The sequence below is a fragment of the Perissodus microlepis genome, chromosome 11 (assembly GCF_051167445.1).
Source record: "Perissodus microlepis isolate ML-2025 ecotype Zambia chromosome 11, ASM5116744v1, whole genome shotgun sequence".
Lineage (NCBI taxonomy): Eukaryota > Metazoa > Chordata > Actinopteri > Cichliformes > Cichlidae > Perissodus > Perissodus microlepis.
Genome location: NC_140471.1, coordinates 13,497,313 through 13,620,418, shown reverse-complemented (window position 1 = coordinate 13,620,418; position 123,106 = coordinate 13,497,313). Strand labels below are relative to the sequence as shown.

The window sequence follows — 123,106 nt, the reverse complement described above, 5'->3', positions numbered from 1 at the left end:
AGGGAGGGATGTGAGGTGTGTGTGTGTGTGTGTGTGTGTGTGTGTGTGTGTGTGTGTGTGTGTGTGTGTGTGTGTGTGTATCTGTCTGCGTCTGCACAGACTCAAGAATGGTTGTGGTCAGATACATTAGTATTATATGATATTTCCTATGGTCTCTTGGCATTTTTGAATGACGGCACATATTGCGCCTGCTGGACTATTGCTGAAATCTTACATCACATCATTTCTGAAGAATTTGCAGTTTGTTTGTCTCGACAAATCTCTTTTTTCTCTGATCCCCTCTCCCTCCTTTTCATCATTTCTCCTCTCTCTCTTGTCTTCTTTCTCCATTTCTTTCCATCCTCGGCACTGCTAGCCACCTTCCTTTATGTCCTCTCTTCTCTGATTTATTCCCTTGTTCCTCTCCATCCGTCCGTCTGTCTATCCGGTGTTCTCTGTTCCAGCTGCTCTGTCCCTCCAGGACCATCAATCCTTCTCCTCAACCCATACCTGGCCCTCATTCAGCGCACACATGTGAACACATGCCGTAGAGATACACACACACACACATCAGGAAGCCAGAGGGGCAACCTGATCCTTCAGTCAACCTTGGAGTGAATCACACAGATGGAACTTCCAGGTTTGGAAATCAAGACTAACAAGGTGATCTGTGGCTCAGCGGGCCGAGGCTGTGTGCTGGCAACTTCATGAGTCTGAGCTTGGCTACCACTGACTTCAGTAAATGATAAACTGTAGATACGCACACTGATAGCAGGATTTGGATTTTTAAAGTTTCTTTAGAAACGGTTTATCGAAGCTTAATCTGAAGAAGATGAACATCATCTTTTATTTGGCATCTTTTGTGCTGCAGGCAGAGAGAGGACTCAAATGCAGGAGTCCATAGACAAACTTCAGAACTTAGCACAGCTTCATTTCTGGACTTCACAAACAAAATCTTTACTAGCACAAGGAACTGAGAGCTTAGAAAACACACGGCATGAGGGAAGCTGCTATAGCAATGTCATGAAGAACAATGAGAAACTGAGGACTTACACACACGAGGTAATTAGGAAGATGGAACACAGCTGAGGGAAACAAGGCACAGGTGAACTAGGCCAGAGTAACGACAGGGGAAACAAAACTAAACAGAACACACACAAGACGAGGGCCTGTCAAAATAAAACAGGAAGAGCAAGAAACACAGAGGCAGAAGCCCGGACTCGACACAGAAACTCAATGCACACGGGACTGTCAGAATAAAGCAGGGAACAAACTGAGACCAGGCACAGGAAAACACGTACAAAATGGGACACACGTACACAGACTGACTAAATACAGGGAACAGATGGAGGAGACAGAGACAAGACTAGAAGACACAGAATGAGGGTGAGAGACCGAGGGACCGAGAGAACTAACTGGGAGAAGTCAGTTTGCTGGTGTCTTTATGGCATAAATTCATGCAGGTGTGTCAAGGTCTTATTTAAGAGGCAGTAACCTTGTCCACCTTCCTCATGGCAAAAGCAAACTGACTCGCATGTTTAATGGCAGGAGAAGGTGTGTGTATAAATATGATGGAGAGGAGGCCCTGGGCCCGTTACAAATAAGATACACCCCTGTGTTCCCCCCCCGAATGTCTTTAACATAGATCAATCCTGGCAGCTGTGCCTATGAAGCATCCTTCAGTGTCAGAGTTTTAAATCCCGCTGCTAATGTGCAGACTTATGGGACACAGCTACAAAGGCATACAGGAAGAGGAGAGCGGGAGGTAGATCTCCAGGTAACACCAAGCTTGTTGCAGCTCATCATAAAAGTCTTCTTCTTTGTTTATGGCTGGAAGGAACTAACTAGTCGTTGTTTAATCGCATAATAATTCAGCAATAATTAATACGACCTCCTTCAGTTCATTTCAAAGTTATGCTTCAAGGACATATTGCTCTTATTTTCTCTCGCCTGTACAGTTCCCTTTCGGACCTTTCCTTCTCTGGAATTTAAAAGTGTGAATTATTGTGTTTAAACAGACAATTAAAGGAGTTGTCTGGGTAAACATTATCACATGTTTCGGTCCATATATATGTCAAAGGGTGCGGGGCAGCCCAAAGCAAACACATGACATCAGCACACAGAGAGGCATGCTCACAGAGACACACAGAAACCGGTGTTGAGAGAAACTGAGAGATGAAGTGCGATATAGGCGGGAGAGAAGAAAGATACGCAGTAACAATAAATAGGCAGAATTAGGTGAAAGAGAAGAAGAGGAGGTGGAACACGGGGCAAAAAGACAAAGAAATAGGAAAGTAAGCATTAGAAAACAGAGAGAACGTACTATATATGGTTTGTGGGTGGCCAACCAACAGATGATGTGTTATATATGCTTAACATTTACTAAATGTACATGTGATAGTGACAAGGAAGAGGGATAGATGGGGAGCAATAGGGGAACGGTCACAGGCGGGACTGGGTGTTGATGCTAGAAGGCGAGAGGAGACAAGAGGGGAGCGTAAGATGAGTAAAGCTCAAGTGTTAAAATATTTTATAGCAGAGGCCTAACACAGAAAGAAAGGAGAAGGCAAAGAGCTAAAAACAGAAAGGAGGGAAATGAAAAAGAAATGTGTAGAGCTGAGCAAAGACTAAAAGTCAGGAGTTGCATATATACAGCTGGGCATTCTGGGGAAGAGCTTCACTAACAGCTGTTAAAGCAGGGGTGTCGAACTCCAGGCCTTGAGGACCGGTGTCCTGCAGGTTTTAGATTTCACCCTGGGTCTACACACCTGAATCAAATGATTAGTTCATTACCAGGCCTCTGGAGAACTTCAAGACATGTTGAGGAGGTAATTTAGACATTTAAATCAGCTGTGTTGCATCAAGGACACATCTAAAACCTGCAGGACACTGGCCCTTGGGGCCTGGAGTTTGACACCTGTGTGTTAAAGCATCATGGCACCTCACTGCTTATTGTGTGTGTTTTATTATTGACAGTATATAATCTACTGAGCTCATTAGGAACTATAAACAATATAGTTCCCAATATAGTTCCGATCGTGGCTCAAGAGTTGGGAGTTCGCCTTGTAATCGGAAGGTTGCCGGTTTGAGCCCCGGCTTGGACGGTCTCGGTCGTTGTGTCTTTGGGCAAGACACTTCACCCGTTGCCTACTGGTGGTGGTCAGAGGGCTCGGTGGCGCCAGTGTCCAGCAGCCTCGCCTCTGTCAGTACGCCCCAGGGTGGCTGTGGCTACAATGTAGCTTGCCATCACCAGTGTGTGAATGTGTGTGTGAACGGGTGGATGACTGGATATGTAAAGCGCTTTGGGGTTCTTAGGGACTAGTAAAAGCGCTATATAAATACAGGCCATTTACCATTTTATTACCACGGTTAAGACCTTAAAATGAAACCTTTATAGATGAGCAGTGAGAAGAGTAATTAGCTGCAGTCACATTGAAAAATATAATGCAGTGTTGGCTGATTGTGTTAGTGATAGCGAGACTCAAAATGCAATAATGTAATACACAAAATGAGAAATATATGACTACATCAAAGAATCTGATCTTTTTCGTTTATCATTATCAGAGTTTGTAGTTTGTAAAACAAGTTTTACACCAAGTGTGTTTTAAAGTCTTTTAATATGAAAAAAGTAATAGAAAGATGTGGCTTTGGAGACCAAGCTTACTTCTGTATACTCTTAGGATTTAGATGCTGTGCTCATGTTAAGAAAATCAATATTTTGCATTTATTTCCCTAGAAATTCCCGAGTAAATCTACATGGCTACTTTATTACCTTTCAGTAACGATGATTTGTAAAGTAATATTTGTAAAATACCTCAATACACAAAACTGCTTTGTTTTTTGAGGTAAAAAAAGTCTTTTACGACTCCAGTCTGTTTACCTATTACCAAATTTGGACTTGGGAAAGTGTGTAAAGCTTTTTGCAAGCAAGAATTTGTTTTTATCTGTTCGGTTGTTGTTAATAATGATACTTTCAGTTTTACTCTAGATTTGTGAGCTACCAGTTCCTTATAGTCTAAAGTTAGCTGTCACACAAAAACAGTCATTAGGATTTCTGGTAAGAGTTTACTCATTTTCCTGTGTCTTGTTCACACACACTCTCTCTGTGCTTTTTCCTCTATACCCGACTCTCTGTTCCTCCCCAAAAGCCTTTGCTCATGTCTCCCGAGAGCCACCTGATGTTTTCGACAGAAGGTGAGCAAAAGGGAGAAGACACGTTGCATCTCAAGAATGTTGTCTTACTCTTGCCATACCACGTTTTATACACACACACACACGAATATTTGTGAGGGCATTCCACCAACCTGCGTCGTTCTTTAAACCTTACCCCTGACATTCATCCAAACCACTATGTGACTGAACTTTTGCTCTTGTGCTGAATTCAAACCGCAACAAGCGGCAGAACAAAGTAACACAAAACATTATTGTTTTGCATGCACATCACTTTCTCCCCAGCTGGAAAACCAGTTAGATGTTGTAATATACACACCACCTATGCAAAAACTGTCCATCTTAACTGCCGCTGCCAAAGCCTGTCATCTAGAAAGAGGAGAACTGCTCCTGAATCACCTTGACTTCAGATGTGCTGAAGAGCAGGGGAAAAGAAAAAATGAGAGAAACTGGCAGTAAGATGCACAAGGCGGGTACGACTGGGGACATAAAGAAACAGAGAAATAAAATATAATGCAAGAAATGAAATGCATTGTTAAAGAAGGATTAAGATCAGAGAGTAAAGAAAAAACATTTAAGCAAATCTTAGCGTGGTCAAACTGTGCAAAGTGAAGGGAACTCAGTATGGTACTCTTCTAACAATGCTGGACTCAAAGTGAGAATTTTTAGGATTTTTACTCTTTCTTTTAACCTGGCACAGTCATTACCCATCATGCAACTCAACCACAGAGCACTGAGCTGGACATTTTAGGTATGTTATGGTAGTACTGACAAATATAGCCTGAAGGCTCAAGCAGAGATGTGGAGTGGGCTGCAGAGATCTGGAAGAGATCTGGCCAAATCACTTCTTCCAAACTCTACAAGCCCTTTGTTTATAATTTCAAAGTGTTCACCCTAGCTGATGCGCTTTTTGAAGACAGAGTAGTTGCCAAAACCAGCATCTGAGCTTTGGGGAATTTTGGGGGCTTTTAGGTAATGTCAGTAAAGTTTCACTCATGTACATTCAATCACTGTCCTCACCTCTTGGTCTAATCTGATCCAGCCAACACAGCATTACAGATAAATGATAGGACAGGCTAGTAGCCCCATTTTCTTTCTTAGCCCAGCATCAAGCCTAGCCCCCTTCAGTGAGGGCAAACCATCAACTCTCTGAAAATGTTGGACATTTTATACCAACTTTCCTCACACAGGATTTTGTCAAAATAAACAGGAGTCATGTGAGTGCCCTTTAAATATTGACCACTCTTCTCTTTTTCTGTTGAGGTTTGACTGGTCCATAGACTGTACTTACTTAGACTGTACTCACTAGCCACAGTGACATCACCCGTCAGTTTGTGGGCTACCCTTTAGGCGATGGGCCGAATGTTAGCCCTAGAAGTCCCAGGTCCAGTCAAAATGGAATATGCCTCCTAGGGTGGTTAAGAATGACCGAACTAAGATCCTGTGGGAATTCCAGATACAGATGGACAAGCTGGTGATGGGTAACCAACCTGACATTGTAGTGATGGACAAGCAGAGGAAGATGACCGCAGTGACAGATGTAGAAATGCCAAGTGAAAGCAAAATCAGAAAGAAAGAACACAAGAAGCCTGAGAAATGCCAATGGCTGAGAGGAGAGCTTGACACGATGTGGCAATATATTGTGTTTGATTACCACAAGCAACAGTGGTAATCGAAGCACTTGGTGCAGTGACCCCCAAACTGGGTGAGTGGCTCCGGCAGATCCCAGGAAGAACATCTGAGATCTCTGTCCAGAAGAGCGCAGTCCTAGGAACAGCAAAAATGATGCGCAGGACCCTCAAGCTCCCAGATCTCTGGTAGAGGGCCCGAACTTAAAAGACTGCCTGCAGGGTGAGTGGAGATGACAAGCTGCCCCCTGCCCACACAAACACACATCTTCTCATAAACATCTACATAATCTAATTTCTTTAACATTCAGAACCCTGCACACCCTCTGCTGGTCATTAGGAAGAATGCAAGTTTAAGGTACATCTGCATGCCTTCACTTTCTAATCTCGTAGGCTATGTTAGTACCTCATCTACGCTGTATGGCCTTGACCTAACAAAATCTTTCCAGTCTATTTTAGCATAATTTGATTTGCTGTATTATTACATTTTTTAGAACCCTGGAATTTCTGTCTCACACATTCATAATGTTGTCTGTACCACATATATTGTGCATCGCTGATTTTGGTGATTCTTTTATATGATCTTTTTAATGTGCAAAGCTGATCCATAGTTTCTGTTAAATGTCAAGTACTAAATACTCAAATACTACATATTCACTCCATGATATGTTGCCTGATAGGTTGTTTGTTTCCACAGTACGATCCAGCCAAAGTAAAGAAAGGTTCAAACTGGCACCAGCCCACAGACCGCTGGGTCTGATTGTAGTTTTTGCAGGTAGTCTGTCTCTCAGATAGACTAGAATGCTGCACTTCACAGAGTCGTGTCAGAGCCAGCAGTGTTTGTAAGAATCTGCCAATTTCAAGTTGAGGATTTCAAATCATATTAGCAGATATCCTACGGAAGCCTCCAAGAGAAACAAATCTCTGCTGTGATGAGGTGACACTTCCAGATCCTCAGTGCCAGGCCAAAGAAAACACAGGAGAGTGGGAGAGGAAGTGAAAAGATGCAGACAGTGGAGAGATAGGTAGGTAGCTATGAAGGTAGGAATGTAAAGTGTGTGGATGTGTGGACTGATTGATCACAGCTCATTTTGTAATTATAGGGTGTCAAAATAATTTCAGCACATGATATTCTGTTGTCATTTTTGCATTTTTCATGTATCACTGTCCAAGATCTCAATTTATGTAACCACAATTGTGTCTGTTTGCGACAGTATTTTCCTACAGACAGCGTACAGTTTCAAGAGGGGCTTTCAACCACGGCAAACGTTCTCCTGCGCAGTTCTCCAAAATCCCAACTGCAGGCTGCTCGATGTGGATGACGCTGTGCGTCACTCGAATGCTGACTGGCTGACAAGTGAACCAGAACAGGGTAAGGAGAGACAGCAGGCGTCACCATGAACAGGAGAAGCACAAAAAACACCAAAGAATACAGCATGAAAAGTAAAGACAGCAGCTGCAGTGGACTCTTTTCATTGTTTTTTTTAGCACTCAGTTTCTCTTCAGGTTTTTGTATGTTTGAACATCCCTCTTCTCTGGCTCGCTAAATGACCAACAATATCAGGAGGAAGAGTGGCTCACAGGCTCATTGACACTGCCTTCATCTGACAAAGGGCACTCTCTGCAGGTAGACGGGCAGCTTGAAGCTGCCAATGCACCGACAACCCGCCACCACTGCTTAACTAGAATTTCCCAATAAGTGATGGTTAATTAATCCAGTGGTCATTTCACTGGATTAAATAAATCCAGTGAAATGACCTAAAAAATAAAATGCATGATTTTTTTTAATGATGGATTTTAAGCTTTCCTTTCTTCTTCCCATTTGACAAACGTCCTGACTGTTTTGTTTTTAAGCATGTTGTACATGTGTTTTGCTTTACTTCTCACCGAGATCAAGGCCACTTCACAAAGTGGCCTTGATCTCTGGATTTACACGGCAAGCTCATCCAGAGCCTGCAGTGTAAATGTTTGGTCATTTTATGTTCACTTACTTAGAGGCAGCATATTTAAGTCATATTCAGCCTGAGGTAAACTAACATGCATTCATGCCTATACTTTATGCACTTTTAGGAGATCAGCTGGAGGTTAAACCCAGTTCTGGAGATACTCATGATGTAGACTTTTCAGAGGATGATTGCCTTTCTCCAGACCTTCAAAGGACGGCTCCCCATTTCCTTCCCCCATTCTTGAACTCTGCTAGAAAGACTGGAAAATTCTGAAAATGCAACCGTCCCCAGCGCACGTTACACATATAAGTGGTGCGGATGGTTTAAATCTGACTAAAGAAGGCTTTGCTGTATTTCATCCCCCGTCTTCCTTCCTTTCTTGCATTTTCCACTCTGTGCTTTCTTAACAGGCAGATATGCTATAAAAAATAATTGTTATAATGAATGTTTTAACTTTGGCTAAAATCTGGTCCGCTAGACTCTCCGTCCAGACTCTGTGGTTACTGATGCTAAGCAGCTCTTGGCATGAGCATAACTCTGTGATTAGTGCCCTTTTAAACACTTATAATTCACAGCCTATGAAAATATTATCAGAGAGGGCCAGCTCTCTGCCTGAGGGGGTCAGGAGGTTGTTTTAATGGCACCGTGGGTTCAGTGTGTTGAACTGTTCGAGCTCACAGCATTAGACTTCTCTTAAATCACTTTCAGTAGGTTGAGAAAGTGGAGAAAAACTATCCGAGATATGGTCATATGTGCTGTAATGTAAACGTGAAAATTAGCCATAATGTTCTGGCTATTAAGACCTTCACATAACTGCCACATGTGGAAATTATTTTCAAATTACAACATGATAAATGGTTTGTTTTTTTCAGAGTTGTGTATGAAGGAAAGCCTGAATTCTCATATGTTCACATCCGCACATGTACACACCCACACACCTCTGCCCCGACCTAAATTTCCTGTTAGGTAGTGGTGGAAGGTGTACATGAAAGATATGTCATTTGGCCGGTGGCTGGTTTCAGCTGACAGTTTACATAAGGAAGTTTAAATATCAATAAATACTTTGTCCTGCCACACAGGTGCTTTCCTTTTATAATGTTTAATGTATGGTGTGTGGAGGCAAGAAATGATGAAAACGATCCAAGAAAAGCTGAGTTTATGGCATCAAATAAGGCTGCACTACAACATAATCTATGTACTACAAACAAAACAGGGGTTCAATGCATATATAATGTCTGCTGAATTAGGTCTTGAGGTCCAACTGAACAGTTAAATTTATATATTTTAAGTGTACAGACTGTTTGGGGGGGGGGGGGTTGTTTCTTTTTTGTTTTCTTACCTCCAAGTAACTCCCTCCTCACTAATACTGCCATATATTAGTGTTTCCAAGGCAGTGGTTGCAAACTTTTTTCTTTTTTTCAAAAGTTTCTAATGTTTTTTACTATCAAAAATACAATTTCTGCAACAAACACAATCTTTATGTATCTAAATCCATAATTTTTAAGCTCTGTGAAAATTAAGAGGATAAGAAGGTTTATTTCTGTTAAAAAGGAGTTCCTTCTTCCCACTGTTGCCCAAATCTGATTGTTGGGCCTCTTTTTAATGTAGTTTATGAAACCCAAAAATGTTCATTAGCATAATCGCATCAACACGGCTCTTTATAACAGGTATCTGTATAATTTGTTGTGTATATATTTTTTTATGTTTCTTTATTATTTCTTCAATATATATATACACTTCAATGTTTTATATGTGTTTCATGTGTCAGCCAAATATAAATGAGCAACAGCACTGACCTTCAGATGCCACTGTTACTATAAAGGGAAGTTTGCCCCCTGGTGCATGAAACTATATGTGTGCTATTGTTAATAAATGACCGTGCTGCTCCTCTTTTTCATCAGGTCATCTCGTTGTGCCAGTGAAAAACTGAACAGGAAACACTCACACACATACAGCAGCGTGCTATTTAACACAGCTGTTTGTTGAAGTGTAATTTCCCATAAAGTTGACACACTTCATTTATGGAACTAACTGAGCCTTACTAACTCAACACAGAATGATGTGGTTAAGAAGAAGACAGGCTGGCTGAAAGACAAATAGCTCTTAAAAAGTTTTAGAGTTTGTTCTTCGGGTCTCCAGACACTGACGGGAAAATCCAGTCCAGCAATTACAGTTACACGCTCACAGGCAGATCCTGTTTCTGTTTCAAACTTCAATATCTCACGTTGCATCTTTAACTCTTTCATACCTCTCTAACCTTGAGCAGAGCTGTTCAACATGACAGCAACACAGAAAAAATCTAGTACAGGTTCAGTGTTTACTGACAAAACCTTTAGGTGCAAATCACAGTCCCTCTCTGTGCTATGCTGCTTAGTTCAGTCACAGCAATCTTTCACTATATTTTTGTTTTGTTTTGTGAACAACAAAACAAGCATCTCTCATGTTTTGTTTTATGAATATTTATGCACATTATATAAAGTGACTAACCTTGTTGTCCATTTAATACACTGTGTTTAATCTCAGTGGAAAAGATTGAGAATATTATGTTTAACTATTAGACTCATCCATGCAGAATAATGCACTTGCTGCAAGAAAGAGTGAGAATTTGCAGCCAAACAGATCAAGATTGAATCCCAGACAGTTTTTTTTTTATCATTTGTTTTTATTCTAATGTACAACTGTACAGCTTATATTGTGTTACTAATGGCATTGATTGTGGTTTTATTCTCTATTGTAAAATGTTCATTTTCTGTTTAATGTGAGACAATGCAGGAAATTTACCCCTCACGTTACAAAGAAATGTGAGTGCTCCTTTGCTTTACAAAGTAGAATGTAAAACCTTTTGCTTTTTAAATGAACATCTCAGGAATATTTGCTTAGCAGTCAGTTAATAGTTTGATAACGTATTCAAAGGGTCCAAGGGCTCGTATCCTGCAGGATTTAGATGTCTTTGATCCAACATAGCTGATTTAAATGGCAAAATTACCTCCTCAACATTTCTTTAAGTTCTCCAGAGGTCTGGTAATGAACTAGTCATTTCATTCAGGTGTGTTTACCCAGGGTGATATCTAAAACCTAGAGGACTGGAGTTCCCCACCCCTGCTGTAGGCATTCAGTAAATACATATAAGATAAGATTTTTTGTTACATTTGAAGACAAGAACATACTTCTAGTTTTCTATCATTCTGACTAAATGGGATATAAACATTTTTGACCACACTGCTCCACATCGTGTGACAAGATTCATTGTGGTGTCTATGACCAAAAACCTTCATTTTGACAGGCGGATTAAATGTTTTAGGGAGGTTACAGTCTTTTGTAGATTGTAGTGCAGGATGAAAGGGCTGTTTTGGTAAATTAAGTTTTCGAGCTAAGGTCTTTTAAAATGTTTTGAGAAATATGCCAAAGCAACCAAGAAAGATTCATCCACATGTAGGATCTGGGTTTCTCCAGGAGATGGCGCTTTTGTTTATTTTGTGTGTCCCGAGTGGGCCTCAGGATGGCGCAAGATTTCAAGCGTGTTTACCGTCACTCAAACGAAAATGACTTTGGTCTTTAACCCCGTGAACATCGGTAGAAAAATACATCTGTGCAAAGGTTTTAAGCTACCACTTATTTTTCTATATATTGCTAGGAAGACAGGAAATATGTGCAGCAATATGTGCAAACATACATGGAAATACAGTATTTAATTAGGGAGAAAACTGTTTGTACAATTCTAATGAGCTTGAAAGTCAGTTTAGTACCACCTTTATTCTTCATCACAGCCTGAATTCTCTTTGACAAGCTTTCTTGTCATTTCTTTAAGTAGTCTTCAGGAATACCATTCCGGGCTTTTTGAAGGACATTTGAAGAGATTCCTCGGATGTTGCCTGCCTTTTCTTCTGTTCTGCATCAATATGATCACACAGTGCTTCACTATTGAGGTCTAGGCACTAGGGAGGCCACTACATGACTGATGGTGTTCCCATATTTGTTTTTCTATCCAGATATGCTTTTACTGCACTGGCAGTGTGTTTGGGATCATTGTCATGCTGAAAGATAAACCTGTTCGAGTCAGAATCAGACTCTTTCCTAATGGTACTACATGGTGATCAAAATGAAAATGTATACTTTTCGGTGTTCATAATTCCATCAATTTTGACAAGACCAGTTCTTGTGTATAGATTCAATCAAATTATGTGTTTTTGTGACAAGCTTGTCTCAAAGTGCCTAAGTGGTTTAACATAAATAAGTAAATAAACATTCCTCTGAAAATGGTCAGGTACAAGGATGGGACTGAAAATGAGAAATCATCCAATGTCCAACAGCTTCAGAAAGCCTGAAGAATTATTACTCAAGACCATTTTATTTATTTTTTTTGTATATGAACATTATGTAGGAGTAGGGATAATAGGTATTGATTTATCAATAACTTGACATGAATAACTTAACCTTATAATATACTACAGTATATTTCTAACTAACTACATATCTTATTTTATTTCTTTAACTTTCTCTTTACAGTTCTTTCATTAAAAATGTAATATACTTTAGGCACACGCACGCAGACGCAACCAAAAACACAATTTCCCTAATTAACATAATTCATTGTCATAATTCTCTTTATTTTACACAACACCATAGATAGATAGATAGATAGATAGATAGATGGCGCTGTTAGTCCTTATTTCGGATTTATTTCCGATGCTTCATAGCCTTCATAGCCTTTTACCGTAACTATAAGGCTATGTGAGCTAAACAAGTTACATATTCGTTATGATTCGTCACTTTCATTATACGACATCCTCTAGACGGAGCAGCTTGCTGTACGATGCTGAAACCAAACACTGAATCTATAATGACGAAATTCGAAAGGGGGATGTGAAGCATGTGCAAATAACGTCCCTCCTACTGCACTGCAGGGATTTCCCATTTTATGACTGCACGCATCCTGCCTCACGTAGGCTTGTTCTTAGTCTGACATGTGATCTGAAGAAAAGAAGAAAGAACAGAGCTAGCATATTTACGTGTGTGTGTGTTTTATTATTATTATTATTAGTAGTAGTAGTATCATTATGCGGGATACTGTATTTTATTGCATATTGGTCGTACGGTCATAATCGATTAGTCCAGTTTAGAATACCGTCAGGTCTTCATGTATGACTACGTGACATGTCCAGGGCTCCCTACATAGCGCTGCATACATCCATATGGGCTCTCCATAGGAGGGCCAGTCTGCAGTCAGATCAATGCACAATCGAGGCCTGCTACCAAAGCGTTTGGCCCTCCATCCTACCCTCCCACACGTAGAGTGTCACCAGCCTACCAGTTACTTTGTATGCTTAACTCGCACTTTTGCGATCTAAACCAGCTAGTGCGGGCTCATGAATTGTTCCTATGTAGCCTGTAACAGCTTTATTAAAGCAAATGTGCCCCATTATATTACATCAGAGCCTCGTGTAACCGCTGAGCATCTTGGGACATCGGACCAAAATCTTCATCATTTCATCGCTGGCGTCCTGCCAGCCTCGCTCTTCCTGTCTGTGCATTTCTCTGTTTTATGAATATCACCTTTCATCCTCTACGCAACCCTCGATTCTGCCCTGCGGACAGGCTCTGTGAATAAAGACGTTAACCACACCGATGATTCATTCTTCTGTTACTATGGCAGCGAGGAGAGACCGTGAGCATGTACGCGTTCAGAATGGAGTCCTGACAGAAGATGGCATGACGTCACGTCGCCAGGGCGACCAGGCTTCCCGAGTCACGTGTCTAATATAAAAGCGGAAGGCGTCTCAGTGAATTGCGCACACAACTCAAGAAGCATCATCCGCGAGGTAAGCCGCTACACCGCTTTGCTTTGCTTTGCTTTTCAGCGCAAGGACCCAACTAACGTCTGACTTTCAAGTATTTTTAAGTATTCAGGTGGAAGAAATGAATTCCGCTCTACTTTCAGTGTTTCACTCCTCTTTCAGGATGTAGCTACGTGACTCGCGGAAGCTGGTGAGCTTATCATCGCCCTGTATCCACGATTCATTAAGTCGGGCACATAAAACGTCGAAGTGGTGCAGAATGAGAGGAAATAGGCCCCACGTGTGCTGCAGGGGTGGTTTATGGTTTATTAAGTGTGTCATTTTTGGCAGGATTCACGCTTGTATTGTACAGGAAGAGAGGATGTGGCCGTGGCCTTGCAGTCTGGAGAGAGGCAGGCTGTTGTGTTATGTGTTCTGTCTGCGCCATTTTTTAACATAATGTGGCTTCAATTAAGAAATAAATCCCGAAAAACACGAAAACAATCCCAATTAGACTGCACTGTGAATTATCATGACGTAATTATCGTGGATTAAGTTTGCTCCATTCATTCGTCTCAGCGGGTAACGTGACATTGGCAGCTCGGAGTGCTGCATCTGCTGAAGTGGATTAGTCTCCATGTTATGTAACCCAATAGAAAAATGAAGCCTATCTCAGAAGCATACTGATCAGTAGAGTTAGGAGGCAGATGTTTGAATGAATATGTCCCGCAGTGATGCACAGGACTGTAGGGACTTGAAGGTGGAGGATGAGTAGATGAAGGTGACGCTACGTGCTTCCTCCTGTCTTCACCATGAAGTCTGTCGACGTTGCGCCATTCTCAGCTGAGCTGTGCGCCTGCAATTACTGCAGCCTACATGAGGCAGAGGCCTCAGAGATGAGCGAATGGACAAAATGAATAAACTATGGTTTATTTCATGGCAGAGAGGAGGAGGCTGCAACTCCCCCCTCTTGACGGCGCAGTGTCGCGTGATTCTGCCGCAGTTTACTCCAGACTGGACTGACCTGTTGATGCAGTTCTCTGCTTAGGAGGCCTGTGTTCTCCTTTAATGGCACAGAAGCATACAGGATACAGTTATTGTTCAATTCGTTACTAATAGAAAAGGTCAGATGAGTTCAGTACAGGAGAATTATAATGAGATTACAAGCGTGAATTCATTATTTTAAACTCCACAGAGAATCGTGATGTTTGTCAGTATCTGTGTAGTAATACATTATTTGTGTAGTAATAAATACCACGATGTTGGGTTATTAGTTAAGGTGAACAGTGTTTTTGCTGCTGATTGATTTCATATGCAGGTGTGGTGGGCTACATGCACATGGAGCCATGGTTGACTGTTGAAGGTCATCCCTCCGGCTAGTGAAGGTCACAGCAGGCCCAGAGCTCCAGTGCTGATACCGATCAGCCAGTAATGTTTCATCTTAGACTCCTTTGTCAGCCTGAAATCATTTATTGAGATTTCAACCATGAAGGGGCACTCACACGTTAGCTCATACTGCGCTACGCTGAAGGTCACAGTATCTTAGGATCCTTAGCAGTCATGCTAAGCACTGTAGTCACACCCTGTGCTGTCAAGAGGCCTTCAGGTGACGTGCATGACCGATGATGACCTGTTCCTTTAGATTTATTTCTTCTACAGAGTAAAGAAATATAGAATTCAAAATTAATGCCGGGGAGTTTAGCTATTCTCTGCCTGTAACACACAGAACATGCTATCCTGAGGTGGAGTTCAACCATGTAATTACTAAGATGTAGAAAAGCAGGGGCTCTCTTTGATGTTGGGTGTAAATGTGGGCTTGACTTCCGTGTGCTGTCTGCAGGAAGAACGCTATCAGGCCACGTTAGTCATCCCGGAAAATATTCCCTACCTTGAACCACTCATTTTAGACCCAGGTACTTGTGGGTAAAACCCTACCCACATTAAATTACCACATCCTGTAGTTGGTGGGTTGTCCCCTCTACTAAAAGTTAGTTTTGCGATGACACGGATTTACAAGTAGCCTTGAGTCATTCTTGAAGCACTTATGAGTCGCTGTTTCTAGATTAATTCAGGTTTTCCACTCAAAGGAGTCTTGTGGATTACAGGCTGAGGTTGGTGTGAGTGTCCCACTTGACTGTGCTCTGCAGACGTCTTATCACCCTGCAATCTTTTTTAGGTTGTCTGAGCGAGAAGGAACTCCAGAGTGATTCAGCGCTCTGTGCATAACTGCCCCCAATTTGAGGAAATAAACTCTTGAAAAATGTAGGAAGTAGAGCATGTGGATGTAAGATTGCCTCACTTATTCAGCACAGCACTTCTTATGGATATTACAGTTATAATATATGTTATAGTATGTGGATTTTTGCATAACCAACATCTTTTTAAGACAAGCAGAGAACACCGCATCATTTTAACAATGTGCTGTGGCTTAGCTTATGATATAAAAGGAGGCAAAAGACAGGGACTAACACTTAAATACCAGTCACAAATTAGTGTTGTGAGGACTGTGTGCGTCTGTGATCAGCATAACTGGGATCAGGGAGTCACGTGTCCTTCTGCTGAGTCCTCTGCAGTTTGATACAGCACAGGCTTTACTAATTCATGATGGCCGGTGTGTGCACAAACTCTAAACAAGTTTTAGTGGATTACCAAACCATTATAGGCCTCATTGTATTCATCTTATCAAAGCTGGTGTATCTGGTCATAGGAATACACAATTGACTGCCACTAATTAAATGCCTAATAGAAAAGTGGGCCTTCTAATCGGCCTGTCCACAGAAGGCCGGTATATTAATTACAACACCAAAATACAACAGTAAAATAGTAAAATAGGGGGGAAAAGCCCTTATTGGAATGGAAATTGCAGTAATAGTATGCCTTTTCCCATATAACATTAACTCTATAGTGACCAGCAGTGCATAGTGAAAGTGATACGAACGTTTTTATGGCGTTATCTCAGAATAATAACATAATAGTATAGCTCACTGCGACTTGTTTGATTTTTGCAAATCATCCAGAAGCGGGCAAGAACAGAAGACATTACCTAATTGGATAGTGCGCCCGGCCTCTGGCCAATCAACCTACTGCAGTGGAAAACCACTGGAGAGAGAGTGAGGGTGTGTCAGGGGGATAGATAGCTGTGGGGGAGGGGGTGCAAAATAAGGGCAAATGAAGGAGGAGTTAGTGGGCAGGAAAAGCCCTGTCAGAGTCAGTGAGTTCACTCACTCACTGACAAATCTTTCCGATGGAAGCCCTTCCAGTGAATGCACCAAAGCAAACCAAAGAGCGAGAAAATTAGCTTCAGTCTGCCTCTCATGCAGTCAATAGAGTGAGCTGTGTCTCTCCTTCAGCTCCGTCTCTTGTGTGTGAACAGTGTTACGTAGCAGAACATCTGTGCTACCTCAAACTTACGTCCATATAAGGGTTTGTAGCAAGTTCCTGCAGACCGTATGTTGTTCAAAGGAGACATATTTTGAAGAAACACAATCGGTGTTTGTTTTGTCAATCGTAGGCGCTCGACGCTGTAAAAAGTGTGCACAGAAGGAAAGAAATGCTGTGTCATTATGCTCCACTCCCCTCTACTCCTTTCACTTACGCGTCCGCTCTCAATTTTGAGAATTTATTTTTTTCCACCTGCTGCAGACGATCGTCTTTGTCCTTTTTCTGGTCGAATAGTTATGAGTCATCTCTCTCCCTCAACAGTCCCTCCAGTGCACGTACAGCAAACACCGCAGGGGCCCCTGTTCTGCACCCCCTCTGCATAAACCTGGGTGAGGAATATAGGCCAAAGCCTTGGGGGTTGGGGGAGTCTGTGTCTGTGGTGGTGGGGTTACGCAGACAAAAGAGCGGTGACAAATAGAGGGATGGAGGGAGGGTGGTGAATTTTAATGATTAGTTTGGGTGGTGGGAATGAGCAGAGGGCAAATGTGTGGAACTCATGGAGCCAACAAAAGTAAGGGAGGGATAACAGCTCGAAGTGCAGGTCAGAAGGGAAGGACAACAAGCATGCACCATATGTCCAGCTATTCAGTATGATCTAAGCTTTAATACCATTCGTTTTTTTATTCCTTTCACCTGTTCAGAACGATTTTCACCACCAATTTCTTGGAGCAGCCTTGTTCACCTACATTTAGATCAGATCTCAATTTTTTTTCAGTCTTGCTTTGACTCTTCAGGTCAGTCTGTCTTTCTGTAAATGCCAAACACACAGTTTGGTGCATCTGCGTGCAATGCATGGTCAGAAAAGTATAGAAGGCTTATGTTCCTTCTTTGAACAATTGAATGAGTATCAGCAGATTGGAAGCTGCAGTTACCAGCATATCACCTCTCCGCCCTGCACAGTGCTGTCTTTGTGAGATGTGGCGCGTCTGTGCGGGTAATAACAGACCAGTGCTGTTTGGGCTGACGGTAAATTAAAATGCAATGTCCTCGGTAGATATGCGCAATAAAAACCTGGTGCAATTTAGGCAACCTTTAGTGAAACTATGGTGTTGTAATTGTTGCACAAAAACCTTACAAAGTGTAATGTAATATACCTCGCCATTAGCATGATGCAAAGAGTTTTACTGGTTATCATAGTGCTCCTCAAATGGACTACTAAATAGTGATGCATGCAGTCTGATACCAGCGACCTTCATCGTGTCATGACAGAAGTGCCTGCCATGACATGAGTCTGTCTTTAGTATGTGCTCCATCATGCCGTCCTGCAAAGATCTGTCTCCTTGTGAGCGCCCTGCTATTCCATTTTCTATCTTTAGTTCAGTATAAAAGCCTCTTAAAATGTAAGAGAGCGGCTGTTTTGTTATGGTTACCCGAGGCAGCTGCTCTGTGTTGGAAAAACTTAGAGCAAGAAGAGAGAAAATCGAGGAGGGAAATGAACTGTGAAACAGGCAACAAGGGCAGAGAGAGGTGGAGGGGGGACCCAGCAGTGTTTTGTGAATGCACAAAAGGTGAAACCTGAGAACTCCGCGGTCACACTGGACCTTCTCCCTCTCTCTTGTCCCCCTCTCCATCTTTTTTTTTTCTTGGTGACCTTGTGTGTGGATGCAAGAAGCAGAACACAAAATGGCCGCTCTTGCCTTCAGAGGACGGTGCTGCAAACATGGAGACAAGAAGTCTAATAACTGAAACCACTGAGGCCATCACAGGTCGCATCACATCACTGCTGGCAGGCTGTTCGATAAATTGATTCTGACTGGAAACAAATGGTGCCGCTCCTCTCTGCTTTAATGACTACAGCAGATACATCCAGGTGAAAATAATCCAGAGTCTCATGTGCAGTTATTTTTGCGTGAAAGAAAGAGAGCGATTATTCATCATAATCTGGCACTCCCTTTATTCTATTTAAAGTGCTCCCACAATGCATTTCACCAGATACACGACCTGCCCTACTTGCTTGTCAGAGAGACTCGCACACATTTGTGTAGACACACACACACACACACACACACACAAAACAGATTAGGAGATTACAGTTGTCTAAAATGACGAACAGCCAGTTCCAAGGACAATCCGCATTGCCCTTACTTACTCTACCTGCCCTGCCACTCGCACATATACACACAATTACATGCACATACTGTCTCACACACACAGCACCAGCATCACCAGCACTGCTTTGATTGTGAACGTGTTATTGGTTGGTGACAGGCTACAGATGGAAACCTCCCATAACCCCCCAACATGAGGTTGCATGAGTTGGGAGACTAATATAGAGAGAGCGAGGACAGCGAAGGAGCTGAAGTGGTGGAGAGGGGAAGCAGAGCTGGTAGAAAAGACAAGAAGGGTGGGACTAGGAGGAGGAGGAGGTGTAGTGAGGAGGAACCAGAGTGTTCCAGTATGAAAGGGAGAGGAAGGTAGAGGGAAAAAAGTCATGCTTCCTCTCTATCAAGTCCCTGCTTGCTCCACATACCTACCTCCTTCCGTTTATATCCCATTGTTGTCGAAACATGTCGCTGCATGAGGTAACACCTCCCTACTCCTGCGGCAGTTGCCTGTACAACACATTTTTTTGGCAGCCTGTATTTTTCCCCTGTTGGCATTAAACACAGTCACACTCTTGCACACTTTCTGGCTTGTGCTATGCTTTCAGTCATCATACCTGGCTCAAAAATGTCATGCAAATTCATAAGCGTTCTTCACAGGTGTTAAGTGTTTTTGCCTTTAGTGCTAATGCGTCACAGAGGGCATCCAGGTATTGTGAGATGACAGTTTTTTACAGTGTTGCCTCACTGCTGAAATCACCGAAGGGGCTGATGTTGAAATTTGGGCATTTCAAATCTTTTTAAGATGTTGCAAACGACAACATGTAACCTCACTTCACCCCACATGGCCTCCGACTGAGTGGAGAGGACAGAAACAAGTGTGAGGATCAGTGTAAAACGTGGAGGAGAGAAGGAGAGGAAGACAAAAAAAACATCTGTAAATTCAAAGTGAAATGGATGATAGAGGGTAGCTTGGCACAAATGGATTTGTGATTTATTGCACATGTGCTTCTTTTTGGTTTTGCCTACTCATTTCCTGTGGTTGTATGAGTGTAAGGTCATGTATTAACTTGCCACAAATTTTTTTTCTTGACTTCCGGTATATTATATTCATTTTGACACTGCAAGCCAACAATATATTTGTCCTTCCTAAAGCTGCTTCATTTTCTTGGGGCTGCACCCTGCCTGACTCTGATGTTTTAAAAAATTTTATATATCAGCTATTTTTGGCTGGGTTGACAACAGATGGCATTTTTATCTGCCTTATCTGGGGTTGATAGCTTGCTTGTATTTTCTGTCATTTGATGTTCAATATTGTTTAAATTAATTCATTTCAAATGTGATGATTTATTTAATTTTCTTTCTTTTTCTTCCAGGTTACTCCACACTCCCTAAGCAGCAGCCACCATGTCAGACCTCTGTGTTGGAATCAATGGGTCAGTTTGAAACACCACACACACACACACACACGCGGACACACACACACACACACACACACACACGCGGACACACACACACACACACACACACACACACACACGGACACTACTAAGATGGGTAAGAGTGATTTCTGGTGGTTACAGTAGGATATCATTGAAGCAAAAACTGGGGCTGGGCAAGCATTGGTGGTTAGTAAAGATGTGTTAAAGAGGAACCAAAGGACAAATGCACCATAACACCATAACAAATTCATTATTAACAAGTAATAACTGCACAGTAAAGCCTGTTTTGATGCTGAAAGGTTTACTGTGATATTAAATTGAAATTATTAGAAGTAAACACTCTCCATGATTGAGCCACCTCTTCCTTTAGCCATCGTTCAAATTATATTATATTGTGGTTACAGTTTGAGGCTATATTTGTTTTCAGGACTAATAAAAAGATAATTCTTTTTTTGTTCAGAAATAATTTCATCCACCGTAACATTTCTGTAATATCACATTCACAGATGTGCTTGTAATGAGGGACACATGCTGTCTATTTTTGAGTAATTGAAAAAGCATGACATGATGTGGACATATAAGAGTGTAGTGAAAGTTCCTCGTATTAAAACTGTAAAGTGTTGCTGCAGTGGACATGGACTGATCCCATGGGTGCTGTGACATCCTGAGGAAGTTTCCCACTGTTTTCCCATGGCAACTATTCCTAATCTCTCCATCTCTGTCTCTGCAGATTTGGTCGCATTGGCCGCCTGGTCCTGAGGGCTTGCCTTCAGAAGGGCATCAAGGTTGTGGCTATCAATGACCCGTTCATTGACCTGCAGTACATGGTGAGTAAATCTGCTGCCTGCTAAGTAGGGCTGTGCGATATGACAAAAATCTCATATCCCGATATAAGACATTTATCGTCCTGACAACGATATAAATCACAAAAATTTAATATTTTCTGTAAATTCTGTGACTCTCGGGCAACTCGACTTGCGTGAAGTTTTTCCAGCTGGGCGTCCTTTACCTGGATTCGAGTGTTTTAACCGATGCATGAAACTATACATTTTTAGACATAAGTTGTAACGGCCGCCGTTTTCTTTCAAAGTTTGAGTCTAAGGTTTATTTTTTAGCACCTAACGGCTCTTTTTTTTTTTTTTCTTCTCATCCGTATACTCTCTGCATACTCGTTCACGTGATTCAGTTTATTTTGAAAAGTCTCAGCAGGATCTTGAGCTTTATTGTGAAAGGTTTAGTAGAAAACAAACAAGCGGACAGCGGAGCCACGCCATGGTTTTACCATCATTGTTGCTAACGACAACATGTAAAAACAGGCGCTTGTCTGTGTGGTTATATTAAATATAAGAGAAAGAGAGAACTTTAAGAAATGAATATAGCCACTACAGTGACCATCAAAACGATGAAAAAATATTGCTGTAAACAGCTTATTTTGCGACACCATGAAACAAACGATAGCGTAAAATGAAACGATAGACGTTTTTATATCGTCATCCGATATATATCGTTATATCGAACAGCCCTACTGCTAAGTTATCTAAATTATTCAGGCTGTGTAGTATAAATCCATGACATGTTGTCATGTAGGAATGGATGTATGTTGTTTGGGTGCTAATAGAAAACTTAATCTCTGAAAACTGCCCAGAAAATTCCAGGAGGGTATAGAACGTGTTTGCTTCCTTGTGAAGCACTCCCCATATTAACGTCATCACTGTCATCCCTCCTGCTTCTAGGTTTACATGTTCAAGTACGACTCCACTCATGGCCGTTACCGTGGTGAAGTGTCTGCAGATAATGGCAAACTTGTCGTCGATGGCCAAGCCATCTCTGTCTTCCAGTGGTAAGTAACGACGTTAACTGGCCGGTGGCTGTTTCCTGCTACAGAGAGCAGATGTAAACAGGCTGAAAAAATGTTCCAGTTCAGTTCAGTTTTTTTTTAATCTAAAGCTGCTTCATTTTTCAAAGTAAACATCCGGTGACATTAGAGGAAGAACATCAGCAATCTTCTCTGACCAGGCATGTGATGAGAGTGGGGAAGAGTGTAGACAGGAGCGGTACAAAGCACTGACTATGGCTCCAAGAAAAGTTGCTGCTCTGCAATTGTGCCATATAAAGAAACAGGGAGTGAGAAAAGGGAAGTGAAGAAGAAGTGGTCAGTTCACTATGGGAAGTCCCCCCAGCAGCTTGAGGATATAATGACTGCAACAACTGAGGGATGATTGAGGGTCACCTGACCCAGCCCTAGTTATGAGCTTTTGAAAAAGGAAAGTTTTAAGTCTGATCTTATAGAGAGGGTGTCTCTGTCCCAAATCCAAGCTTGGAGCTGGTTCCATAGGAGAGGGCCTTTAGAGCTGAAGGCGCTGCCTCCCATTTTACTTTTAGAAACTCCAGGAACCACAAGAGAGTCTCAGAGCGATATGCCTTGTTGGGATAACATGAGGTTTTTAAGATGTGATGAGCCGCATATTTAGCATTTTGCATGTGAAAAGAAAGACTTTTAAAATCAATTCTGGATTTAACAGGCAGCCAGTGAGAACAGCTAGTTTGGTTTCTAGTCCCTGTTAGTACTCTCATTGGAGCTGTTTGGATAAACTCAAAGGGGCGAGACAGGATGTTGCTACTTTAGCCAGCTGTATGTAGTAATACTCCTGTTTCGAGGTTTTTTTTAGGATAAAATACAGTAACGTGAATCAGGCAAAAGCAAAAGAAGCTGATGTACAGAGACCTGCCAAATTTAAGGTGATTCTGGACTGATGCAGTTTCTTCTATAACTCTAGTATGAAGCCAGCTGAAATCCCCTGGGGCAGCTCTGGAGCCAAATATGTTGTTGAGTCCACTGGAGTTTTCCTCAGTGTTGAGAAGGCCTCTGTAAGTACAAAAACACAGACAAACACAGACAAACGCAACAACATTCCAGGAAATGTTTCTAACCTGTACTCTCTCTCCCAATCACAGTCTCACATCCAGGGTGGTGCAAAGCGTGTGGTTGTGTCAGCCCCCTCACCCGATGCTCCAATGTTTGTCATGGGAGTTAATGAGGACAAATACGACCCCTCCTCCATGACTATTGTCAGGTAACATAATTTAATTGTTAACCTAAATTTAGCTTTAGAACCTCAAAAGAAACCCTAAATATCATATCTACTAGTATATTGTAAAATAACTAATCGTGTCTGTTGCTCTGTTCATAGTAATGCCTCCTGCACCACCAACTGCCTGGCCCCCCTGGCCAAAGTCATCCACGATAGCTTTGGCATCGAGGAGGCCCTCATGGTAAGTAAGAGTAATTCTATACAGTATCTGAGTATGATAAGCAAATGTAATATTTATGATCTTCTTTTTTAAGTCTTAAAGGTTAATAATGTGTCATGTGATATCTGTAGACAACAGTCCACGCATACACAGCCACACAGAAGACAGTGGATGGTCCCAGTGCCAAGGCCTGGCGTGACGGCCGTGGTGCCCACGCAAACATCATTCCAGCTTCCACTGGTGCTGCCAAGGCAGTGGGCAAAGTCATTCCTGAACTCAATGGGTAAAGACACACATACAAAAGTTTCAGCTGCCTAAGCTGGTGTACACTTTAGCCAGTTGTTGAAGAAATGAAGACTGATTAATAAAAAGTGCAGAAATCACTTTTTTGTCCTCTGCCTCCTTCTTTCTGTAGTAAGCTGACAGGCATGGCATTCAGGGTGCCAGTGGCCGATGTGTCAGTGGTGGATCTGACATGCCGTCTCTCCAAGCCTGCTTCATACGCTGAGATTAAGGAAGCCGTCAAGAAGGCCGCCGAGGGACCCTTGAAAGGAGTGCTGGGTTACACCGAGGACCAGGTATTCTATATAAACAGCTGATTTAATATTGTTATCATCGATCTGTGATTTGCTTTACTTTACACTCTCGTGGTGTGCTTTGTGTTTGCCAGGTGGTGTCCTCTGATTTCATCGGTGATACCCATTCCTCCATCTTTGATGCTGGTGCTGGCATCTCCCTCAATGACAACTTTGTCAAGCTCATTTCCTGGTGAGTTTTCAGCATGTCCCGTCCAGCCCCTCATAGAAAACAGGAAGTCTGAAAAAAAGACGCTAACTAATTCATTTTCCTTTCCTCCAACCAGGTATGATAATGAGTACGGCTACAGCAACCGCGTTGCCGACCTGCTGCTGTACATGCACTCCAAGGAGTAGGCACTTCCTGTCCACCAAGGAAATCAGCAAAGGGACCACCCCTAATTCATCCTTTACTTCCACCCTTCTCTTTTACACACAAGCCTAACCCATAGTCATAGCATCACAACCATTAGCTCTACTACAGTATATGTAGGCAGCAGCAGTGTGTTTGAGTGTTTATGAGTTATTCTGGTTTTGTTTTATTCTTCTTATAATTCCAAGGCGACTGTTTGGTGAAATTTTTGTGTCCGTGTGCCCCTCTCCACCTCCCACTGCCACCTTAGATGTGTCATTATGACTCAGTACTATGGTAACTACTGTATCCATCGCCCTGTTGGTGTGTTTAAAGGCTTTATCACCAGTAAAAGGAGGAAGCTGAGAGGCAGAACTATTGCAACTCTGCTGAAGGATAAATAAAAGTTGAAAAACCTCACGTTGTCCTGTTTTATGCTTCCAATCAACCAAAACACAACTTGTTTGACTGAAATATGTAATAACAACCATTAACACTGTGATATACAGAATTACTAGAATTACTGTAACAATGATAACAAGAAGATCCATGACATAGCCACTACTCCTGGTCATGACAGCATTTTAAATTAGCTGTTACTGTGATCTTTGGGTATGGACATGCAGAGGAGGGATGGTGGATGCACTCGACAAAAGATCCACACTGAAAATTATCATGATTTGCTTTGAACTCCAACTTCATATTCAAAAGTTCTGGCAAAAGCAGCTGTGTTTTAATCCACAGGATAATCTTCATGCATGTGTCTTAAAGACAACCCCCTAGCGCATACACACAGATGTGTTTAGATGCTCTTGTTCTTCAATGAACTGTGCACAAGTCAAGTATATAAATCATATTTGATTCAGATTTAACAACAAAAGTATGAGTTGATTTAATTCACACGAGAGAATCGTGGATGCAGATAATATCCACTCTAGATCGTAGGTTACAACTTTGAAGCGTCACAAGTTCAAACCTGCTCAGTTTGATCCTGACTTGATTGTCATGCTTAAATGTTTCTACTCATGCACTGCAGAATAGAAACAGCTGTTCTACAGACACTGAGATGTAAACATGGGCTTCTTAACTAATAAGACAATGGCCATTTTTTGTATATTGATATGTCAGTATTTGGTCATAATTATAAAAACTAAAGTTGGCTAGTAAATGTCAAAATTTGTTTTGTATACAGAGATAGGAAAAACGTGGGAGATTAATAATACATTGCCAGCTCTGATGTACCAAGTTAATGCTGCCATGAGAGAATAACTGCATATTTTTAACATTAAAGTTCAAGTCAGCTCTGCAAAAACAGGGGACTGGTCACTGAGGACACCTGCTGTCTTTTTTGCAATACTGCAGAAAGGCACAGTCTGCATGCTGCTGTGATGCAGGAACATTTTTTTACTAAGCCTGTCGCTGCCTTGGCAACTTTAATTGCTCTTAAAAGCATTTGACATGCAAAACTCTGAACTCAGCTGTGCTGCAGTGCTTCCTGTTGTTTAACCGTATATATTTTCACCACACTCAGTAGGGGCAAAAAGTGCCATGAGCATGTTACATTGATCAACGGGTGTGTATCGTGAAGTGATATGAGAATGTGTATACTATTACAACTGAACATCACTTGCAGCTACAGCAATGGCAGTAAAAGTGAAAATCTGGGACTGAGTCGGAGGGATATCATTCCCATCATTCCTTTTTCAGAAACACAGATAGTTTTCGAGTATTAGATGCGTATGACCATGAGGATTGTACGTGGTTTACCATCAGCTTTAGTGCTACGGCTAAATGGGCAAAAGCTTGAGATTTCATTTCATTTATAAAATAACAACTTTAAAGGTCAAAAAAGTTCTGATGGTAAAATATTACACTAACTTTATAAATGACAGTTTCTTAGATCTCATGGCCGTAGACTGCCATTCTTAATGATTGATGGAAACAAAAAAGATGATATTGAATCATCTGCATTGTTGAAAATGTTTATGTTAAAGGACTCTTTGTTCGTTTCTTGTTGTTGTTGTTGTTGTTGTTGTGAACTGGACACACCGTGTGACTGAGACCTAGTCTCTGAACTTCTGCCTGATAAACGTGGATTTATCAATTCTTTCAGGTTAACCAGCATTGAAGGGGGTCTGGTTTAAGTTTTTAAGAATGAATTTTCTAGCTGCCTATTTTCCCCAGTAACAATCTTTAAATCCCAACAGAAAACATTTTCTTTTCATTTGTTTTTTCAACTTCAGACTAACTTTAATTTACTGCCATTTTTCCTCCCCCCCACATGGAGGTAGTTTGTAATCAGTTCCCTTATTTTGTTTGTCTGTCTGTTTGTTAGCAGTCAAGTGTCCACACTTTTGAAGATATAATTTTCCAATTTTGCATGGTTTATTACCCACAATCTTTGGGGTGAATCATCTTCAAACTTCACGGCAATATAGGCCTTGGGGGACCTGAGGACCTAACTATGCTAAACATTTTACCATGACCTCTTCAGCAGCTGGAAACTTATATCAGGCAAGAATGGGACCAAATTCCAACACCAAACCTCCAGGAACTCATAATCTTGATGTGCAGAAACAGTTTTGGAAAGAAGAGGAAATGCTACATCGCAGAAAACATTTCCCCGTCCCAACTATTTTTTTCCCTGTAGCAAGCATCAAATTTGAAATGAGCTCACTTTGTGCATAAAATTGCAAATTTTCACAGTTTAAACATTTGTCGTGTTATATACTTTCCTTTTTCAATAAGATGCTGGCTCATGTGATTTGAAAGTCTTTTAGTTTTCATTTTGTTCAAATTTAAAGAATGTCCCGGTTTTTGTGGAATTTGTGTTGAATGCTGCACTTTGGTCAATGCCGGTCGTGTTTAAATCAGCTACATAAACTGACTTGATCCGGTGCTGAGTGACAGTGGGGGGAGAGGTGGGGCCGAGTTGGACTGATTTAGACTGGTTTGCAAGAAAAACTTTGATCCAGGAGGATCACGGAGGATCTGAAGGTGGTCCAATTTGGCGGTGAGGATTTCTGGTATTATGGTGTTGAATGCTGAGCTGTAATCCATAATAAGCATCCTCATGTAGCTCTTCCTGCTCTCCAGATAGCTCAGCTCTCTGTGAGGGGTGATGGTGATGGCATTCTCTGTGGATCGATTTGGTCTGTAAGCAAACTGGTGGGGGTCGAGGGACGGGGGGTAGACAGTCTCTGATGTGCAGAGACACTATGTGCTCGAAACACTTCATGATTACAGACATGAGGGCTATAGGCCTGTAGTCATTGAGGCTGTCTATGTCAGTCCAGTCTTTCTTGGGGATGGGAAATGGTAATTCATTAGGTAGTAGAATATGGGGGCAGAAAAGAATAAATATCACTGATCACAGAGAGACAGACAGAAAAAAATACTCTCACTTCTACATATAACCCCTAATTTAGACCCTTCAATCAACTTAACCTTTCTGTCTGTGTACTGTGAGGGAAACAGGAGAAACCTCAGAAAACTCATGCAAATGCAGGCCGCTCCACTGGTATGCAATGATCACACTAGAATACCTGCAAGATTGGTACAAACATCAGTAAAACTAGCATTAATCAAATAACTAAAAACATGTAGTGTCACAATAGAATTTGAGTTGTGAAGGAAAGCATCTTTAAGAGCAAAGTCAAAGGTGACAACAGGAGAGTACAACAACAGGGCCATTTGAAATGTATTTGAAAGTGTGTAGAGTTGCTATTGGTCAACTGGATGTTGAGGTGTGTGTAGGTGGCACTGATCACATAGCTGGTTGCTATAAAAGCAGGGTGATTGCTGTTCAGCAGCCACGGATCACATCATAAACTGACTGACAGCAAATACAGTCTCTGAAAACTGATCTGTGTGGCTTGTTGTCCAAATAGGAACAGATATGGGGAAAAGCAACTTTGAACTGGCACTTTGCCTCATACTCATTGCTGCCTGTGGCTTAAAAGGAAACATTAAACGTGACACACACATTGGGAAAAAGAACTGGACACAAGCAAGACTATTCTTCCAGACACATTATGTTGACTTGGCTACTTGGGACATGATAAATATGAATGTTATTATACCATTTTGGGGCAAAATGAATATCCTATACATTTGGATTGGTCTACTCAGAGATCCTGAAGATGACTCAGTCTGGAAGTCTATAAATCTAAGGTGAGTATCTTTTTTGCAATGACCTTTATGTCAATATCCATGTCTGTTTATGTAAATATGACAAAACTGAGTTGCTGATTTTGAGATGATTGTTGTGTTGATTTCAGAACAGGTGAAGGTGTCTCAGGTGATGACCTCTCACATACCAGCAAATGGGCCTCTGCACAGCCGGACTACTGTGCAGCTGTAGGAGATGACCTCATGTGGTACAGTGCACAATGTTCAAGTATCAATAATGTCTACTGTTCCCAAGGTGATGTAATCCAGTATCACAGTGTTATGCTCAGTTGGTATGACGCTGTAAAGTACTGTATGGAAAACTATGGTTACCTAGCCACTGTCAACCAGGTAAACTCAGGTGATGTTGACAAACAGGGCTGGATTGGACTGTATCGAGTGGGAGGCAAGACCTGGAACTGGACGGGTAGTTTAGGATCTAGCTACAGAAACTGGGCACCAGGACAGCCACTCACTGCAGACTGTGGCTCTTTGCATGCTTTTACCGGAAGCTGGGTAGGCTATGCATGCTCTGAAGAGTCTTACCCTTTTTGTTTTGTTGACAACCTGGTGGTGGTGAATGAGAACAAGACATGGGAGGACGCCTTGATTCACTGCAGAGAGATGAAAACATCATGTGCTGGCTGTACGTACGACCTCCTGAGCCTGACCGATGTCTCTCAGTACAACTATGTCAGAGACAGGATCTACAGAGCAACCACTGATGAGGTTTGAGTTTATTATTTTTGAATTATAGATGTTCTTCTAAATGCATCACTTGTTCATAGATTCTGCATTAAACACCAGAGGAGTTCACGTTCAAGTGGCTTTAGTCTTTCTACTAGTTCAGTGCTTTAAGGCTGTGGAGATGTCCTTTCATGTCCAATGCGTTGAAAATGTATACTCTAGAAAAGAAGTGCGTGTAAAAATATATATATATTTTATTTTTATTTTTTTTTTAAAAAAAGGATCAATATTCATTTCAGAAAAAGCTTCACTAAAGCCTTAGTAATCAGCATTTGTGTCTGGCTTAATTTGCAAATACAAATCTTTTTGTCAGTAATTGATTGATTTGCCAGTTTATTTGCATTTTTCAGCTTTCTCAGAAAACTACCAACACTTCCACAGCCAGGACTGACTCTCCCAGTTTTGTCCTGTGTTTCGCAGGCTTGGATTGGCTTGCGCTTCCTGGGAGGAAAATGGTTTTGGTTAAATGGAGACAAACCAGGTCCCAAAGATATGGTGCCGGACTGTCCGTCCAACTGGGAACACTGTGGGACTTTGTCCAAGTTTGACACAAACTGCACGTGGATGATCAGGGACTGCGCAGACAGAAGAAACTTTGTCTGCATTGAAGTGACCCCATAGTGAATGAAACTGGCAGCTTAACATCAAATGCTACAATAATGCTTGTTCTATCTGTACGTTAGAGTTATGCACTAATCAAATCTATGCTAAGTGTGATGCTAATATTATTTATTAATCCTTTCATTGTAACACACATTATACCATATACCTATGTTATGATCTCTGAAAACAACGGTGTACTCTGAGGTTGTAGATACTTTGAAACGAGAAGTGCAGATCAGGCAAGATCAGTTGCATCATTAACACGAAATCATTACATGGCTTTAAGCTACAGTGGCAAAGGCTCCTTTAATGACAGATATATTATTCAAGGACCTTAAATGACTTTAGATGACTTCTTGAAAATGAAATCTTCTGCCTCTATTAATTAACTTCTTGCAAAGGCAAAAATCTCATATTGTTTTATCTTTGTTCTCCACTTTCTGTTTTCAGTTATAGTTTGGTTAGGTTTAGGTAACAAATGTACCTGTTTAGATTTATGGAAATGTATTCTTGTGGGTTAATAGTGACACTTTTACAAAATCTCACATCAGAAGGCAAAGCTCTTCAAGCTGCAAAAGCTTTCACCTTTAATCCTCCAAATGATAACACCACAAGAACAATGGACACCTGAACCAAGACGAGCAAATCGTGCCTGTCAAAGCTATGTCAGTGTCGAGGACCACTGAAAGGTATCCAGAGATGATTCCCCCCCATCTGTTTAACATGGCAGAGGTTTATCGACAATGCAAATGTGCAAAAAACAGAAAAAAGCTGCTGGCCTCTCAGCTTGCCCAGTTCAAGCCATTGTTAACAGGAGATGGATACACCATACAGATGGCAATAATGTAACGGATGGATGTAAACAGGCAAGGAGCTTTATTTCTAAATGTGATAAGGCAAGTAACGCTTGCCTTACTTTTCCTGATGGAACTCCACTGCGTTATGTCTGCATTAGTCTTACACATGACACATTTTATACACAAATTTGAGTTACAGTATGCTTAACTATCTGAACTACTCTCAGAGTGACTTACTAGCATATAACAGTAGGCAGTAGATACCAGAGAAAACTGTTGAGCCATGAAATGAAGCCAGAGGTGGCCTCATACATACATACTACTACTACTAATGATGATGATAATATAATAAATAAATAAACCACCCTTCTCAGTTTTGTTATGAATGGTTAAACCATACAAAGGCCTTTTTACAGTGAGTAAATATGCTTTTGAATCCTCTAAAATTTAACTTTTTATCACAAGAGTCTGTGTTGAACTGCAGTTTTTGCCACTTCAGCATGGACTTAATTCCCTGTTGATATGAAGTAAATCTCCTTTGGCAACCTCTTGTGTTTTGCTTCCCCCTGGTGGGGATTACAGTTTGTCTCAGGACCAGCTACTACCAACTTGTATTTGCTTTTTTTTTTAACTTTCCACCTTCATGTCAGTCTAAGCAAGCTGCTCATAACATTTCCAATAAACTAACCATTTATTTCTAAACTTAATGTTGTTTAAGTTCTCTCCAACTTCACTAAAACATTGCTACTCATAAAACATGCCACGTCTGGGTGCATAAAACAGGGACCAAGTCTCTCATTAGTAATACAGCACTTACCCTGCCATTTGATTGCCTTTGACTGGGATCCTCACTCACTCTGCTGTGTTGTGACACCTGACTGACGAGCCCAGCAAAACACACACACAGACAGAGAGGGAGAGAGAAAGAGAGAGAGAGAGAGTGAGATCAGCAGGAGAGAATTCTCCCTCAACTTTTAGTTGATACAGTGAGGTAGTTTGGAGCAAAGTGTTGATTCAGCTGCTCATCTGCACCTCGGTCCGCACCATGATAGGTTTCTGTCATATTCTAGTGTCTCATCTTAGCCCGTAGTGTTAGCATGACTAAAAGATGAATGAGGAAAATGATGGACATATGTTTAGGAGCCAGTCAGGTTATGTTCCTCACTTTTTATTTCTTACTCTGGCTGGGATTAAATCTAACTGTCTAAACACACACACTCTAAGAAATAAAACTTTGGATTTAATTGACAAAGTTAAGGCAATCTTTTCCACAAAACTTGGTCAATTAAACATAAATCAATATGGTTGTTATCTGCAATTTCAATGGTGATGTATACCAGAAGTGAAATTGTTAAATAAAAGCAACAGCTTTATTTTATTGTCACCATTTAACACCATTAATTAGAATTTAAACACTTTGTTCATTTTATTAACTGTATTAATGTAGGTTCAATTGACAATATTAATTTTAATTTAATGGCACCATATACATTGTGTTTTGGACCTAATTAATTTGATTAATTATGATTTAATGAATAGTTTCATCTATATGCTAAATGTTTAGGTATCATCAAAACAAGTCTAGAAAAATTCCTGAGTTGTTATCTATACATTGTAATTATTATCAGTTCTTTAGCATATATTTAATTAGTGTATACCTCTAAATTTGATTCTAATATTATTAATCCTTTCATTGTAACACATTTTATGCAATATACTTATGTAACAATCTCTGAAAACAATGGTGTACTCTGAGGTTGTAGATACTTTGAAATGAAAAGTGCAGATGATGTTTCACTTGTTGTGTTTAAACCTCTGCATCCAGCATATAAATTGTTTTGGTTTGCCTTGCTTTTCATTTATAATTAATTTTTCATTAACATGAAATCATGACTTGCTGCTGCTACAGTGATGCAGGCTCCTATAATGTTGGCTCTGCTAAGGTTATTGTAAAATATTTAAATTCAACAACCATCTCAAACAACTCTAGCTCTCAAAACGTAAGAATATTATTTAGTTTTTTAAAATACTCAGTCTGTACTGATATATTTCTTGTTTGCTGAAGACAGATTGCATCATTTTGATGTTTTAAGCAATTAAATAACATATTAAGAGAAGTATAACTTACCACCTGGGCTCTAGTGGTGGGAAGGGTCTTTGCAAGCCTCCATTAAAGCAAAATCGCACCAGAAAAGAAAAAGAGAGGGAGAGAAGAAATGTCAGGGAACTCTGCTGTGTGGAGAGAAAAGCAGAGCAGAGGACAACTACAGGTTAAAATATATCATATAACATTTAGAAAAATTTAATCTAATGCATTTTAACATTCTGTTTTTAGGTTGACTCTACTTTAGAATTACAGTTTCATGAATATGAACTATATCTAAAAGTTTGGACAATCATTTAAGCTTTCATAATAATCAATAAAAATGTAATTACATTATTAACCATTATTATAACTTTCATTAAGTTATAACTGGTGAAAAACTACCCGAGGTTGGCAATGTCCCAAGATAGGGCTTGCACTTCTCACCACTGAAATCCAGTAGGCCAGATAATTTAGTTTTAAAGATCTAATTAGTGATTTTGCTAAAAAGAAAATGTGCCAAGTGGTATGTTACTGAGGAATAAACTCCATCATCATCTATAAATTATCATTATTGATTTATTATATTATTATTTGCATTTATTATATTATGATTTTTTTTAAGATTTCTTAACACTTACGATTTTTTTGGCCTTCATGTTTTGAACCATTACACTGTAAATTAGGAAATCTGATGCTTTGTGTCTGTTACTGCAAATAAAACATGGCTCCAATGAAGAATTGTTCAGTTGTCTTTATCGTAAGCAGTTTCTAAATGTGAGCCTTACAAAGCTAGGATTGCTTTTTGACGCCCTTTTAAAAAATAAATGATAAAGTAGATTTATTTACTTATATTAAAATCCGATCATTCACGAGGGAGATGGGTTAAGAAAGGAAGCAGGGCCACAGATTATTTATACATACAGTCCATAGTTTTGCGCTACAGGCCCCCGGAACCAATTGTTTGGTTCCTACAGGAAGTAGAGCATTGTCGGATGCATTCCGAGGTGGAGCTAAGCTTGCTTCCGTTTGTCATTCAGCTAGAGAGCTGCTGGATACACGGTGTGTCACTTGTCAGGTATTTAAAACGCAGTAACGTTCTCCTTTTCTCTTTAAAAAGTCTTGATACGTCAGAACAAGCAAAGAAATGAGATTCGTAATCACAACATAGGAAAAGAAGGTGCCGGAGGGTTTGTTTGCTGGATGTCACGGTGTGTCCGCACAGGGTGAGCGGGGATGTAGCTTAGCCAGCTAATGCACTGGTTATTCATTTCCTTTAGGACCCTACACTACTCTTTAGCTCTGCTAATATTCATATAAAATATAAGCTAAACGACTCACTCAGAGATGGCAGACTGTTTTTGAATTTTTAACATTTTAAATTCCTGCGATAAGTGTAATCAGTGAGGAGTTGATATTAAAATACTTTTACAGTAAAGAAGTAAACGCTGGCTAAGGTTTAAATGGTGCTGAATGAACCAAAAACCTAGTGACGGTAAATACAGCAGATATTATTAAACTGTAACTGATAGTAATTCAAACCCGTAAGTGAGCTATTTCGAACTTTTTGTCTGCTGCGGGCGTGAACACCTTTTCTGTGTTTTAAATCAATATAGTATCATATATAATTAAAGAGATGTTTTCTCTTGTTTTCTAACACAGTAAGTGGTTTTACTGACTTAAACTAATGCAATTGTTTCCCCCATTCTTTTATCATTCTCTCTCTTTCTCTCTCTGCAGGAAGCTGCATTTTGTGACGAGACATCATGACACTTTTTCACTTTGGGAACTGTTTTGCTCTGGCCTATTTTCCGTACTTTATAACCTACAAGTGCAGCGGCCTGTAAGTGTCTGTGTGAATCAGTCAGTAATGCTTGACGGTATAAGATTTAAATGCAGTTACAAGTAACACACTCATACATGGGCTCACATAGACCCTTCTTTCACATTCTTCTTCTTCTTTGTGGTAACATATGTTGCCAGACTGGGAAGTGTCTGCTAATAATCTTCTTAGAAATGTTCGAGCTTTTGGAGAGGGTCCACATAATCCTCTTAGACCTGCATAATGTGCATAGTACGTTCATTAAAGGCATAATGTAAACCCTTTCTCTCACCATTACTGCATGGGTATATTAAAGCTCTGTTCATCTAATTCAGGCATGTCAAATTCATTTTAAATCATGTGCTATATTCAGCCCACTTTGATTTTAAGCAGGCTGGACCAGTGAAAGTACATAATGAATGTGTAAGAATACAGAATAATTTCTATTAGTTGATTGCCAAGACTAATTATAAAAAATATAAGTTTCATTAATTTACAGAAGTTTTTTATTTTTAAAACTGTGGCCTCATTGGGTTTTTTTTTTTTGTTTTTTGTTTTTTAAACATAATATAATAGATGGTGGAAAAACAGAAACCTTTGTCTATTAATTGTTTGTCTGTTAATTTCGGGGTGTCAAACATATGGTGCGAGGGCCAGATGCAAGTCGACACAGTAAATGTAAATGGACTGGTTCTTATATAGCGTAAATGAACAAAAACTTTGTCTTTTAGAATTGCAGAGTATTCTAGGCTATGAGCTACCATTACATTTTCTGTACAATTATACATTTATTCCTTAATTTAAGCACTTTAAAAGAAATATTAAGCTATTTAAGTGGTTAAATGCACAAAGGGAGGTTTCACTGGTCCACCCACTTAAGATGAAAGTGAGCTGTATAATCCGGTCGTTAAGTGATGACGTGACGAATCCTACTTCCGGGCCTAAAGTAGTCTGCGTTTAATATGGCTTTTGTGTTGTTAACATGTTTAATGTTTTGTATTTTCTTCTATTTAATCTCAAAAAGCTCCTAAAACAGTCAGTGATCACCGTTGACCTCCCTCGGCTTTTATTACCGCTAATCATTTATTTAAGCTCAGTTTTTAAAACCTTAGGATGTAACTACAGCCCAGCCCATGCAGCAGTATATGAATGACTAACCTCGTATTGTGGATGGATTATCTCAGTTGTTCTCCTGGCTGAAGTTTGGTCTTTTTACAGCATCCTGCCATGCGATTACATTTGTTCTTGACCACCGAGAACACTCACGTTAACTTTTATCGAGTGGAAAAAAAGTTAGCTTGTTTATATTATGCTAACATAGCTGTGTCGCTAGCGGTCACGTAGCACATCATTATATACCAGCTAGCCAAACTTCAGTAATCCTACAAACGTCACTGCTGTTTAGTTTTCTGTCTTCATTTATGTTGGTAGTAATAACAGAGCTGTACGTTTTAATTTGTTTCCAAAACCCCGCAGTCAGGACATGCTATATTGTATTTAGATAGAAGGTAGCGAGCTAACTTCCTGCTAACTTCTAACTCCGTTAAATGTCATAAATTCCGTTTTCATGGATGCCTGGATGTTAAACTCAATTGTTACACCTGGTAGAGCAGAACGCTGATCATTTTATTAAAGATGAAAGACTTTAGACAGTTTTTAAACTCTCAGTAATGCCATAGTGATCGTTTGATATATGGACCTGCAGCGGAGTTTAGGCCCAGACACGGCTAGTGACGTCAGACTTAACGACTGGATACCATTCATACTATACAAATTACTTTTGTATAGTATGAATGGTAAGCTGTTTTTTTTATTGATATAGAAAGCTGTTAAATGTATGAAAATGCATAATAATAAGTTCATAATCTAAGATGTTCAGTGGGCTCAATTGGAGTTTTTTGCTGGGGCTATTCTGGCCCCCGGGCCTTATGTTTGACCCTCTTGAACAAATGTTCTCTGTTTAGTTCGGAGTACAATGCCTTCTGGAGATGTGTCCAAGCTGGAGCAACGTACCTGTTTGTCCAACTTTGTAAGGTGAGACATTTTTTGTGGTTATGAAAATGGATCATATTTTTTTGAGGCAGGAAAAAAAGCACAAAGTTAACATAAGTAAGTTTGGGTTTCAGATGCTGTTTCTAGCCACATTTTTTCCCACGTGGGAAGGAGGAGTAGGAGCGTATGACTTTGTAGGGGTGAGTGTTTAATGACAGTAACAACACCAAAAAGGAAGATAATCGTTCTTGTCATGTGTATATCATTAGAGAAAGGAAAGCATACAGAATACCAGCTTTAGCATTAGGCTGTAATGTTCTTGTTTGCATTTCAAGGAATTCATGAAAGCCACAGTGGACCTGGCAGACCTTTTAGGCCTCCATCTCGTTATGTCTCGCAACGCTGGCAAAGGAGAATACAAGATCATGGTGGCTGCCATGGGCTGGGCAACAGCAGAGCTCGTGATGTCGAGGTTAGCACTAACGTCTCATTTTATCAAAATGTGCTACACATCTACACAACAGGGGTTCATTCTGCATGTACGATCACACGATCAAAGTCTAATGTGATGTCACAGTGAAGTCTGCAAAAGCTCAAACAAGCTCAGGAGACGTTTTCTGTAGCATAAGCAGCATTACGTGAGGACCTGAAACCGTGTTGCTTTACCATGGCTGTGCCGTTCTTGTGAGAGGAACTGGTTTTAATCGAGCCAGTGATAACGGGAGGATTTAAGGGGAAGGAAAATAGCTCAGTCATTAAAATCCCTTTGCCTGCTCATTTCTTTTAGAAAGATGTCACTTAAATAAATGATATGAAATGCATTCACTGCCCACAGTATATGACACCATTAGTGCTACGGTATAGTTGGTCTTTCTGCTGCCCTCTTTGTGTTTGTTTTTAAGTCAGACAACAGTAAAAAAAATCCTACATAACATTTAAGTAATATTTAAAGCTGATAACTTTAAATATTACTTAAATCCGTAACCTGTTTTATATAGTTTTTTTTATAGTATTTAATTTTTAAATTTTACTTTGTGGCCACATGTCTGTGAAAGGCTCTTTATAAATAAATGTTATTTACCTTGAATATTAACGGAGTACATAAGTAAACATGTAAATGATAACTTAATTAACATGATGGACACAGAAGTTGCAACAGTTAATGAATATCTTACTGCAGTATGCTTTTTGATTATTAGTTTCCTGTTACTTTTCCCTCAGTACAAAGTAAAAGAAAAATATGCAAGAAAACTGTTCCCATTAAAGGCGGAACAAACATACCTGTTTCTTCTCTTTAAGCAAAAACATACTATGAGTTTAATTCATTTTATTTATACAGGGCAAATTGCTAGCTGCACTTCCAATGATAGGAATAGTAAATGATGGATGGAAATTACTGATAGAGTCGCATAGTGATAAACGCCAGCTTTAAAAACTTGAGCAAAGATGAAATAACAAATGTTTCTTTAATGGTCAATGCTAAAAAATTATTGATAATTTTCAGTTTTAAGTTTCTCACAGACTTCTAAAATATTTACTTTTGTCTTTATGACAGGTGGCCTATTTAAGTTTATTAAGAACTGTATATATGTAAAATCATATTATATAATCACCGAGTGAAACATGAAAAACAGGTCCCATAACTCACTATCCTGCTTTTCAGGTGTCTTCCACTGTGGGTCGGAGCCAGAGGGATTGAGTTTGATTGGAAATACATCCAGATGAGCTTTGACTCAAACATTAGTTTGGTGAGTGACTGCTGCTCTTCTACCTTTTTAATATTTTCACACTGGTGACTCATCTTGTTTGTAGCGGTTTTACAGAAACATCACAGTAGAAACAATTTGTTCTTTGCATGTTCAGAGAAATTTGAAGTTTAAACTACTTCATTCCTGTGTTTCTTTTCTCTGTTATAATTGGCATTATCGTCATTGTTGCAATATGAGTGATTTTTTTCTGGTACATTATTAAGGTACATTACATTGCTACGGCATCAGTGGTATGGATGTTTACACGATACGACCTTCCAAAGAGCTTCAGGCTGCCTGTGACTGTGCTGCTGGCTCTCTGTGTCTATAAGGCCTTCTTAATGGAGTAAGTCTTGGATGTTTCATATTTCATGTTACCATTCTTATATTATATAGGCTTACACAATATAAGAATTATTGTATTTTTACCACATTGAAGTCATTTTTTACCTACAATAATATATTTAACATTTATCTGCCCTGTGTGGGTGTAGCAAGCATATTACTGTATGTACAGTAATATGTTGTATCCTGGACTAACATTGTTGTGAAGATGTAGGAACAACACCGACAGAAGGATATCAGATCACACTTGCAACAATTTGAGTAACTTGAATAACTCGATTACAAAAAAATCCTTGATGCTAATTCTTTGCTTCGGTACTTCATTTAATGCAGCAGAGATTGTCTGGGGTACCTGGATGTCCATCATGTGCATGCACAGAGGTACCAACAGACTGTTTCTGTTGGTACCTCTGTGCATGCAGGTACTTCAAAGTCACATGTGCAACCTGGGTGATGCAGGGAAAGAGCAGCAGCCAGCAGTCGTCTCCTTTTCATTGTTTCACCTTTAAGCGCATACTGTGTATGTTGTTACCATTAGCTAGCTTCAGTGCTTACCACCTGTGCCAGTAGCCTCGAACCTTCAGTTGGAGCTCATTTTTTCTCTCCCAGAGGCTTCATAGATCACAACTCTCTGCACTCTGTTACTCAGAGTCGTGACAGAATGACAGGAGACGCAGTTGGGTGCAGTGACTGTCCAAGTGTTTCACATTGCCTGCAGCAGTTATCCAGAATTCATAGAACCCTAGTTATATTTGTAACTCTGATTTTACATCAAAGCCAAACGTCCACCTTAGGTGGGAGTGCATTAGTCCACCAGTGATGCTCCAACAATATAAATCTAGGATGTGTAGGATTCATGAAAGGCATCAGCACAAAGCCTGTAATATTTATCAATTTTAAAAATTATTACAAATAATGTTCGTAAAATCATAAAATAAAAAGTCTGTAAAAAATACCTAAAATAGCTTTTAGGAAAAAATATTTTTGACTCTATAAACTGCTGCTTTATTGTGTGAAATTAGTTTTTGGGATTGATCTGCTGTTGAGTTAATGGGATTCATATAATAATGAGACATTTTTGAGAAAACAAAGCATGGAGTGGAGCTACACTAGCTTCCTAAGTTTTCCACTTAAAAACAAAGTAAAACATATTTAGAAATATCTTTTCTTTTTCCTTTTTTAAAATTGGAGACATAATTACTAATAGAAATATGGTTCCAGAATCAAAATGATCTGTTTCCATAATTTTTACTGGTTAAAATAAGTGAAAAAATGTTGCAGTACAACTGCAGAATTTGTGGACTTAAATTCACTTTAAATGAAGAGAAATTATTTGAAGATGTGGCAGCAGAAGCCTTTGTGAAGCACAAGATGGCAGTACAACACTGGACAAGTATATGACCTAATATTTTTATATATAAAGGACATAATTTGCAGGTAATTGGAAGAATTGCTAACTTGCATGTTGTGCACCATGTAAGTGCTAAATTCTCCAATGAATGACTTCACAGTTTGGCATCTTTAGAAACTCTTGCAAAGAAAAGTTTCTTGTTCTGTTGGTGTGAGTGGAGTGAGTAGAAAATTAGGCCTGAGTTTGAATAAATATTTTGAATATACTAATTATCCCTCTGTGTGTTTGAGCAGTGTTGTTTTGCTCTTTTAATTTGAAACTTACACACATTTTCCCTGGTTTTGTCTTCAGGTTGTTCGTTCATGTCTTCCTGTTGGGCAGCTGGACAGTGTTGCTGGTGAAAGCCGTGTTGACTGGGGCCATCTCTCTGTGCTCGCTTTTCCTCTTTGTCACTCTGGTTCACTCCAACTAAATAAATCTCAGCCCCCCCGGGCCAAAGCCTTTGACAGTCTTTCTGGTCCTGATAGGACCGGGGTTGTCCTGAATCAGGAGCTGACACCACATCAGTCTTGCTGTCACCACACAACATTCAAGATGGCTGAAAAACTACGGTTGATATTGAGCAGAAGTTGGGCAGGTCTGCCTGGAACACTTACCAGTGCTCCCAGTTTATTGTGATGAACCCATTGTTAAAAACTGTGTGTGCTTTCAGTCCATCTGTTGAAGCTGCAGAGCTGCGGTGGTGACATCAGAAGGCTTCTGTAATACGATTGGCTTACCTAAGCTGTGTTGGTTTCATGGAAATGTGACTTTTATATCAAATGAATCAAGACTTAGTTAACAGCATATTTAGTTTTAAATGTTTTCCAGCATTAATGCTCAACGTAAGAAGTTTAATATATAAAAAATAAATGACATCAGTAGTTTGTTTGCCCACGTGTCTTTTTGTTTGTATAAAAGTAGTAAAAACATGCATTCTAGGACATTTTGTTTTCTAATTATCGAAAAGACTTGAGGTCTAAATAAAAAATCAGAAATACCTGTTGTAAAATTAATGAAGGGTTCTGTGATTTTGACATGAATAAATGCCTTTGTCTTCTTTCTCTCAACTGTTCTTTAACAATCAGCCTAATTTGTTTTTAATAAAGCACAGTTGCAGCTATCTCAAGAAAACAATCTAAGCATAGAGGTTTCTTTTGTATTCAGAGATTCACACTTTGGGCTTTGCACGCATTAACCGATCATCTCGGGTCAAAAATCACTTTAGAGTAACTCTCATTTTCTGTTTTTCATCTTTTTAATTGAATTTGTTCATGACCAGCACGGTGGGTGCCGTGGTTACCACTTTTTTTTTTTTTTAAATAGTTTTATTGAGAAAGAGGAATATACATTATTTGTTTACAGTTACAATACAAGCTGTTCCCCGCACACACGTTAAAAAAATAATATAGGTTAAAAAAATTCATTAAAAGGGGAGGTGATAATATTAATCAGCTGGTAAAACGTTCAGTGACTTGCAACAGTTGACAAAGGAGCCCCAGACACGATATATTCGGTCTTTGCTGCTAGGCCTATCTTTTGCAATTTTAAGAAATGACATAACATCTCGAAACCAAAAAGAAACTGAAGGTGTCTTTGAAGATTTCCAATGGATTAAGATACAACGTCTAGCCAAAAGTGATGTAAAGGCTAATATTTTGAGATGTGTAGGAGTAGTTAGACCAGTATTAACTGGAAGCCCGAAAATAGGCAAAAAAGGGTTCATGCTGACCTGGGTCCCAAGAGTCTTGGAAAGAATAACTAAATAATGGCTCCAGAAGTCATGGAGTCTTGGGCACAGAAAGAACATGTGACTCAGGTCACATGGGGTGGCATGATATCTCTCACACTGATCCACCACTTGTGGGTAGATCTTGGACGCGAGATTTCGAATAGTAAACCCTGTACAATAACTTGAATAAGTTGTAACCTAGCACAGGACGTACTATAACAGACATTGGATACTGCTTTCTCCCATTGCTGATCCAAAAAGATTATTCCTAACTCCCAAGCCCTCCTAATAATAACCACCGAATGGACATCTAAATCCATGAGTTGTTTATATATTACAGATATAATTCATTTCTTATTGGGTTTAAGGGACAACAATTCCTCCCACGGTTGGACATCTGGAAGCTTGGATGCTGTGCCTAAAAATAATGAAATAGATGGGCAGCCGAAAGATTTGTTTCTGAACAGAGGTCTGAAAAAGTTAAGAAAGTGCCATCTTTAAAAAGATATTTAAAGGTGTTAATACTATTATGTTTCCACTGTACATAAGTGCCATTGATAAGACAAGGGGTAAATAATAAAAATAAATAAAACTGAAGTTGTGCGCAATTTGAACACGTTGCCTGTCTGCAGCACTAAAGGACTCCGCGAGAGACGTCATATTCTGTGATATGATTTACTCTGAGGTGTTTGACGAGGTTAGTGGTGTGGCCACAACACCTCACTTTCTTGCCACATGTATCACAAACCACGTCTCGGTTGTTTGTGGAGGTAAAATACGTCCACATATGACTCCATTTACGCTCAGCCATTGTTGTGAGTGCCATGCCAAGGGGCTGCAACACATTTATACAGCCATATTTCGCATATGACTATGAAAGGCAGAAGAGGAAGTAGTTCCTTCCAATGTAGACAATCCGAATGATATAGTTTCTTTCCACTGTGTTCCTGTTAATGATAAACTACAAATTTACCCTAAATTACTAAAATATCAATATTTTAATATGAGAATCGATTCAAGAACATAAATGACTGGTATCGGAGGAATCGATATTTCAGTATCGATCCGCACATCACTATACCACAGGTTTTTGGGGTTTTTTTTGTGAAATGAGAGGGGTTGAGTGGTAGTGGTTAGCACTTTTGACTTTCGGCAAGAAGGTCCTGGGTTGAAATCCAGCGTGTTGCGTTTTCATCCTTGTTTGTATTGGTTCTATCCAGATACTCCAGCTTCCCCTCTCGTGCCAAAGACATCCAGTTAGTGTAGTTGGGTTAATTGGTGATTTTAAGTTGCCCATGGGTGGCTATCTCTCTGTGCTAACCCTGCTATAGAATGATGATCTTTCCAGGATGCACCTTTCCTGTCGCCCAATGAAGCTGGGATAGGCTCCAGTCAACCTGCAAACCTGAACTGAATATTTATTATACTATTAGAAGGATTTCATTAAATATTTTAAATGGATTAGTTGGTGTTTTACATGCTAGTTTTCTAGTTAAGAGTTTTACGTGTTGATTTTAGCTTTCATTAGTGCAATCTCACAATAATAACAGTAAAAGCTTAAAATACTTCACAGCTGCATGATTGGTTGACTGGATTTGTAGAAAGATACACTTGTGGTCATAAGGTACATACGCTCATCATGGACATGAATACCATGGGCTTTGATCTTTAGTGTCTTAAAAAAAAAGAATCGTGGTCAAGTTTGAATTTATTTTGGATTTTTCCACACAGTCAAAAGTACAGATGCATGGGTGAAATGTATGCATAAACTCAAATCTTTTAATAAGTGGTTCTGAATGAGCTACACAGTCTTTTAAAATCGCACCACACATCAAAACTGGAACGGATGAAGAAGGTTAACATTCCCCAAAATCTGAGGACTATGCTTAAAAGCAGGGTCTGTACCATAAAACCAACCAATTTAGCCAACTACTTTTTGACTACCAAAAATGCCTGGTTAAGGTGGTAATTGCTAATGGACATTTACCCAAATATTAGTCCTGGTGTATTTGTACTTGTATCTCTATGTGTGTTATTATTATTATTATGTGTCTGGTTGTTATTATGAAAAATTCACCTCTTAACAACCAGGAATGCTGCAAACATGTGAAAGTAATCAAATTTGCTTCTGGAACATGCAGAGAATGACACATTCCTGAAGTTTGGCTCAAAATGCAGGATAACTTGTAGTTCTTTACATACTGAAGAACTGCAAGTATTAAACATTCCCCCATTAGTAAATCAATCAGATCAAGATGAGGATCAGATGGAGATAAAAAGGTCATCAAGGAACAAGAGAAAGAGACAATTTTTCCAGTTATCACCCGGAATTGTCTTTCGGTAAAAGAAAACTGTATAAAAAGAAGATGGCAAAAAGGAAAGGGAAAGGTTCATGCCTTTGTATGTTTCAGGTGTCTCCTCTGCTTTTCACACACCTGATTTTCCCAGTAGTTACATCTCATTTTTCTTGGTTAACAATTTTTCTCCTAATAGAGCTCACACTGCCGAATGTTTTCTCCTTCTGTCAGCTGTTGTCTAGAGTCAAATAAAGAACTCACTTTTCAAGCGTCACAGTGGACTTTGCTGTTACATATTATACACAGACACACATTATATTAACATGGACCCACTCCAACATAAGGTCAAGATACAGGAAGGGAGAACATTCTGATACTTTCCCAGAAACACAGAGGAAATTTGAAGGCTACAACTTAACAAATTTTTAAAAAACCTATGATCCAGCTTTATGCTGCAGTCAGTAATGTCTGCAGCATAAGGCTGGTCATAGTTTGTTTGTTCTTTAAGTTAGTTTACTAAATACAGCCAAGACTAATTTAGTAAGAACACAAGGGTCTTTTGGTTCAGACCAGCCCGTGGTCATCAGGACTTGGCTCCATCCAACCTGGAAATTATCAAAGCATTTTGGAATACAAAGTTTTTTTTCTGGAAGGTATACGTACTAGGGAAATTGCACTAAGAACCAGGAACAATGCTAAAAATTAAAATTGGCCCTTGATCTTCAGGCAGTACTGCATAAAAACCAGGTTTCTGTCATGAAAACTATGGGATGGGTAGAGGAGCACTTCTAGAAATCCTTGTCTGTGAACACAGGTCACAAATTCAGGTTAAAGCCCTGTCTCTCTGCAAAGGAGAAGCCACATATGAACAAGAACCAGAAACATCACCATCTTCATTGAGCACAAGCTCTTTTAAAATGGACTGAGGCAAAGTGGGCAACTGATCTGTGATCAGACATTTCTATTTCTATCCTTAACCACCATGAGGAAGTCAAAAGTGAAACACGTATGTGACGGTGGTGCAGAGAAATGTGTCGTGAAAGTCTTAAAAGACAAATTGAAGTATGCTAACTGTGTCTTACTCAGAGGTTGTGTTAAAATGCTGTACAGTTTAGTGCAGGCTAAACAAGTTAGCTTTCTGTACTGTGGTGAAGTCTGCAATATGACTGAAGTATGTGCTGAGAAGAACTGCCAAGAAAGTGTATAGTGTGGTGGTGGGATAAAAAATACAGGAAAATATTCGAAGGGAGAGGTTATTTATATCTGCTAAATTGAGTATGAAACCCACTGAATTGTGATAAATAAATTATCATTTGGGAAAAAATATACCTCAAACATGCACTATGAAAAATCTCTGAACCTTTTTGTCTTGACGGTCATGTCTATAACTTTAAGCTGCCCTAAAGTGCTTTGGAGGCAGACATATTTATATTCCAGGTCTCCAAAAAAAAAACCCAGATTCAAAATCAATGAAAAGCTGGAAGGCGTGTTTTGTTGGGTTAACTGAGTATTTGGGAAAGTAAACCCTGGGTCATTTAGTGGTAACTGAAATGTGTTTGCAAATTGCTGATGTTTTATCTCATAACTCACAACACACGTCTCTCCTCTACATAAGCTTTATAAGTTAAAAGTAGGGGTGGGTTTTTATAATCAATTTATCGATTAAAATCGATTCTGGCTTGGATAACGTAAAATCGATTCATTAAAATCCTGAATCGATTTTTTAATATAAATTTATTTTGCCCGAAATGCCAGAATCTCTGGTGAAATCTCACAAAATTTCAACAACCACCAAACAGCTAAGACAGTAAATGAGAGCAGGTACACGGATTCTGCACATAGACTTAAACACACAGCGCGACCCGCGAATCAGAATCAGTTAGATGTCGCCTTTCTCACAGTCGGGGCTGAAAGCCAACAGCTCGCTGATTCTGATCTGTCGGCGGGTCCGTGCTTTGTGTTCACGCCCTTTATGCGCTGATTCTAAAGCTGTTAGTTTGATCTCTCTCCAAACAATATTGACCGAACCAGCAGCAAAAGAAGATCCAAACTATGCTTCACATAAACATCGTCATGAATTCACTCTGACTTTTACTGTTTTGCTTCCACCACGATGCACAGCTCTCTCTCTCTCTCTTTACTTCAAGAACAGTTTCCCATCTAAAAATCTGTTTTCTGCATTATTCGCTTGCTTGTTACACACAAGTCTACTGTAGTTTACAGCGCTGTCGGCCGCTGTTTTTCCCCCCTTTTACATTCTTCCGAAAAGAAAACCTCATTTCTGCTGTTCAATACTGAACAAATTTAAACTTTTTAAAATTATTCAAAATGCAAAACGCTTAGCCGTGTCTCTAATAAAACCGCTGTAACGTCAGAGGTAATGTTCATATGTTGATTAATGGTTTTCTTTCGTTTTTGATGTACTGCAGAATATTTTTTATAAAATCCCAGGCCAGGAAAATCACCTTCATGTTTTTCTCTGTTTTATCTTCAGCTACTTTGACACAAAGGCATCTGCTGTGACGCTTACACCTGTGATAAAGTCTTGCGTGTGTCAGCTTCCTTTTTATTGATACAAAAATATGTAAATGTACTGATCTGAATTATAATATTTCTGACTGTCAAAATTTCCCAGATTTAAATCGAATCGAATTAAATCGAATCGTGGATCGAATCGATTCGGGACCTTGTGAATCGGAATTGAATCGATTCTAGAAATCAGTGACGATACCCAGCCCTAGTTAAAAGTATCAGTATCGGTATTAATATCAGCGATAGTGCCCCTGTATTGACCTGATATTAATATACATATATTTTTTGCTGTATCGAACAAAACCTAATTGTAAATCAGGCGCCATACAGGAAATCACGTGCTGCCTTCATGTCACCCTGTAAAATCTGGCTATTACTTTATTCGACATGATTGTGGGACAGTTAATTGCTATTAGTCTGAATAGTAATTTTGAGGTCATAAGTAACATAATAAATAACTTTGGAGATGTTTAAGGAATCAAGCACTGGGCACGAGGAAAGTAAATATTTACTGTTTGATTTGCATTTTCGCTTCCTCTGTGATTTCCCACCGTGCGTGAACGTGGCGGGGAGGTACGACGGTTACTGACAGCGACACTTTCTCTGCATACTTCGAAAAATGTCGATTTCCGAGGAGATGTACCTGCACTATCACGGACTGATTGTGCCCAAGGAAACTCACTCTTATGAGAGTTTGGAGTTTGCTCAGGGATTCAAGTTTGAAGACGACGACGTCCTGGCTGTTACCTACCCGAAGTCAGGTGAGAGCTTCTGTAAAACACTCAAGCGGCTTTTACTTCACAGAAAACTGATGACTAATCCTTTGTGACGGTAGAATTTGATGATAGACGCTGCACCTGCGCATTTATCTGTGTAAGTTGTGTCAGACAGAGCACGCAGAGTCTGCGAGTGATGGTGAAAATAAATGAGGTTCGCGAGTGAATTGTACGCCGTTGTTGTACAACAGTTGTTGTGCCAAAAAATGATTGTCTGCCAAAAACTGATTTCCGGTATTTGCCAAAAACTGATTGCTCGTATTTAAACTGCTATAAGTGTTGGCCTATAATATGTGAAACATATGTCAAATGCATCCCTTATGGATGACATAAAGTCATCTTGAGCCACAAACAACATTAGTGTAACAAGGTAGAAGCCGCAATCAGTTTTTGGCAGTGAATTTTACGTAACCTTTATTTATGCAGTTAAAAAAAATGTCATTAACATTAAAAATGTCTTTTGTAAGAGTAAGCTGGCCAAGAGGACAGCAGAAATGGCAGCAAATATTACAATAGTTCTGTAAAAATATTTTAAGTGGGGATAAACGACCAGATTGGTTATAATGTAAGTACAATAACACAGAGTTGTAAAGATACTTGAAAAACAGATAATTTTTTAATTCTATATATAACCCCTTTGTAAACCCTGTTCACCGAAGTCTGTTTACGAACATACGTAAAGATATTACACATAAAAAATACACAGAAACATTGGAAATCACTTTTTGGCACAACACCGTCCTTGAACAGTTTGCTGCTCAACCTGAATGTTCACTATTACCAGTTTGCCTTTGAAGGCTAGAGACTGCATAAACCTGTATATGTGGTTAGGTAAGCCTAGATACTGTGCACTATGCAAGAGTTATGCAAAGTTTTTCCAGTCACTCCAAAGCCGTGTGTCAACTGTTATGATATTGTGAAAAATGATGCAAATGGCTGTGGTGAACACGTACTTCAAGAAGAGGGAGGAACATAGAGGGATGTATAAAAGTGTATAAAATGTGCAGTTTGAAGGAAATGGGAGGTGAGAATGTAGCTAGGCAGATGAGTCGCTGAAGTTGAAGAGCAAAGAATGTTGCACAGAGTTCAGAGAGGATTTAAGATAGCTCTGGGTGGAAGGCAAGGGTTATCAGATGTCTGGGAAAACTGCCCAGAATGTATCCTCTGGATAGTTTCCAAACAACAAGTAGACTTGTTGTGAAAAGAAGAACTACAGGAAAGTATCCAAAATGAAGAAAGACCTGAGTACCGGGAGCTTGTCATACAGCAAAGAGAGCGCTTACGAAAGGAAATGGTTTATAATGAGTTGTATGTGAGGCTGCACACTAAGAAAAGGAAATGGGGCTTGTAACAACTGGCTAGTCAAGACAAGGTAGAAAGGATGTCCAGCAGATTAGCATGGTTAATGATAGAGATGAAATATACCAACAAGTGAAAAGAGTCTATTGAGATGATGGAAAGCACTGCACCTGGCAGTCATGTGTGTGTATGATGTGCAGGATCTTTAATTGGAGAGCAGTTACAAACTGTGCTCACATTTACTAAGACCGATTTTCATAAGCGTTCCTGATACTAAGCACCGGTTCCCACTACTGTTTCTGTTAACCCGTTATGCAGTTATACTTGAAGACCTGTAGCTCATACTCATTTATTTTTTTATTGCCATTTCTTCAGGTACAATCTGGATGCAGGAGATCCTCCCACTGGTGCTGAATGGGGGTGATCTGACCCCCATACATACCATTCCTAACTGGGAGAGAGTCCCATGGCTGGAAGAGAAACAGCTGGCACGGGTGGTGGATAAGCTGGCATCTCCACGGGCACTGGTCTCACATTTTCCATACAGCCTCATGCCCCCTTCCTTCTGTGCCTCCAAAGCAAAGGTAATGACTCTGTGTGATATTCCCAATTCATTCCTGATTATATAAGAGACTTTACACTCATTATGTTTTTGCACTCTTTCTGTTGTAGGTGATCTACGTCATGAGGAACCCAAAGGACATCATGGTGTCTTCATACTACTTCCACCAGATGGCCGGCTTCCTTGAGGATCCAGGAACCTTTGATGAGTTCATGGATACATTTCTTGAGGGCAAATGTCAGAGATCACATATGCACAAGAGGAGACATGCAAGAAAATCAATATTTGCAAGTTCTATCACAATAGTGGTTGGATCTGTAACTGGTCAGCCAATGTCTGCTTTATTTGCAGTGATGTTTGGAAAATGGACAGACCACGTGAAGAGTTGGAGAAACAGTGAACTGGGAGACAGAATAATGTACATTACATATGAAGAAATGGCTCAGGTAAAACACTTCCAATGTTTTCACTGAAAGGAAAGTATTTCATGTGAGTTTTTTTTGTTTGTTTTTTTGACTAAACTACCAGGCGCAGTGTCTCATAGTGCACCGCATTGTCAGTGTGTGCGTGCACACTATGAGAGACAGGTGTAACAGAGAGCTGCCATTACCTGCACAGAATAAATATTTTAACTCACATTTTCTCTTGTTATATTTTCAATTGTCATATTGTGCATTGAAGTAAACAGAAAGTAATTGGAGGACTGTTGAAACTTTTATTCATTATCAGGTCATCAGCTGAATTACATGAGCAGCTGTTGTTAGCTGTGTGTGTATTTGTGGGTGCGGTTGTCTTGCTCAACTTCAGCCTGCACCTCGTCACTATGGCATTCGCCTACAATATACAAGTAAAGAAAGCGATCTATATCAATATACAAATCTGTTGGTTAAATAACATGAATTTTTGCAAATATAAATCATAGTAGTCAGCTAGAACATCATAGAAAGAAATAGTTTTTTCAGTCTTTTACTCACCTCTGCTGCTTCCTGGTTGCAATGTTATGATCGGGGAAGATTGTGCCCCAGGCAGTGTTGGGAAGGTTACTTTTAAAATGTATTCCACTACAGATTACAGAATACGTGCCCCAAAATGTATTCTGAATACTTTGGATCACTTAATATATTATCATGCTTTTTACAACTGCATGAATGTACTGTTGCTGTGTGATTTATTACTATTACTGAAGGTCCGCGGCTCCAAACCGTAGTAAAGGGACCTCTGGCTAATATGTCGGTTCCGAGTCGGGCTCGTAGCCGAAAAATAGAGACAGAGAGAGGCGTTGAAAGGCTGCTCCAATGGAACTTATTGTTTCGGAGGAAAACACGAACACAGTGTACACTCAAGTCTTAATAGCTTACTTACAACTGGGCTTGTCAGGCACTCTTCTTGGCTGCAGTGGTTATTATTGTTTCTGCTCGGTGACAGCTCGTACTTTTCCACTCTCTTTTTTCTCCCTCCTCGCGCTCACATACACATAACAGGTATGGCAGTCCATTCTCCCTGCAGCACGGACTACACTGCCATAAGGCTACATTCTTTAGGCCTATTAGCTTAGCACAACAACAACAAAAAAGCGCTCTCTCACCCAGGAAACACACAGTCGCAGAGAGAGCGTGTCACCATGGCAACTGTAACGCTGCCGCCTGGAACAACAGAACATAGCTGTCAAACAAAACTCAAACAGGCCTGACCCGCCACAATATGAAAGAGGAAAATACCGCCGTGTAATCCATTTATTTCAACAAAGTAACTGTATTCTAAATACCACCTTTTTAAACGGTAACTGTAACGGAATACAGTTACTCATATTTTGTATTTTAAATACGTAACGGCGGTACATGTATTCCGTTACTCCCCAACACTGGCCCCAGGACCCGCAAACAATTTATTTGTTCCGGGAGGAGAGTAAGGCATGAGTATAGGGTATGGGAATTTATTTATTCATTCATTCATATTTATAATAGGGTTATTGTTGGTTATTATTTTAAACGTGGCCTAAGTTGGAAATGTTTGTAAATAGTGTAGTTTTATAAATATTTCTGTGTTACAATGCAATTTCTTTTGTATCATCTATAGTCCTGAGTGAAACCTGCAGAATGGAATATCCTGTGAGGTTATTTAAACCCATCTGTTCCATTCAGTCAAAGACTCTTTGGTTCTTATGTTGGATGTCTGCTTCCATGGCCACTCGACCAAGCTGACAACTGTGTTTTTAAAAATTGTTACTTACCTACATCTATATTGTGTTTTGAGTAGGGGTGGGACTCGATTAAAAGAAAGTTAATCTAATTAATTAGAGGTTTTGTAATTAATGAATTAATCTTGATTAATCACTTTTAATCGCACAAGCAAATGTGCCTCAAAGCGCAAATGTTTTTTTTTAATTTAAAAGGGTTTTAGTGGGCGACAGAATAAATAATAGACATGGACATGAAAATTGTAAACTCAAGCTCTTAATTTCTGGGGGGGAAAAAAAATTAAACTGCATTTCAATTCAAAACAGAGAAGCAAAAATAATATCCCTGGTCAAAATTGGGGCAGACTTTAAAATAAAATACTATTATAAGTACATTTTCAAAATGGTATTGTCTTTCAATAATAATGATAAAAATTTCAACATAAAGTGCAGTTTTTCTTCTTAAAAAAATAAGGCAGAAATATAAAAGGTTATTTGACCAGTTTCACCTTTAAACTCTGAGTAACCTTAGCCAAAATTATTTTGTACATTCCGCTAAAACAGTGTGATCATCGACTATTTTAGTGCAAAAAATAACAAACCCATTGGACTCACAATACCTACGTACTCCATACTGTCTGTGTCTTTTAACCAGTTACTTAGACAAAGTAACTGTGCTTTTATCTGTTTTTATGTTGTAAGGTATGAAGATTCATGTGCTTTGTGCTGAGGTGTTTTTTTTTTCTGTTCTCAAACTGCTCTCCTCTCAGGAGCTCAGTCTGCTTTTCTCCTCCTCTCCCCTCATGTATTGTGCATTTCATTGTTTTTCTTATCATCCTTTGGGAAGACAGCTCTCTGACTTGTCTTCCCAATGTGATGTTTTTGCAGTGTATATATGGTTAGAAGGGGACCCATTTCACTGCAGGTAACATGTACATGAAACATTGCAAGTGACAGGTAAATGCATAACCATCATCATCATCATCATCATCATCACTTCCAGGCCAGGCCAGACAGCTGTGGGTGGGTCTCTGCTCGACTTTATCCAAATTATGACTCACAGGATCAGGGCAGACGGTCGTCGAACCATCACTCAACGATGACCAGATGGCACTCTACTACTCGGGTGGAGAAAAACGAAAAGCAGGAGTTGATTTCATAGTTGCCCGTCGCGCAGTCAAGAGTGTTGTCTCATTCCAGCCAATCTCCAATCGCCTTGTAGTGCTCACCATCAACGGTAGCATCAAAACCCACCTCATTACCATCTACACACCAACCGAGACAAATCCAGACCCGGCCAAGAACAATTTCTATAACCAACTACAACACACGTTGGATTCAATCGGACTGGGTGGGAGAGCACGGGGTCGGGTCATTTTGGACATGGTGTAATGAACAACAACGGTTTGCGCCTCTTGTCCTTCGCCAACACCAACAACTTCATCATCGGAAAAACACCCAATTTTAACATCCAAAGAAACATCAACTCACATGGCAAAATCCAACAGGTGATGACTCAGCGATGTTGGATTACATCCTGATTGACTCCTGTTTCCGTGATAAATCTTCTACTACAAAGAGCCAAATGCAAATCGCACCCATTGGCAAAGCTCAACTGGAAATGCCTGTCAGATCCCGCTTACAAGGCAGAATTTCAAATAGCATTATCCAGCCATTTTGCTGCACTGGTGCCATCCGAAGATGTCAACGTCAAAGAGCAACAAGTTTTGGACGTTATCATGGAAAGCGCCAAAGACCTGTGCCATCCCACACGCTGCCGAACACAGCCGTAGATATCCGACGAATGTCTCGATATGGTAGATGAAGCGAAATATGTGAAGCTGGTCGACTTTAAACGATATCGTCAGCTCAACAAGGACGTCTGACGCCGAATGAAAGAAGAACGCGAGGCTTACTGGAACCAAGTAGTGGCTGACTTGGAGGAAGTGGCCTCAAAGCATGAGTGCCACACCATTTATCGAATGCTCTGATGCCTGAGTAGAAAAACCAAATCAACAAATGACAACATCTGAAAGGCTGATGGCACCTTTGTATGATCATCAACTGAGCGGTTACAGTGCTGGATGGAGCCACAAGGACCACCAGCAGAGCCGCCACCCATCGAAGCACCAGAGACCCCGATGGTCCGATGATGAGTCGACCCTGGCAAAGGTGAAGACAGCCATCCGGACTTTGAAAAATGGAAAAGCGCTTGGTGTGGATGCAATTACAGCGGAATTGATCAAGGCTGGCGGTGATGTTGTTCTCCAACAAGTGCACCTTCTTCCGCAAAAAAATGTGGCGCACAGAGACGATTCCAAGAACATGGAAGAAGGCCATCGTTTCTCATTTCTCATTTATTTATTTATTTCACACTTGGTACAACAGATCAAACAAACCAACCACACTTTCTATCAATAAAGCACTACAACCATGTGTGAAAAGGAGCAGGAAGAAGAAAATAATCCCAATCTTCAAGAAAGGCAACAACCGAGAATGCCAAAACGAATGCGGCATCAGTCTGCTCTTGATCACTGGAAAAGTCTTCATGAAAGTAATTCAATCATGCCTGCAGAAACATCGCGAACAAACGAACCGCGAAGAGCAAGCCGGCTTCAGATCTCACTGCGGGTCCTGTGACCAGATGTTCAGTATTTGCCAGGTGAGGAGCAAATTTTATGTGGGAAACGAACGGTCATCGTCTTTATTGACTTTCAGCCTACATTCGACTGCATCGATTGGGCAGCACTTTGGATGACGCTGGAGACTAAGCACATCCCACCGAAAGTAATTAAGCTCCTACAGGAAAATTAGAACGGATCATTGAGCCAAATTCGCATCCGAAACAAGCAGTCGACTGAATTCGCCATCCGCACAGGAGTCACCTTACTGCTGCTCTTCAACATCATGGTTTACACCATCATTTGACCGTGTAGTAACATCCTGTGTGAGTGGCTCTTTCTGTTGCCCCAGTCTTGTTTGCTCCTGGTGTAGTTCCTCCATATTAGCAGTGGTGTCTGTAATGCATCTCATTTTGCTTCCCTTTCAATATCATAAGGCTGTTCAATTTTACTTGAAATAGTCTTTCGGCACAGCAGTTGAAAGTTGGATCACCTGATGCTAACTGTAGCACATTTTCTAACCCCCTGTCTTCTACCACTGATAGTAGTCTACAGTCCAGAGCAATCCTTTTATGCGAGAGTTGGTAAGTTTGTCCAATATTGGCTTACTAATTTTGGTTCTGGGGCCAGTCATTTCATCAAATTTGGACTGTTCATATGTTTTATTGGCACTGCCAGTGCTAGGTTCTGTGCCTCCTGCAACATGTTTTGCATTTGGATGGTACCGTAAGGTTGAGGTGCTTCGGTGGTACGGAAACTCCTTTTTGGACAGCTTGCACAAAACCATGCTTTTATCAAGGCTTCTGTCAGGTAGTCTTTTGAAATGAAATTTGCCTCCGATCAGTCCTAACAATGCGCGTTCTTCTTCTCCCTTTTTGTACATCTGATGTGTGCATCAGTGTAGTCGGTATTCCAGGAAATTGTGCATTGACAAAAGTTCCCCTTTTCTTGAAATGCAAAGTGTGATTAAATGCGTTATTTTTTATTTAAATTATATTAATAAATTATTTTACATGTTTAAATTCCCACCCCTAGTTTTGAGACACAATTTCCCACATATTTTGATGCTCCACCTAAAGCCCCGAGTGCACCAATGTTCCCTCTAAGCTGCGCATGTGCACAATTGCGCACTGCTGGCACGGTCTCTGCGCACAGAAAATCTGTGTTGTGCACAAAAAAAAATCTAACCTGAATTGAAATTAAAATTAAAACTTTAACAATTCTGTTTTGCAGTGTTAGTCAGTGAGTGACTGGCTGCTCCCGTATGGGATTAGAACGATGCCACCATATCCCATAGTCCAGCCAATAATGCGATTTACATTCGCAGCTAATCAATGTGGTTGACAGGCTATGACAGCGTCCTTATGTGCCGACACCGGTGTTTTAGCTAGCAAAGCGGCGTGGCTTATGTGGAGTGAAGCCACGTTAATGACAACGTGTACAACCATTGGAGATGTGAGCAGGACAGACGAAACAATTGACGGAAAAAGTGTGGACTTTATACCAGTTTTTAAATTGTGTTGATAGGCCACGTAAAACCAGAGTTACGATAAAAAATATATGCAATGTTTGGTTTTCTTCCTGAATACTATCGTTGTTTATATTTACTGCGGGAAGAAACGGTAAAAACTGTGTTTTATAAGGAAAACGCTCGAAAGCCTGTGAGCAAAAACAAAACCAAAAAAACCCCCACCCTTTCCTATTGGTCGAAAAATATACCATGTCGACCAATCAAAAATGATATGGCAACATGGCATTTATTGTTTAGGAAGGGGGGAAGTTTTAGGAGTGACCGCAGTGTTTTGCCAGGTGAGTGATTTGCGACGTTTAGCACAAATCTTGTGTAGTTAGCGTGTTGTCTTGTATAGTTAGTGTGTAGTGTAGTCAATAGTTTTGTTGTGTGTGTCAGAACAATGAGGCGACTACTGAATGTTACAGGTGTTACAGGAGTGATACATCTCCTGTTGTCAGACAGGTATCAGGCTGTTGTTCTCCTTTATCTCATAGTGGACAGAAATAATTTTTTGGAGTGACACAAATAATTTGTGTGGCATCAAATTTGATGCAGAACAGCTGATTGTTCTGTAAATAGTTTGAAATATTTATTTTAAAAAATGCCTTGGCTGCATTTTTAGGTAAACAGCTGCAAAAAACTTCGCTGTTTGCAAAACTCAGTTACTTTTTTGAAGAAGTAACTATATAATTAATTGCCCAACATTGGTCATTATATACTGTATTTTGCAAACAGAGAGTTACAGGACTCTCTCCCAGACCACAGACTCATACTCATAATACAAGTCAGAGCTTTATTTAAAAAAGAAAGAAAGTTGTGTTTTCAAAATTGGAGTTCAAGTTATTTTTACTTCCAATAGTGTTAACATACTAAACAGGTCATGAACAAGATTTTTTTTTTTTAATTTTCATTGGCTGAAGCAGTTAATTAAAAGTAGTCTAACATAAATGCTGTAATTTGGTTATTTTAATAAACCATGTAACTTGGATGGATTCGATGTTGGCGTGACCACAGTGCACACGTCTAATGTTGCTCACAGTGGTCCAAGGGACCGCGCAGGGAGTTTGTGTGTTCGCTCAGACACATGAAAAATTAGAGGGAACATTGGAGTGCACCCTCCACATTTGTCACTTTGAGCAAAACAAACCCAGACTTAGTCTTGCCAAAACTTGAAATTGTGACTTAAACTATTCAAACCCCTGACTTTTCAAAGTTTGCTCATGAAATGACTTTAGAATAAGTTTTCAATAAAAGCCAAATTTAAAAAAACACTGACTGTTTCACATTATATAACAAGCGTGTTTCTTCCAGGACCTGCCTGCGGCTCTCAGGCGTATTTCTGATTTCCTGGGCTGTAATCTGACTGAAGAAGTAATTCAGAAGATAGCAGAGCATTGTTCCTTCAAGACCATGAAGAACAACAACATGTCCAACTTCAGTCTGATCCCCAAGGTGTACTTGGACCATGACAAATCTCCTTTCCTAAGAAAAGGTGAGTTTTCATATCCCATTATGACACATCTGACTGGGTTGAAAAATTAGTGATATTGAACACAACACACCAACTTGGACGCGTTTGTTATCAAAGATGTCTTTTCAGAGTTTCTTCCATGGTCAATTTCTGTTCTCATCAGGTGTTTTTATGTTTATGTGACTCTTTGCGTGCTTGGCGTGTTTTTGTTGTCAGGTATTGCTGGAGACTGGAAAAACCACTTCAGCTCAGAGCAACTGACCCGATTCACCTCTGTGATTTCCAAAGAGCTGGAAGGTGAGAGCTTCCCTCTACCATGGAGCTTGGATTGACCACCATCTGAAATAGTGAGACGGAGAGATCAGGAGTGGTAAAGACAAAATCGAGAACTATATCGCGAGTAATGTTATATTTCTTATATATTTGGAAGGATGACAAATGGCTACACCGATTTACTGAAACATGCAAACACACATGGAAATACAGTACATAAGGAGAAAACAAAGTTTGTCTTCTAACAAACTTGAAAGTCAGTAATTTGTCAAATCAATTTTATTCCTCAAAGCAGCCTCAATTGTTTTGGCAAGGTTTTCTTGTAAGTTCAGTTAAATTAAGCCAATCAGACGCTTTCCAGATGGTATTAGATAGTGGACCACCTTTGTACCTTTCTCCGGATCTCCTCCATACATATTGTTGACAATTTGAACTAGACATTTTAAATTTGGATTCATCACTCTAAGAGACCTGTTGCCACTGATCTTCAGTCCTGTTCTTGTAGAATTTGGCATACCTCAGCCTTTTCTCTCTGTTCACCTTCCTTAAGAATGGCATCTTGACAGGCACCCTTCCACTGAGATCATTTCTGATGAGACTTCAGTGAACAGTAGATGGATCGACTGAAGGGTCCGATCCATCTACTCTAGATGTGCCAATTTTTAAATTTACTGGATGGGACAACTGTCTTATTTAATCAGCATTTCTAGAACACAATGCTAAATGGCATGATCAGGAAGTGACACTATGGTTTAGGGAAGGCCTCAGAGGGGACTGGTGGCAGCTTGTGCTTTACTGAGCTGCAGGTCCTGGAAGGGTAAAGGCGCTTTCACGTGCCATCGTTTTCCGTCATCACCACAAAGGAAAACGTTTTGTATTGTATGAGTTCGGTGAATTTTTTGTCACAGGTTTACGTTCTTATACAGGGACCTTCAGAGTCATTCTAATGGCTCTGCGGACCTCAGGGGGAAAGCAGTGTTGTGGAAATTACACACTCTTCACTAGTCGGGATAGTTACAAAGCTGTCTTCGTTATGAATGAGCGATACATGTCTTTATTGAACATTTGAAGGTAATACAACACAAACTCTGGTAGAGGATATAAAGTCAGACATACAAGGAGCAGGCACATCTAGTATACATAGAGCTGCCCCAAAAAACAAAAGAGTGCATCGGCCAGCACAACAAATTTTGGATCCTTCACTCTGATTTAGCGGTGAGTGCAGCGCATGCCATTGTGAAAGGGCCTTTATGCTCCGCAGTGTGACTCACAGGTCCCAGGTCAGCCCTGACTTTGTGTTAGGTAATACTAAAGTAATAATGGGATTTCTGGTATATCACAGCTTTATCCTTTCAACAGCTACCGGAAGTTAAGGGACCTAGCTTATAATGAATATTCATATGGAAATCCTCCAGCTTCAAACTATATTACCCTTCCAGGACCTGCAGCTCAGCAAAGCACCCCTTCGACAGCCCAACCCATCTGTCTCTGATTGGATTGTTAAATTTGTGATTGACCTGACATTGACCAATCAGCTGAAAGGAAGAAGAATTTGGTCAAAATTTTTAAGTTGAAAGTCACACACAGCCAGGGAACTTGAAAGTTTAATATATAGTTTTTTGCTTTGTATCTGTAACCAGACCTTAAAAAAACAAATTTGTAATGTGTAAATATTTTTTTACAAATACAAATCTTTTTTACATTGACACAAATTCTCTTCCATAGATGCACAAACATAAAATTTTCAGATATTTGGTTTACAGGTTACAAAACTCAGTTCACAACTATGCTGTCTGATTTACAAGTACAAAATATTTGTACTTGTAAAATATTTATAATAAATATTTATAACCACAATTTGAGCCCATAAACTAGTGGTAAAAAACTAAATTGCCGCAAAATGACGTCACTTCCGGTTTCGAGCAGGTCATGACGGACATGCGATAGTTCGCGCTGATGGACATAGGAAGTGTTACAAACAGCTGATCGGATCGGCAAAGCGTGTTTCTGTAATATTATGTTTTTGTTGCTGCAAGTGCTTTTTATGCAGTTTTTGCAAAGCTATATGTGGAAGGAAACTGTGACCTAGGGCAAGCTGATGGCATAAGATGTAAGTACAACTCCTCCGGTTTCATATGCAAAAAAAATTATTGCGCTAGCTTACGTGGTTGCAGTGCTACCGGGATTTAAAAATAGTTATGTAAAACGGAGCGTGCCCGCTCCGACCGGCTTTAAAGGGTTAATATATATTGTTTTTTAGTTTGTAATACTTATTGCATGTTAACCTTGTATATGATTAACTTTTGCCATCTAGGACCTCCATATTCTGTATCTGCATGTATTTGACATTTAACTGGTACAATTTTTAAAGTTACTGAGCATAGCACATTCATGGCACAGTCCACATGTTTCTGCTAATACAAAGTTATGATACTGCACTCTTAATTAACATGGATGTAATGTTGTATTTAATTTGTTGTTGAGAATTTTAACAAGAAGATCAATAAAGTCATTAACAGTAACTTGTCTTATTTACTTCTTTTATAGTTTTGATGAAATAGTAGTCAAATTTTAAATGCTAAACATCATATTGTTCTCTGGACGTATGATAGACACACAGGCTTGTTTTTATTTCAGCTGTAGCTGCAATAACAAGAATGATGGATGAATCTTTGAAAAGACACATTTCTGTTGGATTTTGTAAAAATAAGGCCTACAAATAAAGCTCCATTCCCCTATATCTGTAACGGGGTTGCTTTTTTTCTCTCATAATGAATCAAGCTACTTTAGCCACTCTGCATTCCTCTAATCTGATTTTCAAGCCTGTACATTATGTGTACATAGTGACTCAATGTGCTCTAATCACCACTTATATATTACCAGTGTTGGGTAAGTTACTTTAAATTAGTAACTTAGTTACATTACTAGTTACTTCCATCAAAAGTAACTAGTTACTTCAAGTTACTCGTTACTTTCAAAGTAACTAGTTACTAGGGAAAGTAACTTTGGTTTTACTCAGACTTCTCTTGTTAATGTGTTGCTAACTGGATACCCAGCAAGAGTGCCAGTCTTCTAGCTTGCTTACTTGCCACAAGTGCACTGTGCCACCTACCAAAGGAAAAAATAATGTGCATATTTCCACGAGAGAAATCCCACGCCTGAACCGTCGTTGACCGCCGCCATGATTCTAGCCTATGTCACAGCGTCATGTGCGCTTTTTACATCCAACACAAAAACTGCAGTCGTGGTGCTTTCGATTGTACTCAGAACTCAGAAATTCTGCCTTCCGAATAGGAAGATGTAGGTAACACCAGACTGCAGATGAGCTGCATACAGGGCTGGACTGGGACAAAAAAAATCAGCCCGGGCATTTTGACTAGACCGGCCCGCCATTATAGCAAATATCATAAAGCCTTTGAATGAAAACAAACACTGTTGTGACAGTGATGTACACTGTCTTGATGGTATATATGTATCAATCTATCAATCGTTTGTTGTAAGACTCAGATAATTATTTATTAAAAGCTAGACATTTGAAATGAGAATAAGAAAGTATTTCTTTGTGCCCCCCTTTCCCTGTTAATGCCCTACCTGGCCCCCTGGCAACACTTTGCTACACAGTTACCAGCTGTCAGCTACATAGAAAAGGATCCTGGTGTTATTTATCTCTCAGAAACAGTTCATAACTTCCCTTCAACTCATTCATGTCACCTAAAAGGTAAACCTGTTTCTCCATCACCTGTTCAGCTCTGATGATTCAGTAAGGACATCTCCTGGTTTCATCTGGTTTCCCACTCACCAGATATCCAAACCGATATCATGACCAGCAGCTTTACAGCTGTGGCTCCAGCAAACATCAGCTGATACTAGAAATGAATATTAAATAAATTCTAACAACAGCTGATCAAACGTGCTGCTGTTGTTTAACGCGACATCCGGTGGTTTCCTCTTTCTGGCGCAAAGTGGACGATAAATAAACAAGAGGGAAAAGCCAATCAGCTGATCATTGATCAGTTTCATGATTGAAGTAGAAACAGGACAGGGAGGGGAGAGAATGAGAGAAGAAGAGGCAGCTGTGCAGCAAAGACAAAGAATAACTCCAGCTTTGTGTCTTTTTAATTGTAGCTGAAGTCCGGGACAAACTGTTCCTTTTCATCTGAATACGAGACGATTCCGTTTTTTAGGGAACGGTTGGCAACTCTAATAATTAACCGTATGAACAAAATAAAGTTCAACATCAGTAACATAGCACCCACCCAGCTGTATAGAAACCCCGTCATGCTAGCTAGCACGCAGTACGAAAAAGTCAGCACAACGAAAATAAACTCCCACTAAACTTGGTTCATATCTGACCCAGATGGACTGCAGGTCATAACGTCTTACCTGAAGTTCAGTTCACCTGACACTCGGACGGGCGGCCGCTTCGGGTCTCTCCTCCTCCTGCGTCCCCTTTCTCTCATCCACCTGCTGGCCTCCACCATTTGCTAATGTTACTGAATCTGTGGAAGCTCCGCGATAGCCACCACACGAAGTAACGAATAACGAGCCTATCTAAATCCCAGTAACGAGTAACGCGTTCCTGATTTTGGCATAATAACTAGTTACCGTGCTCGTTACCACAATAATAACGTAGTTACTGTATTAGTCCCAACACTGTATATTACAGAGCTGGAGCTTTTAGTCAGCAGGCGAGCTCACACAAGTTGATCCTCCTGGGATGTTGCAATGGTAGACTGAAAAAAAAAGCTAGGATACTAGATATAAAAATGCTTTGCTAACTTTATGGAGCAAGTCAAAGCTTGAAAATGCCTTGCCTTTTTATGCTTTGGAGAAAAGTTATTTACAAGCATATTCAACTTAATATGCAACAGCTATGCAGATTTGAAGCTGCTAGCATATACAGGTGTGCTTACAGCAACATTTTATGATGAACTGTATCTTGGAGACAAATGCAAACACATTCCTACATGTCAGACCACAGGGGTTGGAAGCCCACTCAGGACATTGGGTAGACTAAAGCAATTGTCTGTCTTAAATGAACCATATCCAACAAATGTTGCACCAAATCATGTTTCACCCAGGAAACACAGAGAGAGAGAGCGTCACCCTGTAACCATGGCAACCGTAACACTGCCGCCTGGAACAACAGAACATAGTTGTCAAACAAAACCCAAACAGTCCTGACCCGCCACAATATGAAACAGGGAAGTGCCGCCGTGTAATCCATTTATTTCAACAAAGTAACTGTATTCTAAATACCACCCTTTTAAACGGTAACTGTAACAGAATACAGTTACTCATATTTTGTATTTTAAATACGTAACGGCGGTACATGTATTCCGTTACTCCCCAACACTGTGCGAGTGGAAAAGTACGAGCTGTCACCGAGCAGAAACAATAATAACCACTGCAGCCAAGAAGAGTGCCTGACGAGCCCAGTTGTAAGTAAGCTATTAAGACCCGAGTGTACACTGTGTTCATGTTTTCCTCCGAAACAATAAGTTCCGTTGGAGCAGCCTTTCAACGCCTCTCTCTGTCTCTATTTTTGGCTACGAGCCCGACACGGAACCGACGTATTAGCCAGAGGTCCCTTTACTACGGTTCGGAGCCGCGGGCTTTCAGTAATAGTAATAAATCACACAGCAACAGTACATTCATGCAGTTGTAAAAAGCATGATAATATATTAAGTAATCCAAAGTATTCAGAATACGTTACTCTCATTGAGTAACATAACGGAATACGTTACAAAATACATTTTGGGGCATGTATTCTGTAATCTGTAGTGGAAAACATTTTAAAAGTAACCTTCCCAACACTGCATATACTACGTTATTGTGTGGATGCTTTAAGCATCCACACTATTGAGTTCCTCTTGGGACTTCCGTACACTTTTTGGCACTTAACTACTTCCACAATTTTCAGCCGATTTTCACCGTTCAAATTTTAAACTATTCTGCTATTTCTGCTAATGTGTGCTATGTCTTTTGGTATTTTTCACTATTATACTTTTTAAAATATTAAGCTTAATTTGTCCCATTGAAATGAATGGGAAACTTCTGCAATTCTGCTAAAATTTGCTTGTTTTTGAAACTTAACTACTTCCTCATATTTTCACGTAGAACAACCATTCAAACTTTAAAATGTTCTCAAATTATTGGGCTATTCAGGTATAAATCAGCTTTTTCAAATCTTTTACCGTTTTACGTTTATGCCTCTTAAAGTTTTCAGTTGCAAAATTGTGATTTTTCACAAAATACATGCGTTGTTATGGTTGCTATGCACTTGGCTTCCAGTGTGCCACTGAAGGTTTTGCAGTCTTCTCTTCATGTCCGAACAACTTTCAAGCTCAATTTTCACTCAACTTCCACAAATTATACATCAAAACGTAGGTATTTTTGCTGGCTTTCCGAAAATGTCACTATCATTGTTGTGGGATTTATAGAATTTTGGCAAATCTCCTCAGACCAACACAAAGTCGCAAAACTCTCCATAGAAAGTCAATGGAGAGCTTGTTCAAAATCACCGCTTGATTTCTGTAATGAGAGGCATATTCGAATCGTCATATCTCCTTAACGAAGCAAAGTTAAGACATAAGGCTTGTCCCAGTATATCTTCAGACACTCTTGACGCTCACAATTCAAGAATTATTTTCTCACCTATTACCGTTCTGAAATGAGTTAGACTTGTTTGAGGGTAGGAAATTCGTCCTTCGCTCAGATTTCTTCAGATTTCAAACTCTGGAAATGAACCACTTTTTTCTCTCGTCATATCTTTTTAATGGATTTCCACAGAGACCTGAAAATTTCCATGATTGTTCACCAAAGCCTGCTGTCTCTTACGGTGAAAGAATGATATTGATACTCCAAATAGATTTAGAGTTAGAAAGCGTTGTTTGAGGGCAAGTCAAGGCAGTTTTTGCTTTGCTCTACTCAGTTATGGTGCATTAGAAGTCAAATATCTTTAATAATTCATATTTTAATGATAAATTGTCAACACCTTAAGATTCCCCCATCTCTTCTGAACAAAACGGTGTAAGAATGACCATTCTAGCCCCTACGGTTAGGAAATTATGGTCATTTGTTTGAGGGGAGTCGTCATTATGAGAAATAGACTGCAAAAATCCTGTCTCTCTCTGTGCTGCATGCACCTGTTTTGGCGGGAAAAAGTGCACAGGCTCTCTGATTGGTGGATTCAAATTCAGCATCTCCCAGGCTGCTTGACTGAGCTAGAAACTTACTTCTCTCTCCCTGTGTGTGTGTGTGTGTGTGTGTGTGTGAGAGAGAGACAGAGAGAGAGAGAGAGAGAGCCTTTTTATGGGATGATCTCATTGTAAGATTCAAATTCAATATATTTAGACTGGTTGACTGAATTGGATCTTGTGTGAGTCTCTCTCTGTGCATGTGTGTTTCCATATGTGTCCATATTTGTGATTGTGTGGCTGTTATATTTTTTTTTTTGCCGATTTTTTTCATTTAACAAGTATATTTGAGGGACCCTTAGCATGTTCAGCATTTTTTCAGCTGTCCATTTTGCTTTTCCAATTTTTCTGTTTAAGTTATTACTATTGTGCTAAATCATAGCATTTCTGCTGTTTTATAAGATTTGTGCTAAATATAGTATTTCTGATTAATTATAGTTTTTCTACCAAATCATAGTACAGTATTTTTGCTTTTTATAGGATTTTTATAGGATATTTATATTGCTTAATATAGTATTTCTGCTTTTTATAGGATTTGTGCTTAATATAGTATTTATGCTAAATGTAGTATTTATGCTTAATCATAGTATTTCTATATATTTCTGCCAGGTCCCCAGGCAGCCAATCCTCTGTGAGGACTGAGGCATTCAAATTTACATATCAAGGCCTGCACGGCTTCCCAGCCAGCCAATCATATCTTAGGGATGAGACATTCAAATTTACAAATCAGGGCCTGGACGGCTTCCCAGCCAGCCAATCATATATGTGGGCTGAGGCATTCAAATTTGCATATTGGGGCCTTCGTGGCTTCTAAGCCAAGAAGTCATCGATGTCATATATCTCTAAAAATTCATATTTTAATGATAAATTGTCAACACTTGACGATTCCCCCATCTCTTCTGAACAAAACGGTGTAAGAATGACCGTTCTGGCCAATACAGTTAGGAAATTATGGTCATTTGTTTGAGGGGAATCCTCACTATGAGAAATAGACTACAAAAATCCTGTCTCTGTGCTGCATGTGTGCACCTGTTTTGGCGGGAAAAAGTACACAGCCTCTGTGGATTCAAATTTAGCAGCTCCCAGGCTGCTTGACTGAAAACATGCTTCTCTCTCCCTGTGTGTGTGTGTGTGTGTGTGTGTGTGTGTGTGTGTATGTGTGTATATGAGAGAGAGAGAGAGAGAGACCCTCTTTAGGGCAGCATCTCATTGTTGGAAAAAAATATCATATATTCAGACTGGTTGACTGGCATAGACCCTCCGTGTGTCTCTCTCTCTGTGCATTTGTGTATACATATTTGATTTTGTGTGTATCTGTTGGCTGTTCCTTCTTGTTTTTTAAATTTATTTTTATTTCTTTTTTTTTTTTTTTCACAGGTGAACAACAATTAGTTTTGAGGGAACTTAACCATGTTCAGTTTTTTTTCAGCTTGTCATTTTACTTTTCCAGTATTTTCACTTAAGTTATTACTATTCTGCTCAATCATAGTATTTGTTCTAAATCATTGTTATTATGCTATATTGTAGTATTTCTGCTAAATCATACTATTTCTACTATATTATATTTTTCTTTCTAAATATAGCATTTCTGCTATATAATTGTATTTCTGCTATCTTATAATATTTGTGCTAAACCAGAGTATTTGTGCTGAAACATAGTATTTCTGCCAAATGATAGTATTTCTGTCAAATTATAGTATTTGTGCTAAAACATAGTATTGATTTAAAATTACAATATTCATAGTTCATCACAGTGTCTCTGGTAAATCACAGTATTTCTGCTCTGTTGTACTATTTTTCTAAATCATAGTGTTTCTGTAATGCTTAAGTATTTTTGGCTAAATATATTCTTTCTGTTATCTTATACTATTTCTCCTAAATTCTTAGTTAGTTATCATGTTTCTGGTAAGTTACAATATTTCTGCTAAGTTCTGCTATGCTATTGTATTTCTGCCAAGTATTATGTTTCCTCTAAGATATTGCAGTTCTGCTAAGTTATTCCATTTTAGCAAAGTTCCTTTGCTTCTGCAAGGTTTTTACAATTTCTGCAACTTTTCAGCTTTTTCAGCTAGTTTTTGCATACAGCTTCAGCTTTAAAGCATCCACACTGCATTTTCGCAGGAAATGCAAATTTTTCTAGTTAAGTTTGTGTTTAGGAATTCTGTCTTTGGGATGAAAGGCAGAACTCCTATAATATTTCAAACTTTACTTTCTGTATTTTGAAAATACACACCACGCTTATATGAATCAAAGTTTTTAAGTTTTAAGGCGTTTACTGAGTTTTTCACTAATAAATAATTTAGTTGACCTAGAAGAACTTGGTGGATGTAAGGTAAATTTTAATGGATTGTTAACATAAACCCATTCTATCAGATTTCACTGAAAACCTTTCGAGCTATTACGTTTACAGATAGAATGATCACATGTATGCACGCACAACTATAGACGTACACATGCAAACACACCACTTTGGATGCGGTAATGTTGCTCCAGCGTTGAAATTTTAAAATTTTAAGTATTTCAGTGAGATGGATGAATCTTTGAAAAGACACATTTCTGTTGGATTTTGTAAAAATAAGGCCTACAAATAAAGCTCCATTCCCCTATTTCTGTAACGGGGTTGCTTTTTTTTTCTCTCATAATGAATCAAGCTACATTAGCCACTCTGCATTCCTCTAATCTGATTTTCAAGCCTGTACATTATGTGTACATAGTGACTCAATGTGCTCTAATCACCACTTATATATTACCAGAGCTGGAGCTTTTAGTCAGCAGGCGAGCTCACACAAGTTGATCCTCCTGGGATGTTGCAATGGTAGACTGAAAAAAAAAGCTAGGATACTAGATATAAAAATGCTTTGCTAACTTTATGGAGCAAGTCAAAGCTTGAAAATGCCTTGCCTTTTTATGCTTTGGAGAAAAGTTATTTGCAAGCATATTCAACTTAATATGCAACAGCTATGCAGATTTGAAGCTGCTAGCATATACAGGTGTGCTTACAGCAACATTTTATGATGAACTGTATCTTGGAGACAAATGCAAACACATTCCTACATGTCAGACCACAGGGGTTGGAAGCCCACTCAGGACATTGGGTAGACTAAAGCAATTGTCTGTCTTAAATGAACCATATCCAACAAATGTTGCACCAAATCATGTTTCACCCAGGAAACACAGAGAGAGAGAGCGTCACCCTGTAACCATGGCAACCGTAACACTGCCGCCTGGAACAACAGAACATAGTTGTCAAACAAAACCCAAACAGTCCTGACCCGCCACAATATGAAACAGGGAAGTACCGCTGTGTAATCCATTTATTTCAACAAAGTAACTGTATTCTAAATACCACCTTTTTAAACGGTAACTGTAACAGAATACAGTTACTCATATTTTGTATTTTAAATACGTAACGGCGGTACATGTATTCCGTTACTCCCCAACACTGTGCGAGTGGAAAAGTACGAGCTGTCACCGAGCAGAAACAATAATAACCACTGCAGCCAAGAAGAGTGCCTGACGAGCCCAGTTGTAAGTAAGCTATTAAGACCTGAGTGTACACTGTGTTCATGTTTTCCTCCGAAACAATAAGTTCCGTTGGAGCAGCCTTTCAACGCCTCTCTCTGTCTCTATTTTTGGCTACGAGCCCGACACGGAACCGACGTATTAGCCAGAGGTCCCTTTACTACGGTTCGGAGCCGCGGGCTTTCAGTAATAGTAATAAATCACACAGCAACAGTACATTCATGCAGTTGTAAAAAGCATGATAATATATTAAGTAATCCAAAGTATTCAGAATACGTTACTCTCATTGAGTAACGTAACAGAATACGTTACAAAATACATTTTGGGGCATGTATTCTGTAATCTGTAGTGGAATACATTTTAAAAGTAACCTTCCCAACACTGCATATACTACGTTATTAAGTTTGTGTTTAGGAATTCTGTCTTTGGGATGAAAGACAGAACTCCTATAATATTTAAAACTTTACTTTCTGTATTTTGAAAATACACACCACACTTATATGAATCAAAGTTTTTAAGTTTTAAGGCGTTTACTGAGTTTTTCACTAATAAATAATTTAGTTGAAGAACTTGGTGGATGTAAGGTAAATTTTAATGGATTGTTAACATAAACCCATTCTATCAGATTTCACTGAAAACCTTTTGAGCTATTACGTTTACAGATAGAATGATCACATGTAAGCACGCACAACTATAGACGTACACATGCAAACACACCACTTTGGATGCGGTAATGTTGCTCCAGCGTTGAAATTTTAAAATTTTAAGTATTTCAGTGAGTCTTCTGCAAAGAGTTAGCAGCCAGGAATGCTGCAAAAATCTGAAAGTAATCAAATTTGTATCTGGAACAAGCAAAGAATAACACATTCCTGAACTTTCACTCCAAATGCAGGATAACTTGTATTTCTTTATAAACTAAAGAACTACTGGTGTGAAACTTTTTCCATTAATACAGTCAGATCCAGTATACTAATAAAAAGATCACATGTGGACAAATAGGTCATCAAGGAGAAGAGCCCAATTTTTCACGCAGGATTGTTTTTCGGTAAGAAAAAACTGAATATAAAGGAGGACGTACAAAACGAATGGTATTCACTCATTTTTTGCTAGTTCAGCTCACACGGCCCAATTTTTTTCTCTCTCTCATTTGTTGTCCCTTGAGTCCAATAAAGCTGTCATTGTTGAAAAGGCACAATGGTCACAGACACAGACATAAACACATGCACACACACTACTTGCTTTTATGAGCTTGCTGAACAACGCTGTAGTGTTTACACTGTCGTGCTACTTTGCTGCGGTTGTGAATTCCAGTGAGTCATATCAAGCCAGGCATTATACTAACACGGAATCACTCCAACTTTATGTCAAGACACAGAAAGGGAGAAAATAACTTGATGATTACAACCCAACAAAATTTCAAAACCTATGACCAGTCAGTAATGTCTGCAGCATGAGGTTGTTTATGTTTTATTTTTCTTTAAGTCAGTTTTACTACATAAAGCCAAGAGTAATCGAATAAAAAGACAGTATACTATTTGAGACCAACCCGTGGTCATTAGGTCTTGGCTTCAACCTCTGAAATATAAAAGCAGTTTGGAATACAAAGTTCCCTTTCAGGAAGGTATACGTACTTGGGGGAAAATGGTCCAATCATGCCAACTAGATTATTAAATAAGGAGGTGCTCAGGGAAAGGCACTGACTACGTAACAGGATAAAGTCTCTAACGAAGGATAAGAGAAAAATACAGAAGACTCACTCATCCAGAGAACTGTCATGTCTGCCACTGAGTACATTAAGTACCACGGTCTCCTCCTGTCCCCGGTGGCCCACAGCACGGAGAGCTTGGAGTACGCCCAAAATTTCTGTGTGGAAGACACTGATGTGTTTGCCATCACTTATCCGAAGTCAGGTATGTGTTTGATCTCATATCTGTTGTCGCTTTTTAGCTTTTCTAGTTGTCTCTGATGGTTTTTGTTGATAAGCTTTAGTTTCCACATTTTATATATGGAGGAATTTATTCCTGTATATTTAAGAAATTTATTTTGATGGAAGCAAAACATCTCAAAAAAGCTGAGATTTGGGCAAAAGAACACTGAAAAGGGAAGTGACACTAAAAATAATCACATGGAGGAGCATTTCAAAACGAATAGTTATGTCTATAACTTCTGTTCCCTGAAGGAGAGGAACGAGGTACAACACATAAGTATGGGACATATATACACGCCCCACAGAGCAGCCACCGAACCGGAATCGGACCACCACATCCTTAGTGAGTGGTAGACCCAGCAGAAAGGACAGCATGAGCCACCGAAGGGGCTGTAACGTCCAACCGATAAAACCGCACAAAAGTGTGCGTTGATGCCCAACTAGCTGCCGCACAAATATCAGCTACAGGCACCCCTTTAAAAAGAGCCCATGAGGTTGCCATCCCCCTGGTGGAATGAGCTCTCACCCCGTGGGGCAAAGCAAGACCACCGGTGCCGTATGCCAGTGAGATAGCTTCTATAATCCAGTGGGACAGCCTCCGTTTGGACAGAGCTCTACCTCTATTTGGATTAGCGAAGCAGACAAACAGCTGGTCACATAAACGCACATTCTGAGTGCGCTCAATGTAGGTGCGTAGCTCACGCACTGGACAAAGAGAATGCATCCTCCTCTGCTCCTCAGATGCAAAAGGAGGTGTCATGGTTCGAATTTTTTGAGGAAGAGACATACGACTGGAAGTCCATAGTGGGTCAACACAAATTATTTTATTAAAACACACAGTACAGTGTGAGAAGAAACTTGCAACAGCCACCCTACAATCTTCCATTCTCCCTCGAGCAGACCGCTCCCCATCCTTATATTACCCTGATGACATCACAGCTAGATCTTACTGGAAATGATAACAGTTCCAAAGTTCTCCTTATATAGACATCCGATACTAGTTTCGAGACAAACAAGTTTGTGATATGTTGTGCAATTTTTGTGAGACTGTGTGTCCAACCGAGAGATTGTCCTGAGACGACCTCCCTGTTCTTAGTACGTGCAGGAGTGAACGTGCGTACTTTCCATGACTCTCTATGTGCATGTTGGTGTAGGCCTGAATATGTGTGTAAGTGAATGTAGAAGGCCCTACTGGACCCACAGCTTCGAGAGGTGTGAATACACTGATATGGATACCATTTGCAACAGCTTAAGCAGATAGAAAGAATGATAGAGAACAACAATAGACTAATTAAAGTGATGATAATATACATACATTAATATTTTGCTCAGATTACCATAGATATAATTCAGAGATTATTCTGTCAACTGGTTCGACAATGATGAATGATTGATCAATGATAGTTCTGATTATAAATTGTCACCATAAGAATACAAAATAAAATATCTCTTGTCCACACTCCTCCTCTTTGGCCATCGACCAACCTTTACCAGAATTTGTTTCACTCCTCCGTCCAGGCGGCTTCTCGCAACGGCATCATATACCCCAGACCAGCTGAACCAGCTGAACCAGAGTCTAGGGCCCTGCTTACCAGTTTTACCAACACTCGCCTTACCAGAGGAATGAGACAACACCCGATCATCAATATACCTAGAAAAACTATAAGAGAAAACATGGCAGACATAAACACACCCTTCCATTGCCCAAAGACAGACGTGATCCAGTCTCCCAGGCTCTTTTACTTTTAACTTTGTGATAAGAGTATAACGTTATGAGTATAAAAGTAAAAACCGTACAAAACTATTACGATTCCTTTAAACTATCAAATACTTTAGACTAGAGCCCTAGCCTATTAGGAGCCTGGAATGAATTAATGCTTGGCATGTCACGCTCCTCTTCTTTCTTCGTGTCCCCAGGTAGACTGCTGGGGAGAACCGCGGCACAGGGGGAGAGGATTATTCTGCCTCTATGTTCCCCCCCGTGTTACTTAGGGTGGAGCTTATCTCGAGTAAGCTCTCTTCCGGGGCCACCTCCTCTTGGGCCTTCCTGGCCTCCTCCCACATGTTGACTCCCTACTGAGGCCTGTACAAGAACGTTACACATTTTCTCTAAAACAATCTCCTGCCAACCTGTAAGCTTGTGTAAAAACATCAGTCAGCAGTTACAGGTTAAGCTCATTTAACTCCCAGCTCCACCTGGAACCTGTATCCTGGAAAACAAATCTGCTAAATCAGACATCTTATTTATAACCAACTATAGATCACGAGAGTGATAAAGTATTCAGCACAACAGGCAAGTATCACGTTCAGGATTTCCCAAATCATTACATCACTATTATTGCCGCAATTTATTTTATCCCCAATTTAATCAGTGACTTCCCTTAAGCAATGTCGCTCCACTTGCTTTATCCCTACGAACCCCATATTAAACTGTTCCATAGAAACTGCATCCCTTATTTGTTTTCTCATGTCACTTGTCTGTTTTCTACTGAATCCTCCACATGCCAAAACAAACATTAGCAAACCACATTTGACCATCTCGGGTTAGGCGTCAGCCATCCACATTCCAGAGGTCCTGTAAAACATTTCCTGTAAAAAGAATCACCCTGTTTCAAAAGAAGAAAATGCAAATGTTAACGCTGCGCAGGTGTGTACACACTTTCTCACAGTTATCTCTGTGAGCACCACAACACAAACCCCTGAACAACCACCCTGGTAGGTTCACGAACACCGAAAGTAGTATTTAACAGTTGAATTGTCATGCAACCTCAGATGTCGCTGTCATTTATCTGCTCCTGTAAAAAGAAACACACCTAAATTCATCCACCCTTTTTTCCTATCTAGGTGGAGGTTAACCTTGAGTCGTGGTCAAGTCCTGTCAGCTTTTACCACTCAGTCAGTTTGTTTTATTTCCAGTCATTCATTCATTCATTCATTCATTGCTGATAGTGGAAACCATCGCCGCATTTAGATTTCCGCCCTCAGCAAAATGACGTCATTTCAAAAAGAAAAACAAGAACTTTAGATCGGATTACCTCGCTGAATCCTTTTTAGGCAGGGACCCTTGTTTTCTAATTGTCCCAATAAGTGGCTTTCTCCAGAGCCCATTTTAATGTGGAGAAACTCACTTGCAACAATTTTCATTTCCGATGTGCAGATCTGCTTAAAGAAAAGACTCTCTCAAACAAAAATCAGTGCACTGTTCAAAATATAAAAAAAAAATCAACAGTAAAACTTTAAAAGAACCCCTACTAAGAGCTTAGTAAAAGAATGCAACTTAGTCTTTCTGAAAGACACACACTGTATAAATCTCCGAATGCAATATCTGTGCTGTAAATTATATTATTAATGCAATGGTGATGATGATTATTATTTAGCAATAGCAGTAAAATAATTTCCCTGCTCCACACTCCCTCTCTCGCCCTCTGGAACACCAGAGGTCGCAATACATTGTGTCCTCGCTCTGACCCTCTCTCGTGGTCCAGAGATCTTCTGCAAAGGAAACAAAACCCCATTTCCCCTCTAATCAATTGAGTTTAAGCATATAAGCAATTACTCCTGCATAAATTTGATCATAGCTAAATGCTGGCTCGACACAACTCCTGTGTGTTGACACTAACTTCCCTTTAACCTCACATTTCCTATGTTATAACCTGTTTTGATATAACTCTTTTTATTTCATTTTGCTCCTTTTAATGTAAAAATACCTTCTAATTCTAGTTTATCAGCCGTAACCAAAATATATGCTTTCCTTCCTCTTTGGTCCGTCTTTAAGTTCAGTTTCCCGGGTTTCGGCACCAAAACTGTCATGGTTCGAATTTTTTGAGGAAGAGACATACGACTGGAAGTCCATAGTGGGTCAACACAAATTATTTTATTAAAACACACAGTACAGTGTGAGAAGAAACTTGCAACAGCCACCCTACAATCTTCCAATCTCCCTCGAGCAGACCGCTCCCCATCCTTATATTACCCTGATGACATCACAGCTAGATCTTACTGGAAATGATAACAGTTCCAAAGTTCTCCTTATATAGACATCCGATACTAGTTTCAAGACAAACAAGTTTGTGATATGTTGTGCAATTTTTGTGAGACTGTGTGTCCAACCGAGAGATTGTCCTGAGACGACCTCCCTGTTCTTAGTACGTGCAGGAGTGAACGTGCGTACTTTCCATGACTCTCTATGTGCATGTTGGTGTAGGCCTGAATATGTGTGTAAGTGAATGTAGAAGGCCCTACTGGACCCACAGCTTCGAGAGGTGTGAATACACTGATATGGATACCATTTGCAACAGCTTAAGCAGATAGAAAGAATGATAGAGAACAACAATAGACTAATTAAAGTGATGATAATATACATACATTAATATTTTGCTCAGATTACCATAGATATAATTCAGAGATTATTCTGTCAACTGGTTCGACAATGATGAATGATTGATCAATGATAGTTCTGATTATAAATTGTCACCATAAGAATACAAAATAAAATATCTCTTGTCCACAGAGGGGAGCAAAAGCTCAGCAACTCAAACTCCATTAAGCTAGAAGATGCAGGCATGATCTTGGGAAAATAGGCAGCATTTGGACGCAATACGACCTTGTGGCCATCAGAAGAGAACTGTGTGCAGGAGGGATGCACAGAGAGCGCATGAAGGTCACCCACTCGCCTTGCCGAAGCCAAAGCGAGAAGTAATGCAGTCTTATATGAAAGAAATTTCATATCCACAGACTCAATGGGTTCAAACGGGGGGCTACAAAGGGCCTCCAGCACCAAAGACAAGTCCCAAGCAGGGACACTGGACTTAAGCACGGGCCTCAGCCGGCGAACTCCTTTCAGAAAACGTATGGTGAGGGGATGTGCACCTAGTGTCACCCCGTCAAAGCCAATATGACAAGCAGATATAGCTGCTAAATAAACCTTCATTGTGAAAATGAAAGGCCCTTATCCAGCAGCTCCTGCAGGAATATCAAAACATCCACAATAGAGCACTGAAATGGGAGAGTGTGGCGGTCCTGGCACCATTGCTCGAAGGCTCACCATTTGTAAGCGTACAAGCCTCTAGTAGATGAGGCCCTAGCGCTCTGAATTGTCGCTATCACACTAGATGGCAAACCCTTAGCAATCAAGTTTAACCTCTCAGCAGGTAAGCATGAAGGCGCCACAGATCTGGGCGCGGATGAAACACTTCTCCTCCCGCCTGAGAGAGGAGATCCCTGCGGAGAGGAAGCTGTCAAGGACTTGCTGCTAGCAGGCTGATTATCTCTGCATACCACGACCTTGTGGGCCACCAAGGGGCCACTAGAATCAGAGAGAGGGGGAATGCCGACGCACTCTCTCTAGAACTGGAGATATAATTTCCACTGGGGGAAATGCATACAGGAGCACGTCTGGCCACTGGTGCGCTAGCGCGTCCAAGCCCAAGGGTGCATCGTGGTCGATTATGGAGAAGAACAGGGGGCAGTGAGTATTTACCCTGGAAGCAAAAAGATCTATTTGCGCCTTGCCAAATAGGTCCCAAATCTGAGCCACTATTAAAGGGTGTAACCTCCATTCTCTCACCAGAGGACCCCCCCCTGGAGAGAAGGTCCGGCCCCAGGTTCAGGTGGCCCGGGACATGGGTGGCTCTTAGAGACAGAAAATGAACACTGCACCATAACAGCAGAGAGCGAGACAGGAGCAGCCCGGGCTCCCTCCAAGGACAGAGCTAGCATGCAAGACGCGGGTACCGGCAGCCTCCTCCGGAGGTGACGCGATGCACACAAACGGTGAGAGAGAGTCGAGCGTTGAAACGCTCACATTTTTAACAGTCCAAGTGGCACTACGGCGATCATAGATGCCATCATGTCCAACAAGCTTAATATCGTCTGGAAACGCAGTCTGCGTCCCAACTGAAACTGAGCGAGGCAGCGATGAAACGCGGCCACTCTGTGCTCCGACAAACGTGCGCGGCTGGAAAGCGAGCATATTTCCAAACCGAGAAAAGTAATCTGCTGACTCGGGATTAGCGAGCTCTTTTGAAAGTTCACAGAGAACCCCAGTGTCTGAATGTGTGACAAAACCAGCGACAGCTGTGTCTCCACCTGCTCTCTGGAGCAAGCTACGAGAGCCCAGTCGTCTAGGTAGGCTAAGATGGGGATTCCTCTCTCTCTGAGGGCCGCTAGCGCTGCCTCGGCACATTTCGTAAAGGTGCGAGGAGCGAGCGACAGCCCGAACGGCAGCACTAGGTATTCGTAGGCTACGCCCTCGAATGCAAACCTCAGAAACTGCCTGTGTTTCGGGTGTATAACCACATGAAAATAAGCATCTGTTAGATCGATTGTTGCAAACCAATCTCCCGGGCCGACCGCATTCAAGAGCTGTCTGAGTGTTAGCATCTTGAACCTGTACGTTTGTAGATACGTGATCAAGACTCGCAGGTCGAGGATGGGACGAAGCCCTCCCCCTTTTTTCGGAACAACAAAATAACGGCTGTACCAACCTTTGTCTATCTCCGAAGCGGGGACCACTCGTATTGCTCTTTTCTGCAATAGCGCCTTTATTTCCTCTCTGAGTATCATGGCCGCCTCGGTGTTGACAGTCGTGTTTACGACTCTTTGGAAACGAGGCGGCTTGACCCGGAACTGCAACCGGTAACCCACGGAGAGGGGGCGCAAGCGCGCCACTGAGGGAAGTGAGCAGCCAGCCGGCTGACCTGCAGCACCGTCGACGGGGCGTTGTCGCCCCCCAGTGTGTCTGCAGGGCACTGCATCACCTGCCTGACCTGGCTCATTCTGCCTGCAGGCTGAGCATTTGATTGTTGAAACTGAAAACCGAATAAAAAGGAGGACGTACAAAACGAATGGTATTCACTCATTTTTTGCTAGTTCAGCTCACACGGCCCAATTTTTTTTCTCTCTCTCATTTGTTGTCCCTTGAGTCCAATAAAGCTGTCATTGTTGAAACGGCACAATGGTCACAGACACAGACATAAACACATGCACACACACTACTTGCTTTTATGAGCTTGCTGAACAACGCTGTAGTGTTTACACTGTAGTGCTACTTTGCTGCGGTTGTGAATTCCAGTGAATCCTATCAAGCCAGGCATTATACTAACACGGAATCACTCCAACTTTATGTCAAGACACAGAAAGGGAGAACATAACTTGATGATTACAACCCAACAAAATTTCAAAACCTATGACCAGTCAGTAATGTCTGCAGCATGAGGTTGTTTATGTTTTATTTTTCTTTAAGGCAGTTTTACTACATAAAGCCAAGAGTAATCGAATAAAAAGACAGTATACTATTTGAGACCATCCCGTGGTCATTAGGTCTTGGCTTCAACCTCTGAAATTGAAAAGCAGTTTGGAATACAAAGTTCCCTTTCAGGAAGGTATACGTACTTGGGGGAAAATGGTCCAATCATGCCAACTAGATTATTAAATAAGGAGGTGCTCAGGGAAAGGCACTGACTACGTAACAGGAGAAAGTCTCTAACGAAGGATAGGAGAAAAATACAGAAGACTCACTCATCCAGAGAACTGTCATGTCTGCCACTGAGTACATTAAGTACCACGGTCTCCTCCTGCCCCCGGAGGCCCACAGCACGGAGAGCTTGGAGTACGCCCAAAATTTCTGTGTGGAAGACACTGATGTGTTTGCCATCACTTATCCGAAGTCAGGTATGTGTTTGATCTCATATCTGTTGTCGCTTTTTAGCTTTTCTAGTTGTCTCTGATGGTTTTTGTTGGTTTACTTTTGTTGATAAGCTTTAGTTTCCACATTTTATATATGGAGGAATTTATTCCTGTATATTTAAGAAATTTATTTTGATGGCAGCAAAACATCTCAAAAAAGCTGAGATTTGGGCAAAAGAACACTGAAAAGGGGAAGTGACACTAAAAATAATCACATGGAGGAGCATTTCAAAACTTATTTGATTAATTAGCGACAGGTCGTCAGCAACATGACTTGGAATAAAAAGATCATCTGAGAGGCAGAGTTTCTCAAAAATGACGCTAGGCAGCGGTTCCTTTCTGAAAACAGCATTCACAAGTTGTGGAATGGTTTCAGAAAAATGTTCCTCAAATTAATGCCTGCATCTCTGATGCTTATGGAGTGGGTGCTTGCATATCTGGAAAGGTGCCTTCAGAGCAGAAAAGTAACTTTTAGTTTAATTTTTCTGTGATTTTGGCCTAAAGAGACCACCCACCATTGGAGAGGAACTCCTCTAATAAGCACATCAGGGCTTAGGAGGGTAGCTCAAATAAGTCAAACGATATAGACCAAAAGCAAATATCCATTACAGAGCACATAAATGAACTGGCTTGGTCTCAGAAGGATATACAGGTTTCAGAGGAACATACACTGCCATCCAGGCAATATCTTTTTCAGGGAAGGTCTTGCATATTTCAGCAACATAATGCTAAATCACATACTGCAGCTATTACAGCATGCTTTTATAGGAGAAGATTCTACTTCAACTGGCTCCTTTCAGTATGGAAGAGTAGCGGCTCTACCCTGAGGCACAATCTCTAATGGAGAGACCAGCCTCCCTTCAGAGAAAGGCCATTTCTGCCAACTTTCTCAAACTTAGAGGTGCTGATTCTCATTCCCACCACTTCATACTCAGCTGTAAGACAGGACAGCAGGGGGGAAAGTGGGAATTTCTTGAAATTCAGAGATTATACATAATGTCCTCATTTATTTAAAAAACAAACTGGAGTATACTCTCTGTATCCCATTCAGAGGTTGCATGAAAATGCTATGCAGTTAAGTGAAGGCTCAACAAGTTAGCTTACTGTTTGTAATAATGCACCTTGTAGGACTGGTAGAGAGCAGACTGTGGGCTTCATGGTCAGTTTAACAGACAATGATGGTGGGAATATTATTAGTAGTCCACTCACTGAGCTTGACGTTTATAGTAGCTTCATACTCTGTAACAGTTGGAAATCAGCCATGATAGCTCATCTAGCATCTCTGTTGGCTAAATCCATAAACAACAGTGAATCTCAGAGCAGCAGCATAGCTTAGCTGATCACAGCATGTACTCAAAGAAAAATCCTACTGGAGCTCACATTGGGAATTGTTCTTATGTGATTCTTTTCCCTATGTCCACCACTCCAACAGATCTTAGCATTCCCCCACCTACTGAATCCTACTGTAATGTTGGGCTACATTAATTTTTTCTGTTTACATGTTGATGCAAAGTCACCCATCTACAGTGCAGGCAACAGCAACAAATGTAAGGCTGAGTTAGCTTAGCACAAAAATAGCTGGTAGAAATGTTTTTCAAAGAGCTGTTTTTTATTTTTGTACTGAGGGTACATTTACATCCAGTATAAGTACACATGCTTTACGCATACTTGGTCAAAGAAGTTGAATCATCTGGACGACCCTTTCAAATTTTGATTTGTCAGACCTCTGGAAAATCTTTCACTTAAGTCTTTGTTAGATGAAGTCAGCCTCAAAGAAGACAACAGCATTTCTGGATCTTTTTTCCCTTGCAGGGCAGGATGTTGTTTTGAAGTTGTGGTGCAATGACAAACTGTGTTCAATGGCACTGTTTCTCAGAAGGGTTCCTGAGCTCGGGCATAGTTTCCAATACAGATTGTTATTTCACTGTTATTTCTTCAGGTACAATCTGGATGCAGGAGATCCTCCCACTGGTGCTCAATGGGGGGGATCTGACCCCCATCCATACCATTCCTAACTGGGAGAGAGTCCCATGGCTGGAAGAGAAACAGCTGGCACGGGTGGTGGATAAGCTGGCATCTCCACGGGCACTGGTCTCACATTTTCCATACAGCCTCATGCCCCCTTCCTTCTGTGCCTCCAAAGCAAAGGTAATGACTCTGTGTGATATTCCCAATTCATTCCTGATTATATAAGAGACTTTACACTCATTATGTTTTTGCACTCTTTCTGCTGTAGGTGATCTACGTCATGAGGAACCCAAAGGACATCATGGTGTCTTCATACTACTTCCACCAGATGGCTGGCTTCCTTGAGGATCCAGGAACCTTTGATGAGTTCATGGATAAATTTCTTGAGGGCAAAGGTCAGAGATCAAAACTGCACTTCTATTATCACCAGTAGAAGAGTGGTTGCATGTGAATGATTTGCCAATTTCTATCTTATTTGCAGTGATGTTTGGAAAATGGACAGACCACGTAAAGAGCTGGAGAAACAGTGAACTAGGAGACAGAATAATGTACATTACCTATGAAGAAATGGTTCAGGTAAAACACTTAACAAATTTTTTGTTAACAACGTCTTCCATTGTTTTCCATGAAAGGAAAGCAGATCAGATCTGTACTGTTCTGTACAGATCTGTAAGTGTTCTGTACAGATCACTGTACAGAACACTTTATCTTCGAGCATTGTGTTGTCAGTATGTCTGCAATATTCCCAACAGAAAAGGTTATTTTAACATTCTTGCTGTTAAAAAAACCCTCAAAGTTCATATTACGTTTGGACGTATAGTATTCAACTAATAAAACTCAGACTTTTTATCTTGCCAAAAATGTGAAGCTGTTACTTAAATCACTCAAATCCCTGACCTTTCAAAGTATGATCTTAAAATGACTTCAGAATGAGCTTTCATTAAAAGCTAAATTTGAAAAACACACACTTTTTCACATAATATAACAACCGTGTTTCTTCCAGGACCTGCCTGCATCACTCAGGCATATCTCCGATTTTCTGGGCTGTAATCTGACTGAGGAAGTCATTCAGAAGATAGCAGAGCATTGTTCTTTCAAGAGCATGCAGAACAACAACATGTCCAACTTCAGTCTAATCCCCAAGGTGTACATGGACAGTGACAAGTCTCCTTTTCTAAGAAAAGGCGAGTTTCCATATCTTCTATCAAAAGTGTATTTTTAGATTTCTTCCCAGAATCAATTTCTTTTCTCATCAGGTGTTTTTATGTTTATGTGACTCAAGCTTGGCATGTTTTTGTTGTCAGGTATTGCTGGAGACTGGAAAAACCACTTCAGCTCAGAGCAACTGACCCGATTCACCTCTGTGATTTCCAAAGAGCTGGAGGGTGAGAGCTTCTCTCTGCCATGGAGCCTGGATTGACCACCATAGAGATCAGGAGTGGCAAAAATCCTGGCCTGTTATTTCAGACCAAGTAATTCATGCTAACTGAGCCAATATTCTTAAACTTATTTATGGTTTCAATATTAGGACCATGAGTAAATAGCATTAGAAGTAGCAACGTTTATTCACATGTCTTCTAATACAATTAAACCAGGATTCAGAAGCCTCACAGAGTCCATTAAAGTTCTCATGACTGGCATGCTTTAAATTAAATCGAGACTATTTATAGATACAGATAAAACTAGCTTGACAAAATATTTAGTGTATCCTGATATAAATCTGAAGCCACAAGCACTGGACATTAAAGATTGTACAATTTGTGCTGATTTACCCACAAGGAAATACTGTTGCAACATTTGAATTCCTCACAAATTAAAGTGAGATTTTTACACCTCTATACTGCTGTTTTAATTTTATTTTCCAGTTCACATAATATGCTGAAATCTGTCATTTTTTAGTAAGCACTTTTTAACTTATTTTTATCTCTAATAATTATTTACGTCTTCATTATTTTTAATATGTTATTTTTTGGAGGGGGGAATTGAATAACTACTTTAGATTTAACTTTAAAAGTAAAAAAAAAAAAAAAGTAAAAAATTATAATTTGCCCAGTGAGTCTAAACTCATGCACTAAAATGTACTATGTGAATACTTAATTTCTGTTACTTTGGTATTATTTAATCATAAAATACAGGTTATCGCTTATTTGTGTGATAATTTAACAGAAATGATGCCTAGCAAGAGGAGTAAAAATATAAATCTGATGTCTGAATGTACTGAAAAGTGTTGGTAAAGTCCTTCAGATTAAAAAAAACATTTTTTTTCAGGACCATTTCTTTTTAGGCTAATAAAATTGGTGTAAGAATTTATAATCTGATGTAGTCTCAGCCTTCACTGATAAATGATGGCTTTTCCACAGCCATAGCAGAGATGCTTTTATTTAGAGTTGCTCTTAATGTAAACCAGGTGTTATTACTTTAAGTGTAATATACTTAATTAAAAAAAATAATGCAGGGCAACTTTAAAGGAAAATGTGTTACAAGAACAGTCTAGAATCTAGATTTTAGATTTATTGTTGTGTATGGTCATTCTTGGACGTTTTCTTTACTGCACCCTGTGAACTCCTAGATTGCGCACTTGTTCTTTGTTTACCTCAACTTTGGACTAAATGAAGAAAAGGCTCAGTACACCTGGAACTCAGTGTAATTGGCAATCAAAAAATATAGTTAAACATTACATGAGCGATTACAGACTTTGCACCACATAGCGTGCACTTCATCTACTCATAATGCACCAGATCAGTACCAGATGAGGAGTCTCACAATACCTGATCCAGCTCGAATTTGAGCCAAATGTGCACAGATTTTATTAGATTAGATTAGATTAGATTAGATCAGTATTAATAACAAAACAGAAGTTGAAGTACCTGTCAAGAATGTTCAGTGTTGTTCAAATCATATTCCTTTTAGAAACTATTGAACAACAAAACAGTAAAATGGGAGACAACAGTGGCGAAAAGTTAGCTTTTTTAAAAGTATCTATTTTAAGATAAATGAACATATTTGTACATTTTGTTTAATTAATTAATAATTTATTCTGAAAATATATTAATTTTTTAACAGAATTTATTTTAAAAACTCAAATACAAAATGAAATGTTGCTTTAATTTTACAAGTAACAAAAGAGCAAGCAACAACAAAAAACAACACAACACTGTACATTTATTATTAAAATTTCACACAAACACACAAATAAAATGCAATTGTTCAACACTAAACAGATCAAACAGGATCTGTGCAGGATTGGATCAAGAATGATACATACACTCCTAACAATCTAACACAATTCGACATTCCTTCAATTCCTCACATTTAAACCCATTTAAAATATTTTCTAATATGGCATCAGACATGGCAAAGTAGAAAACAATGTGGCAGCAACTTTAGGTTAAGGCTTCTTTGGCTTTTTGGTGTTCTTTGGGACCTCCACGATCACCAGCGGAGAGCAAAACAGTCGAGTTCAGTATCTGCTGCACTTGCAGACGAGCGGTTCTTCCACACAGCTCCTGTGAAGACAAAACATGTACCGTTTGACAAACATACCCAACATTCCAAAGTTAAGTTCATTCATTGATAGCTCTGCTGAAATGTGGAACATTGAAGGGTTAAACACATAAATGAGGTAAATACAAATTTGAATGAACTAAAATCAGACAATCATATAAGCCACAACCACCTCACTACACAGTTATCATGGTCCTGGGTCAGTGACCGAGTGTTTTCTGTATTATTATTATTATTATTCTGTGATTTCATCATGGTTTATGATTAGTAGTGGTTTAGTTCAGTTTTAATGTTTATTATGTTGTTCGCCCCTGTCAGTCGTGTCTCTCGTCATTCCTGTCCCTGTGTTCCACGTTTCCTCTGTTCTGTATCAAGTCTGTGCCTGTCGTGTGTTTCCTGTTTTACTTTGAAAGTCTGTGTCTCATGTCAGTGTTTATAGTTTTGTTTCCCTTGTCTCGTCAGGTCTAATTTCTCCCAGCATGTTTCCCTCCTGTCGCCCATTCCCTGATTACTCCAGTTTGTATTTAAGCCCTTTGTTTTCTATGCCTTGTGTTGTGTTGTGACGGCTGTGAAAGCTGCCGTTTTAAATTCATGCCTTTGTGTTCTGTGAGTCCTGCATTTAGGTCCAATCTCCTGCCTGCACATTTACACAGCACATGATATCATGACAGCAGTAGCATTTGTTAGAGGATGGAACCACAGGTACATGTAGGTGAGCTGTTTTGCTGAGCTGCTCTCCAGGACTAATCAGTTTCACTATCGGTGTCAGTATCACCAAAGATGAGTCTACCAAACAAGCCTTGTTACTTTTTAGCATGGATAATTGAAACGTTTGCTTCATTTATGACTACCGATAAATCAGTGATGAAACTACAATAATCAAGAATTGCTGACATTTCAAATACTCGTCAGTCTAATCTAAGAAGCCCTGGGTGATTTGGCCTCAAAAGCACAAAAACAGTCCAGTATTGGACTTTATCTGTTCTTTTTTTATATGGAGTTGCCATGTGCTTTCGTAAAGTGAACTAAGAGAATAAAATACACACACATTAACGCTGTTTATGACACATTTAAAGCCATATAAACGTTGACATATATCTCCATAGACTTGTTGAATTAAGTGGTTATATGATTTTAAAACTGTCTGTCTCTAAATAATTCCTAAAGATTTTCTCTGTTCTCTGGGACCAAACCTCGGTTTTCTCTGGCACAGCCGGCAGAGCCTGCAGGCTCATCGCCACAACCTCCTAGGGCTTCTGCAACATAGCGGCTGGGTGACCCCCTTCCAGGGCTCCCCTCTTTGTATTTGTACCCAAATACAAAGGGACAAAGACTAGACTCTGGGTTATTAGCTTACTGCAAGATAAATTAATTAATTAATAAAATAAACTACCTAATGAAAAGAGCAAATATAACAAACACACCATACATGCCACCCCATGTGCAAGTGAAAGATGTGAGGGGAAGGGAGTGCAGTCCTTATTAATGATAATCTGTACCACTTGATTTCACTTAAGGTAAACAGGAACAAAGGTGCCAATCAGAGACAAGGAAATGTGGACAGGAAATAACTAAAGCCAAATCAAGCCCAGGATCATATTAATGTGGATTCACTCCAACTTGATGTGAGGATACAGAGAGGCATAATGTTGTTGATAATGTGTTTCCTTCAAATAGCAGTTTGCAGTATTACATTGTTCATTATTGTTCATTATTTTTTCCCTTTAAGTAAAGGAAAAAAAGACACAACTGGCAGTCCAGCACACATTGCTAATACCACTGAGAACATTAACTACCACACCCTCCTCCACCTCCTCCACACAATGGACAGCTCAGAACAAAAAATGAAATTAGCAAACAAAATTATATGATTTGCAAATCACATAAGCCCATATTTTACAAAAATATTAAGCATATCAAAAGTTTAAAATGAGGAAATGTACCATCTTATGAAAAAATAAAGTGATTTTGAATATGTTGGCAGAAGTGCTTTGACAGCTGTTTCTTTTTAGTACCTAAAAGCAATTTTTCTTCAAACTGTCAATAAGACAATTATGAGATTACATTTTATACAGCTTTCTAACTTTTTAAAAATGGTAACAGATGTTCAATGATACATTACTGAGATGTTCAGCGGTCATGTTTTGGTTTTATGAAGATGCAACAGATGGCCATAGTTTCTACCTGAAAGCATCTCAGATGACACTGGAGGCCAGCAGTGTTACACATAAACTGGGCAGCTGAGTAAGTTTAGTTTGGTCTGTGGGTTTTGTGCTTCATTACAGGTCTTTGAAAAGAATTTAATGACATGCGAAAGAAATAGCTGTCACAGCATTATTCATGCCCTCATGATCATGGTGCAATCAGCTGCTTTTAGTTTAATTATAAAAAAAATTGAGATAATTAGTAATAGATGAGATACATTTTGACTGCCAGATGAAACAAAGACAGAGAGGGAGTTCTGGAACAATTAAACTCTTTACTATGTCAATATGTCAGCTACTTCAGATCAAGTATTTACTGTTAACTGAGTCAAAATTCTTAGATTTAACACCCCCCCCCCAAAAAAAAAAACAAAAAACAAAAGAACCTGTTGCTCCAAATTATTACTAAACTTAACAATGATTTGATTCAACCAGTAGATGGCAGCCAAGTATCCTCATGAACAAAGCACAGTAACCAGCTCCTCATAAAACACGGACACAGTGGCTCATCATGGTGCTTTTGTGCCCTAATATAACAGCGTGAAAAACAGTAAAAATGAAAAGAAAAGCAAAAGAAACAAGAAATCATTTTGCAAAATGAAACTTTTTATTAAATAAAATACCATTGTGTGTGTTTCTACTGTTTTCAATCTGTTTTCTTAAACCTTTTGTGTTTTGTTATATATATTTGTTATATGTTTTTGTGTATTTGCATATTTTGTTCTTGTTATTTGCACCTAAGGGGCCTCCACGAGCAAGGCAAAGTAAAAGAAGCCAAACTCAAGTGAGCTGAATGTGACAAAAATGTATTTATTGCGGAACTGTGCAAACCAATTCACATGAATATATAATAATATTAATAACATTGTGCAAAAGAAGGCTTACAGAACAGAACGCAGACAAAACTAATACAACAGTTTTATATATAAATGAATAAACCAAATCCTTCCAAACTTGTATCAGCTCTACACAGTAACAGATTTTGTTACAGAGAAACTCTGAGTTAAAGAGTTTCTTTTTCAAGTTTGTAATAAAACTTGGTGGCGCTGTCACTTGGTGTTCGCTCGCTCTGCGGTAGAGTATCACTTCCTGTTCCTGCTCAAACACAGTGGTGTTTCTGAGTAGCTTATTTGCTTAGCAATTTAATTAACAACTTTTAAATACATTCTTCTTTCATAGTATAATCTTCACGTGCTTCATCCGAAGCACACTTTCTGTGTACTCACTACCTAATTTATAGCCAAAGTATTCACTCACTGTCTCTGTACTGTTTCGCTAGCTTAGCTTAGCTCGTAGCCGACTCGTTAGCACCATGGCTACTTCACCTGTCCCTCCTGCACTTTCTTGCTCATTGTGTCAGATGTTTAGTTACTCCTCGGCCTCCTTTAGCAGTAATGATATCTGTAACAATTGTAGCATATTTGCAGCTCTGGAGGCCAGGATTACTGAATTGGAGACTCGGCTTCGCACCCTTCATTCACCCGTAGCTAGCCAGGCCCCTGTAGCTGGTGCAGCCGAAGATAGCGTAGGCCCCGCTAGCTGTTCCCCGGCAGACCCCAAGCAGCTGGGGAAAGAGGGCGGCTGGGTCACGGTGAGGAGGAAGCATAGTCCTAAACAGAAGCCCCAGGTACACCACCAACCCGTTCATGTGTCTAACCGTTTTTCCCCACTCGGTGACACACCCGCCGGGGGTCAAACTCTGGTAATTGGTGATTCTGTTCTCAGACATGTGAAGCTAGAGACACCGGCAACCATAGTCAATTGTCTTCCAGGGGCCAGAGCAGGCGACATTGAAGGAAATTTAAAACTGCTGGCTAAGGGTAAACGTAAATTCAGTAAAATCATAATTCACGTCGGCAGTAATGACACCCGGTTACGCCAATCGGAGGTCACTAAAATCAATATTGAATCGATGTGCAACTTTGCTAAAACAATGTCGGACTCTGTAGTTTTCTCTGGTCCCCTCCCCAATCAGACCAGGAGTGACATGTTTAGCCGCATGTTCTCCTTAAATTGCTGGCTGTCTGAGTGGTGTCCCAGAAACGATGTGGGCTTCATAGATAATTGGCAAACCTTCTGGAGGAAACCTGGTCTTGTTAGGAGAGACGGCATCCATCCCACTTTGGATGGAGCAGCTTTCATTTCTAGAAATATGGACAAATTTATTAAACCCCCCAAAATATGACTATCCAGAGTTGGGACCAGGAAGCAGAGTTGCAGTCTTACACGCCTCTCTGCAGCTTCTCTCCTCCTGCTACCCCCCCAAAAACCCATCTCCATAGAAACTGTGTCAGCTTCCAAAAAGACAAAAAACAAACTAAAAACCAGCAACAAACAACTTAAACATAAACAATTACAAAGAAAGAACAGTACAGTATCCACATCTGAACCAAAGAGTAAAACAGTGAAATGTGGATTATTAAATATTAGGTCTCTCTCCTCCAAGTCTCTGTTAGTACATGACTTAATAATTGATCAACAAATAGATTTACTCTGCCTTACAGAAACCTGGTTGCAGCAGGATGATTATGTTAGTTTAAATGAATCAACACCCCCGAGTCATTCTAACTACCAGAAACCTCGAAGCACAGGCCGAGGGGGTGGTGTGGCAGCAATTTTTCACACCAGCCTATTAATTAATGAAAGACCAAGACAGACTTTTAATTCATTTGAAAGCCTGATGCTTAACATTGTCCACCCCAGCTGTGAAACTCAGAAACCAGTCTTACTTGTTATCATCTATCGTCCACCTGGGCCTTACACAGAGTTTCTGTCTGATTTCTCAGACTTTATATCTAATTTAGTTCTGAGCTCAAATAAAATAATTATTGTGGGTGATTTTAACATCCATGTAGATGCTAAAAATGACAGCCTCAACATGGCATTTAGTCTGTTATTAGACTCAATCGGCTTCTCTCAAAATGTAAAAGAACCCACCCACCACTTTAATCACACTCTAGATCTTGTTTTAACATATGGCATAGAAACTGAACATTTAACAGTGTTTCCTGAAAACCCTCTCCTGTCTGATCATTTCCTGATAACATTTACATTTACAATAATTGATTACACAGCAGTGGAGAGTAGATTTTATCAAAGTAGATGTCTTTCTGAAAGCGCTGTAACTAAGTTTAAGAATATAATCCACCCACTGTTATCATCTTCAATGCCCTGTACCAACACAGAGAAGAGCAGCTATCTGAACGCTACCCCAACAGAGGTCGATTATCTTGTTAATAATTTCACCTCCTCACTACGTACGACTCTGGATACTGTAGCTCCAGTGAAAACTAAGGTCTCTAATCAGAAGTACCTGACTCCGTGGTATAATTCTCAAACACGTACCCTAAAGCAGATGACTCGTAATCTGGAGAGGAAATGGCGTGTCACAAATTTAGAGGATCATCATTTAGCCTGGAGAAATAGTTTGCTGCTTTATAAGAAAGCCCTCCGCAAAGCCAGAACATCTTACTATTCATCACTGATTGAAGAAAATAAGAACAACCCCAGGTTTCTCTTCAGCACTGTAGCCAGGCTGACAAACAGTCAGAGCTCTGTTGAGCCAACCATCCCTTTAACGTTAACTAGTAATGACTTCATGAACTTCTTCACAAATAAAATTTTTATCATTAGAGAAAAAATTACCAGTAATCATCCCACAGATGTAATATTATCTACAGCTACTCTTAGTACCATTGATGTTAAGTTAGACTCTTTTTCTCCAATTGATCTTTCTGGGTTAACTTCAATAATTACTTCCTCCAAACCATCAACGTGTCTTTTAGACCCCATTCCTACAAAACTGCTCAAAGAAGTCCTGCCATTAATTAATTCTTCGATCTTAAATATGATCAACCTATCTCTAATAATCGGCTATGTACCACAGGCCTTCAAGCTGGCTGTAGTTAAACCTTTACTCAAAAAGCCATCTCTAGACCTAGCAGTCTTAGCTAATTATAGGCCAATCTCCAACCTTCCTTTCATATCAAAAATCCTTGAAAGAGTAGTTGTCAAACAGCTAACAGATCATCTGCAGAGGAATGATTTATTTGAAGAGTTTCAGTCAGGTTTCAGAGCTCATCACAGCACAGAAACAGCTTTAGTGAAGGTTACAAATGATCTTCTTATGGCCTCTGACAGTGGACTCATCTCTGTGCTTGTCCTGCTAGACCTCAGTGCAGCGTTCGATACTGTTGACCATAATATCCTATTAGAGCGATTAGAACATGCTGTAGGTATTACAGGTACTGCACTGCAGTGGTTTGTATCATATCTATCTAATAGACTCCAATTTGTGCATGTAAATGGAGAGTCCTCTTCACACACTGAGGTTAATTATGGAGTTCCACAGGGTTCAGTGCTAGGACCAATTCTGTTTACATTATACATGCTTCCCTTAGGCAGCATCATTAGAAGACATAGCATACATTTTCACTGCTATGCCGATGACACCCAGCTCTATCTGTCCATGAAGCCAGATAACACACACCAATTAGTTAAACTGCAGGAATGTCTTAAAGACATAAAGACCTGGATGGCTGCTAACTTTCTGCTTCTTAATTCAGATAAAACTGAGGTTATTGTACTCGGCCCTGAAAATCTTAGAAATATGGTATCTAACCAGATTCATACTCTGGATGGCATTACCTTGGCCTCCAGTAACGCTGTGAGGAACCTTGGAGTCATTTTTGACCAGGACATGTCCTTCAACGCACATATTAAACAAATATGTAAGACTGCTTTCTTCCATTTGCGCAACATCTCTAAAATTAGAAATATCCTGTCTCAGAGTGACGCTGAAAAACTAGTTCATGCATTTATTACTTCCAGGCTGGACTACTGTAATTCATTATTATCAGGATGTCCAAAAAACTCACTGAAAAGCCTTCAGCTAATCCAAAATGCTGCAGCAAGAGTACTGACAGGGACTAGAAGGAGAGAGCATATTTCTCCTGTTTTGGCTTCCCTTCATTGGCTTCCTGTTAAGTCCAGAATTGAATTCAAAATCCTGCTCCTCACATACAAGGTCTTAAATAATCAGGCCCCATCTTATCTTAATGACCTTGTAGTACCATATCACCCTATTAGAGCACTTCGCTCTCGCTCTGCAGGCCTACTTGTTGTTCCTAGAGTATTTAAAAGTAGAATGGGAGGCAGAGCCTTCAGTTTTCAGGCCCCTCTTCTGTGGAACCAGCTTCCAGTTTGGATTCGGGAGACAGACACTATCTCTACTTTTAAGATTAGGCTTAAAACTTTCCTTTTTGCTAAAGCATATAGTTAGGGCTGGACCAGGTGACCCTGAATCCTCCCTTAGTTATGCTGCAATAGACGTAGGCTGCCGGGGGATTCCCATGATGCATTGAGTTTTTCCTTTCCAGTCACCTTTCTCACTCACTATGTATTAATAGACCTCTCTGCATTGAATCATATCTGTTATTAACCTCTGTCTCTCTTCCACAGCATGTCTTTTATCCTGTCTTCCTTCTCTCACCCCAACCGGTCGCAGCAGATGGCCGCCCCTCCCTGAGCCTGGTTCTGCCGGAGGTTTCTTCCTGTTAAAAGGGAGTTTTTCCTTCCCACTGTCGCCAAAGTGCTTGCTCATAGGGGGTCATATGATTGTTGGGTTTTTCTCTGTATCTATGAAGCGCCTTGAGGCGACTTTTGTTGTGATTTGGCGCTATATAAATAAAATTGAATTGAAATTGAATTGAAAAACAAAAACAACCAAACAAATTAAATATTTAACCAACAAAACCATTTTATGCATAATACTGCACATTTTCTAAATCGTGCATAACATGTTACCAAGTTGTTACCAGTTAATTAATTATCAAAAACTCAAACAACACTAGATATTGAATTTCTATTAATTTGGTTCCACAAATCAGTACAATCTTACTAGTCATCATAAAATAGACTTCATTTCTGTTCCTGTTTATTTAATGAATCTATTTTTATTCTTTGGTGTAAATACTAAAGAATAAAAATAGAGTTTGATATAAATATATAAATGTGTGTATTTTTTAAATAAATCAACATAAATTATCTTCTCTTTATAACTTAATTTCATACCACTGCCACTCTAACTGTCCCATGCAGCCTGTGGGTTGTTTGCAGTACGTGGGCGCATACACGTTCAGCATCTTCGCCACATGACGGGCCCTCTTCCTGACTAAACCAAAACTAATAGTGTGTTCATATTTGTAACTTTTTCATTTTGGCCTACGTTTTGTTTTTCCGTTGGCATAAAACACGATGGAGCCACTCCAGTTATGTCCTGCATTATCCATTGGAAGGAACATTTAATTTGTCAAGTTTTCCATCAGTGACTATCATTTAAGAATGAACTTAAAATACATTTCTCCATATCGCTCAAGAGTTCTAAGTTTATTTTCTGATATTTATTTTTGTGAGACGTTTTTTCCCTCTGTATCTGCTAAATGCAAACATAGACTTTAGCAATCATTGACTCAAACTACTAAATTACTTTAACAAAAATGTTGACACACTCTCCTTAATTATTGCCTGTTGTCCTTCAGTTTTTTCTGATGTTTCTTTTTTTACATAGTTAAAGTTAAGTTAAAGTAGTTTCTGGAACAGCTTCTCTGTGTGTGCGCATATGCATGTGCACATGTGCCTCTCCCCAGAGTTCTGACACTATTTCAATTACATGGTGGCCTTTTGTCCCCAGGGGAAGAATTGGGTGTGTGTGGATCTCAAAAAGTAAATGATGTGCTCTAGGACACCCACCTCGCTGCCGCCTTGTACCCGCTGGTCCTGCCCTGGGCTGCCCACAGGATGCTATCCTGCTTTGATGCTCTCATCATACACACACACACACACACACACACACACAGCATACAGTACACAAGATAACTAATAGTCCCTTAGAAGATCCTGTAATCTTAATAAAGTTTGCGACAAGCAGCCAGCATAGTCTTCCTTAGTCTGTTGACTTCCATCACCCAGAGCACTGTTCACACTAATCAAATGATTTTGCATTAAAGGTGTTTTTGACCAGCCTAAAAATGACAAAACTGTTTTTGTCCAAAAATAATTTGGACAAAGTTGCTTTGAAATAACATCTAGCAGAAACAATTAACTGGAATAGATGTAAATGTGAGCCTGTGATGTGGGCCTTGTGATGGCTAAGCGGTACTTAGCCATCACAAGGCCCCCCCCCCCCCCCCCCCCCCTCCCCCGCCCCGTTAAACAAGTGGTTGTCTACAAAAATATCCTGCTGTTGTCTTTATAAGACACATGCCGCCAGCCCTCCCTAGGGTCATATAGCCTGCTGTAGACATCTGCAGATAGACCAGTGATAGCATACAGTGCATCTAAACATCCGCCCAGTCTGTATGACCCAGTCCCAGAAAGGCCAATAAACTATCACTGTTGCGTGTTGTGTGGTATATGTTACAGGCCGCTATCATTCATCACAAATACAAAGTGGGTGTTTCTCCATAGCTCCATTTTTATTAATTTAGAGCTTACGTGCATTTGATGCTTGAGACTGTTCATGAGCTCTCTGGTTTTTATACCTAATGCTTGCATCTCGCTTACACTTATCTCTCTGTGCTCTCCTTTATTGTCTTTCCCTTCACCCTTACACCAATCACAGCACTGCCTGTCACTGAGTCTGGCTCTCCCAGAGGTCTCTTCGTGTTAAAAAGGGATTCTTCCTTCCCACAGTCGCCAAGTGCTTGGCGACTGTGGGAATCTAATTGTTGGATTGCAACGGTTTTCTCGCTAACATTGTAGGGTATAAACCTTATGACAAAAACCACCCTGAATTTGACTGTGATTGTGAACTGCTGGCATATAAATACGATTGAATTTCACTCAGTTATCTACATATTTCTTCTCTGTTCCTCTGTTGCTACTGTTGAAACAGCACTCCTCTATCTCAGACATCTGGTCATAAACTCATAAACAGGTAGTTAGCATTTGCAGATATATGAAAACTTAAATTTCACAGACACACACACACACACTCACACAGACGAACGTACTTCTCAGTCACGCCCCACCCAGGGTGTCTGCACAGTTCCGGGCCGTGGGGCAATTAGGAATAATGGCAGGAAGCTAGTTAGTGTTATCTCCTGCCACGGCGGCCTCCACTGGCACTGAAAGACCCGGGACCGGTCACGTAGAGACACAGACAGTCAGACAGGGAGCCTGGACAGAAAGAGGAGGAGGAAGAGGAGGCGGAACTGTAAGAGAGCCCTTGGGCAAATGGCCTAAAAGGACATCAATATTATTATTATCATCCGCTGGGCTGTATGTTAAATTAGAAGTCACACTTGAGAAAACCAAGTGTTGTCCCAAAGAGTCTTCTAATGTGGTTATGAAGATAAATTTTAAAATCCACACATCCACACGTTCACATATCAATAAGCTCATAGTCCAGAAATTTGGCAAAAGTGACCTAATGTCTCATCTATGTGCCACTGCTTCGTCTGCAGTGTGGCTCCTGGCTGCAGTTAAGATGTCTTTCTATTGTTTCAGCAGCATGTCCATTTCCTATATGCATGACACTGTGCACATGCCTAGGACTACATGGGTGTGTTTTGATGGGGGGCGACAGGGATGACGGTAGGAGTAGCGCTGAAAAAACGTAAGAGGATGTGGTCAGGGAGGCCCAAAAAAGACTAAAGAAAATAAACAAAGAAATCCCTGAATGAGGCTCAGGCACAACAAACAGTCACGTTCACCAGCTTCAGGTCACATCGTCAGACTGGCAGGCACACAGTGCTCGGAGAAGTCATGCTTCTGCAAGATATGTGTCAAGATCTGGCATTAATGTGGTATGGATTAATAAATTAGCAATGCTATGAGTGGGCTGTTGCTGAGAAGAAACATGCTGACGACATAAAGACAATTTTTAAAAATCCTATAAAAGTAATTTTGACAAATATGCCTTGTCCATGTGAATCCATAGTCTGTGTTCCACTACAGATTTTATCAGAAGGTTTATCGATGCTGACATTGGCCTGTTGTTGTGGACACAAATCTGTTGTGCGGAGTGAACTTTCATATCTCTTTGTGGCAATCTTTACTGAGTTTACTATGTGTGAAAGTGTGGGGAATAAAGTGGGCTTACCGAATGTGTTTATTTGTCAGATCTTCTCTTTTCCCTTTTATCGTCGCACCATTTCAACAAAAGAAAAGGCCTCTGTCAATAGAAGAGGCCGAGATAAGACCGCAAAATACCCCAGCAGACGATTTACAGTAATGCCGCATGATGTTACGTGCCAGTTTGCAAACACTGTCTTTAAAGTACATGAAGGTCACTGTTGCCACTATAATGAACTTCCTACGTATAAATCTGTCGTGTTTGTGCTGATTGTTGGTAATCTGCAATAATCTAAGTGGGATGACTTTCCAAACCTTCAGTGAAGCCTGTGCTCGCAAGTTCCCGACTGTATAAAGATCCGCTCTTTATTTTTTCTCACTCTGTCCAGATCAGAGCTTAAAAAGCAGTTGTTTGTCAGAAAGCATCCTTAACGGAAACCCTAGTAAAATATCAGCCACTGCCAAAGCGCACTGTTTGGACATGTGTTCATTCACTCATGTAATGGCGAAAAAATAAACTATAAGACAAATAAACAGGCCTCTATTTTGGTAAAGTTTGTATTTGAGTTAAGAAACTGGGATGGAATTGAAAACTTCCCACCAATTAACAATGTCAGCGTTTGGGTTATTTATTGTTTTATAAGCAAACTTTTTTTTCCCAAATGGCCAAATGATTAAATTTGAATGACCTCAGAATAAATGTGTGATTGAAATTCATCCAATGGCCAAGGCCAAACTGAGCCCATGCGTACGCTGCTGCAGAAGCTGCTTGTAGATCGGTATGTCCCTCTGTTTGTGTGCAAAAATAGCCGATTAGACTAAAGATGTTTAATTTTAGATGAACTGTCTTCAGAGCAGCCTACCATCTGTCTTCCTTCTATTGTTGTGGCTGATTGTATTTTGAATTTCAGTGACGTACAGTAGCATCGACAGGCTCAGCTATAGTCAAACTAATTCCAGGGGAGTGGCTCCCAATCACAGACTGATGATGGATTGTGTGAGTGAGGAAGAATAGTGAATTTCTGAATAATAACAATGCTAAATACTTTTCACTCGTTTGAAAGCATGCCTGATATGCTGACTTCTTTAAGAAGAAAATATCTTGATGTTCTATCAGGAAACAGCTTTATTTTTAAGTTAAAATAAACAAAATGTAAAATGATGTAACTGCAATGCTCTGATGTTGGGTTTTTAAAAAAAAAAAAAAATCACAGCAAGGAAACTTCACCGACTCATCTGCAGCTGGATCTGCCAGAGTGGGTCTGGATGTTCTCGATGTTCAGATGAAAGCTCTGGTGAGAGACTTTATGGCGACATCCAAGATTGTTTAGACTGTGGGGCTGTTTGATGAGCGACATGGCTTTGGCTGAAAAACCATTTCTTACAGTACTTTGTTTAGTCAATACATTTTAAGAAAAACATCTAAATATTTCCTGTTGCCCCTCTGGGGTCACTGGAGTGTAACTGTAGTGCTTTACCTCTGACCCAAACCTTTCATGATATCACATCTCATCAGAGAAAACCAAGCAATCAAATATTAGAAGGTCATGCATATCACCTGTCTTTGTCCTCTGTGTATTCACTATGAGTTTCCTGTATGGCAAAAGAGGTCAGGAAGAGAGGAGCACCGAGCAGGAAACTGTGTGGGTGTGTTACTCCCATTACGAGCTGGAGAAATGTGGAGGTGCAGGGTTGCACAAGATGCTGGATGAGTTCAGGATAGCCACACACAATGCACGTAAAAGTGGTATACACACAGACAGCGCACTGCAGTGTTTGTTTATTAGGTATTTATGTGACAACAATGGCTGGTGTAAACAGGGTTTCATGACCTCAGGGCATCTTTCTGTCTGTATTTCTGTGTATAAATACACCTTGTATAAATTTAGCAAGACGCTGCATTACTATCACTATCACTTCTTTTGTTTAGAGCCCGGTCCAGTGTTATTTTAGTAACAATGGCTGTGTCGCAATTCAGGGTCTGGATCCTTTAGAGGCCGCATTTGAAGGCCGATTATTTCACAGCGACGCGATGAAGGCGGTCCAAATTCGAAGGCTGCTCCAAATGTGGCCGACAAATGCGTCCTTCATTGCCCGAATTTGAAGGATGGGTTGGGTGTCCTTCGTGGTTTGAACACCCGGACAGCTATCGACCTGACCGGGTGGTCAAGGCTCACTAGAGCCGGTGAGAACAGCGAACTCCCGGCACATCATTTTCAAACCCTGCGCGGTCTTCATCTACTCAGGTTATAGATAAGTCACTTAGAACTTAAAAATGTCATTGTTTGGCTTTTTTAAGTGTTTTATGAGTAAATCGGTTTGGCTGAGATTAAAGTTATAGTTTTTACACAGCTGAATAGACGTCAAACAGAAAACTGATTAAACAGAAGTGTGAGATGGTCGAGAATTTGCTCCAATGTCCTGTTATATTTTAGATAGCAACGAGCAGACGGCTGAGTTTATTAAACTCCACCGAGACAGCAGTGACGCGAATCTGAAGGCTAGACCATCCAATTTCACAGCGTTGCACAGCCTCTGGATGCAGCCCCTGCACTGAGACACAGCTAATGACTATCTTACAGACATGATTGCAGACCACAACATTTTTGCACCTCATACATTTAACTACGGGACAAGCAGAAAAAAAATCTTCCAAAATTTTACTCTTAAACTGGTGGTAGGCACTTTTTTTCCACTTAGATAGAGTCTTGTATTAGTTACAATGTTTTCTTTTTTGTTCAAGTTTTCTGTTTCATCCCTCTCGCTTGCCCTTTTCCATGGTTTTCTTCCTTCTCTGTTCTTTCACTGCACCGATCACCTATTTCAATATGCAGTCACAAACAACGATTTTTACACATCTGCACGGCATAATCATGCACTCAGCATCAGCACATCCACTACAGCCGCACAGCGCATACAGACATATAGGACCCACACGCACAAGCGCCTACATACTCGCTCATACAAATTAATATGCATACACATAATCAGACTTATGGAGCCTCTTGCCACATATTTTTTAAAACCTGACTGATAGATAGTAGTGCCTTTTTCCATACTCGCTACACATACACAACTATGGAATATCACATGGAATAATGCTCCAGAGAAAAGAGGTTAAAGATATGTAACCAGCTTTAAAAAACTGCAGGCAGATGTACTCATAGACTGTCACAGCTACAGATGAACTTAAAACACCTGAGTTTCCTAATGTGTTCTCTGCCTGCTATAACTCTAGGCAAAGGGGAGTAGCAATTTTAATACACAAAAATATTAATGTTACATACTCAACACAGTTATAAATCCAGAGGGCAGATTTCTAATCATTAAATTATCTGCACTTAACAAAACGTTTTGTATTGTGAGTACATATACTGGTATATAAACTGTTTAAAATCTACAGTTCTTTCAATTAATTGCTTCTTTTGTTATTCTTCTTCTACCCAACTGCAATCTGGAAATGTTAAATATTCCTCCTGGGCTTGCAGATGTAACTGCATTAAATCACATCCCACTTTTAAGGAAAGTAGAAGATGATCTGCCTAGATCAGGGGTGTCAAACTCAAATACACAGTGGGCCAAAATTCAAAACTGGAACAAAGTCGCAGGCTAACATTAATATTTATTGAAAAAAAAAATCGTCCTCTAGATATAAGAATGAATCTTTTCTTATGGACTCAAACAAGTTTTGCTGAAAAACTGAATATGGAACGAGCAAAGCTTAAAACTAAACAATATATATATTAGCTGTATAATACCAGTAGGCCAGCTCTAATAGTAATTTGGCATGGCTTTGCCAAATTTGGCCGGCGGGCCAGAGTTTGACACCTATGGCCTAGATGGAAGTCTCTACCCATATCACTCATGGGAAGAGTCGCTTCAAAACAAATGAGGGTTTTGCCAAGAATCAATTATTTATTCTCAATGATCCCACGTAAACCATCTCCTGACTGTTTTAGATCTCTGGAATTTTCCATTTCTAAATTCCTTGGGAAGATAAGCTCTTAAAAACCCTACAAAGGACCAAGGATAGAGGAGGACTAGATCTGCCTAACTTTCACCACCACTTCTTAGCCAACAGGCTACAAATTCATCTCAGGAAGGTTAAAATATACTTTCTTAGATGAGCCCTGGCTAGATGTAGAACAGCCATTATGCAATTATATAGAGCAGGGCTCTCAAACTCACAGCCCGTGGGCCACTTGCGTCCCACGTTGTACATTGACGTCAACAAATATAATGCAATTTGGTCCTTACTTTACTTTTTTTGTTGGGGAGGATTTGTTTGTTGTTGAGTGCAATGCTAAAATGCGTTCTTTAAAAAGCAAAAAATGATTTAATATGCAGGCAATATGAGCAGAGAGTACAAACATGTTGAGGGATTGGCTGTGTTAGTTCAGTGAGAGAGTTATTTGTAAAGAAAACTTTTCTTTCACCAGCAGTCAAAAACGAATGTGTACACTTTAGTACGCAGGCTTCAAACTACCAAAACTCTCCTTTAAAGATGTCTGTGAAGGTTCTCAGTCATCCAGGTCATCGTAGTCAAAGGAGCTTGCAAAGAAAAGCGTCTGGACTTCTTTAAGTTACTTGAAGACGTTTCACCTCTCATCCGAGAAGCTTCTTCAGTTCTAAGGTCAAATGGTGGAGAGTCCCAGATATAAACCTAGTGGGAGTATCCCCCCACAGAGGGACAAAAGGACCCCCTGATGATCCTCTAATCGCCTGAGCCAAGGTGTGAAACTGGGTGTGGGTCCCAATCAGCCAGAGTTTCGGGTGTGTTCATTGTGAAACCTGGCCCCACCTTATCATGCGAATTCCTGAGGTCAGATGGCCCAGGATGTGAGTGGGCGTTAAGGCGTCTGGGAAGGGATCTCAAAACTGGATTATAGATGGCAGAGAGTTGGTGTCGTAAACCCCCGCCTCTGTTCAAAGATGGTCGCTCACAGTGGACATAGATGGCTTCTTTCACTCCTCTTTCAAACCATCTGTCCTCTCTGTCCAAAATGTGAACATTGGCATCCTCGAAAGAGTGTCCTTTATCCTTAAGATGCAGATGGACTGCTGAGTCTTGTCCTGTGGAGGTGGCTCTTCTGTGTTGTGCCATGCGCTTGTGAAGTGGCTGTTTGGTCTCTCCAATGTAGAGGTCTGGGCATTCCTCGCTGCACTGTACAGCATACACCACATTGTTAAGTCTGTGTTTTGGCGTTTTGTCTTTCGGGTGAACCAGTTTTTGTCTGAGCGTGTTGCTGGGTCTGAAATGCACCGGGATGTCATGCTTGGAGAAAACTCTCCTAAGTTTTTCTGATACACCGGCTACATAGGGGATGACAATGTTGTTGCGTCTGTCCTTCTTATCCTCCCTCCTCCTTTAAAGAGGACAAAGTCAACGTCTCAAACCTGTCAAAGACAGTATAGCAAGGAACACAGACTGAGGGGCCATGAGCAGAAGGAGAGATTTGAACCCTAGTGGAGAAACCTTCTCATTAAAAAAGTGTAAAAGAAACTTTCACAGGCTGCAGGGGAGGGCTCAATACAGTCAGTCTGCGATGCACTAAGAACAGAGTCAATGATCTGAAATAAAACACCCGGATTGTGACACTTAAACCTCACTCGCATCTGACAGCTTGGGTCATGTCGTTCAGCCAGGGCTCAGATTTAGTTTTTTATGCAGCTCAGCTCTTTAGTCTGGCCGCATAAAAACTCTGTAATTCGTTATTATGGGTGTGCTGAAAGCTCCCTGAAAAGCCTTCAGTTGATCCAAAATGCAGCAGCAAGAGAACTGACAGGGTCTAGAAAGAGAGAGACCATTCATCCTCCCATGATGCACTGTGTGTGTTTCGTCTTCACTCACCTTTTTTCACTCACTCTGCATTTATGCACCTCTCTACATTGAAGTATTAGTTATTATTAATCTCTGGTTCTCTTCCAATGTGTTTCTTTGTTAAACAATTCATATAAAATATAAATTTTAAAAAAGTCCGAATTTCATGCCCATGTTTTATTTACAGTAGAACATAGAACGTATATCAAACGTTTTAAATGAAACTGGGGCATTTTGAATTTAATGGCAGCAACATGTCTGAAAAAAGTTGCAATGGGAGCAATAAAAAGCTGACAGTATAGGGGGTACTCAAAAGAAACATATGGTTATTATGTTGGTAACAGATCAGTAACACGATAAAGATAAAAAAAATGGGCAAATAATCACCAATCTTCAAAAATATGCATCTACAAATTATGAAATCATTTCAGAATAATGTTGATCAATGTAAAATTGTGAAGACTTTGATTATCTCATCATCTATAGTACATAATATCACAATGCAGCATGCAGCACACAATAAACTCAGTTAAGACAACACATACTCAGACAGCTTGATGGATTCGGTCTGTACTTAATGTCTACCGTTGCGCACATACACAGACACATGTACACAAGCCCTTGCAATGTCGTACGTGCACTGGCTAAGCATCCGTTATCATCTGTGTGCAAGCACTAAGTACTTCCTGCATCGTGATGTTAGAGAACAACAATACTGTGACCGCATGAATAGATTTCTTGGCAATGATAACACGATTCCTCCTCATTATATTTTCTATTATTATTTTTGTCTGGAACTTTTAATTCACCCTGTCTGCAATAAAGTTTTTATAAAGAACAAATTTACATAAATCCTGAGAATCGGGAATCATTTATGTAGTCTGATCTGATCAGAGATGAATGAAACTCAGATGGAGTGTGTTAGGAATGAAAAACTGTCCTCTGGGATTTGGAAAATTATTTATCCGTTACATCGTTCCATTGCACAGTTTTTCACATGTTCGTAATCTGCCAAATTCTTTTGTTGTACTTGCCTCACTTTTCCGTTCTTCAAACTGGAACGAAAACTTTTGCCTTTTTTCGAGACTCTGAACATTTGGAAACTGTTTAAACTTTTAAAAAGTTGGACTTAAAAATGTATCTTAGTAGCTTTTTAAAAACAGTACAAAAAACATGAGCCAAGATTTTCAGCATAGTGAAGACACTTGAGGACAAACACATACTCACAGCGGTCTGTTTTGTTCACACAAAGGGGAGAGCGAGGGTGGGCCTCTCCTCAGTCACGAGAGCCTTGCTGTCTCTCACTCCTTCCTGCCTGTCTCGTCCTCATGTCTTCAGCTGCTCTTGTTCCTGTCAGTCTGTACATGTTCGTGTATGCAATTCTTTTGTGTTTTATCTGTCCTTAGACACATTTAAGGTCCTCTGTCTCTTTGACACTGAAACATGTTTGTTTAATAAAGTCTTTTTATCTTAAAATATACATAAAAATATATACTTCTACACTTCTAAATTTCTTCAAATCTAACTTTGCTTACCTGGTTAACTTTAACGTACAACTTAAAACTAGCTAAAAGAGATCTTGGGATGTTATGTTGAATTTTTTTTTTTTTTTTTTACAGACTTACCTGCTTTTAAAGGTTTTGTTAAAATGTTTGTTCTTCTGTGAAAACGAAGACAAACAGCAAGTTTCCAGCTCATCTTTCTTTATGTCTCAAACTCCAACAAAGAAGGAGAATTTAGTTTTTTTTGCTTTGTTTTTTAATCAGCATAGTTTAATAAAAAAAAATTATTATTCTTTACTATTTTAAGTCTATATGTCTACCATTTTAACTTATGTGTAGCCTTTAAACACATGAATTGAACATGAAAGAAGAGTTGTTTTTATTTGTATAGCAAATATTTGTTATATTCTAATCCACCAGAAAACCCCTTTAGCATCATTTTCTTACCTGAAAAGCCTACAAAGGAGACATGTTGGCCCATTGCGTGACCCCAAAGCCAAAGACAGTTCACATCCTGGAATCAGTTTTTCTTTTACACTTTTTAGAATTTTATTTCATTTTTTTGTGGTTGGGTTTAAGGATGGATGCGTCATTCTAGATTTGGAAGACAAATTAGGCTTCTGTTATGTACATAAGAAAAACAAATCATAAGCCATTATAAAATTTGATTTGTTCAGCTCAACCAAAGGTGCTTTTTTTGTTAGATGTTTTAGCTATCGTGCTATGCTTGGCACCACCTGGTTGCTGATACTCTGGAACCTGAAAAAGCAGATTATACAGAAGGAATATTGTTTAATAAAGTCTTAAATATTTTGTTAAAGATGATCATACTGTCATTATTGGAATATTTACTGAATTTCAGATAAGAGATAAATGAATCTAAACAACTTCCAAAATCTGGCTTGCATTCTTTTCAATAGTCCTAAAGTATAATAATTAGTATAAAGTATAATAATTTAATCAATTTCAATATACTTCTCCCCTTGATATTAGAAAACCCCCCAAAACAAAACAAATGGATTCCACCATCGACAATATGGTACACAGCTTTACTTAGTTTTAGTATATTTTGTTTGAGTATATTAACTGGATTTAGTCTGTTGTTGAGCATTTGCTTGTGAATTTGCATGTATGTCTGAGACAGTTTGGCTATAAATATATGTAGTTATAAATATAAGCGTAATGTTGAGGTTTTGGCACCAACAGCTGGAACAATTGTTCTCAATTTGTTTATTTATTGGCTACAAGGACAAAACAGAGGACGTGGACACCGTTACCATGCTGTGTGTGTGTGTATATTTGTGTGTTTGTGGACAGTGTGTCTTCATCGAAGAATGTTGTCTTGGGTACATAAATGGCACATAGACAGTACGATAGAGTTTTTATCTGGGAACGCTGTGTTACCGGATGTTAAATCTGTTTGTTTCCCACTAATCTCTGCAAAATGTTCCAAATGGAAATAAATTTTACACATTCTGCCAAGTCCTTCTTGGTCTTGTTAAACAGAGAGTTATTAATATAAGTACAATTTTGAGTTTTTGACAAAATCACCTGTTGTTCTAAGTTTATTTGTTTATTTGCCACAAGATCAAAAAGAGGGGTTCCAAAAATTCTTAGATGTCAACAGTGTTAGAGTTAATATTAAAAAATACTGTCTTGGGTTAATGTATAACTCACAGGCAAGAAATAAAGCTCTTGGATAATGTAATGTGTAACAGTTTATGGCCACTAGATAGCCCCAAAAAATGCTGCTGAGACCAACAAATGAAAAAAAAAAAGAAAAAAAAAAGAAACAAACATATATATGTTCACTGTTTACTGATTAGTCAGTTTCTCTGTTCAGGTAACGTATATGTTTATGTATTTAAAGCTGTTATATTGAAACTTTCCTTTAGAAAAAAAAACAAAATAAAAACAATGTGATATTTAGGGAGGTATGAAAACTAATGTCCTCTTTGCAAGTAATGTACTCTCAAAATTCATACTCACATTTACTTATGCTTACTACTTACAGTTTCATTTTTAGCTGACAGTGCATTAATACACTTTAAGCTTTAGCCTCACTAATTACTCTAACATGCATGTCTTTGGACTATGGGAGGAAACCCTAGTACCCAGAGAGTATGCAGGCCTCCAGTCGTGGTTCTAACCAATAACCTACTAGCTATAAGGCAACAGTGCTAATCACATCATTACTCCTCATGATCTTTGTGTGACCACTTAGATGTGTGGTTATTTTGGATTTTGCCTTCATAGCGCCTTGGGCCTGAACTAACCAATTCTTAGCAGCACCATGAATTAAAGCAAGACTTTTGTCAGTTTTATAAATTTTGCTAGTAATCAAGCAAAAAAAAAAAAAGAAGACTCAAATAAATATGATGCCAACAAGATCTCTGTGTGTGTGACCACCGTCGTTAAACGCCCTCGTTATGAGCGCACTCTGTTCTAATGAGCCATAATAACACCTCCTGATAATCAACCTGATAGGTGTCCCCTTTGGGCTCTCCAACCTTTGACGGGCTGGCTGGACGTTGGTGTGGAGACACTGATAGGCTATCAAAGGGAAAGAAGGAGAGGCAGGCTGGCAGTTGGCCAGTGGAAGTGATAGGACCCAAAGGAACAAGACTTGACTAACATCACATAGATGAAACACAGTGGCATAAACTGTATGCGTGCATGTGTGTACACTTTTACACGTTTAAGTTCATAACACTGATCATCATTACGATCTTTATGGTTATGATCAAAAGGGATGTAAAGTGTTCCCTATTGCTAGTTACTGTGTTTGATTTTGTCATAGTGGATTCCACGACACTCGGTGGACAAAAGTATTGGACGACATGGTCTCTCAGTTTTTGAATCCAAGTATTTTCAGTCGCATTTCCACAGGTGTATGAAATCAAGCACCTAGTCGTGCAGTGGACCTGAACAAACATTTGTGAAATAGTGGATCGTTCTAAAGAGCTCACTGTAGTTCAGCACAGTACTGCAATAGGATCCACCATTGCAATAATCTCAGGCACAAAGTGGCAGATAATGTAAAGTTACAGAGTGAGTCTCTGAGCACTGAGATACATAGCGCATAAAAGTCAGCAGCGCTCCACTGCCTCAATAACTGCAGAGCTCCAAGCTCCTCTGACATGAACATTAGCACAAACACTGTACACCAAGAGTTTCAAGGCATGGGTTTCCCTGACTGAGCAGCTCAAACAAACAGTGTGGCCCAAACAGTCTTTGCTATTTTGTCCCATATACATGGCAACCATGTAGTATATGGGATTATGTGGCAGACCAACACTTGAATTTAGCACATTTATGGTGATGTAAACAATCGTGTTGTTTTTTTGAAACCAAGAGTGACCAATTTGGACTAAGTTATGAACTAATGTTGTACCGACTTTGGTTAGCAATAGATAGTTAAATCCACCCACTATAGATGCAGTGGCTGGATCCCAAAGATCATATCTAATTCTTGCTGACATCAAAATAAATTAACACATTAAAAATGGGCACAGGCACAAAGATGGTTAGAACACTTAAAGCAAGCCTTATTGAAACGTAACTGCATTAAAAAATGGTCTAAAAATGCTCCAGTGGGGAGCCAGGACTCTTTGCACACCTTTAACAATGCACAATTTTAAACCCTAATAAGATTTAAAGATAATCGTCAACAACATTAATCAGTTCTCATGAAAGGCACTGCATTTACATTTTGATATATCAGAAGTTGTTAAGAACAGAATCACTGATTCAGCAGTAACTTAACAGACCACAATAGATTCACAGAGCATGTAGTACAATGCATAAAAAAGCACCTAGATCATTTTGCTTTTTATTGATTACTGCTGATTGTTTATTCTTGCTTTAATCTGATGTGAGTAGCACACGCTTGCTCAGTGGCATGACTCATTTTGAGAATTACAAGAGAAAAAAACCATTCTCCCGTGAAAACACAACATTTATGTCACCTCGTCACTGTATACACTTCGCTCCTTTGATTTGACGTCGCTTTCACATCTCAAACAAAAGCTTTTTTTTTTTCAAGGTCTGTGATCAAATGTAGCCAACAATTAACACTACCAAAGGCGATCCCAGAATACGAGCTGTTTTGCAAAGTTAAGAAATTGTTTTCTTTGCAGCAGAATGGGCATCACTGTGGTTTGTTGATCTCAGCTTGCGAGCGTTGCCATGCTGTATGTGCAGTCTGGTGCGCTTTCTTGAGAAGAATGTGACCCTCTTTAAATGAGAGGAACAAACGATGGAATGATAAAAATATCTTTCTCCATCTCTTCTTTCCCTTGAGGGCTGCCTCCCCTCACTTTCATCCGGCAGCCTGAAGGGACAAGGAGGGAACAGGGTGGAGAAGGTGAGAGAGAGGGAGCGAGAGAGGGGGAACGTGAACTTTAGCAAATGTAACTTTTTAACTCCAGATTTTAAAGAACTAATGCCTCCTCAGTAATGAGAATAATACAAATATTCCCATAAAATGAGATAACGATTGTGTCCTTACACAATGCAAACTGAAGGACAGTGCATGCACATACACACACTGATGTGATGTAGAGGTATATTTAGCGATATATGCAATGTAAATACCGTGCCTAATTTGTGCACATTGTTTATTCTGAAGAAAAATGTTGTTGTTTTGCAGTGTTAAAAAAAAAAGTGCAAAAGAAAAGATAGAAAAGAAGATAAATATGAATTAAAACAGGCCAACCCAACAATACTGGCAAACATACACTGTTAAAAAAAATCCTAGAAAAACAGTAATATTCCGGCAGCTGGGGCACCAAAATAATACCATGAAATGACAGAAAATAACTTTCCCATAAAAATACGGTTATTTTCAGTAATGACAATACAGTTTGTTGCCCTAATTTTACATGGGATTTTGCCTTTTTCAAGTGCTTTTAAACATTAAATTAGGAACATTTTAACATGATCAAACAATGAAATTACCTATAAACAAGGTCAATGAATGTGGCAATATGAATAATAATACTTAAATATACAGAAATATACAGTTAACAGTTGGTTTAAATAATAATGGATTGCATGCCCTGGGACAGACTGACAGCTCGAACCGGCAACCTTCCGATTACAAGGCGAACTGCCAACTCTTGAGCCACGATCGCCCTAAATAGCAATAACAATTATTATTTGATGTAAACAAAGTTTATAGGAATCATGTTATATATTTTTCCATAGCATTACATTTGAATTTAACAGTTCAATCCTTCACATAACGGACAAATATTTGTGCAATCATGATACATTTGTGAATGTATTTTAACAATCTAAATATGCATATGTACAGACAAATACATTTAAAAAACAAGGAAATTATGTTTTATTACATTACAGTAATTTTACATTAATTTACATTTGAAATGTGAAATCACAGTCTATTTATGTAAATTTAATGATATTCTAGAAGAACAGAACAAAACTGTAAAATACACAGTAAAATACTTTTATATTAGGACTTTTTCTTACAGTGTAGGCAGTCACATGAAATGAACTTACAAACATATAAACAAGCAAATCTACTATAATTGCAATTTTTCCCATTCTTGATGCACATTCATGGATTACCTATTAAATTGAGCTTTTCTGTGTCACACATTTTCAACTGCTCACGTGACCTATGCGCTGATAGAGCGTGCCGAATTGAATTGAACTGGCCGAGAAACTGGAGGTGAGCAAAGCAGAATGCGGTGAAAAAAAATGAACAAAAGAGATAAAGATAATAGAACGTGGGGGACCATTTTGAGCAAAACAAAAAGAGAGAGATTAAGGAAAAGATGAGAGGAGCAATGACGTCATTCACTCACCACATCCCAGTTTTCTTCCTGAATGACCCAAAGTGACTCTGCTGGAGTTTTAGGAGGGATGAGAGACCAGAAGTCTGTTCCCCCCCTCCTCCTCCTCATTTCCTCTCATCTCTTTTGCCCTTGTGCCCCTATATAACCACTGACATAGATCCTGTTTCTCTCAGAGTGGTGCTCGGTGGATAGGATACAGGTGTTTACCTGTCAGTTTCATACTCAGACAGATTTATTTTTTGACTAGCTGATTTTTCTGAATTTTATTTGATTTGCTGACAGCACAGTTGTCGTTTGAAAGATCGGTAACCTGCAGACAGGTGAGCAAGATGAACCAACCAACTCGCATCCTGACATTGGCCTTGCTGCTCCTGCAGCTGATGGACAGCACAGGTAAGATCTGCTGATGTTTTTAATGATTTTGAAGTGGAAATGCAGAGTTGTCAGAGTGGGAAAACTGAGACTGTGGTCTATGAAAACTGTGAAGTGTAAGGATGAAATTATTCAAGAAAACTATGCTTTATTGAGAGACACATCCACAGAGCGTTGGAGTGTTTAAACTGGATTTACTGGGGAGAGATGTGTTGTGCATGTCATTCAACTGCTGTCTGTTAAATGTTTAACAATGAACTAAAAAGTCCTGATAGGTGATTTAGGAACAACATTGTTACTGTGTTTGCTTTGGATGAGATGTTGCTCTGTGTTCTTCTTCTTCCAAAGAGAGGAAAAACATCCCAGACTAAAACCAATCTCCTCTCCTGTCTTCTCCTCCAGATGCTAAAATGAGCATCATTTCCACTAAACTAGATTTTAAAGTTGGAGATGAGATCTTGCTGTTGTGTAAAGGTGAGTCGTTTATATTTCTTATCTAATTGAAACGATTCAGCATGAACATATTTTGCAATCCAGCTTTATACTCTTGTGAAGGTATTAAAATAAGGCTACAAATTATATATTTTTTCCCTCTCTTTTTCTTTTTGACCTTCTTCTTGTCTCTCCTCTCAGCTGGAGCAGAGGGAGAAATAACCTGGCAAAAGGATGGGGAGGACATAGATGAAGAAGAGATTGTGAATAAGTTGGACGAGGCCTCCTCCAAATTGGTAATTAAGAAGGCTAGAATGCAGGATGTTGGCAGGTACACCTGCCACTGCGATTTTGACAGCGGACATAAAGATGATGTTCAGATACAGCTGTTTGTTTATGGTACGTAACAGCTGGCGGCACTTTTTCCATTTAAAATTTAAACACAGTAATATGTATGCTAGGACTTGTTGCTTTATCCTTAATCTTTTCCTTTTCTGTCAGATGGGCCATCCTTTGGAAGCACTAAGACCTACCATGAGTTTCTGGAGGGTACAGATGGGCTGGTACCCTGCCTGGTGACTGGACAGCCACAGGTGGATGTTCAGTGGTTTAAGAACCGGCAAGAAATCTCTAATGGTAAGAGCAAAAAATGGGAACATAGGACCTGATGCTACCCTGCAATATGAAGGCTTGCTTTGTGATTTAAAAAGAGCGTTTTGTGAACCTTTTGTGAACATTCAGTTTCCCAAGCAAACTCTCCTGTAAACTTTAGAGTCGTAATAAGCAAAAGTTAGTGTATGACTATCATAGCCAAAGCTGCTCTAATCAATATTTCTGCATCAAAATAGTTTTTAGTTATTTTTTTCTGCCTTTCTTCTCTTGCTTCAGTGGGAGGGCATATGCGTAAGCAGTCTGATAACACGCTCCGTATTGAAAAGGTGAAGAGAGAGGATGCTGGGACATACGTGTGCAGAGCTCAGATCAGAGGGAGGCCGTCAATCTTTGTGGAACTCTCTGTTTCTGTTGTTGTCAATGGTAAGTGACTGTTTTGCACCAACACATTCATGAGGCTGAATTATTATCATCACTTCCTCATTGAGTTTTAGAATGAGATTAACAAACAAAAAAAACACCTGAAAATGTACTGAAACTCAACTCTCTCCTGCAGCTCCCCCGACTGTGAGACTGAGAGAAGAGGTGAAGAAAGTGTTGGCTGGACCTGAAACTAACGTCTCTTTGTTGTGTTTGGTGGACGGTCTGCCACAACCCAACATCACCTGGACCATGTAAGACCACATTTTATGATTTAATAATAAAAATCAAATGTATGGGCTGAACACGATCTGAGCACGTTACATTCCTCTGTCTAACGGCATCACAAAACCTCTAAAGATAAACTTGTCTGATTTTTCACACAGTTCATCCTTTCCTTTTTATTTAATTAACATATATGCATGCTTGTCACAAAATGTAAATAATGTTGTTGTTGTTTTTATTGGTTTTAATTACCACCATAGCTGAGGGAAAATGTACAATCAGCAAAGAAACTGGGTCACGTTGTGTTGATGTTTGGACTAGTCCCCCTGACGCTCTCTGTCACTAATGTAGCGTGACATCTACACTGTGCATCAGCGGGTGGAGCAGAGTGCACGTGTCTAAGGGGGCTGTGTGTGTGTGTGTTCCTTGGACTCGCTCAGTTTTGATTTCCAGCTTTATCTCTGCCTCCCTCTCCTGGCCTCGTTTTCTCCATTCCTGATATCTAAACAGTCTCACTATCTCATATTGCATAGCATATTAACATGAAAAAAATAAGCAATTTTCTATTTATTTCATTTTTTCCAGGCCTGTGGAGTTTAACCCCACCCGTCATCACTTCAACTCAGACAGCAGCCAGCTGACTATACAGTCTGTTGTGAGGGAGGACTTTGGGGAGTACGTCTGCACGGCCACCAACAAGATTGCTGAGAGCAGCGCTACCATCATGCTTCATGTCTTTGGTTGGTTTGATTGTGTTTCACTTTAAAAACAGCTGTGCTTGAAAAACTCTTTTTAAATCTTGTTTCAGCAGTTTGTGTCACGATCATCGATGTGTTTCATTTCAGAGGCCCCCGAGGTGTTTGTCTCAGCAGAGCAGCAGCGTGTGTTGGTGGGTGAGGCTGTATCTGTGTCCTGTAATGTGACCGGCCATCCCCACCCTGAATTACACTGGCTCAACAAGCAAAATGGACAAACACTGGTAAGACTGTATAAACATAAATACTTAGATTCAAACAGCAAATTGTGTAGCTGAATTCAAGGACCTATATGTAAGCACTAATCCTGAATTGAAAAATTTGATAGAGCCCATAATGTTATATGGTTAAATATATGTAATGTTTTTTAAAATGTTTTTACCTTCTGTCTTTTTCTCTCTGTCAGAGTTCAACATCAGGCCGTGTGCGAGTGGTGGATAATGTGTTGATGATTGATGAGGTGGTGCCCTCTGATGGTGGATTGTATTCCTGCATGGCCATCAGTTCTTCTGGAAATGCATCAAGAGATGTCGCCGTATACAGTAAGAGTTTGTCTCTGTCATATATGGTTAAATGGAGAACGTGCCTTTATACTTTATTTATAACACCAGTGCATGTTCTGTTTCTTTTATATTAATTTGTGTTTTGCTGTTCCCTTTTTCATTTTTTTCATTTTACACCCTAACTTCAGCTCAGCCCGGTCCACCTCTCTACCTGTCAGTCTCTGCGGGTCCAGCTTCAGTCCACTTCTCACTGAAAACCACACCTGTGAGTGGAGGAACACCCATCACAAGTTTTGTCCTGCAGTGGAAAGAAAAACCCACAGAGCAGTGGAAGGAGAACACCGTCCCGGCTACAGGTAAAACACCTCCTCTTTCCAGCCGTGTATATGCATCAGTCATCATTTACACTTTCACCTGCTCACAAGTAAAAGTTTTATGAATGAGTGAATGAGTAGTAAGACTTGAATATGTGCAGTATCTGATGCTGTTTGTGTGTTTTTTTTGTAGATCCTCTTGTTATCAACCTCAAGCCGTACACTTCGTACACAGTACGTCTCTCTGCACTGAATGCAGTGGGACGTGGAAAGTTCTCTGAGACACACAATGTCCACACACAGGGAATACGTAAGTTCTTCACACATTACCAACATATTAGTTAAAGCATACATTATATCTCTAATTCATTCCATAAATTTAAATAGGTGTGAATGAATTACTGGTTCACACTGTGCAGGATGCTTGCTGATGTTTTTGTGGTACTACATCCTTATCTGCCATCATTACTTTTTCTTTTCCATGTCATCTTCTTCCGTCTCCTGATATTCCCTCACGCTGTTCATCACATGATGTAATCCACCGTCATCCATCCTCAGAAGGTAAAGTTCTCACAGTTTTTTGCTAAACTAACCTGACATGTTAGTTTAACTAAATCAGTCAAATGCAGTGATCGGGTTTTAAATATTGTTATGAATTCTTCATGTTTTTCTTGCGTCGTTCCCACAGGTGAACCTGACAGTCCAGTTCTATCCTCTGATGAGATGAAAATAGAGGGCAACACCTTCTCTGTCCCTCTTAAACACACGGTAGATGGTGGCAGCCCTGTGTTGCAGTTTAATGTTCGATACAGACAGGTAAGAGACAGCATGAGCCTGTCTTTGTGTTTGTCTCCATCAACCCATTTCCCTTGATTAAGTCCTTTGGTTGCTCTGCTGTCTTTAACCAGGATAAAGAAGAGGCTGAGTGGAAGGAACTGCAGATGCCACCTGATGCTGACTCTGTTTCCCTCAAAGACTTGGCTTTTGGCTCAAACTTTCAGCTGGAAGTCTCAGCAGTCAATGCCAACGGTTCCTCCATACCTGCCACATTCAACTTCACCATTGCAGAACAGTCTGGTATGTGGCCTCTTGAGCTCTGCAGCATATACGGAGCTAGAAGTTATTCTCAGAGTGTAATTTATACATTGAAAAACTGACACTCATACAAAATCACAGCAGATCTACCTGAATAATAGAATTTTCTTGTCAGAATAAAGATGTTTAATGTTTTCTGTTTGCACATTGAGACTTTTTCCTCTCTCCCACCAGCCAAGAGCGGCATGACCAAAGGCGCTGTGGTTGGCATCGTCATGATCATCTTCCTGGTGGTATTCATTGCTGTCGATGCCACCTGCTGCTACAGAAACCACTGCGGCCTGCTCATGTGCATTGCCGTGAAGCTCTTTGGGCAGAAAGTTCCAGGAATCAAAAAGCTGGAAGAAGGAGATCAAAAGGGGTAAGTGTTTGGAATAACCTGGAGGAGATGAAGCTTATATCATATATTTCCATGATCATAACTCAAATATTTATGTGTTTTGTCTGCAGAGAAGTAAAGCTGAAGGGCATGTCCACTCTGAAAAGCAGTATGCAGCAGGTGGGGGTCCCACTCAAGGAAGGGAAATGTGACAAGGCCCCACTCACCAAGAATGAGTACGTTAATTTTCTCCCACACACTGTAAATCTACACAGATATGTCATAAACATGCGTTGAGAATCTCACCGACTAATTCTTTTTGTCTCGCAGGAAAACCCAACCTGATAGAGACCTGCCCAGCATTAATGCATGAGACAAGAAAACAAAGACGGGAAGATTTCATGTACTTTACAAACAACAAAAGAAGAAGTGAAGTAATGATAGGTGCCATGGGAAAGGGCAAACATTTTAACACTCCGTAGGGGACTGGCTGACTTTGGCCTGACCCAAACCTCTGAACGGTTTCAGTCAGAGGACAGCGATTCTTTGTGCAGCCTCTCGTGACAGCACCGTCCTCTCCTCAAGCTTCTAGCTGACCTGGTTGATACGTGACTGCAGACATGAGATTAGCAGAATTTTTTTTTTGTTACTTTGTCTGTTTTTACAGGGTAATCCTCATGTCTGTGGTTTACAGGCTAAAACCATTGTTGTTACTTTCTAACTTTACACTTGATTTATGAAAAAAAAATCATAAAGACACAACAAAGGTTTGCCTTTCACATTTGAATGTTACACAGGCGTGAGGACCTAGTTCATTTTGGTTTTTGTCACTAACTTTTTATTATTACTGCACTGTGGCAGCTCTACTAACTTATGTCTATGACAAAATATCTTATTAATGTAATACCAAATATGACAACTTTACCATGTGGACTATTTAAAGGGCAATATATACTAAACCTACACATAACCAACCTTAATTTAAAGTATGCTAATTTGTGTTGGTACCGTGACTAAATGAGAAATGTTGCAAAAATGAAAAACATAATTGGACTTTTTAGCCAGTTTTGTTCTCAAGCACTTTTTTAGGAAAAGTTTTGAAGCTCTGCTAGTATCACTGACCACTTAGGGGACCTTAAAATGAGATCCCTCTTTAAAGTACCTGTAATAATAGCCGACATGTATGATATGGTTGCTAGACACAAAACTGATTGATGTAACTCATTTTTGTATTTATGACCAAATTAATGATTACAGGACGCAAGCTGTTCAAACGACAATTTATTTGAAGTATCTTCGAATTTTTGAAGGCGATGCATGTTTGTTTTTATATTATATTTTTCACTGTACATTCTTGTAAATACATGTTACTTCTTTCTCTTTGTGTTTTATAAAAAACTTTGACTTGGAAAGCAGCCGTATGTCTCTTTTACTCACCAAATGAATGTTTTTCCCTTTTTCCTGGTGTAATTATCTCATACAGTAAAACTATGAACACTGAGAAAACCTGTTTTTTCTTTATTGACTAAGCCTATCACAGTTACATATAACACCTGACTACTATATTTAGAGAGTTTAAGAATATAATATGTTCCATTAAAAAAGCCCTGCATGGAAATGACTGCGTTTCCACAGCTCACTGAACGCCATGTTCAAATTTAATGTAAATGTATAAAAAGAATGATGACATGTCTCCGCTTCCTCCCACTTTACAAAAATGAAGCCAAAAGCTTCTACAGTCACTGAACACAACATTTATTTAGCAGTTTTTAATTCCAGATCAACCAAGTTTTGACTCCGGTTGTGCTGAATGGATTTCTGACTTAAATCCTTCAAGTAAGCAAGATGTACTATTCAGATGTACTATGTACTATAACTCACATGACTACAGCATTAAAAACCTTATTGTTCAGTCGTGGTATGCTGAGCTAATGTTGGTATTTTGATATCCAAGCAACTTTTTTGATACCAACTTTTTATCTTTCTCGAAATCCAGCTGTGTATAAACAGAGTTAAACTGTAGTCTCAGTTGCTTTCTTCATGTTTGGATGTTTAGGATGTGATAAACTCCAGTCACATAAACATCTGTTGACTTCTGAAGAAAACATCAGGACTAGAAAACAAAGAAAAAAGTCTGTCTGCAGATGCAGTGCTGTGTAATAGTGAGTGTGATCAGCATGAGTATGATGTGGCTGCTAATCTGAATTTCTTCTTTCATGTAATATAAAATGAGATTGACCACAGTTATGACTGATGGCAGTTTTTTCTGTACAATGTGAGAATGGCCCATCATGTCTAAGATTACACACCACCTGACAGGCAGGCCACAGTGCTTTGTTTTATATAGTGGTGAGCGGCTATGCTGTCTCTATTCCTGTTCACCTCATACACCTCAAACTGTCAGTACAGCTCTACACTAACTCAGTGAAAGCTTCTGCTTCTGAAAGTGAAAAAGCCCCGAAAACTCATACTTTTACAGAGGGACTATCGAGAGCGTCCTGAGCAGCTGCATCACTGTCTGGTCTGATGATAACTGCACTGTATCGGATCGCAACACCCTACAACAGATAGCGAGAACAGATGAGAACATCACTGGAGCCTCTCTTTCTTCCATCACAGACACTTATCGCACCAGCTACATCCGCAAAGCCACAGGCATTTTGGAGAAACCCTCACACACACTCTTCGCCCTGCTGCCTTCTGACAAGAGGTACCGGAGCATTCGGGCCCTCACTGTCGGACTGACAGTTTCTTCCCCCGGGCTGTTAGACTCCTGAACACTCAGTGACTGGACTGACACACACACACCCATACCCTCATACACGTCACTACCAAGCACTTATCTGCACAATTTCATACACACACAGACAGCACACCTTCATACACCAAGTTACTTTTTGCACAATGCTCAGTCATTTCTATTGCAGTTGTGTCTGCACTGTCTTGTGTCTGTAACGTTCTGTTCTGTCTTTGTTTTGTTTTTGCATTTTTTGCACATTGCACTTTATGTAGTCCTGCGTTGATTGTGTGTTATATGTCATATGTAGCACCAGGGTCTTGGAGGAAGGTTGTCTCGTTTCACTGTGTACTGTACCACTGCACATGGTTGTTTGGTTTTTTAGTTCCTTTGGTTTACTTTATTTCATTTATATCTAAATAATTTAACTATTTTCTTTTGAGCATTTTTTGTTTTTTCAAGGTGTGTGTGTTGTTTTTTTAAAGCTACCTTATTTATGTAACTTTTTTACAGATTGTGTTTTGGCTGATTGAGCACAATAATTTCTTACTTTCAGGAACAATTAACATATATTTTATCCTTTATATAGTAGAACTGTCCATCCATCCATCCATTTTCTTCCGCTTATCCAGGGCCAGGTCGCGGGGGCAGCACCCCAAGCAGAGAAGCCCAGACCTCCCTCTCCCCAGCCACCTCCTCCAGCTTGTCCGGGGGAACACCAAGGCGTTTCCAGGCCAGCCGAGAGATATAATCTCTCCAGCATGTCCTGGGTCTGCCCCGGGGCCTCCTCCCAGTGGGACATGCCCAGAAAACCTCACCCAGGAGGTGCCCAGGAGGCATCCTTGTCAGATGCCCGAACCACCTCAACTGGCTCCTTTCGATGTGGAGGAGCAGCGGCTCTACTCTGAGCCCCTCCCGAATGGCCGAACTTCTCACCCAATCTCTAAGGGAGAGGCCAGCCACCCTTCGGAGGAAGCTCATTTCTGCCGCTTGTATTCGCGATCTCGTTCTTTTGGTCACTACCCACAGCTCGTGGCCATAGGTGAGGGTAGGGACGTAGATCAACCGGTAAATTGAGAGGTTCGCTTTTACACTCAGCTCTCTCTTCACCACAACAGACCAGTACAGCGTCCGCATCGCTGCGTCCGCTGCTCCAATCCATCTGTCAATCTCCGGCTCCTTTCTCCCGTCACTTGGGAACAAGACCCTGAGATACTTAAACTCCTCCACTTTGGGGCAGGAACTCATCCCCGACCCGCAGTGGGTACTCCCCCCTTTTCCGGCTGAGGACCATAGCCTCAGATTTGGAGGTGCTGATTCTCATTCCCACCACTTCAGGGGTACTGCCCCTGATCTCCACGCAACATTGTAGAGGTGTGTCAACCAAGACAGCCCTACAACATCCAGAACCTTCAGGAACTCGGGGCGGACCCCGTCCACCCCAGGGGCTCTGCCACCAAGGAGTTGTTTAACTGCCTCAGTGACCTCACCCCCAGAGATTGGCGGGTTATCCCCTTCGTCCCCAGATTCTGCTTCCACCACGGAAGACGTGCCAGTGGGATTGAGGAGGTCCTCAAAGTATTCCTTCCACTGCCTGGCAATTTTCTCAGTCGAAGTCAGCATCACTCCACCCGCACTATACACAGTGCAGGTAGAACACCGCTTTCCCCTCCTGAGTCGCCTGACGGTTTGCCAGAATCTCTTTGAGGAAGTCCGAAAGTCTGCACTGTTAATAAGAAGTTTATCAGTCCCATAGATGCTGGCCTGTTGTTGTGTGTGTGTGTGTGTGTGTGTGTGTGTGTGTGTGTGTGTGTGTGCAGCGGATGTTGTTATCTATCTGGGTAGATCTGATATGTTTACAATGTGTGAGAGTGTGGTGAAGAAAATTGGTTTACCAAATGTGTTTATTTGTTAAGTCCCCTGTTTTCCTTTCATCATCTCCCCAAGGCGGCTGCCAAACAAAAGAAAGAACTTCTGTCAATAGTAGAGGCCGAGATAAGACCCAAAAATACTCCAACAAACAACTTACGGTAATGCTACATGATGTTACGTGCCAGTTTGCAAACTCTACATTTCTTTGACTAATTTCCTCCATTTAAATGTAACTAATGAGATTGTAACAATCTAAATGGGTTGACTTTTGACTAAAACCTCCAGAGTCGCCATCAGTAAACTCCACTGTATAAAAATACATTCTTTAAAACAGACACTTTTTTCCCTTCTCTGAGATGTTTTTCTGACAAACAACCACTGATATCTGCTGCTGGCAAAACAGTGTTATATAATGACAACCAAAATAAAAAATTAAGTCAAAATAAACAGGACTCAATTCTGGTAAATTTCATAATTGTTAGGTTAGGATGGAATAAAAAATGTCTGCAGATGTTTATGTTATTTCTCTATCTACAGGTAAACTTTTTGTTTTTCATAAAATGGAAAACAAGTATAACCATGTCAGAACAATTATGTGGGTCAATATCATTTACACCATCCATTCGCTTCCGCTTATCCTTTTCAGGGTCGCGGGGGGCACTGGAGCCTATCCCAGCTGTCATAGGGCGAGAGGCAGGGTACACCCTGGACAGGTCGCCAGTCTGTCGCAGGGCCAACACACAGGGACAGACAACCATTCGCACTCACATTTACACCTAGAGGCAATTTGGATTATCCAATTAACCTATCCCCACAAGCTGCATGTCTTTGGGAGGAAGCCGGAGTACCCGGAGGGAACCCACGCAAACACGGGGAGAACATGCACACTCCACACAGAAAGATCCCGGCCTGATGTCGGAATTGAACTCAGGACCTTCTTGCTGTGCAGCAACAGTGCTAACCACCGTGCCACCGTGCAGATAAACTTATCGAATTAATCACACAGTTCATTCTTTTCTTTTTAGTTAGTTAACATATATGCATGCTTCCCATGAAATGTAACTTTACCTGAGGGACAATTTAAAATCAGCAACCAAACTGGGTCACATTAAGTTGTTCTGTCAGTGTTTTTTCAGCCTTACTCAGAAATTATTTACATGGAACAATTTTCATGAAACCACCTTAATAATATAATATTTATTTGTATATTGCTTACCCAGGCCTGTTCAGTTTAACCCCTCCCGACATCACTTCAACTCAGACAGCAGCCAGATGACTATACAGTCTGTTGTCAGGAAGAACTTTGAGGAGTACGTCTGCACGGCTACCAACAAGATCGCTGAGAGCAGTGCTACCATCATGCTTCAAGTCTTTGGTTGGTTTGATTGTGTTTCATTTCGAAAGCAGCTGTGCTTTAGTCAGATTTCAGACCAGAAAAACACCTTCTGTCTTTTTCTCTCTGTCAGAGTTCAACTTCAGGCCGTGTGCGAGTGGTGGATAATGTGTTGATGATTGATGAGGTGGTGCCCTCTGATGGTGGATTGTATTCCTGCATGGCCGTCAGTTCTTCTGGAAATGCATCAAGAGATGTCGCCGTATACAGTAAGAGTTTGTCTTCGTCATATATGGTCAAATGGAGAAAGTGCCTTTATACTTTATATTTATAATACCAGTGCATGTTCTGTTTCTTTTAAATTAATTTGTGTTTTGCTGTTGCTTCTCACTGAAAACCACACCTGTGAGTGGAGGAACAACCATAACAAGTTTTGTCCAGCAGTGGAAACAAAAACCAATCACTGACAAAAAGTCATCATTTACACTTTCAACTGCTCACAGGGGCGTAATTTCCAGGGGGGTTAGGGGGGTTACAGTGTCACGCCAAATTGTCATGCATCCGACTGCTCTAAGTAAAATATTCAATCAATTCACATGCACATCAACAGGCTCCCATATCCCAACACTTCCAGTGAGACGGCAAACAATGCCAACAGAACAGACAAACAACAAAACAAAACAAAAAAAGAAATCCAAAAGAAAAGGCAAAGCAGCAGCACTTCTGTCAGTGTAGCCCGGAGAAGCAGTGGCGCCCAAGCTAATAAAAGTTATCAGCCACCCACTGAGGCCTACACTTCCGATCAAACAGCGTCGCTCAATTTGTTAACAAAGTAACCCATATGAGGCTTCTGCAGCTATAACCTATAAACAGTGTTGGGGAGTAATGGCATGTACCACCGTTACGTATTTAACATACAAAATATGAGTAACTGTCCCTGTACTAACGTTCAGAGCTGCTGACCTGTTTTATATACACGCGGAATAGTTTTCTATACGAGATCGCTGCAAAAAGTGCAGCCTTACCTAATGTCCACCCTACTGTTACTCATTTATTTTATATTAAAATTTAAGAATCTAGTTGGTATTGGTATGGCGAGTATCCTTCAGTAATAGTAATAAATCACACAGCAATAGTACTTTCATGTAGTTGTAAAAAGCATGAAAAAATATTAAGTAATCCAAAGTAATCAGAATATGTTACTCTCACTGAGTAACGTAAAGGAATACGTTACAAAATACATTTTGGGGCATGTATTCTGTAATCTGTAGTGGAATACATTTTAAAAGTAACCTTCCCAACACTGACTATAAACACACTTATTTACCACCGAGTAAAATAATAAATGACACAAAATAAACACATACCAGCAGCGATGGGAGGCTTCAGGAAGATAATCCGCAAGTGATAACATGAGTAACACCAATCAACACAAGTACAGCCAATTCAGGCTGAGGAAGTCGCAACATGTACGCAACTCCTACCTGTAACACCCAGGGAAGTCAGGTGACCGAAAGGCCGCATGCAGATAACAACAGGTGAGCGATTCAGGGACACTCAGATGGCAGCTACTATTTATAGCAGAGCCATCTAATATGATTGGTTAGTAGTTGGATTACAAACAAAAGTACTGCATACAGTATTCATTCTGCTACACAGAGAAGTAATGCTGAAGAGCATATCCACTCTGGAAAGTATGCAACAGGTGGAGGTTCCCACACTCCCTTATGAGGTCGGTCAGTTCACAGAGATGAATATGAAAACTGTTTAATATGCTGTAGGCTACAAACAACAAAAGAAGAGAGAGGTCAAATATACTAAAATGGTCTGATTTGGGGGTGAACCAGAGCTCTGCATTTTTGCAGTGAGAGGACGGTGGTTCTGAATGCAGCCTCTTTGTCTTTGACAGCAATGTCCTCTCCTCAGGCTTCTACCTGACAACAGGGTGACTACAGGGAGGAAATTCTGCTGAATGTCTTGTTGTTTATTCAATTTGTTCACTGCAGGGGAGTAAACGAGATGAATCAATGCTGCACAGTGAGACCAGCAATTTATTTCATATCAGCAAGTTTTCTAATTATATGTCTTGGTATAAGATACACTGCTGTAATATGCAGACTCTACTTCATCATTCCTGGTACAGCAAGCTTATGTTAGTCTTTTGAAAGACCTGAGAAAATGTCTTTTTCACCACCTAGTGCTGATCTTTTTTTTTCTTCCAGTATATTGAATAAAATGCAAGGTTTTTCCCCACCCTAGTTCTATTTTTCTTAAATGAAGCTTATGGGAAGGTTCAATAAGGAGTATCTATGGCTGTGCATCTGTCTGCTCGTTTCAGATGCTGCCAAATAAATCTAAGCTTTATCACTTCCACTTTCCCACGCTGTCAAGCTGCTTGTGTCATTGCTGGACTAGTCCAGTCACCTTCTCTCTGCCTTTTCCCGGCCAATCAACATTCATGTCACGTACTTAAAATCTCACTGCGCATCTGTCTTTCTCCTTCGCAGACTCCTTTGTGCAACCCACCTCCTCCCCGTCTCCACTCACTCATCACTCAAGCTCCATTCAAGCCACCTTCATCTCCACCACCAGCATCTAGGCCATCTGAGTCTAACTGCCAAACATTTATCTGTATTATTATTGTTGTTATTATTATTAAGTCTTTGTTATTATTTATTTAGTCTAAAATATGTTGGCATAAAAATTAAAAAGGGCTATTGTAAAATTGCTAAAATCAATGTCAAATATAAATAGCAAAACTTTTCAGATTTGATTCTTTCATTGCGTGCTCAAAATTTGCCCAAAACTTTTATTTGAGGCAATTTAATATTTCATTTTTCATGTTTTATTAAAAAGAAACTGGCAGGCACAAATTCACTATATGGGACTCAAACACAGAGTTTGTATACTTGATGTTTTGTGCTGATTAATAAAGTGTCTTGCATGCAAATGCTCCAAATTAAAGAGATGGTCCTCACCTGCATCCATCAGTTAGAGGAAGAGAGAGGGAATCAAGATTACCGCATCCATTACTGATGAACATTTTCACTGTAGCTCTCTTTTAAAATGGCCATATATGTATTTAAATGACTTCTGAATATATGTTTAGTTTTGACTAATACAATCTGTTGATTGTTTCTTCACTTTCTGTGTATAACTTCAGTTACCTAAAAGTATTAAGACAGTAATTTGGTTTAGATTTTCACAGGTCAGATTCGGGTTGCCTGCATTATACACTGGGCTGCCATGGCAAACTATATGCTGCAGTGACATTTCTCCTCCTTCAGTGATTGGTCGCCAACAGCTTTGAAAGTCAAAGCTGCAAAGCATTTGTTAAAGATTAATTAAGATTATTCAAATCAAGCATTTTTTTAACCTGGACAACAGTGTGTAGCTTGCTCTTTGTCCTGTAAAAGAATGCTAAAAAATCCCAATTTGGGGCGTTAAAAATATAAAAAGAATCTTTAATGCAACATCTATAATCTCTCCTTAGCACCAAGACAGATACAGTCGACTCTTTTTTCTTTTTCTGATTTCCTCTCATAACAAGTTAAACACAGGACCTACAAAAAATGCTTAAAGGTGCAACAAATGTCAAATGTTGAACTATATTTGTTAATAATTAGGCATGTTCTATGCTTTCTATTGTTAGCTAGTTCATTTACATATCTTTGGACTCCAGTCACAGCTCTATCTGTGAACACTTGGTCATTATTATAGTCCATGGTTAGACCAACGAAGAAAACTAAAAACAAAGAGAAAAAACTGAATCTGCACAGAACTCTTAAGCACTGTAGTTAATATGTAATGAAAACTATCATCACAGAGAGAAGTGAACAAATAACGACAGAGGTGAAACTACTTCCCATGCGACAATGTTAGGGTGGATCATTAGATGGCAGTATTTCCCCACGATTTTAACTATTGCTCCAGGAGACATGACAAATATTCTTTTGGGCTTTTAAGTAAACATTTCAATCTGTAAAGTCTTTATATTCTTTTGGAGATGACATTTCCTGCACACATTTAATTTGTGTAGAATTAGAGTACAGTAACCAAGTCAAGATTGGAATTTGTAGTTTTATTGTTTGATGAAATAATGTGGTCTTTTCCCCAGTAACCCTTGTTAGAGTCCTAAAAGACATAAATATTAAATCTATAGTTAGAAAAAACATCTACTTTATCAATCAATCAATGATTCAATCAATCAATGAATCAATCTTTATTGACAGACTTTTCGTCTATAAAAGGATCATACCCTTTTTTTTTTAATTCATAACCACAACTCCATTACAGTTTGGAGATTTGTTCTATTAGTACTGTTAGTACGTTAA

General features: G+C 39.9%; 6 protein-coding genes across 7 annotated transcripts; all 6 read left to right on the top strand.

Annotated features, from left to right (window-relative positions):
* Positions 1-13,445: 13,445 nt before the first annotated feature.
* Positions 13,446-25,021, top strand: gapdhs (glyceraldehyde-3-phosphate dehydrogenase, spermatogenic). The gene is made up of 11 exons (XM_084942806.1): positions 13,446-13,542; positions 20,357-20,416; positions 21,153-21,249; positions 22,156-22,262; positions 23,200-23,290; positions 23,378-23,496; positions 23,614-23,695; positions 23,806-23,957; positions 24,090-24,252; positions 24,345-24,442; positions 24,537-25,021. Exons 2-11 carry the CDS (start codon positions 20,388-20,390, stop codon positions 24,604-24,606), a joined length of 1,008 nt encoding a protein of 335 aa, XP_084798932.1. The 5' UTR covers positions 13,446-13,542; positions 20,357-20,387; the 3' UTR covers positions 24,607-25,021.
* Positions 24,883-31,272, top strand: LOC146377363 (uncharacterized). Its single transcript, XM_084944521.1, has 3 exons — positions 24,883-24,898; positions 28,860-29,500; positions 29,939-31,272. Exons 1-3 carry the CDS (start codon positions 24,883-24,885, stop codon positions 30,137-30,139), a joined length of 858 nt encoding a protein of 285 aa, XP_084800647.1. The 3' UTR covers positions 30,140-31,272.
* A 2,686-nt stretch (positions 31,273-33,958) lies between these two features.
* On the top strand, positions 33,959-40,790 carry tmem147 (transmembrane protein 147). Its single transcript, XM_084944736.1, has 8 exons — positions 33,959-34,079; positions 34,742-34,844; positions 36,788-36,857; positions 36,950-37,015; positions 37,151-37,287; positions 38,479-38,563; positions 38,788-38,909; positions 40,611-40,790. Exons 2-8 carry the CDS (start codon positions 34,768-34,770, stop codon positions 40,729-40,731), a joined length of 678 nt encoding a protein of 225 aa, XP_084800862.1. The 5' UTR covers positions 33,959-34,079; positions 34,742-34,767; the 3' UTR covers positions 40,732-40,790.
* A 6,471-nt stretch (positions 40,791-47,261) lies between these two features.
* On the top strand, positions 47,262-60,072 carry LOC146377361 (sulfotransferase 2B1-like). 2 transcript variants are annotated; one of them, XM_084942809.1, is made up of 6 exons: positions 47,266-47,620; positions 49,310-49,518; positions 49,607-49,733; positions 49,848-49,942; positions 57,118-57,298; positions 57,494-60,072. In XM_084942809.1, the coding sequence occupies exons 1-6, from the start codon at positions 47,479-47,481 to the stop codon at positions 57,607-57,609; spliced, it is 870 nt and encodes a 289-aa protein (XP_084798935.1). In that variant the 5' UTR covers positions 47,266-47,478; the 3' UTR covers positions 57,610-60,072. The 2 variants fall into 2 exon arrangements, with proteins under 2 accessions (XP_084798933.1, XP_084798935.1); XM_084942807.1 differs by having other exon boundaries at positions 47,262-47,620; positions 49,607-49,942.
* Positions 60,073-70,269: 10,197 nt separating this feature from the next.
* On the top strand, positions 70,270-81,690 carry LOC146377360 (sulfotransferase 2B1-like). Its single transcript, XM_084942810.1, has 6 exons — positions 70,270-77,869; positions 79,824-80,032; positions 80,121-80,247; positions 80,334-80,428; positions 80,856-81,036; positions 81,157-81,690. The coding sequence occupies exons 1-6, from the start codon at positions 77,734-77,736 to the stop codon at positions 81,270-81,272; spliced, it is 864 nt and encodes a 287-aa protein (XP_084798936.1). The 5' UTR covers positions 70,270-77,733; the 3' UTR covers positions 81,273-81,690.
* Positions 81,691-107,957: 26,267 nt separating this feature from the next.
* Positions 107,958-114,772, top strand: ncam3 (neural cell adhesion molecule 3). Its single transcript, XM_084944852.1, has 17 exons — positions 107,958-108,176; positions 108,558-108,629; positions 108,789-108,986; positions 109,089-109,223; positions 109,476-109,622; positions 109,756-109,873; positions 110,430-110,584; positions 110,690-110,823; positions 111,006-111,141; positions 111,291-111,458; positions 111,610-111,726; positions 111,975-111,977; positions 112,105-112,232; positions 112,325-112,493; positions 112,686-112,872; positions 112,962-113,066; positions 113,161-114,772. The coding sequence occupies exons 1-17, from the start codon at positions 108,113-108,115 to the stop codon at positions 113,201-113,203; spliced, it is 2,079 nt and encodes a 692-aa protein (XP_084800978.1). The 5' UTR covers positions 107,958-108,112; the 3' UTR covers positions 113,204-114,772.
* Positions 114,773-123,106: the final 8,334 nt, after the last annotated feature.

Coding starts and splice junctions, on each gene's coding strand:
- ncam3 (XM_084944852.1), top strand. CDS start 108,113: ATGAACCAACCAACTCGCATCCTGACATTGGCCTTGCTGCTCCTGCAG. Junction 109,224..109,475: donor CCGGCAAGAAATCTCTAATG/GTAAGAGCAAAA, acceptor CTCTTGCTTCAG/TGGGAGGGCATATGCGTAAG. Junction 111,459..111,609: donor GAACACCGTCCCGGCTACAG/GTAAAACACCTC, acceptor TTTTTTTTGTAG/ATCCTCTTGTTATCAACCTC.
- gapdhs (XM_084942806.1), top strand. CDS start 20,388: ATGTCAGACCTCTGTGTTGGAATCAATGG. Junction 22,263..23,199: donor GCCATCTCTGTCTTCCAGTG/GTAAGTAACGAC, acceptor CTATAACTCTAG/TATGAAGCCAGCTGAAATCC. Junction 24,443..24,536: donor TTTGTCAAGCTCATTTCCTG/GTGAGTTTTCAG, acceptor TCCTCCAACCAG/GTATGATAATGAGTACGGCT.
- LOC146377363 (XM_084944521.1), top strand. Junction 29,501..29,938: donor ACAGAGCAACCACTGATGAG/GTTTGAGTTTAT, acceptor TGTGTTTCGCAG/GCTTGGATTGGCTTGCGCTT.
- tmem147 (XM_084944736.1), top strand. CDS start 34,768: ATGACACTTTTTCACTTTGGGAACTGTTTTGCTCTGGCCTATTTTCCG. Junction 37,288..38,478: donor GCAGAGCTCGTGATGTCGAG/GTTAGCACTAAC, acceptor CCTGCTTTTCAG/GTGTCTTCCACTGTGGGTCG. Junction 38,910..40,610: donor TATAAGGCCTTCTTAATGGA/GTAAGTCTTGGA, acceptor TTTTGTCTTCAG/GTTGTTCGTTCATGTCTTCC.
- LOC146377361 (XM_084942807.1), top strand. CDS start 47,479: ATGTCGATTTCCGAGGAGATGTACCTGCACTATCACGGACTGATTGTG. Junction 49,519..49,606: donor TCTGTGCCTCCAAAGCAAAG/GTAATGACTCTG, acceptor TTTCTGTTGTAG/GTGATCTACGTCATGAGGAA. Junction 57,299..57,493: donor ATCTCCTTTCCTAAGAAAAG/GTGAGTTTTCAT, acceptor TTTTGTTGTCAG/GTATTGCTGGAGACTGGAAA.
- LOC146377360 (XM_084942810.1), top strand. CDS start 77,734: ATGTCTGCCACTGAGTACATTAAGTACCACGGTCTCCTCCTGCCCCCG. Junction 80,033..80,120: donor TCTGTGCCTCCAAAGCAAAG/GTAATGACTCTG, acceptor TTTCTGCTGTAG/GTGATCTACGTCATGAGGAA. Junction 81,037..81,156: donor GTCTCCTTTTCTAAGAAAAG/GCGAGTTTCCAT, acceptor TTTTGTTGTCAG/GTATTGCTGGAGACTGGAAA.